The following is a 144,179-nucleotide window of genomic DNA, read 5'->3' as shown; positions in this document are numbered from 1 at the left end:
ATTGTCTAAGAGGTCGACCAACCCAAAACGTCCACGCCGACCATTGGAGGACAACAGAGAGAAGTGAGTTCATTGGCCGAGGCGTCTCTCTCTCTCTCTCTCTCTCTCTCTCTCTCTCTCTCTCTCTTCAGCTCCAACAATACTAATACCGGGTGCTGTGGCGGTGGGTCCCTATTGGCTAATGATAATAACACAACTAGGGGATTTAACGTTAACTGAAACTACGACACGAGGTAATTTAACATTAACTGAAAATAACACAAGAGAATTTAACCTGATTGATATAAGCACGGCAAGAGGATTTAAAACATTAACTGAAACACAAGATAATTTAATCTCCCTGGAAAACAACACACGTGGGGGGAGGGGGGTGTCACAGACCGACATCACTGTAGGTAAGAGTAGACAGGGTGACGCCAACACCATCACCACCACCTCACCACCACTCACACCAATTAATCCCCATCACTACTCACCACCACCACCATCACCACCACTCACACTATCGCCACCACTCACAACACCATCACCACCACTCACAATGCCACTACCACTCAATCTAATCTTCCCCCATCACTACTCACAACACCATCACCACCACCACACCACCACTACTCACAACTAATCTTCCCCATCACTACTCACAACACACCATCACCACCACCACACCACCCATCCCCATCACTACTCACAACACCACCACCACCACTCATACTACCACCACCACTAGAATCACGCCACAACCACCATCACCACCACTCACACCAAGTATAAGAATTCGTGATACGTAAAGTAGTACAAGTGATTTCGACTTAATTTACCCTAACTTAACCTAACCTAACCTAACCCAGTTAATTCTAGAGTGCAATCAAACTTAACCAACCTAACCTAACCTAACCTAACCTAACTCAACCTAACCTAACCAACTCCAACCTAACCTAACCTAACCTGGTAAACCAATGTAAATCGCCAAGAAATAAGAGTAGAATGCCTCCTATGAGCATCTAATCGTGAACAAAGGTCAGTCACGAGAAGAAAATCTCCCCCAATCTATTCTCCTGCCCTCACCTCCCATTTGCCCCCCCACCCATTCTTGACCCTCCCCACCCATTCTGACCCCCTCTCCCCACCCATTCTGCCTCCCCCACCCATTCTGCCCCCTCCCCCACCCATTCTTGCCCCCCTCCCCCCACCCATTCTGCCCCCCCCCACCCCATTCTTGTCCCACAGCAGCAAAAAAACATCTCTTGAGTCGTTAATATAGTGAAGAGACAAGCAGATAATGCAAGCAACTCACCAGACCAGTAATTTGACGTTTGAGACAGAAAAAATATAAGGAATGTTCCATGAAGGACAAGAGAACGATGGAGGAAAAATTTCAAGCATAACGTGTTCGGATGATGACCATGGCTTAAAACACACCTACTGTATCTTACACGGGGGAGATTAATTCGCCGCGTGTTGTTACGGTGTCAGGTGTGTTGTGCAGAGATTTTTGAGGTTGGGATGTTGTAAAATCTTGCTAGGAAAGTGTTCTCTCTCCATTTTATTATTCTATTTCATTTACTCTCTCTCTCTCTCTCTCTCTCTCTCTGTACACATTGACACACTCGTAACACACTGTCAACACAAACCACAAACGCATTGGAAAAATATAATTGGTGTCACACAGTCGGGATTAACTGTTCAACGAAATATATGTTGCGCAGTTGTTGGCGGCGGTGTGTGAGTGTGTGTGTGTAAAAGGTTGTCATGGTGTTGTAACGGTGTAGCAAGATCACGACGCCTCACACCATGATAGTTGTCCTTAATGCATATGACACACGTTTACGGTATTGGTATCTCAGTCACCTCACCAAATCTATTGAAATTACCTGTGTATGTGTGTGTGTGTGTGTGTGTGTGTGTGTGTGTGTGTGTGTGAAGATAAATCAACTCCTTAACAACAATGATGCATCTCAACTATGAAACTAATTGGCTAAAGTGTTGCCTAAATAAGATTAATTAAGAAACACAGGGTAAAAGAATTTGTTCATGAGGACAACTAAGACGCCGAGGATATAACATAAACTGTATTTAATGAAGGATGAGCTAACTACAATATAACCTTATAAATTATGTTAATGTTATAATGTATTACTGAGCTTTAACATATACTAAGGTCCATAGTATTCATGGTTAGTAAAATACACTCATGGTTCTCAATACACACACACACACGAAAGGCTCTCTGTATGACATCACGACTATGAACCAATCGCATGTAAGGACGCAACAACTCTGTGAACCAATCATGTGCCGTCGTGAAGTAACCAGATGACGGAAATAACTGTGGAATCTAAACGGTTAATATTATGTCGTGATAATTTTTTTTGGCAAGTGAGGAAATTCGGCAGAAAAATAGTCAATATTTTTTTTGGGGGGGTTGGATCTTAGTTAATCCCGACATAATATTACCATGATAGTATTTACATTGAGGTGATGACAAATACGAAGGACTGACTAGCAATACGGTCGATAAATCTACTAACTAAACACATCTAAGTTTACAATGTTTACCTTAAGTGTGGTAAACCTGTCTGAGTGTTGGATTATATGTTTGTAATGAAGGTGTAAATATTTTCTTCAAGTTAACGAGTCATTTCCTGTCCTGTCATGGTACATCTGATGATCGAATAGCAATTGAATTTTTAGGAGTCTTAGCACGCAGTCTATATTTCCCTCATATCTCTGGCAACAATCACCTAAAGATAAGATAACAGAGCCTTAATCCCCCTCCCCACCTCCCTCTCCCCTCCCGTCACCCCCCTCCCACCCCCTCTCAATCCCTCCCACCCCCTCTCATCCCTCCTGTCACCCCTCCTCAATCCCTCCTCCTCCCCCTCAGTTTACCCACGATGTTGTAGTAAGCTGAAGAAAGCCCCGGCCTCACCCCCACAGACCAGGCTCACCTCATTAAGCCCCGGCCTCTGACTCCCCACAGCCCTGGCCCCACCCTGTTGTAGCCCCAGACATCACAACACAGTACCCGGCCTCACCCCACAGCCCCCGGCCTCATCCCACAGCCCGGCCTCACCCCACAGCCCCAGACATCACAACACAGTACCCGGCCCTCACCCCACAGCCCCGGCCTCAACCCCACAGCCCGGCCTAACCCCACAGTACCCGGCCTCACCCCACAGTACCCGGCCTCACTCTCATAAAATACATTTATGGCCGAAGTAAAAATAAAATATGCAGATCGGTCTTGTTTTTCATTTCTGTTGAATTATTATTTTTTTAAACCTCGTGGATAAATATGTAAATGGAGACTTTAAAATCATCGTTCTATAATAAAAAAAACACTTAAGGTAAAACATAATTCAAGGTGGATGTTACTTTAGATTATAATGCTAATGTTAAATACTCGTGCAATTCAGGATTCTCAGAAGGTTCATATGGTATCGTTTTCTAGTAACTATTGACAAGGTAAATAGTAAAAGAAGAATCCAAGCCTATTTTTTTACGTTATTTAAGTTGCAATTTTCCACTGTAACCTTATATAAACCCGTACCTGAATAACACGCATGCGGGAGAAACATCCACCAGTCAAATCAAAACTGAACGGGACTTGGGATAACAAAACATAGCCAGCAATTACGGTAAGATCACCTGAGTAACTGTACCCCCGCAGGTGACATGCGTGGCTATACAGGTGAGGCTCTCAAGGGTATGGTCATCACACTAGTAATTACCTACCTGTCCTAACTGTAACGTGAGATATAATAACACAGGTAAACAGAGACTTCCAAGTAACAACACAAACGTTACTCATGATCAATGGTAACAACACAAACGTTACTTAGGATCAATGGTAACACCAACACAAACGTTACTTAGGATCAATGGTAACAACACAAACGTTACTTAGGATCAATGGTAACAACACAAACGTTACTTAGGATCAATAGTAACAACACAAACGTTACTTAGGATCAATGTTAACACAAACGTTACTTAGGATCAATGGTAACAACACAAACGTTACTTAGGATCAATAGTAACAACACAAACGTTACTTAGGATCAATAGTAACAACACAAACGTTACTTAGGATCAATGGTAACAACACAAACGTTACTTAGGATCAATAGTAACAACAAAAACGTTACTTAGGATCAATGGTAACAACACAAACGTTACTTAGGATCAATGGTAACAACACAAACGTTACTTAGGATCAATAGTAACAACACAAACGTTACTTAGGATCAATGGTAACAACACAAACGTTACTTAGGATCAATGGTAACAACACAAACGTTACTTAGGATCAATGGTAACAACACAAACGTTACTTAGGATCAATAGGTAACAACACAAACGTTACTTAGGATGGTAACAACACAAACGTTACTTAGGATCAATAGTAACAACACAAACGTTACTTAGGATCACGTTAACACAAACGTTACTTAGGATCAATGGTAACAACACAAACGTTACTTAGGATCAATAGTAACAACACAAACGTTACTTAGGATCAATAGTAACAACACAAACGTTACTTAGGATCAATGGTAACAACACAAACGTTACTTAGGATCAATAGTAACAACAAAAAACGTTACTTAGGATCAATGGATCACGTTATGGTAACAACACAAACGTTACTTAGGATCAATGGTAACAACACAAACGTTACTTAGGATCAATGGTAACAACACAAACGTTACTTAGGATCAATAGTAACAACACAAACGTTACTTAAGATCAATGGTAACAACACAAACGTTACTTAGGATCAATGGTAACAACACAAACGTTACTTAGGATCAATAGTAACAACACAAACGTTACTTAGGATCAATAGTAACAACACAAACGTTACTTCAAGGTAACAACACAAACGTTACTTAGGATCAATGGTAACAACACAAACGTTACTTAGGATCAATAGTAACAACACAAACGTTAGGATCTAGTAACAACACAAACGTTACTTAGGATCAATGGTAACAACACAAACGTTACTTAGGATCAATACTGGTATGTCTCTCACGTCACATTATACACCTATATAATGTAACGTATATACAGTCACATGTTTACCTGCCAGTCACAGTAAACTCGGACACAATTTAAAGTGCTTTTGTTATCAAGCAATTGACCTATCGACATACAATTATCTCCGTGCCTTTGACGTCCTTAGCGACTATTACAATCTGTGAAAGTTGACTGATTAATTACGATACAGAAGTCCTGCTACCACACCACCATAAAACTTACCATAACAACCATTTAACCTTAAACGAATTGTGGAGGTTGCTATGGTTACCAGAAGTGGGGTGGAGCTAGGTGGGTAGGTCGATATTACACCCCAAAAGTTAATCTCTTAAGGTAATTAATATAAATCTGGTCCACGGGGGATTAAGACAGGCAGGTAAACCTCTTACCTGGACGGAGGAAATCAAGTAGATTTACCTTGGCCGAGGATTCTCCAGCTAATTTGCATATAGATCGCCAGTTTGTTTGATTAAAGAAGCTAACCCAGGAATGATGGCGCCGACAAGGTTAGGTCAGGTTTAAGGTGGTTAGGTTAGGTTTAAGGTGGTTAAACTTCAGATGAAATAAGCAGTGGGGGGGGGGCGCTAAAGTACAGGTGACCAGAGGGTTTATTTAGGAACACATCAATCTAAACTGGGACACATGAGAGACGGGATAAACTGGGACACATGAGAGACGGGATAAACTGAAACATGATAACTGGGACACAAGAGAGGATAAACTGGGACACAAGAGACGGGATAAAGTGGGGACACATGAGACGGGATAAACTGGGGACACAAGAGACGGATAAACTGGGACACATGAGAGACGGGATAAACTGGGACACATGAGAGACGGGATAAACTGGGACACATGAGAGACGGATAAACTGGGACACATGAGAGACGGATAAACTGGGACCCATGAGACGGGATAAACTGGGACACATGAGAGACGGATAAACTGGGACATGAGAGAAGGGACAAACACATGAGAGACGGATAAACTGGGGACCCAAGAGAGACGGGATAAACTGGGACACATGAGAGACGGGATAAACTGGGACACAAGAGAGACGGGATAAACTGGGACACAAGAGAGACGGGATAAACAAGGCACAGCACAGATCCAACAATAACAGAGAATTAATGACCCAGACACAATAACAACAGGAAAGAAACGACTTTAGCGAGGATTCCATTCACACGATAACATTAGCGCCAAGAATAGATCGTATTGAAACGTACACAGTTGTTTCCATTGGCACGGTTGCGGTAGCGTTATTGTTATGCGTTTGCGGTATATGTCAATCGGTCCCTGTAGCGATTGAAAACGTAAACGCATGGAAACGGACGAGGGAATCCCACACTGTGACGTCACTATCCATGTGTTTACTCACCTCACTCAGCAAAATGTCTCGAGGGGGATAAAACAGTTTTTTGTCGAGACCACTGAGAATACATCCCAACCTATTTTTGTGATGCATTTATATAATACATTTAAAAACCTAGCATTTCATAACTTAACTCATTAAGTATCAAGCCGTATATATAATTTTACGAGATCCCTACATTTTTGACACTACTGTTTTGAAATGAGAGTTTATGGTCTCAATAAAAGGTTCACTGGAATACTAATTTGTGTGTTACTTAATATTTCTCTAAGGTTCCAATTATCTCCAATTTATAAGCGTGACTTTATACAGATTGCAAGTCGCTATCTTGGACAAATGACTTCTTTATTCCTACAGTGTTTCATCAAATCCTCCTCAACCAGGAAAAGAACTGCTGTGTCCTCAGACGAAAATATTCTCTGATTTTTTCTTCGTCCAAGCTTATAGGTCTTTCACCAGAGTATTGTAGGCTCCACATTTGGTCCGATTCAGCAGCAATTTATGAACCTTCCATCTATGTTTCCTTGTCCGTTTTTTCTTTGATTTACACATGATCTTATAAAAACCCAGAATGTTTAATAGCAAATCATCCTGTTCATAGCTCGTAGCTTCGATGAACTAGGAGCTATTTTTCCTGTCTGGTTCCCACTAACAGAAAGACAGATACATGCAAATGGCAACAGGGGTGTCCGTTTTTCATGGTAATTTAAGGCAAACGCATATATGGAATCCTAGCTTTAGGCTTTGTAGTGTGTGTTGGTGAATTTTTTTATGCATATAGGTCGATGAAACAGGATCTATCTAAAATTAATTAATCTACTTGGATCGGTAGTTTGAAAGGCAAGTAGATTATGTAAATAGATTAAATACAAACCATCTCAAAATAACTACACCAACCCCACTCTGTAGTTTGGTACTTATGATATGACTTTTTTTCCTACTTTAGGTAAATAGTTTCTAGAGCTTCAGAGGTAGATTATATATAACTTACTATAACATGGGTATTTCGGTGCTGAATTAAATTACGACAAAGTTATGGAAAGTTAGAGAAGACGAGAGAGGAGGAGGAGGAGGAGGGGTCAGGGTCACGGGAGAACAGGTAAAAGTAAGGACAATCTAAGGTCACACGACTAATCAGCTGATCGAGATAAACAAACATCTTGTAAACAATGATAACGTGACGTAACGATCAGCTGCATGATGTTGAAAGGAGTGTTTATTAAGGTATCAAGTGGAGATGTTTAGTGATGACGGGAAGAGAAGGAGAAAAGAGGGAACAATGGAGGGAGAGAATGAAGAGAGACTAGAGGGAGGATAAAAATAGAGAGAGAGAGAGAGAGAGAGAGAGAGAGAGAGAGAGAGAGAGAGAGAGAGAGTAAGAATAAAGAAAAATAATAAATATATAAAAAATGGAGAGAAAATAAGAAAGAAGAGATAGAGAAAGGGAGAAAGAAAGAACCAAGACACAAGAAAGAGAAAAAGAGACAGACAGAGATAAGTAAACAGAGTCCGACACTAAATAAACAAACACAACACACACACACACACACACGTCACTGCACCACACCATGGAGATAAGACTAAAACACACACACACACTACTGGAGTCATATAAGCCACTGAACTATATGTTATACCCTCTCTATAACGAGGAAAAGTTTAGGGTTAGGTTAGGTTAGGGTATATTAGGTTAGGTTGGGATAGATTAGGCAAATTTAAGCTAATCTAGGTTAAGTGAGGTTAGGTTAGATAATATTGACGATAATAGCGTTGATGTATATACTGGTTAGGCTTTGCTCTGCCTCAGGGGAACGAGAGCTTCGGCCCCAAAGCCGACAACAGCTGCAGATATTGACTATGAGGCGACAGTCACTGAATGCCGCATATATCTGCAGCTCAACTAATTCAACACAGATAGGATAGCTGCTTATGTATTAGGATATTTAATATTAAGGTAATAAAATGGTGGCGAAGGTGTGGCTATTGGGGGAGGCTGGAGGCCACGATAAAAAAAGTAGTAGTAGTAGTAGTAGTAGTCGAAGTAGTAACAGCGATGAGGATGATGGAGGTAGCAGTACTAATAGTTATAGCTAGCAGTGGTGATAAAGACGGTGCTAGTTGGTGATAACAGTGCGAGCTGCTAGTGATGGTGAGGGAGGATGATGGTGATGAGCGAGATAATGACCAGACGTAGACACAACAACCACTTGAAACACTATCTAAGACAACATACCCCTACTACCACCACTCATCCCCCTACCACTATCACCACCACCACTCATCTTCCTACCACTATCACCACCACCACTCATCCTCCTACCACTATCACCACCACTCACCACCACCACCACTCACCTACCACTATCACCACCACCACTCATCTTCCTACCACTATCACCACCACCCACTGCCCCCCCACATAAACCCCTCTTACCCCAATACCTTAAGTAACACTAAGGACAAATAGATACCCAAGAACACACAATATTAATCAAGTACTAAGGACCAGGACAAAAAAAAAGAGATCTTTATTTACAGGTTGTTTAAACAGCCTGTACGTACGTGTGGAAAGTCTTACAAAAAACACGTACGGATAACCAAGAGTATTATCATTCACGAACGTACCAACAACAACAAAGATTCACGTACGAGCGATCATAAACAAAATAAAAATATCACGTATCAAAAAAACATTCATGTACGGATACACAACAAAATCACGTACGTTGACCCTTAAAAAAAATCACATACGGACACCCCTTACACATATCACCCCACGTACGACCATCCACAAACACCCTTCACCCCCCCACCCACCCCCCACGTACAAAGGGATCCACGGACAACACCTTATACCTACGGACCGCCACAACAGCCCGCCAGTGCAGTTCCTCCCCCTTCAGCTGGTAGCCAGTGCAGTTCCTCCCCCTTCAGCTGGTAGATATCACGCCAGGAGACAGGGGGCAGGGGGGGAAGGGGTGAGAGGAGGGAGAAAGGGTAGGAGGGGAGAGGAGGGCTGGCCTTCACCCCTCAGGACGCAAGCATAACTAAAATAAACAGCGGATCACCTACTGCCTGCCTGTAGAGAGAGAGAGAGAGAGAGAGAGAGAAAGATAAAGATAGACAAAGAGAAAGGAGGAAACGAAGTATAAAGAAAGAAGAGAGAGAGAGAACTTGTATATACGGTAGAAATAGACCAGATCCATTGTAAACAAGAACAAACTCACCCTACCACCTCCTCTCCCCGCCCCCAGAACATGTCGGTCACCTGGGGGAATATCCTACCCCGAAGTGATCCTGACTGACACTCAACACCTGGGTTATGAGCAACACTGTGCTTAACCATCCTAACGCTCCACTTAACCTAACCTAACCTATCACTAACTAAACCTATCCTAACGTTAACCTATCCTAACCTAACCTATCGCTAACTTAAAGCTTTCGTAACGTTAACCTAACCTATCGCTAACTTAAAGCTTTCGTAACGCTAACCTAACCTATCGCTAACTTAAAGCTTTCGTAACGCTAACTTAACCTAACTAAAAGCTTTCCTAACGCTAACCTAACCTATCGCTAACTTAACCTAACTTAAAGCTTTCCTAACGCTAACCTAACCTATCGCTAACCTGCCTTACAGCTATCTTAGCATAACATAACATAACATAAAGCTAACCTAACCCGCAAGGTAACGTTAGAGTGTTTAATCATCAGGTGAAATAAGCTAGGTTGTCTAATCGTCATGTAATCTCCTGAATCTTAAATATTCTTACATTAAATATCCTCGTAACTTAAATGGCTAACTTAAGATTAAATAGTAGAATAATATAACGTGAAAAATGGCATCAAAATTACCCTGAGACGGTACTTTCCTTAGGTGACGCCAGAAAATTACCCTGAGACGGTACTTTGCTTAGGTGACGCCAGAAAATTACCCTGAGACGGTACTTTCCTTAGGTGACGCCAGAAAATTACCCTGAGACGGTACTTTCCTTAGGTGACGCCAGAAAATTACCCTGAGACGGTACTTTCCTTAGGTGACGCCAGAAAACTACCCTGAGACGGTACTTTCCTTAGGTGACGCCAGAAAATTACCCTGAGACGGTACTTTCCTTAGGTGACGCCAGAAAATTACCCTGAGACGGTACTTCTATTACAGATTACAGATTGCCCATGAGGGGGCTAGTTTATTGGGCACCCCCTTACATCCTGTGCAAGGTGAAGCGCAGAAGCGTTAGGTGACGGTAGGGTTAATTTATTACGTATGGATTAAGATAAACTCGAGAGATTACGGACTCCAAGATCACTCACTCCTAGAGGGTGTTCTGCCTCAGTAGTAGTGTCTGTCAGGTATAACTCTGGGGGGGGGGCAAAGCTATGAATCTGAAATCTAACTCTGGTTACTATGTGCTGTTTTGCTCTCTCTCTCTCTCTCTGCATCCCTCTTTACTAAACTCTCTCTATCATCGTACACTTGCTACGATAATAAACCTAAGATAAACTCAACAAGGCCGAACCATCACCAGCTTGACAACACCTCACACCACCAGTACTGGCGGAGAGAGAGAGAGAGAGAGAGAGAGAGTTGGTTGGTATTTGGGAGTTGAGAGAGTACCTGGCCGGGTCAAGTTCATGGGTCACTAACTCAGGTCACGCGAGGTCAAATGGGGTCACTGGATCTTCAGGTCACTAAAAATAAATGGATTTCTTTTGTAAAACCAGACCCATCAAGATATTAAAAAAAAACTAGGGGGTTTTAATAATCAAGTCCAAGCCATCTGAGTTTTATTAAAAAATCGGGATCTCATGAAAATTAGGCATCCCATGTTTTTTTTTCACTTGATAATTTCTCAACCTAATGCTAACCTGAACAAACCTCTAACCCTATTTAGAATTTAGGTGCACATGACTAATCACAGGTGCACATGACCAACCACTTGGGTGTACATGACCAATCATTTAGGTGTACATAACCAGCCACTTGGGTGTACATGACTAATCACTTAAGGTACACACGACCACACGCCACTGTCTAGTCCACAAGATAGGTTGACTGGACAGCGAGGATTATGAACGCTTTTGTAGTGCTGAGAGGGAAGAGGTCTATCTGAAGCAGCGGTTGAAACTGGTTAGCTGGCTTTGACTACATGTGACAGACAGGAAGCGGACGGATGACTGTACATGAGGTCAAAGAGTCCACCTCTCGTGAGCTCAGTGCATCTGCGTTGTAAGTTCATGCATCTGTGTTTTGAGTTCTGTGCATCTGTAGAGGAAACTCAGTGTATCGATGTTGTGAGTTCAGTGAAGCTCCTTACTAACATACAAATACACCAACAAACATCCAATATCGTGAGTGTGCGAAACCTGTATACTCTATAGCACAGACAGACAGACAGATACAGTAAAATTATTAAAATCATCATACGAATCCACATTGGTTTAACATACAGTGCAGATGTACAAACAATGGCAAACAGTAAGTCAGTTCAGCCAGGGGTAGCCATTAAAAGCTTATTTCCAATGTGGTCCTTTACACCATAGGCATCCAAGATATAATCCCCACAACACAACACGACGAGGAAGCTTCTGCCTCAGAGGTGTGAGATTCCAGTAACGACCGAGAGCCTCACCCGGGCACTCCTGTCAAATGGTAGAAACTTACGAAGAAAAACAAGGATCAAGGTTCATAATCGAGCCAATATGGCAGTGGAGGGTCAGCAAGGAGCACCAAGTGGCAGTAGTAGTGGATTGGGTCAAGTGGCCAGTGATTCAACTCGCCCAGCTGGCCCAGGCCCACCACACACCCACCTCTTATCGCTGCGTTTGCTTGTCACTACCCGAATCTTTCTCACAAATCTCAGTTGAATTTGCTTCCCTTTGCCTCGGGTTTACATGCAATAAACGCTTCTTTTCTTGCTGGTGAAACTCTTGCAATTACGCAATTCTTGTCGGAAAAATTTGCATAAACTAAAATTCAGGTTTGATGTCACAGAAAATGGGTCCGGCAACGATGTTTCTTTTATATGAGAACGATAACTGAATTAAATATTTTACTGGTCATATTCTCGTTTCTTTCTGCTTTATTCTCTTTACCACTGATCGGCCTTGTAGTAAACGATACCATTTAGCTACAGTATACTGCCAGATCTGGGGTCACTAAATCTAAGGGGATAACTTAACTCTAATCTTAATTTCTAAGGGTCGCTGCCACCAGACCCCCTCTGGACAGCATGTAGCTCGTTAGGTAGCGGGCAGAGTGAACTAGGCATTGGGTTAGGTTTTCCATTGATCAGATCGATAAGGGTAAAGAAGGGTGAAACCATAACATGTCTTCATTGATTTATTTCTTATAAAACACACTGGTAAAAAAAACATACATGAACTGGCCTTCCTCAGAAGAACAACGGAATTTTGGTTACCCAACTGGGCCCCGGACTCCTACATTACTGGCGGGTCATCCACCCACTTATTGCACAACAATCGGTGAACGCCGTATCTCGGTCGTTCCTTCTTACAATATCCCTTAACACATCAGACTTGTCCACTGGTGTGGCTTGTAGCACCGTCGGTTATCATACATAGTAGCACCATCGCAACACACCTGTTACACTCCATACCTGCAAGTATGTGACTCCTTGTGACTTTTAGGTCTACACCACGGGCCCCTCGTTCGCACACCGCCCTCGGTGGGTAAGGACGAGGGCTTGACCTAGAGACATACCAGCACTATTTCTACGCCTGGTATTATAGGTCGCTCCAAGTGACGACCGCAGTTTCTCACGGTCTCCTTAGTTGTGACTATTCATGTGGAGTGGTGCGCTGGGAATCCACCGGTTCATAGTGGACTGGTATAGTGGGGAGTAATTCCCCACCTGGTGTGGCGCTCCAGGAGACAATGGCGGCTGGGCGGCAAGATACCCCAACCACGTGGCACCTGTGTTGACGGCAGAACGGGAAAGACTAAGCAATAATGCCTGACGGGCGGTTATCCCATCCCTTAACACATCCCTATCACACTTATATATCCGGCAAAGCTTTAAACTGTAGTCACTGTTATTTATCAACCTTAATTGTAGGGCGGGATATAGCCCGCTAGGACACTGACCTGTGTTGACGGCAGAACGGGAAAGACTAAGGCCGGCTTCCCGCCGCTTCTCGTCACATAGGCCTACAGTTTCCAATCCTCAATTTACATTTTTGTTTCTTATGGTTCTCCCCTGAACACTTTACGGTATATTGTCCTTCATTTCTTATAAACACATATATTAATCCTAACTTATACACTAAGGTCAGGTCTTGGTTTGTTAGTGCTTGGTTAAATGCCTGGGATTTTAATATCAACGGGCATCTGAGGCGGGTACATGACGCGCCTTGAAACAAAAGCCGAATGATCATGGCGGGGGTGTATCAACTTCACTTAAAAACTGTAATGAGGGGTCCTCCTTTCACACAGCGCACGATTTGAACACAGACCTCAGATTCTCTGATCACTGTACCTGTCGTGGGTATATGTCACGTGAGGCTACGAGGTGTATTAAATTCATACCGACGCATACACGATATTTCCTTTCCAGTATAGTTTCTAGATCACTGTCAACACCTCACATAGTTCTGATACATTTATCCCTTTTTCCCGATCATTGTTCTCATGTATTTTCATATGATATCTGTTGGGGTTAGGTTCGCTACACGCTCACAGACGTAAATAGTAGGACCTTCAAACCCTGCTCCACACTTAGTCTTACAGTACCCTAGTCCGGCTCAACTGGACTTAACATTCATCTTATGCCTACCCTGAGTGATCCTTAATGCTATGAATACATACACTTGATATGATATAACTATACCTGGGTACAATACCACACATGGTCTAGGAACCTTGAGTAGGTGAGTTGTCCTTTCTCAATGTTTCCCGTTTTCTGGGGTTCTACAAGCGCTGTGCATTTGAATGTTATGTAGCGTAATATGAATTAGATGGGATTTTTAGGGATGACAATGATGTGCGCAGTACAACAGGACTTCCATCTGTACGTTATATAGACAATCAAAACACGGTCATACGAAAACTTGCAAGTATTACACATCATAAGCCTAACATAAAGGTAAAAGTTATAAGGAACACCCCCCAAAAATAAACGCCCCTGACCCATATCTGTTGAGAAGTATTTACACCACGTTTTAACCCCGCCAGCTGCACACTTAGGGTTAATAAGACCTGATTTACCACACACTACACCTCTTTTGTTTGCTCTCTATTCATCCTAGAGAACCTAGACCATCCCCCTTACCTCACAGTTACATCTTGTGCGCGTTTTCGATCCTGGGAAAGAGCTGCGCAGTTTGGGAGTAACACGATTGTGGAAGAGGTAACACTGGACCGGTTCAGAATTCCAGCTTGACCTGTTTGACTTTTCACCACTAAAATAACCTAACCTAACCTAAACTAACCCAACTTAAACTAGACTAACCCAACCCAAACTAGGCTAACCTAACCCACCCTAAACACTCTTATTCCGATATTGGATGGACTACACTCATCATGTTTTTGGGGCGATTTCCTTAACGCTAACCTTGTGTAAAGAGAACAAGGCAAGACAAACGTAACTTTTAATATTATATCAATAATTAAGAACACCAGCGTCCTAACCTAAGTCTCGCATGTAGGAAGAGGTCGTGGTGTTGGTCTGCAAAAAATTGTACAATGTTGAAAATGTAACACAACACTAGGATGAAACTGTTGTGAATCTTCCCTTGAAAATTTTGCTGTGTATAAACAAACTAACCTGATCTAACCTAACCTAACCTGCCGTAGCCTAACGTAAAGCATCTGACTTATTATACCTAACTAACCTAAGCTAAAGCACCTACTCTATCATACCTAACCTAAACTAAGCTAACCTAATCTACGTATCCTAACCTACAGCACCTACCCTAACTAACCTAATTTAGTCTTGCCTAACCTATCATACCTAAATTAACCTAATCTAGCTTAGCCTAACCTAAAACACTTTACTTATCATACCTAACCTAACTTAATCGACCTAACTTCTCCGACATAACCTATCTATAAATTAACTTGACCCAACCTACCTAACTTAACCTCGGTCTAACCTAACCTAACCCAACCTCACCTCAACCAATCTACACTAGTATATTATACCATGTGAAGAAAAACCAAACACTCCATAATAGATTAAGTAAAACTCCCATGAAACTCCTGTATGACCCCCCCCCCCCTCGCCCGTTGTCATGGGGTGCGTGATGCGGTCTTGTGTGTTTGTTTACTTACACATGTGATGATTCCTCCCAAGTGGTGAGATAGGGATTATCACAGTCGAGAGGTCTTAGTTATCGTGCTTAAGGAGTAAAGATGTGTCTACCTCAAGGGGGAGTATTTTGTCAAGGGGTAAATGTTTATGTTATCGTACTGAAGAGTGAGGTTGTTATGCTGGAGAGGTTTATGATTTTTCGTACTCAAGAGGTTAAGGTATGAGTTTAAACCCTTGAGTACGATGACTTTAACCACAAGTGCAATGTCGTGGTTTTAAATAACTGTGCTAAGAAGTTAAATCAGTGTGCTTAATAAATTAAATCATCGCACTTAGGGGGTTAAGATATCTTACTCAAAGGGTTAAGTGGCGTTGTTAAACTTGGAAGGTCAGGTTGTCACTCTCAACACTGTAATGTATCATACTCATACTAAAGGGGCTCTCATATCCAAGATGTTATCATACTCATGGGGTTAATGTCATATACAAGAGGTTAATGTGCTAAATTGTCGTACTCAAGAGGTTACAATATCGCACTCAAGGAATAAGGTTATACTTGAAAGGTTGATGTATCGCACTCAAGGACCTAAGTTATCGTACTTATGAAACTGTCATACTCGAGAGGTTAAAGCATCGTACACGAGTGGGTTATGTTGACGGACACAGATCTCGGCATTCAAAATAACAGACTGACCCTGGCCCGTGAAATTAAGCCACACCTCCCCTGTGGCATAACAGTGTGTGGGTATACCATCACCTGCCTCACTGCACGATGGAGGAAATCCCTCATTAGCAGATTCGGACGCGGGAATAGTGATGTGGGTACATATATTGCTGCGTCCTGCGTCTACCTACTGCATCTTCCTGCCACCTGCTGTAACCTCCCACGGCCTCCAGCTTTTACCACGACCACTTGCTGTTACCTACCACGATCCCTTGCTGTAACCTACCACGACCCCCTTCTGCCACCTGCCCAACCTCCTGCCACAACCGCCTGGGTCACAGTACAGAACTAATGGCCCACCTAAACCTAATAGAAGCTAATACTAATAGTTAAGGAAGGAAGAGTAAGGTTGGACTCTACTCGTAATGGAGATAATATTAACCTAGCAACAAGCAATCTCCAGAAGCAGTTGACTAAACTCCCCCGTGTCACTGAGGTGGAAACGACAACTCTCCCTCCGCGCCATACAAAGAATTAATTTTGATGCACAACCTCACAACGCTTATACAGCCAAAATGGAAGGTACAATAGACAAAAAATATCAACCCCCCAAAAAAAGGAATAATGATTATTCCTTTATAAACTGTGTATCTTAATATTGTCTTTAACTGATGCAATGCGAACGTATCTATACTAGTTAAGGCAGTTCTATATAATTATTTAAATTATTTTTGTAATGTACGTTATTTGTGTTTTCGCTGTTTGGTGCACATTTACACATAATACGTTGGTTATTCATTATAAGAGACTTAAGAATCCGACCCCAGCCTATTTCAGTTCCATATAAGGTAATCGAGGACAGTTAACATAAGAACATAAGAATGGAGGAAACTGCAGCGGGCCTATTGGCCCATACTGGGCAGTCCCGTTTACACCCAACCCCTATTGCTCATATGAACATCCAACCTATGTTTGAAGCTATTCAGCGTATTCGAGTTAATGATGATATTTGGCAACTTGTTCCATTCATCCACAACTCTGTTTCCAAACCAGTGTTTACCTATTTCACGCCTAAATCTAAATTTGTCTAATTTAAATCATTGTTACGAGTTCGCTCCTGGTTGGATAATTTGACTTCCACTTATACACCTCTATCAGGTCGCCCCTCGCTCTACGTCTCTCAAGGGAGTGCAAATTAAGGTGCTTTAACCTGTCTCTATACTCAAGGTTCCTAATGCCCGGGATTAGTCTTGTCATTCTCCTCTGAATTCTTTCCAAGGATTCTATATCCATTCTGTAATAAGGTGACCAGAACTGAACTGCGTAATCCAGGTGTGGTCTCACAAGCGCAAGATACAGTTTTAGGACGACCTCGCTAGTCTTGTAGCTAACACTCCTTTGTATGAACCCAAGTACTTTATTAGCCTTGTTACGAGCAAAAACACATTGTTTACTTGGCAAATGTCAAGATGGCAGGCAGAACGTCGACGGAGCCCAAACTCAGAGACAAGCATGTGTTAAGGCTGTGTCGATGTTGAATACATTGCATTTATTGCGATATTAACAACCTCCAGTTTAAAGAATATTAAGTGTTATATATATTTATTACTAGATGAGCATATGGTAAGGTTCGGTAAAAATTTGATTTACAAATGATTAATAGGCATCTTACGTTTAATTACTACCAAAGGCATAGTCAGGCAGCCCACTCCCTCCCCTTTGAAAGAATCGTTATAGTAGCTATAAGAATGCGCCCATTTCTTAACATATTATTCTTTAATATACCTTGCAAGTATTTACAAATCCTTTAGGATAATTATTGTACTTCTAAATTTGGACCGTGTAGCTTCAGAAAAAACCTCGCTTGGCTAAATTTCCCTACTGGTAAAAAGATTACAGTCGACTTCCTAACCAAAAATGCCGTAACTAAATACCTTCATTCACGTGTGAAATAATAAATAACACAAAAGTTAAATATGGCAGAAAGAGGAACATCACTGAAATCAACTGATGACCAAGGTGTATGTCTCTCACTGAAATTCAAGCTGAAATACCGAAATTCCTCCTGTAGCCGAATTCGGAAGATTGTAACTTCTACATTAGTGCACTTACCAGTTTATAATATGCTTCATTATTGACGTTGTCAGGTCCTCTTTTCCTTCTTAAAAATCTCCTTTGAGTTTCATTATGTCACAAACTCAGTCTGTGTGCCGTTTAGTTAACATTGACTTCAGAATCACTAAAAAAAATACTACTAGGAAGCCGCCATGCTCACTCGTTTCTCCCGCTGTAACAATCTCCGTCTTGTCGAGTGTCACAGAAAACGGAACCTAACTATGGGAAGGTTAATGTTAAACGTATACCACGGTCTAGACCACAAAATTGTTCTAGTTATTTTGTTATCTTATAAACGACACAATAACTAATCTAAGCTAGTAATCCTAAGGTAGGTTTAGTTAGAATGGAATGGAATTAGTTTGTATCTTGTGAAAAATCAGTGGTTTTACGATCCCATTCGGGTTTTAATTTAACATAATTATTTTAATTTTTTTAGCAACAACTGATGTACAGACCTTTTCTGAATGCCTAATTTTAATTTAATTTTTTGAAAAAATTCATACATGCATAGATATATATTTTTTTACCGATAACACCAAGTCGCTTACTTTGTTGCAATTAATCCCTGCTAAATTTTATTCTTAATACAGTATATTTGTAAATTATGTAAAACTATCGGGTTATAAATTTTGCGTCACATTAACGATATAAATTCGTGTAAGAATGGTCATAATCAACGTCTCATTGTTCTTTTTAGATAGAAATAAATCATATGAATTTGATTTGCCGAAAAATTTTTAGCTCACCTACAAAAAGTATAAAAACTTATGTCAAATCCCCGTTGTTAATGAAATCAATGTTAGCTTTGGCCATTTAAGTTGCCATTTTTTTTATAAATGGTAACTTGCTTATACCATGAGAAATTAGAATATAAATATATATATATATATATATATATATATATATATCTTGATAAAATCACACGGGAAAATGGAAACAACGGAGTTGTTTCCATTTTCCCCGTGTGATTTTATCAAGATTTATCTTATCCACGTTTTCATTGTGGATTTACATGATATATATATATATATATATATATATATATATATATATATATATATATATATATATATATAATATATCTCCATTGTAAAAACATCCAGGGCAATCAGTTTGAAACGTTTGCACCAACCTAACAAAAAAAATACCATTCCAATTTGATTAACCCCTTAATTAATTACTCCTGATAATGAAACACCCGAACACCGTCTACCTTTCCCTACTGTAGCCGAACTTAACCCCCACAGATATGGTGTTTAATCAACATGCGAAATAAGCTAGGGGAGACTAGGCTAATCTAAACATGATCCACCAATTTAACTGTATTAAAAAATTTCACCATGTCACGAGGTTTCTTCACCAGTACGTGTCCTTCACTTAACTCAAGGCAGAAATATAAACAAATCAATGGTCAAATTTATAAACATGAGAATCATATACATATTAATATAGTTTATAATAAATATATTTCATTTATACTTTTTTTCAATATATTTTTCTCGGCAATGTATTCTTAATGTGACTAAATGTATCATCCACAAACTGGTAATAAATGTATCATCCAGTTACTTAATGTATCATTCACTGTTATTGTATCAAACATAAACTATCACTAAATGTATCATCCAGTTACAAAATGTGCCATCCACTAATGGTCACTAATTGTATCACCCACAAACTGTCACTAAATGTATTACCCGCAAACTGTCACTAAATGTATCACCCACAAACTGTCACTAAATGTATCACCCACAAACTGTCACTAAATGTATCACCAACAAACTGTCACTAAATGTATCACCCACAAACTGTCACTAAATGTATCACCCACAAACTGTCACTAAATGTATTACCCACAATCTCTCACTAAATGTATCACCAACATTGTCACCAAAATGAGGTCTTGTGAAGCTATTACCACATTATCTTCCCATTTATTCTAACCCTGTACAACTAATCAAAACAAGAACCTGTATATACACGTGTGTGGGCGTGTGTGTGTGTGTACCGTACTGTATGTATCTACCTATCCATCTACTTTTATCCATCCATTTCCATTTTTACACAACATGGGATGGAAAAGGGAAAACAGGCATGTCAAGTAAGGGGGGAAATGGTAAAGGAACTCGGTTTAAGTACAGTACCATAAATCGAAGTGTAATATGAATGGGATGAAATAACAACACTCACACACAAAGTATGCGAGCACTAATAATTACACATATTCACGTCCCGAGATATTATGCTTTTCCATTCTACCATACTGTACTCTTTTTGATTTTATAAATTCAAAAGATATTTTAATTTCACATACCAAAACCAGAGATGTACAGGAGGGACACCTGCAGCTTTTTGCACAAGTGGTCAGTTCACCACCACCATTCTCTTTGACAGTGGCAGCAGAGAAGGAGTGTACTGTTATCAAGTGTATTTAGGCACACAAGTACAAGTGTACTAGGGGTTTCTAAGAAGCATAGACTGATTTGTATACACTCTAATCCTCCCATGATCTCAATGACTACAGTATAGATATTAACATTTTCCCTGGCTCATAACACAAAAATATTTAAGCTAATGGTTCCCCCTCTTTTACATCTCTACTTAAACTATCACAAAAGTCAGTCCTTCAACTTTAATATATTTTGGTGTGTGCTTTTCTTGAATCAACCTACAATTTGAATACCGGTACTATTGTAAAATATACAGGTAAGTGCCTATTGAAAATGCATCATAATTATACCAGTGATACAAACATGTATTTTACCTGTACAGTACTCGTTATAATCTCAACCTAATCAACCAAAACAATTCAAACACACAGCCTCCCATTGGTTAGAAAATCAATAATTAAATGCATCTCTTGGCCTAATGACACTACCGTACTAAACGTCAATGTGTAGTATTGTTGTTAAAATATATGACAAGAAGACTTTTAATGAATACTCAAATTCATCTTAAACATTAAATTTAGTTATACATGTACTGCATTGACAAATTGAATACAGTAATATATATTTTTGAAAACTGTGAATAATGATGGTAATGATGATGAATATGAGCCAGCTGCTGATAATAATACTTATTGGTTCATCTTTTATCAGTCAAGAAAAATAGAATACAATTCATGCTTTTATCTAAACAAGCTGTGACATGATGAATGCAATTTGTACTGTATTACAAATGTTGTTCATCAATGAAGAAACAGGTAATGCATCCAACCATTTGACAAGTAGCTCATTATAATGAAAAAGTCTTGAAAACTTTACAGCATTTGATGGTAACCTGAAGGGATGAAGATTACAGTAGTTTAATTTCAAGTTCTACATAATGCTCAGTTCAGGGGCCTGTACATGATAGGACAACTGGATAAGCACTGGACAGACTGAAATAAACCCACTCTAATAAAACCCAGGTACAACAGTCTTTAACCCTTCCTTACTTTGCAGGGCGACAATACTCTTTAACTTACTCTGGCCACTCCCACATCATAAGATACCTATGTGCTAAATATTTGTGCATTAATGATTTGAAGACTTGATTGTGATATTTTCTACTAATGGCTTGACAATAAATGTAGATTACTAACAGTCAGTTCTCTTAAATAAGTGTCATAAGTACAGACTAAGCTAGATTGGTCAGTGAAAGTATTCACATATTATCTGAAGCAGTAAAAATACATTGTTTAAGATACTTTCTTTACAATGACATTGTCAACTTCAGAATACTGTACAGTACAGTACTTAGCTTGGTGCAAGGCTTTCTGAAAACTGTGATCAGCTTTTTGCACACTATAAACAATTATATTCCCTGGTCCAACCCAACCACGTGCTCTGACTCCATACCAAGGCTTGGATGCATAGTGTGTTACCTACCATAACACTGCACCAATTACTGTACCAAAAGAAATGCTTACATGGTACTACAGCTATACAGTATCTATAAAGGAGGATAAAGTCCACATCACCAACTTGAGCATAATTGGTAGGTGAAATGACCTCAACTCAAAACAAGATGTCAATAATTACAGTGGGGTATGCGATAACGAACGGATCCTACTACGAATATTCCTATAACGAACGGTTTTACCTATAAAATTGATAATGCTATAACGAATGAAACTCCTACAACGAACATTATAAAATAATTTTTTTTTTTTTACTAATTTATTGTTTCTGTATTTACAAGTATTAATGATATTCTTTATTTCAAGGGTTTAGATGCATATTTATGCACTTTTTTACAATTTTTACAATTTAATATTATATTTTTCAGTGTTAAGTGGATGTATTTGGGGGCCTGGAACGGATTAATCCTATAACGAACGAATGCTATAACGAACAAGGTTCTAGAACCAATTAGATTGGTTATACCATACCCCACTGTATGAAGAAATGAAGTCAATTAATAAAAAAAAAATTTATATAAAAAAGTTCATTAATCAACATACTTTTCAAGAACCTAATTCTTCACAAATAAGTTCAGTTTTCATATATAACAAGAGTCACACACTGAATGCATATAAACTAATGACCAGTACAGTACATAATTTCCTTCTAGCTGGATTATCACTTTACACATTTGAGATGATCTGTCTAGCAATGACTAGAATGACATGGTGAAAACTCACCCTCATCATAATGAAAAACATGAAATAAATCTGTCAATCACACATTACCACACCTAATAAATAGGAATACTAACCTTGCTGGAAGAATGTGTTCCCTTAAAAATCATTTGATCCCTTTTGTGTGGAAATGCTAAACTTTATACAGGTATTGCAATCTGTTACATCAAAATAAAACTCTGCATGAACAACAGCTCTGCTTATTATCACTTACTCATTTCTTATTAAGTTGAACTCAAAAGTATCTGTAGTTCTGGTATCAGGTAAAGGCACAAGAAATGAGCCTCAATTTTCTTCTAACCCCTTCACTACAGGGACATCACTTTTGATATTTTATTTTGGGTAATGCCTGACGATTTTATTCAGCTCAGAGGGGACCCTATACATAAAGGGTTTATAGCCTAAAAATTCATAATCGGTGGGTGAAAAATATATGTCAGGTTACCAGAGCCACACATAATTTTTTGTTACATTTTTACTGATTAAAACTTTCAGACACTTGAATTTCGCCGCTAAAAGACTAATACAATATCTGAAGCGTGCCAAGTTAGAAGTTTGTGCTGTAAATTGTAATACCTGTACTGTAAGAATTATCACATTCCATCAACTTCTCTTACCAATACTTATGGTAAGCCAAGTGAAGTTCCATTGTAGTGTGGCATCAGAAAATGTTGATTCTTATTGCTAAGAAAAATTATATCATTTCCTTTCATGCTGAACCTGTGAAAAAAAAAAGTTAAGTGTTTAAGTTTTATGAAGATTGAAAACTAATGAAGACCTTTTTTTCAAAATAATTAAAGAGAAACAGTTATTTGAGAATAACCACAGAAAGGGCAGTTAGTTCTTCTATGTACATTTCACATTTTCATATATTTTCCAAATGTCAAATACGTACTACACAAATATATCAACTGAAACAATGTACAGGATTAAAATTTTACAATTAACAAAATATAAAATAAAAATACAAATTCCCAAACAAAATCAGTGCCCATCCCTCACCGCAACATGCCGCGATGCAACCCTCGTGGTGTGGAGTGTTCCTCATAGAAGAGTCCAAAACAACGACAAAGTAACTTCATGCCCCCATATCCTGTCAAGTCCAGCTCCTTGTATGGTACAACATAAACTGCTTGCCTGTGTAACATTAGTAAGAATCCTGTTAAGTTTGAAGAAACAGGTAATATATTACTGTACATCCTTTATATCCAATAAGCCAATGGCTACCCAAGTGGTCCTAACACATGTCTTTTAATATCTTTGACCATGTATATCAAAACATCAACACTCACTTGTCATCAAAGACTAATTTTAAATTACTGAAGGACTCAGTTGTAGCACACTTGACAACTGCCTCCTTGCTTAGTTTGACCATGTGAGCATGACTGGAATTCAATAGCTCCATCAAACGATTTTCATATCGTTCAGCAGTGAGAGTGTCTGCATTGCTGAGGGGTGAGGTCATCTCTCTGAAAGCAAGTTACAAAAGCAGTTAGTTCCCAGTCTGTCACCCTAATCTAATCTACCCAATACAGCCTAACATATCCAACTTAACCTAACTTATGTCAATCCAACCATAAATTAACCCAACCTTCCCTAATCCAGTCTAATTTAACCTATCCATACTTAATCTAATATAACCTAACCTAATCCAACCTTATAAAATTCAACCCAACCTAACCTAACCCAACCCAAAATAACCCATACAGTACTGTATTGTACGTACTAACGAAATGGTATAGAATGCAAGCATAAGCCGAGGAAGATATAACGGCAAAAGTACTCCATTAAAATGCATACAATGTATTACTTTCTAACTACCATCAACACCTCTTCTCTTTTATAAGCCATCCTCACTATACTGCAAGGTATCCAGAACTAAGGTCAAACCCAGGCTATTTCATCATTTATTATCATTTATTTACTCTTGCTGCTGTGACATCCCCATAAATCACTTGATGCCACACTTTCCCTCGCATATTAATTTCTTCTTGGTCTTCTCCCTTCCCTACTACCAAGCACTTCTGAATTTTTTACTCTTTTTACCACTATTTCATCTTTCATTCCCTTAAAATTACCCATACCACTGTAGCAAACAGTGATCAACTTTCTGCCTGACACTTTTCCCATCTCCTTAACTCTATATCCTATTCACCTATATACAGTACTGCTCTCAAGCACAGTACTGTACTCATACTTCACACTAGTTAAATCATCAAAACTTGCTCACAAATAAGTTATCATTTCCAATATCAAGAATTTTACTTGTTTATCTTTACAGTACAGTACATAATAGACTGAGGTGCACAGAACCAAAGTAGGAGAAGAGCCATAAATGAAAAACAGAGAAAAATGCAGTTAAAGTTTACAAACCTTCAAATTACCATAACTTTGGAACCAGTAAAGATACTGAAGTGATTCAAGTGACATATTGTAGCATTGTTAGTGCAATTTAACTGACATTAGTGAAAGGCATCATGTGTATTGTTTTTGGGCATACCAGTGCTTGTACTACTACAGTTCTGTGCTCCACATATAAAGACATACACCCAAAGTCCCATGGGATATAAATTGTAGACTTTCTTCTTGTTGACAAATTTTCGAAAATATTCACACCTTTATTATTCTCCATAGTATTCCACACACTAATTGATCTTAACTCACAGGTTGGTAGCACGAAGACGGTGGAAGAGAGAACTGATCAATGGTGTGACTGGTTCAAGGTCAGGCCCCACTGGACGACGCAGCACACGTGACACATCCGGTACGACTGTCTCTCTTTCCCAACGGCCAAGCTCTAACCAGCCCTCCCAGCCACTGCAATTATTATTGTCCACATTTTTTATTAATAAATATTATACTTTCTTGCAATGAAGCAGCACAGCCAGATATATGGTGATCTCTTTCTTCTCAACATTCAGCAACCAGTGGATTACTTCATCCCCTTGACAGGATGCTAGTCCACCCAAGGGTTGTTCCACCAGGCATCTGATACTGGACTTCTTTTACAACTGAATGTGCAAGGGTTAATGTCCAAGGAGGGAACCCAATCCTCCATTCCCTCTGGGAATTGAACCTGGACCATTAGTTTGTCAAGCAATTTCCTTTCCAGAAATCTTCAATAAATATTTATATGGTCAAGAAAATTTTGTATTAATCATCTCTTATAGTATTGAACTTTACCTTGAGAGTATCTTTGGATGAGATTTATAATGACATGGGGCACATGGTTCAGCAAGCGAGAGAGAAAGGAATATTCTTCAAAAAAATTATAAGTATGGCAACTTCTCTCTCTAGGGGACAAACCTCAGATGACTTCTACAATATCTCCAAATTTGACTCTGCCTCTAAAAACATATATCTCATCAAATCTAACACTGAACACTAACTAGATACATAGTACTGTACTGTATTTCAACAGCCACTGTAAGAAGAGAGAATGAGGAAACAAGAATGAAGTTCGATATGCAATTCTTGTATTTGAGGCAGATGTTAAAGGTGTACACTGTGTTTAGTTCAGACACAGAGCTCCTAATAAAAGGGAAAGTTACAATGGAATCAGAGAGAAATGTTATTACACTTGTACAAGACAGTCTGTGTTGAAGACATCATATTACCTCACACTTACCGTTTGTTACAACACTGTTTCATGTTTGGTTTTAGTTCCTTTATATAAGTAGCCATACGTATTGTGAATGCTTGACCAGGGAAATCCTCCACCCTGTACACAATATCAGGCCGAGATGACACATTTGGAAAACCTGGAAATAACAATGTCTTTAAATTAAAAACACCTTTAATAGCATTACATCTATACAGTACACCCAAAAAAAAAAATCCATGAAATTTCAATTTTGAAAAAAATACATAAAACATCACAAACACTATAATCCCCACTGAACAATGCTAAACTATTTTCTTATTTTTGTTTCAAAGGCTCAATGTGTCTATTCCAATCCTGTAAATAGGAATAACAGGAAAGTAACATAACATCACAGAACTGGGTAGCCCCAATACCCTTCAAGAAAATTATCTATCTTTAAAATACAAAAAATACAGTAATTCTCAGAGGTTTATGTTACAGCCAGATACTGTACTGTACATTAACAACACATGAAGCTCATTGAATTTTGACTTTCATAATTGTAAAACAACCTCTTTCCAGAAATAATTTCCTGATATTTAACAAATGGTAGAAAATTTGTCAATAATGCCATTACACTTTCTTCATAAACATCAAAAGGCTATCCATTATTTGAAGCCACTGAAGTACAAGTGGAATATGTGAGGAGCATCAATCCTTAACTAAATCATAATCTCACCATTAGGATTCCAGGCAGACACAGCTAATATGGTGGGGTCATAGAGCAGAGGCAGGACACTGGCAGTGTAAGCCATGAAGTCAGGAGCTAACAGTAAACCTTCCTCTAATACTGTCACATATGATGACCCAGGAAATAGGGCATGAGCTGTCTCAAACACCACTGCCATTATTCCTGAAATATAATTGGAAATCAAATTTAACATCTTTTTACATTTGGAATGTATATATTAAAAAAAAATAATTAGAATTTCTAAATTAATATTTTAGGATCATAAATAATATACATAAAGTACTACTGTATATATACATAAAGAGAAAGAGAGAGAATATTTCAATACAATACTGTATAAGAACTCTCTCCCTACTTACTGTGGTATTCTTTCACACTGGTGGCTTTTGCATTAAACCCAAAGAGCTGACAGAGCTGAGCCACATCCTTAATGAGTTCAGGATTATACACCACCACCACGTAGCGGGGTTGTATCCCTGGTTGACTCAGTAGAGTCTCTAATGACAGTGTTAATGAGGAGAGAGACATCCCAGCAACCACCATAATTGGAGTCATGAACATTGCACTGCCAACTAACTGTCGGTTTGTCAGCATTGCAGGTTTGAGTGGCATATTCCGCTGATCAACTGTTGGAGATGGAGAAAAAAAAAAGTTAATTACGGAATAGGTTTAAACCAGAGGAGCATACAAAGCATAAACACCGTGCATTGTAGATCTGAAAGGAAGTACTGTATTATTGTACCCCAGGAAAACTAATTATCACAGTTCTGAGTAAAGAGTAGGGAAATTTCCTTCATCAGATTTTTTTGCTAATAACTTTATACAGGATTTACAAGGTGATAGTCTGGTAACACTGACTTTAATGAAATAAAAGTTACTCATCAAACTCCTTCACTTCTTTACCCTGGGGTCTGGACAAAGAGAACTTTATCTTCTACAGGTTGCCATCACACACATGATCATACCAAAAACTCCTCATATGAGCCTCAGTGAACACAATTTATCATATAAGATTAACCTATTCCTCTCTCACACACTTCTTATTGAATTAATCCCATATTAGTTTTATCCTTTTTAAACAAAATGTTACTGTAAGGTGCATTGGGATGTCACAGAAGTTATAAGTGAATGGATCAAGAAACTGAATGGAAAATCTTGTTAGCTCTTGATATCCATCACCCTGAAGCACAACAGGGAAAAGCTTGCAAAAATATTTCTAATTCACAACAATATTCTACCATAATGCCTTCCTAGCAGTTAATTGCTTCAGGATGGAAAAATTAAATTATATAAAAAAAGAAAACCACTACAATTTCCTGTGAATGTGGAGAACAGTGCTGATAACAGAAAAGTGGAGGACATCACAACTTTGCTAAGACAGGGCAGAAACCAAAGTCCAACACATACCACATGATATTTCTCAACAATCTACTGATGATAGACATGTACAGTATATCAGTTCTACTTTCTTATACAAAACAGAAACCAGTGTCATACAAATGTAATGGTTGGTGGTTGGCAGTTAACTAATCAGGGATTCCTGGCAATAACTGTCACCAGCCTGCACACCCTTATTGTGAATGTGAAAGGAACCACGCTCAACTTTTGTCTCAAGGTTACTATTCTTGTGTATCGACATAGTTGACCTTCACTAAGAAGAGTACAGCAAACACCTGCTAAGCTCTACTAGATAGAGCTTCTTGGCTTACAGTTCTATGTGTGTGTGTGTGTTTGAAGACCGAGTCAAATCTTGAGCTCTGGCATCTGGCCACCACCCAATGTAGGTTTTATTTCATGAACATTTTTGTTACATGTTTATATATATACCGGGTATATATGTGGACTATAAAGTTAACTTTGTTTCTAGAATGTCAGGACATGAAAATTTCTGTGCTGGAGTCTACATAAACACCAACAAACACCTGTCCTCAACTACTGAATATAGTATACAGTATTGGTACTATTGTATCACACATTACAAACAATAAAGACAGACACATCTGCCCACAACAATATCTAACATTTACAGAAGAAAAAATAATTCAATCTCCGAATAACCAATGAAAAAAGTGAGCACTTACCACTAGTCTATAGTTAAGCACAGCAGATCAACCTGATGAGTTATCAACACTCGTGGTGATGTTGGCACTCTGACCATCCAAGATCATCAAGTTTATCATGTTCCTTAAAACCTATACAAAAGGCTATCAAGCTGACCAATCAACTAATCTTGAAAAACATGGTAACATCTGAGATGAAGCAGTTCAGCTGTGTGTGACGATGATGTTGGCCAATCGGGTTTGCTCAAGCTCTCTTTCATCTTCTGTAATTTTTGCAAACCAAGCTCTGCCTCTTCACCTATAGTCCATACTAGGAAGTACAGAGTACTGCACTGAACTATGTACATATGAGCATACAGTAATTCCAGGCACAAATAGCAATTCCAAATTAACCCTAAGTACAGCTCTCCTCCTTGAAAAACTTAAGATCCAAAAACAACCAACAAGAGATCAATCCTACAACACATTCTTATACTATACCTAAAAAACACTTTCATCAATCTCCACAATATCAAGTTTATTACCAAATATAAGAGCCTTGAACCACACTCATGTTGGTCTCATCTACCTTGTGCACTCCAGCTAAAATCCACAAATCTTTGTTCATCTTTCTTTCCCTTAACATCACTATAACAACATCCTTCACAGGTGCAATATACAGTACAAGTGAGACACAGTACAAGGGACTTAAAGAAAGCTCATGTAAGGCACAAACCACAGCAACCTCTCCACACTATCCACAACAAATGACACTGTTCAGAAAAGCAAGAGCGGACATTCACTGCAGCGCTATACCGATGTAAACATGGGTTCATTTTAAATAGTATATATCTTTGTTTCTGCCATGTAATAGACTCTAGGAAAGACTTGACAATCCTAACTTATTATCAAAAGGCATAAAAGTATATACTCAACTGTAAAAAGCTCCAACTTATTGTTGATGTGTTCCACTTCTAATGATACATGAAAATAAAAGATGGACACTTACATTTAAGTTCTAGATTCAGAAAATCACACAAGTTCTAAGAAGAATTAATAAAAATAAAAAGTACAGACAACAAAGATGAATATTTCTATGTGTTAACATACATTAGGAGGGGAAGGCTTGTGTTATTTTCAATTATACCCTGGCATTGCTGTGTAAGAATCCATATATGCAAGGCACTCATGGCCTAGTTTATTGCACCAAAACAATATCCAGTGTTAACATATTTCTAAAAAACTGTACAGTAAACCCTCGATAACTCAGAATTTCATACAAAATTATCTGGGAAAATCTCGGCATATCTGGCCACCTGTGCCATACTACCATGCCTCTGTGTCACCTACCATGCCTCTGTGTCACCTACCATATCTCTGTGTCACCTATGCATCTGTGTCACCTACCATGCCTCTGTGTCACCTAACATGCCTCTGTGTCACCTACCATATCTCTGTGTCACCTACTATGCATCTGTGTCACCTTCTATGATGCTTCATTCTCTGCTTGCAGTGCTGGTAAGTGTTACTTTTTTACATTTAGTAATTACATGTGCACACATATGGGTAGATAATTTTTCCTTGTTGTATTTTTGTAAGAGGGTGAAGGGGGGGGGGGGAAAGTGCCTCGATAAGAAGGAATTTGGGATAACTCAGCAAGGCCAGAGCCCCATATGTGCTGAGTTATTAAGGGGTTACTGTACATAAACATGGGGTTGAAAAAAAATGATCAAGCTTGAAACATTGAATGATTAATTACAAACTATATATTGTATGGTACAGTTATTACCATACTAAACAGCATGTGAAAATCTCTCTAGGTACAAAAAGCATCAAAAAAAAACATTAATGGTTTACAAATCACAAACAACTTAAACACTATACTATACAGGCAAGGTCAAAAGTAATCATCCACTCCATCACAAACTCATGTGCCTGGCCAGGTCCTTTCTGCACATCAAGTCACGTGGGGTGGAGAGGGGGAATGGTTGACTCAGAGGAGGGCCATTTGTCAGCGGGTGGGGATGGGAGGGTGGTATGCAATGTAAATTAATCACAGGGGACAGATGAAGAAAGCAGGGAAATTCATGAAAGAAGGAAGGGAAGGTTGGATATACGAATATATATTTTTTTCATTACTGTATATTATCCTCTCACCCTTAACTCTCTAAATAATGTTAACCCAGCATACAACCATAACTATTATGCCAGAAGAACTTTAATCCTACGCATCCCACCAACTTCAACCTGAACCTAAAAAATCGTTGGTGTCCAGAAGCTGAAATGTCCAAGAAGACTATGTATCAGCCAACAAACTTCAAGCAGAGAACATTTTAAAATTATTCAATACTTTTATCTGATTATTTTAACATTTTACTCAGTGTTTTACCCTTAACTTTCTGTTTCAAATATGGTAATTCTCTAATTCTATCTTGCCAAACTGATGGGAAAATAAAAACTATGCTCACCTGAACAGAAGTCAGAGATGTAGGAGTGCTGTTCACAGAATTTTGTCCGAGCATTATTCTGCATCACCTTTGGGTCCGGCATGATGATGCGTCCTTTCACTGGAGACAGATTTTTTTATGAGTAAAGAGGACATTACCAAATGAAACATCTCCTTCAATGACCATGTTGAAAGTTAAGAAGATACAACATGAACTCTCAATACAGTACAGTACTGTACATTTGTTCTCCAGGAAAAAATAACTGTACTGTAAGTATCAGTTTACAGCAACTGTACTTTTTATACACTACCTTGATACATAAAAAAACATAATGGTGTAAGAAAAACTGTTGTTGAAGATGATCTACTCTGCTTTTTTTTTCTTTTTTCCTTTTTTTTTTGGGGGGGGGACCAGCAAGACACCCCAAAATTCTAGATGTACTGAATCTTATTAATTGACCACCCTAATTTGGCTTGAAAAATATATATTGTACAGTATTTTTAAAATCCTTTATAGAATTTCTTGCTCAGCATTTCCTAGTACTGTATAATATGTACATTTTGGCTTGCATAGAACTGTATACTGAGATAAATTAGTACTATGTACTTAGAAGAGGTAATATTTCAGTAACTGATACTGTATACTAATGAAAAAAATAGGCACCACAGAGGCACATGGGTGAGCTGGGCTGGGTTTTCTTTTCTGGATGAATCTGTCACTTTTTTTTTTTTGAGGGAGAGATTATCAGATGTTTTCTTGACCAGTGTCTGCATGCCTTATTCAACTCAGGCAACACAGTACAGTACTGTATATTTTGAAATATCAATCACATACTTGCTTAAGTAAAATATTACTTACATTGATGAGGCACGCAGAGGTGTTCATCAATCGGAGACCACAAACCACCTTTGGAAGCCTTCAGAATCTCATAAGGTGAAAAGCCTTTCATCCCTCGCTGTGAGATCATGTACCACTGACCTCGGAACTGTAAGTTTTGAACCTGGCTACTGCCTGTTGATGAGAGACAATCTACTTTGTTTAATCCTGTCCCTTCACATACACAAGAGATCTATTCAACTTGTACAGTACAATCCTTCAACCTAAACAGCCTATAACAAAGTTAATGCCAAATATTAATCTGAGAAGGAAGGGAAATGCACAGCTCTATCTAAATACTGTACTGCATTTGCTCTGAAATCTAAAGATTTCTATATTGAAAAAGTTAAGTCAGGTAACTCTGCCCATTAATGAAAAAATAAACTGTCTCCATTTCAACAGCCATTTATGACCTCTTATATTACAATGAATTACACAAATTTCTTTTCTTTACACATTAGCTAATCCTTGTCCTATTTTACAAAAGCTATAATGTGATTACTGTACACTGTATGAAACTAAGTAACAGGTAATAAATATCTTCTGACTTTTCCTCTCCACTTGGCAGTACAGGACAGAGGGTCACAGGAGACGACCAGAGTTAAAGGTGAACAAACAATGAAATCTTCAAACTTGCTTCAAACCTCATGTCACCTTTACCCACAGTCCAAGTACAACCAAGAGTCTTCCCTAAATATTTAATCTACACAGCACTACCACACTGTCACATAGATGATATAAATCAACACAGAACATTATACAGTACTGTACAGGTACTTGTACATTAAATTAAACTTTCTTACAACAAATTATGTCCTGTTTTATATAAATATACAGTATATATATATATATATATATATATATATATATATATATATATATATATATATATATATATATATATATATATATATATATATATATATATATATATATATATATATATATCAAAATTAAATTCAGCACAACACAAAAAGGTACAGTAAACTACCCGGTAATGAAATAAAATTAGATAAAAATAGAAAAGAAAAATAATTAGATATATTACATATATAAAAAATACAGGGCTAAAGATTATAGTGTATGAAGTAACATTATAAAACAATCTGTGAATAACAAAAAATTACACAAGTGTCAGAGTGCCATGTTGGAGTGCACCTTGAATGTGACAGGACATAAAAAACATTAAAGACAGACAGGCAGAGAGCTTTTCTCTTGGCAACCTCTGATGGGTGACTATGGCCCAGAAATGACCAAGATTTTCACAGGAATCAAACTTTTATACCTATGTAACAGTACAACTGACCTTTTGGATTTATTAAGTTATCTCCCGGTATTCACTGATAAAATCATAAATAATAACTTAACATTGATGTGCAGCTAAACTAACTTCTCTTATCATTTCTTTCACCCGAGACATTACATCACTCCCTAACAATAAGATGACAACAAATATGGATGTGAATTATTAGTGACCTACAAACCATAATATCTAGTTTGTATATGTTTATTATTGTCTACTACAGTGCAACAGGTAAATACAAATAACCTTTAACCCTTTGAGTATGGTACAATTATTTAATCCCTTTAGTGTTATGATATACTGTAATCAGGAAAGGAATTAATCTCAAGGGATTAAAAAATATCTTACTGGACTACTTCAATGTACTCACGAACTAAGCCAACAACTCGGTAGACACACCGAGTTTTACTGAATTACCTGTACAGTACAAACAAAAGACATGGTTCAACACTTTTCACTGTGGGTAAGAATGTGATCAACACTAATGATCATGCAAGTACAAAAACCTATCTTGTAAATACAAAAGTGTTCTGATACAAGTTACACCTTTTAGGCATTGTCTATATACCTACCTGTAAATGCTGAACTGTACAACTGCATTGTCTTTAAACTTGTTTAATCAATGTACTTATACAAGTATCCCTCAATATACGAATGGATTCGGTTCCAGAAACATTCGTTAGGTGATTTTTTATATCTCGAATAACACAACAAATGGGAAAATAGGGTTAGGTTACTCAATGACAAAAATACCCCAAAATCATCCCCCCCCCAAAAAAAAATAATCCATTCACAAACAAGAAATAAACAACCTAACTAATGACACATACTACCTGTACATAGTTACTGTACCTAACACATTAAAAACATTAATAAAAAACTATATAGATAAAAATATGCAGCTAAAACTATTAAGGAAAAGCTAAATCAAAGTTTACCACAGCCGCCAGCAGCTCCATTTCCATACACGCTGGCTGCTTCATGCATGGCCACCCTCAAGTGTCGCTATAGCAACGCAGCCCAGTCGCTTCTGCCGACCCTTTGCAACAATCCCCCTCCCAAGGACATGTTTATTCCCTTTATTTTTTAACCTTATAATAGTTTTTTCTTTTTTCCACATTATGTATGAAGGATTATGTATGCATGTAAATGAGTACAGTAAGATCTTGTATTTTGCGAGTAATAAAGACTGGAAAAATTGTGCCAAATGCAAATACATAAACTAATGGGAAAAATAACAATATAGACTGGCCACTCTACATCAACCTCTGATTTTCCCCATTTATAACCTCCAAATGATACAAATTCTGCCTTTATTGACTTAATTGTGCTTTCCGGAAACTAGTTTTTAGGCCTTCCTCGAGTAATTTAATCACACGCTGCTTATCCTGCATTGAGTACTTGGCAAACTTAACTCCCTTATGATAGTCCCGCTTCTCCTTTTCCTTATTTGGCTGCTTAGGTGGGTCTGTCCCACCCCCACCAGCACCAGTAGGACCCCCAGTAGAGGTAGAGGCCATTATCTTGACTCAACAGGTAGTAGCACCACCCAAAAAAAAGCACACAATAATAGCCTGGGCGGTCGCTAGGATGGTGTGGGCTACAACACAATAGTCGCGTTCTTGTAAACCTCTTTTATGTTCACCACCAGCAATTTGATCACCAGAACGCTTCTTGGAAACATTCTTCTTACCTTGTCTTTCCGTATTCATCGCTAACACAACAAAATTGGAGAAAATAGCAAAAATTATGGAGTAATTGACAAACCGCACGATTCAACTGATCACGTGATGTAAACAGAGACAGATGGTGTAAATCATTATTAGTCCTCACTGCGAAACATTCTTTTAATGTATTCTTTTCATACAGTATTTATGGGTAACAGATAAATTTGCACAAAAAATAAAAAATAAAAATTACAGAGTACCTCTCAAAAAACACTTCACAAACAAAGGACACAAATCAATTGAACATGTAATGTCGAATGTGAAGTGTAAACATTGCATAACCCTGCACCACACTTAAAACGTTGAGGATAGAATCAAAACATTGAGGATGGAATTGCGCTATAGCCAACATTCGTATGCAAAAGTTCGCGCTTTATAAACAGCGTTCCCCTATTCATCGATCGCATTGCAACCAATTCGCGTTGACAAAACACGCATTGTAGCAGAAATGACTGTAACTGGTATGAGGGCTGTGATGTCATTCTAGACGGTGGCCAGCATTTAACTGGCTGGATCTCGCGAAATTCACGATATTTTACACAAAATATAAGGCTTGGTAAACATTAGGCAGTGTTCGCGAAATTCAAAAACGCGAAATGAAATCGCGCGAAATATGAGATCTTGCTGTACAGTAAATATAAGTGAAAAAAGTTAAGTTTAGCTACCCAAAACGAGTTGATTAATAATCATATTATAAATCCCCCAGCTAATCCTTCTAACTCTCGTCGGTGCACGAAGAAATGTTATTTCCTTTATGTTTTGACCATATTATTTTTTTTTTTTGCACATTCCATACGTAGGAGTGTTTGTGAATATAACTGAATGAATAAAAATATGAAAACAATTGTGTTTATACTGTACAGTACGGTATACCCATAATTACGTGCTGAAAAATAACCATAACTTAATTCCTACCTCAGCCTGGTACAGAGAGCACTAGGGGATGAAGCCGCCCCAGCTGACTCCCGAGGGCATGCGATTAGAAGTTTTGCCGGGACCCAAGTTCATATAAGTGGGGAAACTTTTGTAACAAGATAAAGAGGTGGTAATTTAGGAAATTCTTATAAACAAACTTTCCTATCTTGAAGGTTTGTATAGCGAAGGATACCAGATACAGTACTTGTGCAATAATTTTACTGAATTAATATAGTTTCCATATATCTACAGTATCTATCTATCTATCGATTAACCTATCTAACCATTTATCTATCAATCTACAATCTATCTATTGACCTATGGACTATCTATATATCTATCCATTTTTCTATTTATTCATATTAACGTACCTAAATCAGCAAGTAAATTCTTAGCCATGACTCCTAAGTTTCTTGAGGCTTCATCAAACGTCATAGCAATGAGTATGTCTCCCTGCCGCACTTCACGCATCAGGAACAGCTCCATCTCACTGGAGTCCATTGCGTAGGTATCAAAGCGACGTGCATTTACTGGCTTCATCCGATATGAGTCAACAACCACCAAGTTCATCCCTCGTCCACCATTATTGATATCTTTTTGGATAACACTGTCGGAAATTACAAACATAAATTTTTAGCTAACAATATCATCTATAATATCTTAGCATATCTTATTTAAGATTAATACATAAATTGGTAATTAATGGAAGACTTGATCATGATAGCCTTTGACCTTATAGGGGTCATACCAAAGGGGCCCTCAACATACAGGATGCTTAATAGGTGTAATACTTGGTCTCTTGTCACCCCATTATATCAGCCAAGGTTGCACTCCCCTCCCCATCCCACCTATCACCCCCATAGGAGATCAGAAGGTCTTTTAGAACTATATCTGTCTGATCAGGACACTTTACACTAATGCACCACAATTGTTTTCCAGGTCAATTAATCAATTTTGAAATTCAGTTACCAGCTAAGCCAGAAGCATAAGGAGTGAGACAGAATACTGTATACAAATCACCTGGCTATGAACTCAACAAGAAAACAAAACATCAGGATAATTCCCTCTTATTAGTTAACGCTAAAGGACGTAAAATAGAATAATTCTTAAATAAACATCATAATGGAACGGTCTAATACGTGAAACACAAAATAAAAAAAAATAAAATATAAAAAACTCACTATTTTCCTGATACACATATCTTTGGCATATCATCTTTACTCTTGCCGCTGTACACGTGAACGGGAAAGTGGTCGTGCGGACAGACATAATTCACGCCACAGTTTGGTAGGATCTCTCCAATCTGCATGTACTGAGACACTATCCTCTCTCCATGGTCTGAAAAAAAAAGAGTTCACATTTAAAAATCACTCAATCATAATCATGTTCTTCTCATGGCATACAAAGAAAATAGAAGGAAGTACATTAGTTAACAGGGTGGCATATATCTGTACATAGACTGAGAAGTTAGTATAATTTTGGTTAGATTACACTAACTTGTTTAGGTTAGGTGAGGCTAGCTTTGGGTATAATATTACCATAGGGGTATTTAATCATCTGATAAAATAAACTGGAGTGGAGTGTTTAATATTTTGGTAATCCCAACTTCCTCTCTTAATAATGATACAATAAAAATAATCATTAAAAATCAATAAATAAAACAGAAGCACAAGACACATACATCTAACTCACCTTGAAATGGGAAAGGCACTGTTGTATTTTCCTGGTAGAATTCAACTGTGTGTACTGGGAGAGATCCAAAGAAGAATTCATAAATGCCATACAATCCAAATCCAATGAAGACGGTGATCCCGATGGAGCCAACATTACGGCAAGCTGATACTGTAACACATACACTTAAGTTATGGTAACCGCATTCACTGTATCTTTGTTTTTTGTTTTATGTAATTTTAAGTGTTCTCAGTTAACTACCTGGATGTTTGTGCTGTCATATCATCCAACACATTTTATTAAATGCTAAAAATATCTCACTAAATGGTGCATAAATTTGGCATGTACTGTATTAAAAAATTAGGGAATTATGCTTAATCCCATTTTAGAACCGAGCCTCGGTAAAACAGCTCTCAACTACGCCCATCAGAGGCATAGTCCATAAAAAGGAGAATGAGAAAAGCCACTGATGCCCAATGACTGGGAGTGAACACCTTGATTATCACACAGCCTGTCAACTCATACTGAAGACACCTAAGAGAAAAATGCTTTAACTCCCAACCATGTCTCCAAGGAGGAAAGTTGAGAAGAAAATGAGGCTAACCTTGAAAAAAAAGTTCGACATGATCATGCAAGTACCTGTACGTACAAAACCTATCTTGCAAATGTAAAAATTATTCAAACTTCTGGTGAATCACAAATACTGTACTGTACTGTACAGTACTCTCTATCTTTATTTGAGTCAACAGCCTAGATGTTTTAACATCAATTTACAAAAAATCCTCCAATTACCAGTACAGATACAACTTACCAAGTGAGAATCTCTTCATGACAGCTGTGAAAACAGATTGTAGATTGTACATTAGAAATTAAGGTGCACATATTTATATTTTTAAAATATTAAAGACGTATAAGGGGTACAGTACAGTAGATTACTTTGAAAAACTGTAAGCAGCTGATCAATTTCTCGACACATTTTGTACAAAATACTATACTTTTCGTATAAATAAAATTATAACATGTGGGACAAGAGTACATAACTTTGTCTCTGTCAAGGCTATAATTTTTTAAATGCCACAAAATAATGTTTTTTGTATGTTATAAGAATTCTCAAGCCAGGCTTACTGTAAGTCGTTTTTATAGCAGTGGTCAAGTGGATGCTAAGCTTGCCTCCTTTCATTAGGGTCACTGGTTCACACCCAGGGCACAACCAGTTCACCCAGTGGTGAAAGGGAACCAGTACCTAACCTTACAGTTGGGAAAGTGAAGGAAGCAATGCAGCCTCTTTGTGTGCTGAAAGTTTAGTAGTGTCCAGAGCCTCTTATGGACCATCAGACTTACTGGAGCCACTTCACTTTCACAACACCTTGAAGTAATGCTGTACTGTACAAGGAAATATTACAAATAAAACAAATTATGGATTAATACATGGCTCCATCAAAAACCTTTGCCATTCATGGTTTTTAATAGCTATTTTATTGAGTTTATCCAGTTTGGCAACAAGGGTCAGCACCAGCAACCCAACCATTTTATTTTGTTCCTTAAAGATCTGACCTCTATGAAAGCTGAAAATTGTCCATAGCTTTAACCTTCCTGGAAAAAAATCAAGCAAACAAAGATTGTCCTCAAAGTACTGTACTGTACAGGATAACTACCGGTATGTAAAAATTGTTGCTCATGAAGGATATCCTGCCCAGCAACCAGCCTCTAACAACAAAACACTAGTTGATCACATAATAATCAATTGATACATTTTAAAACATCATGTTATAACTATCGATATATTATACAGCAGCGGATATTTTGCCATGACCGGCTAAGTTCCTACTAACGCTGTTTTTCCGTGAGTGCGTTCTGATTGGCTAATCATCCCTTACTGGCAAACAACGTGAGAACTATATATGACCGTCACTCTGGAGGCATTTGGCATATATTTCGCTGGGAGTTCATCATTGTGTAGCTATAAACATATCTAACCAGAAGGAGATGTTTGATTTTTTTTTCCACAGATGTTATCATTATAAATGAGGTGACATTTACTAGAACCTGACCTAACCAACCAAAGAAACCTACCTAACCTTACCTAACTTCCTAGCTGGGGAGTGGACCCTCAGTCATATTCACCAGAAAGTACTTAGCTAATTAGAGTGCACTCACAGTACAATAGCTTAAGTAGGAACTTAGCCTGTCACGGCAAAATATCCACACCGATATTATAAAGAATGATTATCAACTTTTCTCACATCAATTGAACCTAACCAACCTCTTGACAGTACAATTCATCAGATTGTTTCTGCTGGAGGCCTTGTTTCACTCATTATTACATTATGCCTGTATTGGTTATGCAATACAGTAATTCACTTGATGGCCACAGCTGCAAAAAACTGAGTCCATGGGCTGCAAATCAGAGTGCACCAGTTAGGTTAGGTAAGGTTTTTAAAGTTTTGTTTGGTGTTATTTTTCGTGTTTTATCCCACATTTTCCCTCTACTTCAAAGTTCTATTACACAACCTGGGGTCCGACTAATTACCCAAATGTACCCAAATGTAGCCAAATATAGCCGGAATGAAGTCAAATAATGGTCCTAGATGAATAAATCGGACTGCCAATCACTTCTCGACTAGTATTTGGTGTCAGAAAGTCACAAAAAATTGGAAAACTTACTTTAATCTGAGTTAATAGATCGCGTGCATGTACCGACGGAGCGCGGAATTACCCAAATGTAGTCGCAATGAAGTCAAATAATGGTCCTAGATGAATAAATCGGACTGCCAATCACTTCTCGACTAGTATTTGGTGTCACGAAGTAAAAAAAAATTGGTAAACTTAATTCAATCTGAGTTAATAGATCAAGTGCATGTACCTAACCTAACCTAACCTAACCTAACCTAACCTAACCTAATCTAATCTAATCTAATCTAACCTAACACAACACAACTCAGATTAAATTAAGCTTACCATTTTTTTTTTACTTTATGACACCAAATAATAATCGAGAAGTGATTCACAGCCCGAATTACGCTTGTACGACCATCATTTGACTTCATTGCGGCTACATTTGGGTAATTCCTCGCTCCGTCGGTACATGCACGCGATCTATTACTAAGATTAAAGTAAGTTTTACAATTTTTTGTGACTTTGTGACACCACATACTAGTCGAGAAATGATTGGCAGTCCGATTTATTCATGTAGGACCATTATTTGACTTCATTCCGGCTATATTTTGCTACATTTGGGTACATTTGGGTAATTAGTCGGACCGCACAAACAAACCTGATGTGGGCCGCTGGTGCACTCTCATTTGCAGCCCATGGACTGTTTTCACAGCTGCGGCCATGAAGTGAAGCATTGCCCTCTTTACTGACTAAGTTACACAAAATGTATCTAATTAGGTCATTAGAAAAGCTAAACTAAACTCGGCCGCCACAAAACGGAGGCTGCCCATTGTACAACCTCGCCCACGTACTGAGGTCGTGTTGATCTTATTATGAATTACTGTGCTTCAACAAATAAAGTCTTTAGCACGTACTCTAATGAAGATCAAACTAATCATTAATCATTAAATAGTTACATCTATTACTATACACTTTACGTCCTCCGTACTACTGACTGGCCGCTCCTTTCAAGCTGTTGACATCATGAAGTGAAGTATAAATACTATTTAACTCTAAATGGATAAAATATTTAGACAGTAATGAATGTAAATCTCTCAGTAAAGTTCTAAAACCACAAACATATAATGTGTTTTACCGTTGTCAAAGGTTAGCTGACTTTGTGTTGTTGTTGGTTGCCATAGACTGCCTGGAACTCTGGTTTTCCTATCCAACACAAAACTTGGGTATGTCGCGTTTTATTGAAACAGACTTATAATATAAATGACACAATAAAACCATAAATTATAAAAAATGCTTTTAAATTTATGTGAATATATTGTGTAGCTTTCTACAGGTCTATTAAACTTAACTCTGAAAGTTATATCGAGTGAAACAATAATCTTGGAAGAATCTAGTATTTAAGATTGTTTTAATAAATTTAAATAATACATATCTAAGTTATCATTAAACCACTGACATTAAAGAATTAAAATAAAATCTGCTTAACTTAGTAATAAGATTGAAATAAATATATCCACTCAGTTTTCTACCAAATCTTCAAGTTACATCATAGTTCAAACTGTGCCTACATTCCCCTTTTCTCATAGGCTTGACAACAATGTGAGCAATGTTAAACACAAACATGAAATTCCACATCTATTTTCGATATTATTTCTATGTTTATAGATAGCTATTATCTGTGTTGTGTTCCTATATATTTTTTCATACAAATTAATTGAAAGTAAATATTTATCCTCATGCGTGTTATTTCTGCGACCTGCTGTAAATTTGTCGTTCACTGTGTGCCTGCAGGCTAAACCTAGGATTCCACATATGCGTTTGCAGTATGCGTTTGCGTTAAATTGCCCTGAAAAACGGACACCCTGTTTCCATTTGCATGCAAGGTGTCTTTCTGTTAGCGGGAAAAGAACAGGAAAGTTGGCTCCTAGTTCATCAAAACTACGAGCCTTATATGAACAGGATGATTTGCTATTACATTCTGGGATTTTATAAGATCATGTGTAAATCAAAGGAAAAACGGACAAGGAAACATAGATGGTTGGTTCATAGATTGCTGCTGAATCGGGCCAAATACGGAGCCTACAATACTCTGGTGATAAGAAATAAAAATATTTGGTTATTAACTTATTATTGGATTCATTTATTTCCAGACTGACTACGAAATGCATTGTCTGATGTATAGGAGAACCTTGTGAACGTGAGAAGTCTGAAAACCTATAATTCCACAACTGTCACTGTGACTAGGCTGTACTGGGTGACCCATTATTCATCGTTATAATCTCTCAATTTCACAGCTGCCTTTACGCTCATATTATCACACTTACTAAATTATCTAATGTGTGTGGAGAACCTCATACAGGAGGGAGATCGGAACATCCATAATGCAAGGGAAGGAACACAACCCTCAGTAGTCTTACGCTACAGGGATTGATTGAAAGGTACCGCAAACGCATAACGCTAACGCAACCGTGCCAATGGAAACAACTGTGTACATTTCAATATGATCTATTTTGGGGCTCTAACGTTACCGCTACCACGTGAATGGAAGAATCCTAGCTTAATTCGTTATCGTTTTCTCATTTGAAAATTTCTTCCGAGCGTACCCGAAAATTGATGTTGTGGCTGTACCTATTCAGAAATGTTTAAATAAAATTGTCTAATGACATGTTAAGTTAAACATCACATTTTACTTGCTGTAAAATTAGACTCCCTATTTTCAATCTATCTATATATTATCACCCTTTCTTCACCATACTTTTGCTACATAATCCTTCCTACACTATATAATCCGGCCTTCACTACACAATCCTTCATTCACTATATAATCCTTTATTCACTATAATATCCTTCATTCACTATATAATCCTTTATTCACTATAATATCCTTCATTCACTATATTATCCGTCGTTCACTATATAATCCTTCCTTCACTTCAGGTTCACTACCTAATGCAGTAAAGGATTACTTATTTTAAGTTATTTAGTGAAGGAAAAAGAATTATGTAGTGAAGGAAGAAGGATTACGTAGTGAAGGGGGGATTATGTAGTGAAAAAGATTATGTAGTAAAAGAAGGATTACGTAGATAAAGAGCTAAAATCACTCATCCGATTTCAGGGTTCGAAGGATTTTGCGTAGGATGGACCTTTTCTAAGTGGTGATGGCATTATAGTGATAACGCGTGTACCTCACGAATGTGTCCTGGGTTCGACTTCTGCCTGACGACAGATAGTGCTCAGGATGTTATCTATTAAGTAAAAAAAAAAAAGAAACAAAAAAGACCAACCTCCCGAACGGCTCTATATGGTAATAAGTGGTGGAAAAATAAATTAAGTTAGCCAATCAGAGGTGAGCTGGTCTACGTGGCACTTTACCATTGGCTCTACTGTGTTGGCTTATTACAGGGTTATCTATTGTCTTATTTTGTATTTATTGGTTTTATCGGTTAATTGAGACAAGTAGAATTTTGTTTCCTGTAATATGGCTTTTTTCTACTCATGTTATTTATTGAGTTTTAGTATAAGGATGTTTTAAACTATTTTCGATTTTTCATATTTGATAGAAGAATGAAACATATTTCAATACAGTTAATTAAAGCTTACCACGCTGAATGTTAAATAACTTGGTCGTCGCCGCATGAGTATTCTCGTCGTTAATAAGTCTAAAGTTACTTAATAAGGACATTCCAACAAAAACACTCGCTTGATCACAATAAACCACTAACACACAAAGATATCCGTCTGGTTTAAGCTGCACGGACACACACACAGAGTAAGCATCACCTCAGAGTCTATACACTGACAAACACCTGCCAGGCATAAGTTCACAAAGTGTTCTCTTATGATATAAACATTAAAGTTATAATGTACGTGATCCCACAACAAGTCTAAGGGTGAGATAGTGTTTGTAATGTGAGATAGTACTGTAGCTCTCTCTCTCTCTCTCTCTCTCTCGATCGTAAACCAGAAGAAAATTCAAGAAAACATCGAATGATTTTTTTCCGTGTGGCAAAATTAAAATGAGTGAGTGAGCATTTAGTTGCTACCGTTTTACTCTTTATTACTTCCAAGCGAAAAAGGGGCTATTTTTATTACGAGTGTTAGGTTATTGAAATAAGGGTTAGATGTGGAAGTAGCCAATGACCACATGCTATTGGCTGGCATATTGATGACGTCAACTTGCTTCCACACTCTATTGGTTAACACTGTGATGACGTCAACCCCCTTCCATGCTCCATTGGCCTAGGGTAAATATGGAAATAGCCAATGACGACATGTTTATTGGCTGGCATACTGAAGACGTTAACCTTTTTCCACACGTACAGTAATTGGGTGACATCATGATGACGTTCTTCCCTGGGGCAACCTGTCACCATTGGTCATTATCGGATTAACACTGCTCTAGCCACCGATGTCCTACAACGACCTCGTCTTCCTCTTAGCCCTCAAGACACTAAGGGCTTCACTGAACGACTACAGTGCTTCCCTTCCGGTGTTCTACTGCTGCTGTAACCCTAACCCTGTAACTCTAACCAGATCTTTTTTGTATATACTGTATTTTAATATAAGTCACTAATGCAACCTGTGTTTAGCCTCTGTCCTACTGTACTTGTCCAGCCTCGAAAGAAACAGAGACTATATAACTAGTCATTAAACCCTATACAACACTACTGGCTGACACCATGATAACTTCAACCCTCGTATACAAACTCTATTGGTTGGTGCAGTAATGACGTCAACTCATGTCCTCACTCTACTGGATGAGACAGGTATGACGTCAACCCTCTTTCACGCTCCATTGGCCAACAGTAATGATGTCATCCCAAAGCTATCTGTATAATGCAGTTACGACAACATCATGCATGACACACAAGATGCATTTCAGATTGTTTTCTTCGATTATATAATAAACGTTAAAACAGAAAATAAATTAGAAAGGAATAAAATATTGGAAATCTGGGGGAAACACAAAATAAGTAAAGCTAAAACTGGAATATATTTAGTGTGAAAAGTCATAAGGAATCTAAGATAAAAATATTAACAAATGTCAATATGGGAGGGAGTTGAAATAGCAAAGGTTAAGATAAGGTTGAATGATCACTCACCTCTCTCAGTGACACTTTAGCGGCTGTGCTCCGGTTACTGTGACAACAGCCTTGACCTGCAGGGTGACACGGAGGGGCCTACATATATATACTCTGATGTTTATATGCAGTATTTAGAATGATTTATATAAGACACATTGATACACTACGCAATAGTAAGGTATATGATCAGTAACTATCACTCCCCCTATATTTTATTTGTTAAAAAAATATCTTTATTCGTATCTTTATCCTGAAATGGTTTACACAATATACTGCATCCACTATTATTATTATTATTATTATTATTATTATTATTATTATTATTATTATTATCATTATTGGTTATTATTATTATTATTATTATTATTATTATTATTATTATTATTATTATTATTATTGGTTATTATTATTATTATTATTATTATTATTATTATTATTATCATTTTTTTATTATAGCTGTTATTATTATTATTATTATTATTATTATTATTATTATTATTATTATTATTATTACTTTTAATATTAATATTATTATTACAATTATTATTATTATTGTTATTATTATTACTATTATTACTTTTATTATCATTATTATCATTATTATTATTAACCCAAACATGAAGTAATTATTTCTTTCGTTATCTATCTTACAATTAAATATATCGTCCTAATATATGTAAAAAAAATATATATAAAAACACAACCACAACCTATGCTTATCTTATACTGACTTAACACAACATAACCTAAACTTAAAATTTAACCTGATATAAAATTGACAATATAAAGTTAACCACACATGACCTTAACCAAAGCTAAATTTTACATTTATACGTAATATAACGTTAACATAATATAACCTGAACTTAACATAACGTGAACGTAATGTAACCTTAACTAACCATATCTTATATGTCCTTAACCTAATCTAGCCAGTTATACGATTAGTTCATGGCTAAATAGTAATATGGCTATAGTCTGGGATAACGTTAGGGTATGATTGGTTACGGTTATTTAGGGTAATCTTCTTTCAGGATTATGTTATGTTAGGTTAACGCTATTCCTGGTTGATATTATGTTAGTTTAAGGTTATATTAGGTTATATTCTATGGGGTTTTATCATCCAAAATATTCCTTTAACCGACCCACCACAAAACATCTGCCGTCCCTCACTTCTCTGCACGATTCTCGTTGTTCGTGTGCATCACCCAATTGAAGTCACACATCTTTCTACTTTATTTTTGAACATATTAAATCCTTTGTAAATTTCACTCTTAATAAAAATGATTTTTTTGTCACCAGTCCACAAAAATATTTTGTAACCTCATAGATTCGTTGAAATTAAAAAGAAATTTACAAATTAGAGTTTTTAATATCTGAAAACGGATCTCAACGATTTTCGATACTTGGGACATTATTTCTATGTGAAGCTTGGTGAAAATTCGGAACCCCAGTTTATTTTACCTGATTAGGAACCCCAGCTTATTTTACCTGATTAGGAACCCAAGCTTATATAAACTTATTAGGTACCCCAGCTTATTTTACCTGATTAGGAACCCAAGCTTATTTTACCTGATTAGGAACCCCAGCTTATTTTACCTGATTAGGAACCCAAGTTTGTTTTACCTGATTAGGAGCATGATGATTAAATATCCTAACTCTTCCTGGGGTTAAGTTAGGTTATAACAGAATAGGTTAAGTTTGGTTTGGCTAGATTAGGTTAACAATAGGGTGTCTTAATCATCAGATGAAATTAGGCTGGGGTTCCTAATCTTAAGAGATCCCAAAAATAATAAACAAGACTATATGGTTTGGCGTATGCGGCGCAGATTTCATATCAAGAATACAACCACCGGCAACTCTGTTTAAAAATGTATGTACCGAGATATACTGGACGGCCTTAGACTTAATTAAAAACATCACATAGGTGTATCATAAAAGACCGTAACAGCTTATATACTACTCAATTTTGTTCTGAAAGTACAGTATGTGGTAAATTACGTTTTGAATATTTCCTGTAATGTTAAACTACGAATGCACTAAATAGTTTATTTAATGAACAAAGATAACTTCCAAAAATAACACTGAGACACTACACTACCTTACATAGCTTAGTTGCGTTCACTGTGCCTCGATTTGGGGGACAAAATTATCGTACAGAATTTTTAAGGAACCAATTTTTCTCCTCGTGAAGTTGAACGTACTGTACATTGTATTACTGTAATTATCTTATTAAAGTATAATTGCCTTTAGTATAACTGGAATTGCATTTTGTACGTTATTATTGTGGTTTAGCTGACGTCATCTAGTCCGTGTGCCTTCATACATATTCAGGTACGAAGGAAAATAATCGTAATAACCTTGGAGAAGCGTTACCGTAATTTACCATTTAAGACCACGAAGGAAGTTACCATATTGTTTTTGTATCATAATCAAATTCTTTATGGTGTTCTTAAACAGGACTCCGATATATAATTATATTAGTAAACACCAAGAGTTGTCAATGAGTGCATAATTTATGATAGGAAACTCGTACCCCGTTGTTGATTTGATATTCGACGTAGATAGCGGATGAGGACTGACAACTGATAAACTTCAACGTGGGGGAGCAAACAGCCAAGATTTTGTTTAAACGATGAACATAGTTGAAAATAATAATACACCCCATGCTTCAATCTGGAGATAAACTACAATCATTATTTACTTCGGCACCACAAGTCATTTTCTAAAGCCATCAGTTTTTTATAAGGTATTTATTTAGAGTCATATATTTCAGGCTTACTATCGGCGAGATTCGGTAAATTGTTGATTACTAAGTTTCATTTGTTCGTTAATTTTCATCCACTAACCATACATAACAATCAGACTGCTTAACTTGCCCCTCTACTTTTTTTTTTGAGGGGGGGGGGTCGATGTAAAATGTTTATAGGTGCTGATACAGTAATCCATAGCAGAGAATTTCATATTTTGTATTGATTTATCTAAAAAAAGTGACTACAACACAAGATACAGTATTTTGAGTCTGAGTGCAACATTGACAACCGTATTTTGAGTTTGAGTGCAACATCGACAGCTACGGTTGCTATATATTTCGGCAGTTCAACTGTGAGGGTCCTGAAGCATCGTTCACTAATTCGTGACACTAGACAGGAACCATTATATATTGTAATAATAAAAGGACATTTTATTTATGGGCAAAATTCCAGAAAACCAACAACAAACTTATTGTATATAAAAGTTGTTCAAATTTGTTTTGAGTCGAAATACACGACAGTAATAACCTGGCGGAACTCTCCCTGAATTTCACTATATAAATAAGTAATAATAATCATCAGAAGCTCAAATATCCTTAACAGAGACTAAATGATCAAACTGTAATTGGAAAAAGATGGAAAACAAATGCGTACGTGACGAGTGATAGCCGATGGTGCTGAGCGGAGGAGGGTGGGTGACGTCAGACTCAGAGGATGTTATCATTACCAGTTATCATTATTTTATATGTCGTCACCTTCATTACTGGGGTGGGACGAATGGAAGAAACTAACTTATCTAATAAACGAGAGAAAAGGCCATTATAATTCCATTTGAGAGCCATGTTTGACGAAGGGAAGATATTTTAACGTAGAAATCTTTGAACATCACTGAAAGCATATAAATGTTGTTAAATGTATACATAATTGATGAAACACCGATACAATTCAGAATTCTTATGTTTTAGGAATGTGTGGGTGTTAATAAAGGAATGTTGTATAGCAGAATGGCGCAATCTTCCCGTGTGAGTTAAGTGGTGGTGAGGAGGCGTGTGACCTTTGTATTGTTGAAGTCATAGTGGTGCATGTCGCAATAATAATAATAATAATAATAATAATAATAATAATAATAATAATAATAATAATAATGATAATAATTGGCAATACAGTATACGGCATCTACTTCTGGGTCTTACGTAGAAAATATATTAAAACTTCAATCTCCCTCACCTAATAATTCTCAAGTGCTTACATGCCAGACTCCACCAAATGTGCAGATAGTTTTATTCACAACTGTACATTTATTATTTTATCCACGTAAATGTAAATATCTAAAACTGTAGTACATGACGTAACTTACATATTCTCACCCAGCAAGGCGTCAACACACTATCGTTATCTTATCCTCACTTAAAGAAGATCACCTTATAAACCAAGTTACGTATATAACTACACAAGAAAATCTTTACTAAATCAATTATGTTTAATATTTAAGTGTTTTAATTCACTCGGTCTTGGTTACTACACGAGAGAAGAATTTATATTAAACGATATTCCTCCCGTGATTGTTGCCAACAGCGGGTCTACAGTACGTAAATATCCCCGGTATAATATGTATGTACCTTCATCAACCAGTCATTTATGTGCTGTTACGGATCCACTCAGTCTTAGTTTGTACAGTAGACAACAAACAACTTTTAAAAACAAAGAAAGATATTCCTTCCATGATCATTGTAAACAGCGATTCTATGTAAACATCTCACGACGGAAGATTTACAGTACCTTCCTAATTCATGGCTCTCCTCCCCCTTTTCCTACCTCCCTCCCTCTACTTTTTGCATCTTACGTGTGAAAAAAATGTCCATAAGAAGTCAAAGGCATTAAATTACTGCCCTACAACAACGGTACTGATAAGAACAAGTGATATGATAACACTGGGTAACGTCACTACTGTATAGGGCTAGGATAATCAAGTACATTTAAGTTAGACTATAAACTTGATATTATTCGGTGCCTAGAATGGTATCACAAGTGTAAACAAAATAATTCAAAGGATGGATAAGACAAAAACAAAAGCGATGATAATACAGAAATTTACGTTTTCATTAAATATACGAGGTTGACGCAGGTAAACATTCCTTCCTTTCTCTCTCTCACCCTTCCTTTCTCGCCACTACAGCCCTACCAATACTCTATACTCTCCTCTACCTCTCACTACTCTCCCCTTACCCACCATAACTCCCACAGGCCAGGAAACACAAATCAAGGTCAATGAAATACGCTGGTGTAGTCGGCACTTCTGCTTTGTTTTAGATCCCCCTCTGATTGGCTAATCCTCATGACGTCACAGATAGGACTTGCTATAAGGGTCAGAACTCGTGCAGTTGGTTGTTGACGTTTGTATGATCACATTAGTAAGTGTATATTTTTTATGGAAAGAAGAAATTAAACTAGGTGTAATTAGTATTATGTTGGTCTGATAAATTTAATAGTCTAGTGACGCAAAAGCGTATGCACTCGCTCTCTCTTTCATCTCACTCTATCAACCCTCTCTCTCTCTCTCTCTCATTTTCCTTCGTTCTCTCTCTCAATATTTATCTATTTGTCTATTTCTCTCGTCTTTCTGTCTATTGTTCCATCAGCTCTCAAACTATTACTACCTCCCCTCCTCTCTCTGCCTTTCACACACACTATTCATCACCTGTCACACACACCAGCAGAGGGCGCCCGTGGATCAAGGTTAATGGTTCAGCCTCAATAATCAATATATCAACTTTAAAGTAGGGATTTTATTAAGATATAATTATTAAACTATCATTAAGTTATAAGTAGAACATATTTATTATTATTATTATTAGTAGTAGTAGTAGTAGTAATAGTAGTAGTGGTAGTAGTAAGGATTTCACAGCAAATATACAGAAGGAAATCTGTCACGACGGTGAGAATCTCCTTCACAGGACTTCCAACACCAATGAATCCCGTGTGGACGTCAGCGCTCGAGGATTATGGACAGCGAGCCTTCTTTGAGGTCAGGGTATTCGACCCCATGGCCGCATGTCACCAGAGAATTCAGATGTGGATCAAGGCAGCTTCACTCCTCTGGTGTCCACAACCTCCGGCGGGATGAGACAAGTGCAAGGTGCTTCTATGCAAGACTGGCCGAGGTGTTATCTGAACAGAAGCAGCAGCCCAGAAGCCACGTTCCAGCCTGGTTAAGATGTTGACTGTCTTTCTCTCTACTTAGGTCTGCATTGCTTTGACTCAGGGGAACGAGATTTTCGGCCCCAAAGGCAACAACAGTCGCAGATATTTACTATGAGGCAACAATCACTGAATGCCGCATAGATCTGCAGCTTAACTAACTCAACACAACTAGGGTAGTGACTTTTGTTTTAGGATATTTAATATTAAGGGAATAAAATGGTGGCAAAGGTGTGGCTATTGGGGAGGCTGGAGTAGTAGTAGTAGTATTAGTAATAGTAGTAGTAGTTGTTGTTGTACCGTAGTAGTAGTAGTGGAAGGGAAACAAAAAACAACTTCAGTTTTCCAAGATACAAGAACAATAAGGACAATTAACAACAAAACAACGACAGCAAACAGTAAACAACTACAAACAACAATAGTATTTGGTAAACATAATCACAAATGCCGCCGCCAGACAATAAACAAAACAAAAAACAACAGAAGGCAGAAAACACAACACAGTATAGAAAACAACAGACAACAACAGCAAGCAGCAAACAAACATGAAGACGGTAGCCTAACGGGAGGAGCACGCCCAGCCAGAGTAGTACTGTAGCATCAGCATTCATCAGCCTCACCCAAGCCGCAGTGGTTGTAGCATTGCAGAGGTGTCTAGCCTTACTGTACATACAAATAATAGTTGCCCCTCATTCATATTAAAACTATATTATAGGCGTGAATTTGTTTAAGGTGTAGAAGCTGTCGCCAACACAACAACCACATCCTGAGTTAACGAGTTGCATGACCCAGTGTCAAGGAATAGTCCGAGAAGACCGGACAACTCGCCAACTGCACTGGCTAACCATTACCCCGGAATACGATCCGCAAATCGATTAACATCCAGGTTCCCAATTACTGCTGTGTAGACAGAGGCAAATGGCGTAAAGAAATTTGCCCATAGCTTCACCCTGCCCAAGGAACGAACTCGGACCCGCTCGTTTGCAAGGCGAGGATGCTGACCATTGCAACACAGGTCTCCACATTATACATTCACACCCACTTCTTCATTCCCTAACCTACACTTCAACCCTTATCTAAGTGTATTTAACCCATCTGAAGTAACTTTAGCATAAGATAAAAGGTGGCCGAACTTATTGAACTCATCACGTCAGTTCGTCATTCTCTGGTGTATACAGTAGGCTAGAGTGTCACCTACATCTGTCTCGTAACTCTTGGGTAAGTATTATCTTGTTATTTTGTAAAGTAATTTTAATGCTACCAAAAAATCCCAATAATTTATAATATTCTACATTTCTACAAGTCCTTCACTGCTTCATTCATATTAAAACTATATCAGATCTAATAAATCATTTTAAGTATATTATATCTTACTTTGTACTGAAGGCATTCAATGCTCCTTCAATGATTTTCGAAGATTAGTTGCTCCATTTATTTATTCTTTATTATTAATTCTTAGACGCCTTGATTCTGTCGGATAAAAATATCGCTGAACGGTTCATTTATTCCAACGTTTCAACAACAGTTTATTTATAGTTGTTCTAATTTCTTCGTATAAATCATTACAATTTATGTAGTTACGGTTAAAATACTCAAGACACTTTTGGCATTATCTGGCACCTACTTGTGATCATATGTGACTGATTCATATATCTGGTGAACGCTGCCGTTTCATTATCAACAATTTCAAAATGAGCATGAAAAGGCACTTTAATGCAAAGAAAATTGAAATATATATGCGCTATAATCCTACATGACCTTACGTGATTTTTTTTTTACATTTCCGTATTTGTATATTATTTGGAATCCTACATTAGGTATGGGTTATTATCGTGGTGAAGAACAAGTTTTCTTTTATACAAATTCTCTTAAACTGCCAGCGTTAGAGTCTTTTTTTAATTAAATTTGTAATTTTTGATGAAGGTCAGTGTGGATTATCTGAGAGTACAAAAACTCCACCTATAAAGATATTTGCGTTGTTCTAGATAGGAGTCGCTCTAGCCCCTGTAGTTTGTTCAGTGGCATTTATATAGTTTTTTTTTTTCGTGGGTGTACTCGAAGCTGGAGAGTATAAGAACGCATCACACTGTCAAACTACGTCATAGAGATAACGTTAACAATGACATTAATTACATCCATTCAGTTAGCATCACCTAGGAGATAAAATTAAATTGAGAATAACACAGAATTTACCTTAACTAAACATTCCTCAGAGAGATCAATTTACGCAATAAAAAAGTTCAGTTAACATCTGTTTGAGAAGAATTAACAGAGAATCGTCGTAAATGCGGCCCTAGTATGTTTACAACCTGGCGACACTTACGGGTATTTACATTCTTCTAATTGGTTCATGGAAACATCCCGTCTTCTGTGACCTTAGTCTCATATTTTCTGAGATGAAGAAAATAATGATCATCGGAGGATATAAACATTTCAGCAGCAACGAGGTTATTTATGTTGTTGTCCTGGTGTGTTTGCTCTCCCTACCTGTCTCTCCTGCCAAAATTGTCCCTTCGCCCCCTCTCTCTCTCTCTATCTCTCCCCTGCGACCTGCCAACAATGTTTCATCTGGTATCTTTCCCTACATCCTGCTTAAACAAAAAAATATCCTCTCCCTGTCTCCTTTCCACCATCAAATGTCCCGACGCTTTCCTTCCCTCTAACCAAAAAACTCTCTCCTCCGTGTCTCTCTCCTAGTGGTGCGTATTAGCTCTCACGTTCAGACGATCATTACCCGAGACTTAAATATTGACGACACGGACCACACAATGTCAAGAACTTTATCTTACTTATCAGTTTCAGAATATTCGTGAGTCATGTTGAGAATTAAGATCAGGGACAACAAAACATCACAAATTATGCTTGTGGTTTTCAATTACACGTTATTTATACCTTAGGATTAATATTGAGGCCAACACCAATAAAATGTATATGCAGACACGTGTATTGAGTTTCTGTTTCAGGATTGTCTTTGAGTTAATATTGAGGTTAGGTTATAATTATTTTAATCCCATAACAATAGTAATGTTAAGTGTGACGATGAATGCAATGTCGAAAACTTTATCATGATTCTTATATTTTGTATTTAAGTCATAAAGAACACATTCTGACGTTTTTCAAGTACATAGAGGTTTTATTATTATGGTGTTATTAGTGCGCTTCAACAACGGAGGTCTTTAAGCACGTAACAAGGTTAGTAATACAGTACACTAATTGAACGACCAAAAAATTATGAAAACTCTTTTTACGTCAGAGAGAAGAAAGTTTACTCTAACTGCTACACTAAATTAATTTTGTTTAAATTCTTGACTTTATTGCTCAACTTCTACTGTAACCGTTAACAGGCTCCCAAATACATTATATTAAACACTAATTCCAGTATCCACATATTTCATATTTTGGTAGCGTAGTCCACAAGCAATAAAATTATCCGTGTATGATCCATAAGATAGAAGTTTATATAAGTTTCCCAGTGTTTGAAAAGTTTGTGCTCTAGACCAAGTTTAAATGATGAAATGGATCTGTTTGTTGTAAAATATATACTGTACATATATCTGGATGTTTACATATTTAAGTGTCCTGTTTTATCACCGAACATGTCTTGTTTCCAGTGTTTGGTGGATATGCGCATATCTGGGTGTTGAAGGATACATATGGCAAGGTACAGTATGTACAATACCTCAAGTGTTGTTCTTATCATCTGAGCTTCAAAGTTCAATCTTTGAGGTTCTCAGTGCCCGAGATGTGCGAGGTGTTTAGGGGTTTTGTTACACATTTATGAATATATAAACGTTTATTTATGATTAGTAAACTACACATATAGTAAGGTTTACTTAAGGGTGTGTCTACGTTTATTAAAATGGTTGTAATGGCTAATCCAGTAAAAAAAAAATATATATATATATATATATATATATATATATATATATATATATATATATATATATATATATATATATATATATATATATATATATATATATATATATATATATATATACAGTATACTCACGTTCGTTTTGGCGCCCATTACTATGTTTACCTGTTTACTAATGTCTGCGTTGGTTTACCATCTCATGCAAAGATATGGGACGAGAGCTTCACATGATACCTGTAAACACGTTATCTAATTGTATATTCCAGTTAGAGTTATTATTTCCTGTATGCCACGACGTATCACCCTGACCTAGTTATTCCACAACAGTTTTCTATACTAAGCGAGGCCAGTGTCTGGCGACTACCACACGTGTTCCCGGCTAAACTGGCTGAATTTGTTTTGTCTTCATGTTGTAGAACTTGTACATCTACGGTGACTTGTGTTAATATTATTTATTACAGTTTGGCTTCTGATATTTACTTAGTAACACGGAACAATGCTTAGTTACCGGTTATCTGTAATAATATAAAAAGAGTTAAGCTATCAGTACTCTATAACCCGGAAATACAAAATAGGACAAGGCTACCGGAGCTCTGTGATAACACCAAACTAGAGTAAGCTACCAGTGTTCTGTAGTCTATAATAACACTCAATAGGTCTAAGATAACTGTAGTCTATAATAACTCAAAACAAGGCTAAGTTATCCGTGGTCTATAATAACACTCAGCAGAGCTAAATTATCTGTATTGTGTAAGAAATCTACAAACAATTTTAGTAACGTACTGAAATGAATGTCTAATTAAAAATAAAAAAAAATAAACAACGGAAGAGATTTATGAAGAAGCATTTTTTGGTGTGTGTAATTGGAAGTGTCTTAGTGATTATTTATTAATTAACTTAAGTCGTTTAGGGAAGTTATTATAAGATAGATAAAATAATTAAATATTCATAAGACCCACTAACTTTGGGCTTATCATTCTGACCTGACCGTGAGTTGACCTATGTGACCTGACAGTGAGTTGACCTATGTGACATGACCGGCAGTTAATTCGATGTGACATGACTGGGATTCGACAGGGATTTAACAATTGTGATCTGACTTGGAATGAGCAGATGTGACTTGACCGGAAGTTGATAATCCTGGTGAGGACGAATTCGAAAGTTTGTTGATGCGTAACAAAATCTCATTAAATTATTTCTCACTGGACAAAATCAGATAAAAATAATATTCCAGTGAAGATAATTACACCACAAATTGTAATAATGACTTCGAAGTTAGGGAATATTATGAAGAAATATGAACTGTAAACTGCCTGGGTGTCTTCCTGTATACACAAGAGGAACAAGGATGATATTTCCTTTCTCTTAAATTTAAATTCCCGATTATACACATTAACGCATGCTAAACACTCGACGATAATATTTTAAATTACTCTGAAATTTTTGGACATGTTTGTGTGTTTAAACGTTGCAACCAATAATTGAAATATGCCGTAATAATAAGAATATTTTAATTAATACTACACGTCGAGTGAATAAAACTATGGTTATATAATGCAGGAAAACAGACGCAGCTAGAAATTAAAAACTGTCAATCTTTTTGTATATTAAAGGGAAATTGAGAATAGGGGTTCTTATCAATGGAGAATATTATGCTCAAAATTTTGGTATGGCAATGGTTAATGCACTCACCTGTATTAAGCAACCTATATATGGAATTCTTTGAAAAGAAACTATTAAGTAATATTTCACCACCTTCAGCAGTCTGGTTTAGATATGTTGATGATGTATTATGTCTCTGGCCATGTAATGAGGACCTAAAAGCTTTCCTGCCACAACTTAACAACTTAGCCCCCTCGATCAAATTCACTGTGGAATTAGAGCATGACTGTAAATTGCCTTTCCTAGACTATCTGATACACAGAATAGGTAACACCTTTAAGTTCGATATTTATAGGAAACCTACTAATGTGTGTTCATACATTCATTATTATTCTGCCCACCATAATAGAGTCAAACAGTCAGTATTTTCATCAATGTTTTTACGTGCTTTGAGAATTTGCAGCCCGGAATTCATTGATGAGGAATATAAATATATCTATAATATTGGCTTGAACCTTAAGTACCCTAGATTTTTCATAGACAAATGCCTTAACATTACTAAGAAATCCTTCTATAGAACCGATCCCAAGCCCACCCATAGCCATAAGAATCTCTTAGTATTGCCATTTCACAAAAATTTCTCTCAAATTCCTTTACAACTAAAAACCTGGAACGTCAATGTGACATTTAAAAACTCATGCACTGTTAAACAAATGTTAATCAAGAACTCCCGCAACAATACAGGTGGCTTCATTGTGGACCTGATCTCACCCTCCTCTGTATATACACACCTTGTTTTGTACTTCTCCTTAGTCTGTACTCACCCCTGAAGATGTGAAATACACGAAAGCGCTTGGGAACTTCGTGTTTTCTTCTTTCCTTGTGGTTATCAGCACACACACACACACACACACACACACACATATATATATATATATATATATATATATATATATATATATATATATATATATATATATATATATATATATATATATATATATATATATATACACGCACACAAACTCAGACAATAATTTTGCACGTTTTCTAAGTATTCACTACTTCCAACACCAATGGCATGATCAATAAGGATAAGAAACATCTACTGTTTGTGGTGGGCGGCGGCTGTGTTGTGCCAAGAGAGATAAACAACTACAGGTGAGTGATGCCAAGGTGACTGCTGAAAGTGGAGAGCTACGGAAAGAAATATGTATTATTATGGAAATATTAAATACAAATTATTAAATCCTCTATGTGAGTAATAATATCCGATTGCGTGGCGTAGAATTTCTTACAACTTCACTAAACTAAAAAAATAGCGTATATTTCTACGCCATGAAACATTTAGCTGAAATAAAACCATGAATATTCAGTATTGAATTGAGATTATAATATCATGACCCAATAGTTTCCTTGATAAATTAAACTTTACACGTGTGTTTTATATTGTTTAAATAAATGTTTTGATTAGATCAGCGGGGTTCATTCTTCCCGCGGACATTGTTGTCAACTGCGCGCGCATGACGTCATTATCTACCTGGTGGTACATATATATATATTTATAATCCTTTTGCTTTATTTATTCCAAAACACATTGAATTTAATTAAATATTTTTTTTATATGTTTAAAATATAGCATTATATACAATAATGAAGTGATTTGATAAGGTAAAATGGATATTTATTATGTTTTAAGAGAGTTTGATGGTCGCGTATTACTGGAACGTTGTCCGGTCATTTGAAGTGGTGACGTCGGTTACGGCTGCCATCTTGAACAGTCTATGGGGTTGGGCTGGAGGTACTGTGCTTCTCAATCCGTGATCATCTGCCGTTCTGTGCGCGATCTGATTGTGTGAATATATTGAAAGTGAACTGTGTAAACTAAATAACATGGCTGAGACCGATAAGCTTAATATAGACAGCATCATCGCCAGATTATTAGAAGGTAAGGAGGAGAGTTTTCTTGTCCGATTTTGTACACCGATATTTTACTCTTGCAAATTGTACGCATCCCGGTTGTTTGTGCTAGTTGTCTTCTAGATAGCCGTTGTTAATGCTCCTTAGGTTAATAATATGCATGGCGTGTATATTATACCTCTGTATAGTCTTTAAATGCGCATTTAAACCAAAAAAATTGGGAAATGAAGGTGCAATGAACTGGTGGCCGCCCATTTTCGACAGGTCGTCAGCTGGAGGTGTGAAGGTGAAAGTATCTCTTCAGAAAGTCTTGTGGCTAACACCTACTCTTTAAAAACGGTGGGGTTAATGTACAAAGTGGCCCCATGACTTGTACTCTGAGCGTGAAGATGGTGTTAAGTTGGGAAGGCTTAAGAAACTTTGCCGGAGAAATCAGCAGTACATGTTAGCCAAGGTTAATGGTCCAGTTTTGGTAGTTTTCAACATTTTATTTAGTGTAGGTGTTGTTGGTGGTTGTGTAGTGTTTTTTTTACGGGGATTGTAAGGTATTTCATGGTACAGCACGTTTGTTGCTGTTAGGTAAAGTTGACGTCTTTTGTTATATGTGCAGTGTGGTGGCTGAGCGGTAGAGGGAGACACTGTACACCACTGTTTTCAGGGCCAGTTGAGCACCGTAACATCTAAAATAAAATTTGATAATAAAAACAAATTAGATTCAACCTCACCTGTTTTATTTTGTTTGGAATTTGTTAGTGTAAGATACGGAGTTTGAAATTTATAATATAAGGTTTTGGTCACAGGACAGCATCCTAGCAGTAGATATTGAATACAAATTTAAACTTCACCATCTCCGGAATATGGCTGTAATGGTAGAACTGCATTATCTCAACTATAGTGGTCGTTGTGGTTTGTGTGGGGTAGAGGCCAGGGAGGAGGGCACTTAGATAAGGTGTGTCATGTGGGTGTGTCATTGATTATATGGCAAGTTTGTAGGGAATTCAGTAACATTTTTAGGCAAATTTATTTTGAGCGTATACGGTATGTACGAGTTTAATAAAGGTGAAGAGGGGGCCAAGCTTGGAAGATATGTTGTTTACCATCACATTCTGGCATTTTAGGTGGATTAATTAAAAAAAAAAAACTAACAGTACATATCACTCTTAGGAAGACTTAATTAAGCTTGTAATGTGAAGTGAGAAATAGAAATAAAAACATTTTAATTAATGGGAGAGAAGTGTAATGTTATAAGACTGAGAACAGAAAATTATGGAATTAGCTGTCTGCAATAACTTTTCAAACATAAATTTTAATGAGATGGAGTAGTGACTAGTAGAGATTAAAGATCAAAGTAAAGTGTTCATGGTTAATCAACTTGAGTCGTATAAGTGTAGTACTATTACCAGATGTCTGAGTCACCGACCTCTTAACAGTGTTGGTCTTGAGTACCTGTGGGTGTTGCAGTACTGACAGGTGCAGATGTTTTACCATTTTATCCGGTACAGTATTGGGGAAACCTCATTGGGATTATCCTGTTAAGTTTTGGTTACTGTCTTATAGTGGTTGTAGAGTTTATTCAAAACATTAGGGTGGATGGCATTGTTAATCCTGGTTATTCCTCCTTACAGAGATAGATTGAGAACTGAATTTGCATCCATTTGAAAGAGAGCCAGAATTGAAATGATTAACTGCTGAAATGGAAGATGGGAATAAAATAAATGTTATATAGAGAAAAAAAAAGGCACAATATAGGTACGACAGCTGTATGCAAAACATCGATGCTTATTGGTACAGAACCCTAATGCCCATGAGTGGTGGGCAGGGTATACAATGATAGTTACTTATATGGTCTTCTTTCTGACTAACCTAACGTAATTTAACCAACGTAAGCCTTAATACAGTCCATCAGTATGGCTGTTGTACCCATATCCACTATGAAAACAAACAAAGGTTTAGGGAAGTGTTCATATCGTTTTTATTATCATCCAAATGACACCTGTGGAAAATATGAATGAATTATATAAAGTTCTTTAGGTGTTAGCTGTACCCTTCACTATTACTTGGAGAACTACTGTATGGATTTAGGAAGGATATGGGTAAACAATGATAAGGCTGTAGTTGTTGGTGAGCTGAGCTAGTTACCCAGTACTGTACAGTAACTTAAGCACAAATAGAAGCTGCTACATGGGCCTGTAGGTTTATCACAGTATATATTGCACTTAAACTACTGGGTTTTTGTTTACACCTCTTGTGTCTGAACCATCGACTTGGGGTCTTTTCACCATAAAGGATAATACTTTCTTTGTTCATGAAAAAATTGAAAAGTGGATGATGAAAAACATTTCTTGTAGTACTTTAAATTTTTTTCCTTCCTGAACACAGCTGCAGCATACGGCACCGTTTTGGTACGTATATATTCCACAGGGATGCCTCCGGGATTTTTATTTATATAGTGGATACTGTACAGATTAAAACATCTGAATTTCCACTCCCTCAAGATGTAGAGTGAGGGGTGATATGATCGAGATTTATAAGTGGAAGTCAGGGCTAAACAAATGTATGGCACTTAAACTATCTAACCAGGAGTGAACACATAGCAAAGGTGTTATATTATACATATTTAGATTTAGGTATGTGATAGGTAAACACTGAGTAGTGGATGATTAGAACAGATATACAGTATGAGCAATGTGGGTTGGATGTAAACAGGGCTGCCTAGTATGGGCCAATAGACCTGCTGCAGTTTCCCCCATTCTTATGTTTTCTTTAATATATACTGTACAGTAAAGAAGATAAAAACAGGAATTCTTTAAAGATAATTATTTTGTTAGGTTAGTATTTTCTGTTCTTACATTATTGGGGTGTTGGTAGAAAGTAGCAGTTGTCAAGCTGCTGTTAGCTACATTATATTCTGGTAATTTATTGTTCATAAAATGAATTGACCCAACCTTAAATAATTATCATCAAAAGGAAAAAATCATGTGGGAGGGAGGGAGCTGTTAAACCATAGCCTGGGACATAAATAAAGGAGCCATGACAGCATCTTAGATCAGTGCTCTCTGCCATAGATTGTAATGATAATTTTTCCTTGTCTACTTTTTGCCCTTTTCGTGCTGTTAGAATGCATTTCTCTTCAACAGTGATAAGTACTCAAGTTGCTGGTGCAGGTGCACAACAGTGTAAACAAATACCTGATAGAGCTGCCTTAAGGGTTTCTGGTTTACAAGGATGACAGCCACTTAATATTTCTAGTACTGTATTGTATATACTGTACAGTATATACTGTACAGTATATATTTATTACAGTATTGTATATATTTTTTTTTATTTAGATCAACATTGGGGGAATGAGGAGGAAGAAAGTAAATATGATCACTTGAAGAATTTCCACCCCAGCTTATTTCGGCTAAAGATTAAAAACCCTAACATTATTTGGAGGGGGTTGAGGTTAAGTCCGTGTAGAGGTGGTTAATGCTTTGGTAAAATAAGCTGGGGTGGAGATTCTTCAGGTCATTTATGTTTATTTGGTTATAACTCTAGAGCATATAATGTAACAGCCACTGGAAATGTTCATAGGTATGGAACAGTCGCTAGGAAGTATTCGGGTGTTCCTGTTTATAAAACATTTCATGCTTGTGTAAATACTGTACTGAAGTCAACTTGACCTTGCTGGGAGGTAGCATACTCATGTAGAGTAGTGTTTAGAATGAAGAAAGTCAGTGAAATAGTTACGAGAATTGAAATTCCTCCACATTTTTTTTTATTTAACAAGCTCTTAAGAAAGAAGTAAGTTATCTTTAATAAAAAGTTTGACTATAATTGCTTGTTGACTTAAACCCCTAGTAGTAATAGTACAGTACTATGGTATAGTTTCCACTAAATTTTAGTATTGGTAGCTGTATTGGGAGTTGGCAGAAAATTTGTGCTTAAACTTTTTATGAAAACACTGTGAACCAACTAAACCTAACCTAATAGCTAATCTTAGAAGAATTTTTGACAAGGGCTGTATATTGCCTAATTTCTGGTTGCACCATTAATGTTTACGGACAAAAGGAACCAACCACATCAAACCCATCCAAAATGTACTTATTACTACCATGCTATTGTACTATTCCAGATGATACTAAATGTTACATAATACTTCCTTGAGATAAATGTATAGTATATATCAGGTGCCTCAAAGAGAGCACAGGTTCTGAACTGGCTCAACCATGTTAATATTGTTATTATTATCCACTCTGTATCTGTGTTTTTCTGGCTAAATAAACTGTTTCAATTCAATGCAAGATTGTAGAGTTGGTTTGGTTGGTATATTATGCATACTGGTGTACAGTACTGTATATTGTCATTAGTGGTGTGCCTAGGCTTAGTTCTGTAGATATTAGGTAAGGTTTGGTTTAATTGGTTCAATTGTCTGGTCTAAAAAATAGTGTCTAAGATCTAGATTGGCTCGGCATCATTAATTTTTTCTAATCTTTATGGACAGGATTTCACCAGCATACATTACAGTAATTTAAACTTTAAATATATACTGTGTTTCAAATGAAAATTTTGTACTGTACAGTAAATTCTCGCTTAACGTCTGGGTTACGTTCCTAAAAGTGCGATGTTATACAAAATTACATGAAGCGGATCAATTTTCCCCATAAGAAATGGATAAAAATATGGGAGTTACGTTCCTGAGCCTCCCTTTGCCCCATGAAATACATTACATATACAGAAAATCATTGCCATTTCTATAGAAATAGTGCATATATATATATATATATATATATATATATATATATATATATATATATATATATATATATATATATATATATATATATATATATATATATATATATATATATATATATATATATATATACATATACATACATACATACATACATACACACACACACACACACACACACATAACTACAGTACTAAGTTTGTATTGGTACTCACCAATGGGCGGAGGTGGTAGAGCGAGTGTGGTGGGTAGTGAAGCGGATGGCGGGAGTGGAGGAGGTGGGTGGTGAGTCACTGTGGCTGCCGAGAGAGCGTAGCATGGCCAGACGAGAGAGGGTGATGCGCCGCAAAAAGTAGTCCGTGACGACGCAAAACGACGTACCGAGTCATTGGGACGTTAAATTAATTTTGGGTATCTTAAAGATTAGCGACGTAGTACCGAAACAACGTTAAGCGGACCGATGTTATACGAGGACTTACTGTACAGTATTTCAGTACATGGGGTAATGTGTAATCAGAGGCTTAGATGATATAAATTGCATTTCTTTAAATATTGCATGAAAATTTTTGCTGAAAACCTTCCATGTACAGGGTAGTCAATTCAGGATTGCCAAAGTAGCTTAGTAAAACTTGATAGGGGTACTGGTTAAATCCTTGCCATTGCCATTACATTTTGTGGCATTGTAAAACACTTGCCAACACTGAACACCTGCTTTAACAGTGTCTGGCATCTGATGTCGAATATATATTGTACAGCACAAGTACCGTGTATTCTCTCTCTTTGTTGGATTCTGGAGATGCTTTCCTGAGGATCACAAGGAACAAAGAAATTGATTTAACTCATGATAAATGGGAGGTGTGTTCCAACAAGAGCATGAATTATGGTACTATATTTGACAAATTTACTTATTATTCTTATATCATATAAAATGCTTCTATACAGTACACTTGACTAAGAAATGCATTTTATAATTGATTTATACATAACACATGTCACCTTTGAGACCATCACCTTGCCGGTGATGGTCTCAAAGGTGACATGTGATGTTGCCACCATCTGCCTCTATGATTTTCAGCTTTGTTTCAGTGGTGTAATGTTAATATGGAGTGCTCTTTATTGTAAATATAAATACAGTACTGTACTAACCATACATGATGCACAGCAGGGCTGACAAATTGCAGCGCACTTGTTGTGAAACCACAAAACGTCCGATTCTACACTGTTGTTTGTAAGAATTTGTTTAATACTTTTTAACCGTTTGGCTGTAGGAAGTTTCCCTAAACTGAATGAAATTGCCTGTTGGTAGCTAGAATAAAATGACAAGCGCAGGATTTGCGTCGAAAGGATTAATTATTAAAGGCGTTTGTAGATACAGTACAGTATTTTATAATAATTGTAACACAAAATGCAGTACTGTACAGTTTGTAATTAAATTTAGTAGAATATTATTTAACAATAAAATGAAGCCAGTTGATGAATTAGACATCGTGCAATGATAGGTCATATGCTGGATGACTGAAGTGTTGTAAACGTTATATGGTTGTACAAACTGGCGCAAAAAGGGTAAATGTAAAAAATAAATATTAACCGTTCATTTAATTTTCAAACGAATTCGTGAAAAGATGAACAACTGGGCGATGAATGATGTCATGATTTCCAGAAACTTTCAATCGGAAAGTGGTGTGGTGTCTGGCAGCTACCAAATACACTACAGTATTTTCCTTTTATATTTTTGAGGTGGAACAATTTTGTGAAATAATAGAAATTAATTAATACATGTAATTGTTTAAGCAGTTTTTCATAAGAATATTAAAAGAACAAACGTTAAAATTTTGAAATAAACTAATGACATATGAGGTATCGCTCGGGGGCATACAGGGTTAATTTGTGGAGTTATAATTGGACGTCAAGATGAAAATATATAGGTTCTGTACATTAATTGTGTTTAAGCTGATATTAATATCGTATAAGAAATGTGAATGAAATAATCATATTCACAACGTTGGTGCCATGTCTTTAATGAATATGTAAACAAATAATTTCCGTATTCACCGCCTCGATGGATGAAGTCAAGATGAAAATATTTACTGTACATTATTGTGTTTAACCTGATATTAATATCGTATAAGAAATATGAATGAAATAATAATCATTCACAACGGTGTCATGTCTTTAATGAATATGTAAACAAATATTTTCCGTATTCACCGCCTCGATGGATGATGAAGTAAGGCGGGAAACATAAACAAAACAAATTTTGAGGTTTAGATAAACTACTGGTACAGTATATGCTTAAATAAATGGTTCTTGATGTCTTTCCCCTCATAAATATAAAAAATTATCGTTTATACTCTGATGGTGCAGTACAGTAAGTCCTCCCTTAACGTTGGGGGTTACGTTCCTAAAAATGCGGTTATTGAACATGTTCTAACCTGTCTCAGTGTGACAAGGCTTAACTCGATCGCTTCACTCAGGACAAGTGGGCGAGTGTTGAAGTATAGACATGTTCTTACGCTCGGTCGGAAAATGTCGGACTGCAAAACGAGTTAACGTCAAGTTTCTTGTTAAACTTAAGAAATCCGCGACGGAAACTTCAATTATTGACAGGTTTGCGATGAAGATTGTATTTCTCGTGCACGTGTTTTTGAATGGCACAAACGATTTTTGGAAGGCAGAGAAACTGTGAAAGATGATGACCGCTCAGGCCGTCCACGCACAGCAGTTACCGGTAACAACATTGAAAAAGTGCGAGATGTGATTAGAGAAAAACCATTGGGCAATAGCTGAGAAAGTTAATTTAGACAGGGGAAGTGTTCGACCCATTCTAATGGAAGAATTGAAAATGACGAAGGTTTGTGCAAAAATGGTTAAAAAAAATACTGTCCGATGAACAATGCACCAGCCCACAATGCTTTGTCTGTGAAGCAATTTTTAGCCAATAAAAACGTCACTGCTTCAGCACCAACCCGATTCACCAGATCTGGCTCCCTGCGACTTCTACATCTTCCTAAAGATCAAGTCCGTGCTCACAGGAACCAATTTTTTGTCGGTAGTAGAGGTAAAGCAAAAACGACGGAGCTCCTCAACAGCCTTACAGAACATGATGTGCAGAATTGCTTTGAACTGTGGCAGCATTGTATGCAGCTGTGCGTCAACTCAGAAGAGAACTACTTTGAAGGCGATCACAGTTGATGTTCGTAATTTGGTAAATAAGAGTTACAGCATCAGTCAATTCAATTTTCAATTTCAATTGTTTATTCCTTGATAGAGGAAGTGGGATCCTAGTGCTGTCACTAGGTACCCCTGTACAATGACACCAGAAGCATCTGGCAAGTGTGACAAGTATATACAGTATAAATGTTATAAAGGGGCTAAGGAAGGAAGGAAGGAAGGATATTCCTTTAACACATAATCAATGTTATTTACAAAATATCTGGCCAGTATGGGGAGGATCAGGGGGTCGTGGAGTGGTGGTCCAGCAGGCGTCACGGAAGCGTTGTGTGTGGGGACATCTTGGGAGGTAGTGGATAAGGGTGCTGCTGTCTGGTCTTCTGCATAATGCACAAGAGCGTTGCTCAGGGGATGCGGGGATACCAATCTCCCAAGCATAGTCATACCCACAGCATCAGTCTCGTTTTTTTTTTTGTTGGACCTCGTATGTATACTAAAAAAACGTGACATCACTTTCATTGGATAGTTGTACCTATATGTAATGGTGAATCCCATATAGTGTACAACACAAAAATGAATTTTGATTAACGGTGAATGTTGATTTTGTTCGATACTGTATTAACTTTCTTGAGATTAGAATTACTGTATGGGAATCGGTGACCCCGTGATATAAATATACTATCGTGGTCTTTTGCATTACCTATACGAATGTTATTCAGAGTCAGCAAAATATTATTCTGCACCTTTACAGGTTCCTACAGTATGACACGGACCAAGAATTCTGAAATCACTCACGAGTCAAAGCGGATGTTGGTAGCCCTGGCTTCCTGAATTGCCAGTTACTCTTAAGATAGTATTGATCATAAGGCATTTCATTGTGTCTGCTTGCACAATGTGTCGTCTTGGCGCTTTATCCACAAGGCTACGGTGTGCTTGGAAACACCGAGCCGCCTAGCAATCGCACCATTGCTCAGGGCCTCTCCATGAAGTGCTATGGTTGTTGCTCGTGTTCTCTCTCAGGTCTTCATAATGACTAACATAACCATGACTGGAGTATGGTCTATTACAACTCCTGCTGTTTGTTCTGATGGTCTGCCCTTTGCAGATCGAAACTGCTCCGTTTCTAACAGATTCATTACATTCTTTTAAACGATCACACTTCCTCTGGCAAAATTCTTTGCTACACTGTGTTAAATAACACTGACAATGGTTTTGCTTTGTGAATTTTACTACCATTTACCCCCGGTCAACCCCCTATTCTTTTCATATATTGTAACATTAGAGATGTAGCTGGTTTCTTTACACATCTTTCCGGTAGCTCAGTTACCTACGCGTAATATTGTACAGTGGGTATGCTATAACGAATCTAATTGTTTCTAGAACCTTGTTCGTTATAGCATTCGTTCGTTATAGGATTAATCCGTTCCAGGCCCCCAAATACAACCACTTAACACTGAAAAATATAATATAAAATTGTAAAAATTTTAAAAAAGTGCATAAATATGCATCTAAACCCCTGAAATAAAGAATATACTTAATACTTGTAATAAAAAAACAATAAATTAGTAAAAAAAAAAAAAAAAATTTAAATAATGTTCGTTGTAGGAGTTTCGTTCGTTATAGCATTCTCAATTTTATAGGTAAAACCGTTCGTTATAGGAATATTCATAGTAGGATCCATTCGTTATAGCATACTCCACTGTATAACTTTCCTACGTTACAATTGTTTCTTATTTTTTTTTCTGGTTGAGGTCTTGTATTTTTCCACTTCTCATCACTTTCAAATAATGGTTATAATCATGAGTATTTACACGATTTCATTGTTTCTCATAGTATGTGAAGTTCCTATACAGCACCTCGGTTTGTAGAGTGCCTGCCACTCCTGCCACATGTGGGTGACTAAACGTAGCACTACGATATAGTATATAATACTATGACATTATGTGGTTTAAGTGCTATGGGTTTTATATGTATTCCTGATAACTTCTCTGGTTACTACACATGGTATAAGGAATAACAGCACATTAGTTTTACAATAAATCACACACTCGGAGATACCAACCTTACCAATACATGGCGTCAGTCTCGCAGTGTTCGTTGCGAGAGCCATCGCACCCAGGGGTGCAGAATAATTTGCTGACTGTACATGATCATTTTCCAAACTTGTAATTTTTTATGCTCTTCCATAGAAGCCATCTTGGATTTTATGCATAAGGAAGTTCTGTACATGTACCTGTACTGTATTTCTAACATTAAGGTTGAGCATATTCAGATAACATGACCTGATAATGTTAATCTCCAATATCTTGACTAGATGTGTGTTATTACAACCTTATCATTTATCTGTATAAGTCATTGTTTATTTCTCTGATAATATATCATTGTTTTCCAAAAGAGGAAGCCATATCTGCTAATATTGTTCCATGTAATTTCCAGAAGTGATTTTAACGGCAGTGTATTAGATTCAATAATGCAGTCTTTGTTCACTGCCTTTTATGTCATAGGAAAATCAGTTAGACTCTTCAGGGATTTCTGTTAATACAGTACTGTACTTGGTCAGTTGCTAGGATAATATTTGCCGTCTTTTTCTTCTGGTTTCGCGTAAATTTCCAATTGGACTTATGAAGTAACACTGGTTAGCATATTTCATTTTGTTTATGTAATATTTCTTTGATTTTTATACTGATATGAAGCACAGTACAAAATTTGAGTGGAACACAGACTTTTGAACACTCAGCAGTAGAGGAACAACAGTGTATTTTACTTGGACAGAACAAAGTTTCTTCTTCCATGCCCTTTAGGCCAAGTGGATTTAAAGGTTAAATGTTAATTCTTGCCATTATCGCCTCAATGCCTGTATAAGAAGTTTGAATGAACCTCTGCTGTGTTACTTGGATAATATTGATACTGTACAGGTACTCGCATATACAGTATTAATGTTGTTCATGGCCAGTGTGTACAGTACTTTACCTCACATTGGGACCTATATTCAGTACCTATATGTGAAGACTGACTTGTGTATTCCTGTATAAGTGTTGAGTGAAGTCAGATTTGGGTAGAGAAAGTTGTGGAAGTGGCTTGTCGAAAACTATTGATTATTAAGTAAAGGCTGCCAGATACCTGTACTGTACTGTATTTGAAAGGAAAGTTAAAATAGTTTCCAAAAATTTCTGGATATATTTCTCTCCCTAATATTGTTCAACATTTGAATCTTTTATTTGGGTGGAAGTACAGTGGTCAAATTTACTGTTGTCATTTTTCATGCTCTTTTATGTGAAAAATGTCAATACCCTCTTTCATAGCTAGAGCATCTGTTAAAGGTCAACATTTTTTGTTTAATTCTGGGTAAATATAGTACAGTACGGTGTATGTGTGGCAGGTGGCACATTCCCCGATTATATTGACTTATTGTTTTTCTCTACCTTTGCAGTGCGAGGTTCTCGGCCTGGAAAGAATGTCCAGTTGACGGAAAATGAAATTCGTGGTCTCTGCTTAAAATCCAGAGAAATCTTTCTCTCACAGCCCATCCTTTTGGAATTGGAAGCGCCTCTCAAAATTTGTGGTGAGTACAGTAATGTTATAAGTTTTGTTTTCAGGACGTGTATCAGTCGGTGTTGCTCAACAGTTGTGAAATCAGACTTTCCAATGTCTTACACCAAGGCTAAGTTTCATTGTGGTGATGTGCATGTTTTTGTATGGAAACTTTATTTTCTCACACACATTACATACAGGAGATTGTTTAATTAATTTATATACCTGTCACTTTGCACTTTTTTTTATCACTTTTTTACTGTTGATGTCTTCATACCTCAAGGAATGGTTGGTTTTGTGGTGATTGCCAGTGGGAGGTAGTAGAATTACCTTGGCATCTGTCCACTTGAACTCATTGGCACGGCTCTATAAGAACTAGAACATCAGTGAGCCAGCTGAGATCTAGGTTGACCACTACAGAATTTTTCATCTTGAATAATTTGGATTCCTCCTCCCCTCCTTTTCTCCGTGGTAGAATGGATTTTAGTTTTTGGTTATTATGTAGTTATGTATTATTATGTATCTAGTACAATAGCAACACATTAAGCATGAATCAGTCATGACTGACTGGAAATTATGCTGTGCAGTATTTTGTTTTGAACAGTTGCTTTTTATCTTTTTCCTATATCCTCCTTTCATGTACACACCATAGTTAATATTATTGTTTAGGGGGGGGGCTATCCATGCATGACCAAATGGGACATGGCATTTCTGGTATTCATTTGTGCCTGGTGCTCCCTCACAACTTCCACATTTTTCCCCTTGTTTTATAAGGTACAGATATTGAACACTGTTGCTCTCACCATGTTCATTGTGTTCTTAGGATCATCTCTGCTCTAACACAGCACTGTTACACTATGGTGTTCCCGTTTAAGGTGTATAAACTCATTACCAGCATTTTTGCTTTGTATTTCATAACTTTTCTGTGTGGTGAACAAAAAATGATTTCATGAGTAAAAAAATAAAGAAATCTAAGCTGATTGCTTCATGCATTGTGGAAGTTAAAATAAAATATTCCTTTTGGAAATTATAGAATAATAACATTAATTGAAATCATGTTTTATAAAAAAAATGTCTAAATAAAAAAAAATCCCTCAAGCAACCTCTGAACTCCTGCTGTGTACAATACATAGCATTACATCACCTATAATTATATACATTGCAATAAGGGGTTGAAGGTGGAGGACCAGCATCATACAGTACTGTCTTGAGAATCGTTAGACAAAAACGGACTCCTGTACAGAAACTACACCCCTTACCTGGCACTTCCTACCCCTCTTGTGTGTGCAGGCTAACTCCTTATGGAAGCCTATTTTTATATTTTTCCTTCTGGTTACAAATTATCTTGGGTGTACACTGTACATCCTAGCATGAAGTAGCTTTATTTACTGTACAGAATAGGTTAAAGTGACATGAAACATTGCTTCGATAGTCGCATTGTTAGGTCTTATGTTAAAATAATTTGAAAAGAGAACTGCCTCAGTTAGTGGCCCCTGACACCTCTGAAAACTGGATGTGAGCCAGTGGTTTGCTCCAACACTTACGGCTATGTTGACCACAAGTCATTACTGCTATTCCTAATAAAGCTGCAAGTTCTCATCCTTGACAGTGATTGACCTCACATATTACTTAACCTGGTCATTACCCAACACCAACTTTCTACTGCCCTACACTGTCTCCCACTCAAGGTTAACTTCTAACGTTTGCTTCTAAATCTTTATACAACATGTACAGTATATTTATTTAGTGTATTGTATATGTACTGTATATACACAGTATTTGTCTTTTGTGGCCTTTAAGAGAGACTAGAAGGGATTTGTTAATATTTTGCAGTTCTGTAAATGGGATTTTGAATTTGTAGTCACAAATTCTCTCGTCAGAGTTTGAGGAACTATTAGAGCTACACAATCCCTTTTTAATTTATGTATATTATGATATATTGTAGGCAGAACACTGCTGTAGTATAGAGGTAACTACATTATGTCATGACTAGTGTGTGGTTACTGGTGCTTGTAAACCTCTTGAGGGGTTGGATATTATAACATTTCAATGTGGTGATAAGAATGTATTATGTATACTAATGGTCAACAACAATGGTGTATAACCTGTTTACACTTTGGAAGGACTACTGTGCTCTGTTTTTTTATGACTTAATAATGCAGTTGCCATTTTTACTGCCATAAAAATGTTAAACTTGAAACCCTATTTGATCATAAGGTTCACCTGTCTCTCTTAATCTTTATGAAACTTTGGATTTCCTTCTTTCCCTTCATGTTCAGTTTTCCCTCTAGATTGTGGTCTAGCAGGTGGATGGTGTCTTGAGTTTGTTGTGGGTGGTGTGCTGGAGATGGTGACTTGCCACTTGTGTTGCCTGGGGCTGAGCACTGGGTTAGCATGACTGGATGAATGTCAACAGTTGGCAACACTCACTGTGTATTTGGTCTTCTCCATTTTGTTTTTTGTTAGTAAGTTCAGGATCCTGCTGTCTTTAATATATATGAACTGTTAATTTCTTCTGCAAGAGTTTCTGGCTCTGAGGTAAGTGTTCCACAGACACTGACTGTCAAAGTATCGGGGTAATTACACCTTCCAACACTGTATACATACCTAACACTGTTTTTATTTTTCAGTTTGGGCTGTCATGCTTTAGGCCTTTGTCATCTTTTGGGAAATTTCTTTCCTGAATCTTTTTGTGGATTCAATACAGGTTTACCAAAATGTAACAGTTGAAATTTGTTCAAGATAAATTTGCATTTAACAGGAGGTGGAACCCTCTAACCTGGCATTATTTGCAACAAAGCTGGAGGCTTTACCATAATGGGGCACTCTGATACCCGTGGTATGTGTGTTTGTGATGGAAAATGAGTAAATTAAATATAATTAATTTTATTTGTTGGCTCACACTTGGGAAAATGCATTTCTAATATTGCATGTAATACAATCATTATGGTGTTGCTCTGAAGGTCCAAGTATGGACGTGTGTATGTAGTGAGGTCATGCTAGCAATTCCAAATTTGAGTTATTGGTTAAGTTTTGGTGAAATTTATTAGCAGTGTTGAATTAGGTATGTTTTCATTATATAGTTACATTATTGATCCTTGTACAGTATAACGGTGAGCAGGACCTGATCCAAGCTTATTTTGTAGCCTTTATAACAGGTTTGGGCGCCACAAGAGTTGACGCCCAAACACACACACACACACACACACACACACACTAGAACTGACAAGATTAATATCACAAACTTGTAGCCAGATCCTCTAAATGTTGGTGGTAAGTTAAGGGGTTATATGTGCACGATTCATGGTGACGATCAATACAGTATTTACCTATTCAATGCTGTACATAATTAATGGTTAAGTTAGGCCCCATTTGACAATGTCTTAAATAGTAAAGTGCCCAATTAACCATTAGGGTACGAGTCGATTAAGGTTCCAATTACCCGAAACTTTATATGAATTAAAATAGTGTAATAGGCAACAGTAACAACTAGGGATGGATCCGGTCCTTGTAAGGGGGGGGGGGGTGTTCATGGCGGGTCTCATCCCCGGAAACAGCATGCATGTGTTCAGCTACCTGTACTGTACTTCCGTGCCTAGTTCTTTCACTTCCGCCCATTGTAAATGTCCATGCCATGAAACTGGACTTAACATGCTTATAGAAAGTGAATTAGTCTTAAACTAGTTTTGCGTTTCACAAAATGAAATGAAGTACAAAATAGGACTTAACAACCTCTGGTGGAAGAGAGACGGACTGGTTTATTGCCCAGTGAGGGTTTAACATACGTGGCAGCCAGGTTGATGTGTTGTTACACACGGAAGTTTAGTACAAGACAGGCGCTGTGAAAGGAGGCTCCAGGCTGGTGGACAATTTAAAAGACAAGGGGCAGTGATTGTCGTGTGGAAGCGGCAGTTGAGTGGCTCTTAATAGGGGGTATTGGTGTCTCCCAGATGGTTAATGTGTTGTACTGTGCCTGGTGCGTGACGACCATCTCACTGGAGAAAGTATATTTTCTACACGTCCGGTCGTTTGTATTGAGAGGGGCACCACGTCACTCGTGCCTTATCACAAACACCAAACAGGAGCTTCCATTGTTATTCACGCCAACAATTTTCGGCGTGGAATAATTATTTATACAAGTGGCTATCGATATTTAGAAGAGAATTAGTTGCATTTACGATGATTTTACTCAGGTGTGTTTCGAACAGTACAGTACTGTTATACAGCAGGGGGAGAAGGATTATTTGTATTGGTTGGTTTTACTGTTTAGTATTACAGTGTTAACTCGAGCGCTTTCGTCACTTAAAGGGAAAGTCATCTACAGGAAAAACTTGCGTGTTTGTTGTTATATCAATAGTGTGTCGGTAACATGTAAAAGCTACTGAGATGAGATGTACCGAGTGTACCGTTTGTCCTTAGACACACACACACACGCACGCACGCACGCACTTTGTCGGGCGAGTTAGCAATAACCTTAGGAATTAAGTGGTTAGCCTTGGCATTATTAATGTTGGCGTTGAGCTGCTGGGGGCCAACAGGTCACTGTCTCGACGTGTGCTGCTTGTCCCCATAAAGATAAATTCACCATATATTTTTCGTCTTTGAATTTGAATAAAAAGTATGGAATTCGACTTCCCTTTAGAAATAAAATTCAAGAATCTATGTTTCTTAAAGTTTTCTCCGTAAATGGAGTGGTATTCTGTTGGTAAACCGGAAGCTGTCATTGCGTGGGGGTCAGGGGTCGTGAGTGAAGGAGCTGGATATGTTGAGAAGAGGAAGTGTGAGGTAGTGGTTGAGGGTGGGTGTTGTTTGGTGAGAAGGTCGTCGGGGAAACAGGAGTGGTGGCGGCATCGGGAGGCTGGTAGTGGCTAGTGGGTAACTTGACTGCCTCCCCCACCCACACTCCCCAGCCTCTTAACCGTGTACCCGGCTTTGTCTTGGTGCGTCTTTGGCCCGGTCAAAGACGCTGGTACATACACTTCACGCCCTTGTTAGGTTGACCCTCACTTATACTACTCGTATCAAACTTTATTTGTTTATATTCGAGTTATCAGTTTGATTGCCTCGAATAAAACTCATATTTAAGAAATTTAATGGTATCAGGAAGTATAGACCACTCGGTACAGTCTGGGATAGTGTAACCTTAGCTATCCACGTTTACTTTAGGGTCTTGTAACTTTTATGACTGAGTTAATTTCATGGTGGGGGGGGGGGCTCACACCGTGGCCCGGATATCACGACCTCTTACGTGTCTGATTATTGTTGGATATATAGACACGACTGTAACCACTTCATCGTCTGTAGCGGGAGGAGTTTCCGCATTCTTGTAACAGCGTCTGTTTCGTGTCTGTGTGGGAGTTACCAGGTGAGGGTCGCTTGGAGGACGTGGCCTCATATTGCTACACTATTCAACAGTGGCAGTGTCTTGTTTGGTATCTTTCGTCTTCCCAAAATGTCATCATGTCGGTCATAACTCTGAAACAACATAACATTTCTGAATGCATCTGGCGTATCTTTGAACATGTGAAGGTAAGTCAATATATTCAGACAACTTACCGTGGCTATTTCGGCTTAATAAACATACCATGACTCGGCATATTAAACATCTCTCGTGTTAATCCGTGGACGAGGTCTCATGGCTAGGATGCTGGGTCCTTGACTCGTAGAAGCCGCCTTCCGTGGCCAATCCTACAACTCTCCCCATAAAACAATCAGCCGGGACCAGGATGGTAGTTACTGCGTCTTGGTGGATTTACCCATTTTAGGTGGGTGAATTTTGTGGAGGTCAACTGGAGGTGGTCAGTCTTAAACAACACCCCCCCCCCCACACACTCACACGTCAGGAAGTGGACGCTAAAAATAAACCTCCACACCACTACCAGTTGACGAATTAACAACCACCTCCACACCTCACCGATATTTACGCAAGTGAACGTGCTGCTACCTGACCTTAGTTATTTATGACATAGATAAAATCTCTACTTTTTTCAATATATTAATATGAACTTTGTATTCTTTGTCACATTGAGTGAAAAGATTCTTATTTTCTAATTGATAGGGAATGAACAGTACCCTATAAAGATTCAATTCCAAGCTGCTTGAAGGATTCACAGTAACAGGGATGTCAGCTGTTACTTATACATTATATACAGTACTCGCGCAGCTGTGGTGAATACGTTGCTATAAAAGCTATGCGAGTTCTAACTTAGGATATTGACCAAGATGAACAGGACTGGGGCCCAATTATAATAGTTCGACTAGTTTGGAACCTGTTGGACCAGTCGCCTTGTGCGTGGGTAGGGATGAGGTGAGGATGCCGTGTAGGGAGTGGAGGCGTTTGAGACCGGGCACCACCGCTCGTGGCTTGGCTAGATTAGAGATATTTTAGGACTGGTCAGGTTAGAGCTTATTAGAACAGGACTGTTGAGCAGTTACTGAGCACTGGTAGGAAAGAGGGTGGGGGCATTTACTAGGCGTAATGAAGTCTTAACTTTCCACTTCATTGTGTAAAGGGCTTACCTAGCTTTCTCTCGCTGGTAATAATGGAAAGCTGGTAATGCGCACGCCTGTTGATATTGTTTTGGTTAATGCTGGTGATATGAATACGATTACTTACGGGTGTGTTGGAGACATTTCTCCTTCTCTTCACCGGGATCCCAAGCCATACGAATTCGATCCCGTGGGTAGGAAGGTGTTAGTGGGACTTTACTTACTGTGGTTTGCGCCGTGCTGGCCACTCCACTCCGTCATGTCAAGGCCCCTGAAGTTTGGGAAACGTCGGGAAGAACGTAAAGTTGAGCTAGATAGTTATTGAAGGCTGCCAGCACGAAATTGCCACGGACAGCACCTTAGTTTGTCCTGTTTCGAACACAGGAGCGAGGTGGCCGTGTCCCAGGCTGACTGCAGCAGGTTTTTGGTTTGGGGAATCCGTGTCAAGGGCGGGTGTGGCCACGGGGCGAGGCAGGTTAACTTGGCACGTTCAACCGGCACACCAGCCCCTTCACACTGCCTGCCTGCCTGCCCCGCCGCCGCTGCCCGATCATCTACCTGCCTGCCCCCTCAACCTTCACCCTCTTGCACCACTCCTGACATTAACTGCCCCTATGTCACTCGCCACCCCGGGTCAAGCTGCTGCTGGTACCACTTAGCCTACTATCCCCTGATACCACTCATCCAAGACATTTCCCCAACACCACTCAATAACCAAAACATTCCCCAGCACCACTCGCCCAAGACATTCTCCAACACCACTCAATAGCCAAAACATTCCCCAGTACCTCTCATCACCCAAGACATTTCCCAACACCACTCACTAGCCAAAACATTCCCCAACACCACCACAACCAAGGCATTCCCCAATATCACTCGCCACCCCAAGCAGTAACCCGCTGATGCCACATACCACAGTATGTCGCGGCACAGCACCATCACATACCGAAGGGATTGATCGGTAGTCTACAATTTGTCCTCGTTAGGTTGGATCATTTGAGTGGATAATTAACTGCTTTGGCTCTCTTGATTGCATAAAAAATATTGATTGGGACTGCGAGGCGTTGTGTATTTGTAATAATTTATTTATTTGTAGTGTTATTGTCATTATTACTGTCCTATTGTTGTCACTGGTGCTTGCGTGAGCTGTGGTGTTTATATATCAACTCTGTAGCTTTGGTTATTTAGGTTAGCTGCATCATTATTATATATACTGTGCTTTGGAGAATCGGGTTGAAAGCGGAGCGTCTTCCAGGGGAGGGAAGGATGAATTCTTTGTAGATCAATAAGGGACACCAGTTATATATTGTTTTGAGAGCCTCCCGCCAGTGACCCAGAAGAAATAAAATAATTCAATTCTCCGTCGCGTCACCACACACTAGTAGATCAAGTAACAAGGCTACCTTGGCTTGGGTTCATCAGGTCACATCTTCCTGGCGTCTAGAGCTGTGTTGGGTGTTTTATGGCGATTCGTATTAGTAATATCTATTTGGGTTAACGTGGTCATGTGTCACCCTTGGGCTTTATTTATACGGTGATGACAGCTTTATCTGGTGTGAAATGTGGTTATGGTGATGTATGAAGGTGTATGCCTGTATGTATGTCATGTGTATGATTAAGTGCATATCTCGTAAGGTTGAATCGACTTTTTAATCCTTCTTTTTTCTTCTCCGGGTTAAGTTTAATTGAGATTATAAAATGGGGGTTGGACGAAGATGGTGGTGAAGGTTAAGCTTTAAGTCCGGCTAAGTTGTGGATATGAGGATTAATGTGAGCGTTAGTGGGTGTTATTGAAACCTGTATATAGGTCAAGGGTCCTGTTGCCCTGAGCTTGTTAACGGATGTCCCACTGTCAACCCCCGACTCGTGAATGTCATCGCGAGGATATGCTAATGGTGCTGAAGATGACGTCGACGTCTTGAATCGTGGTTTTGACTGATGTTGTATTGATGTCCAGCTGATTTGTGTTGATATACCGGTCAGGTGAGAGATCCTGTGTTGGTCAGGGAGGAGCAATCGTAGGTTTTGGATGAGGGATTATTGTTAGGGAGAGGTGAAGGATCCTACATGGCGAGGTAGGGAAAGATCCTACGGAGGTTGTATAGGGGTTGGTGGTGGTCATGGTAGATTACTCCAAGACAGGAAACTGAAGGACGTGATGTCATCTAAGTGAGTCATGGCGGGTCTACCGGAGCGGGCACTCGAGGCCGCTGCGTCATCCAGTAATTGGCTCTTGTGTCCAGTCGGAAGAAAAGCTGCTGCAAGTTGGGTCGCGTGACGGGAAAGGTCACGGGCTGCAGTTTAGCCAAGAATGGTGTTGGGTACAAATCCAAATATTACCGCTCTCGGGTTGGATAATCTCAACTTTGCTTTGCACATGAAAGTTCTTGGCAGTTTCTTACTGTATTTTAAGATACGAAACGAAGCCGACAGAAATCATATAAATTGCCTTTCCACTTAAGTGTTTCGTTGATCACTTATATTTGACGTAAATCCCGTGAATTAGGAACATATTGAGTAGATTGAAACCTGGGTGTGGGTGTTAGGTAACCAAGTCGACAAAGGGCTTGTCTTCATATCTTTAATGGAACAGACGGAGTAGTTGTTTGATGTATGATGACAAGGTTGTTATGTGCAGCCAATGGCTATGTAAGGTGTCGTGTGGTTGGCGTTTGATCACATGATTGTAGATAATTTCGCACTCCACTTTCCTAAAACGTATTATTACGACGAGAAACTTATGGTGTTATTTTGGTGTCCTTGTATTAGGCAGGTAGGCCGAGGGGTAAGTCTGTGTGTCTTGTCTAACAGTGCTCGTCCCTCCGTCCGTCCCATCTCACATCGGAGGGAACACTTGTGAAATACCTCCTTCAGTCTCCCACATGAAAGATTTTGAAACAAGGTGCTAACACTCTTGGAGGGGTCAGTAGACGTGTAGGTCATGGAGTATTTATAGCCTTTATAACTATTTGAACTGTTGGGTAAGGTCGTTATCGCAGGCATACTGTATACGTTTCACAAATGCCTGTTTCTTCTCTGGATTGCTTGTGGTGGGCAGAGTGGTTGGTGTGTGCGCGCGCGTGACTGGCTCGCCCCTCAATGGCTCCCATGTCCGTGATTGGGGATTGGTTCTGTAATGGCCAACAGTTTCATAGAAGGGCCGCCGAGACCTTCATCCTTGTGAAGGTGACCAAGACTGGGTGACGTCACTTGGAAGTTGTGCCTTTTAATGTGTAAGAATTTTGTTTGGACGTGATTTAACGGTATTCATTCTTCCTTGTGTTTTTTGTGAATATTTTTGTCCGTAAATGAAATAACTAGTTACATACATTAGTTGTGAGTATTTTGTTAGCGTTGACAATACTATGACTGTTGTAATAGAGTTGCCCCAGTGGCTTTAAGCATTACAGGAATAGAATTTGCTGATGCAATTTATTTCTAAAACTTTGCGTGGGTGATAATGAGTTGCTGGCGCCCTTAGCGTTGTGATGACGATATATATGATAGATAACAAGCATCAGTATTACGTCTTGAAAGGGGGGCGATAGAGATGATTCTGGAGTGTAATCCTTACGTGTCGTTGAATTAGGTACCCAGTCTTGAACTCTGTTGATATTGCGTGGCGTGGTGTTTGGTCTGTGGGTGTGTGTAGGCAGATTGTGATTAGCATAGAGACGTGAGTACGTGTGTGTGTGTGAGGGGGGTGTGAGTATGTAAGGGGTTGTTCTTGTTTATTGTTTGTGGGGTCTGGGATGTAGTCAGCATGGAAGGTTGTGTTGGTGGTAATAGTTATAGAAGGTGGTGGTAGTGAGGTGTGTGTGGGGCGGTAGTAAAGATTAAGGAGTGGAGTTTATGGTGGTGGCTGCAGTAAACATGTGTGTGTGTCGAGGGGGGTTCTCGTGAAAGTGGAGAGCGCTGGGGAAAGTCCTCGTCTGCACGCTTCTTTAATCAAACCTTGAGTGAGATGGTGGGACCCCGGGGAGGTGTGGGGTGGGGGGGTCTAGAACTCTTAACAAATATATCAGTAAAGGTGTATGTGAACTTGAGACTTGTAGAGCTCCAGCTAGACTTGTCGTAGTTCCATGAAGCCTTGGGCGAATTGGGTGGGACCTCTCTCTCTAGCGTTTGGGGATGTGGCGAAGCTCGGAGTGTTCGTGTGTGTTGTGGTGGTGCTGGTGTATTGAGGTGTTGTGGTTGGGATGGTGTTGAAGTGTTGTGGTTGGGATGGTGTTGAAGTGTTGTGGTTGGGATGGTGTTGAAGTGGTGTGGTGGGGATGAAGTGTTGTGGTGGGGATGAAGTGTTGAAGTTGAAGTGTTGTGGTTGGGAAGCGGTGTTGGTAAAGTGAGGGTGGGACATTGGTGAGGTGGGCCACATTACCATGGTCGTGCCTGGCGACACAAGTGGTGCGTGTCGGTTTCCCTCACAACACAGAGCTCATGGTCAGTGTGGACTGTGAAAGTTGGTTGGCTGGGCGGGCCTTCCCATCCCTCACCCCCTTCTTCCTCTTCACTCTCACCCGACCTTACCTCCTCCCTCTCCCACCTGGCCTTATCTTCTCCTCTCACCTCTCCATCACTCCCGTTCCCTCACCCCCATTACTCCCCGCCGCCACTGCACTCCTCACTCTGACCCTCTCCTCCATCTTACATCATTCCCTCCCTCCTTCGCCACGGTCGTGTGATTGTATCTGCTTGTAAACCTTCTTGTCTTAACTTTTTGTTGCCTTTCATCCTTCCGGGTGCCAAGGTCTACGGATGTGGCAGTTATTGTTATTTAATGTTGTCAGGCGGTTATCACAAGATAGTGTTGTAGGGAGTAGTAAATTGTGATAATGAACGGCTTAAGAATATGAATGAGTGTGGCCAAAAAGTTTACATTGCGATTTTTTAAATGTAGTACTGCTGGTTTTTAGTGGTACACGCGGGCTAATGTCTAGACCACAACAATAACTCACACTGTTTAAAACACAAGTGTAAATATATCGGGAACACAAACATCATGATGAAGGTGAACCACTACTGTCAAAACACTTTTTTTTACGATTAATTGTGCTTTAAAGATGTGGCGTTAACAGAGGTGACAGTTTTATTTATAAGCTGTTAACTGATGCGCTTAATGAACACCGTGCGCTGGTGACAGACTTTACAACATAATTTGAAATTGTGATAACTTGAGTGTCAACATGCTGCACGTGACGACTGGACTTTACTGGGAAAATCAATGTAAGGAGTGATTGATAGTCGTCGGGGGTGATCGACCCTGGGCGTGTAACACGGCCACATATTGGTGAATGACGTCATTGTCGGCTGGTGTCTCCTCGCTGTTTGACACTTGTGCTAGGGTTTAACATTGTTGTTTGTGATGTTCGTATAGTTGATTTATGAAAGCAAGTTGAACGTGTTTTAACCAAATGATCAACGAGATAAGTTTTGTAACCCTGTGCTTGTGACAATCATCAAGCAGGAAGCGTTCCTCACTTGGTTATTATAGAGTGGGAGGGATGAGCAATCGTGTACAAGACGCGTTTACGGATTTAAGTTGGATAAGTTTAGGTTTATAATGGAGATTGGAAAGAACTGGTTCACAAATAGGGTGGTGGACGAGTGGAACAAGCTTAGCAACTTTGTAATAAGTGCTGGAACGCTGGAAAGTTTTAAAAGGAGGCTAGATAGGTTCATGGATGATAGAGAGTGGTAGTAACTCTCGACAGGAGCTGCCATGCACAGGTCAACCGGCCTATTGCAGACTCCTTATGTTCAGTTCTTGACCAGCCTTTTCTCTCTGACCGCTCGCACCCCCCTTGGAATCTAGTTTAAGAACCACTGTCGTGGAGGTTACTTGTTATGGAGAATATACTCACGGGTTAAACTCTCACCAGTGTTCTGCTACACACATGCATTGCCCACACTAGTCACACTAGTTAGTGTATGAAGCAGAATAGTGGTTCTGAATGGCTGCTAGTTATATCCTGGACTTAAAATTTTACCAAATTACATTTTTGAGGTATTACAAATGTTACATCATTGAGTCCTTAATTACAAAGGAGACAAAGTCTCTGAACGACTGGATACGGGAGTTTATTTTCTGCGTTTACCTACCTGGCTACTGTACATGTAAAGATGACACTGAAGAATATAACGTAGATCCAGGTGATGACATAAGCTTATTACCCGCATCCTCGTTATAACTCACCTGCGCACGTCTTTTCTTGTGGCAAGGGATTGTGTACAAGTATCCTGGCTCGTAATTAGGTTTTTTGTAAGCGTCCGCCAACACAAAGACGGGGGACGCTGTTACCACATGAGGGGGGAGGGGTGACCTCCAGCTGGTGTGAATAGGGGAAATTCTGAGCACGGCTGCCTTATTCACCGGTTGGTATTTCCCCCGACTGGTTACATCCTGGTGTGCAAATTTATGGGGGGTTGTATCCCTTGTTAAAGTGCTCAACTTGCTCCTCGTATTAATGTTTTTTAATTGTGTATTAAGCTAGATTTATTATTATTGTAAGGTTTTCAGTTACGTGGGTTTTAAATACAGTATTGTTAGTATACTGTACGTGGCTGGGCTCCTGGACCTGACAGGCGAGTCTCTCAAGGATGTTGGGGTGCTTGTGCTCTTCCTGGAGGACGCCGCCGGTACCGACCCTGCCCTGGCGTGACGAGGGGTGCCCGCCCGCCCGTGCCCAAATTAATAAAGATTCTTCCGTATATTAGCCTCTGTTCCCTAAATGGTGTTCAGATTACATATCTAGTTGAGGTGTAGTCTCTCTTTCATTTACTGCCAGTTTGGGCGTTTTGTTTTATTTTGTATCTGCCATTGAGTAACATAGTTGCATTTGTTGGGGGAACATTTCGACCATGGATAATATCACCATAAATATCTTGGTGGGTTGTTTTCATGTGTGATATTACCAGTGTGGCTTAGGGCTGTTGCTCGTTATTGGATCGTATTGAAGTTAACACCGCTCATGTGCGGTAATGTGAAGTATTTGGTTGTGATAGTTTAGACGGTGAAAATATTGATGAGTGTTGGTGTGTGGTGCTGAGGGAACGTGAAGACAGTGTGTTGTGTATGAAGTGGGTGGGGCGGGGATGGGGGTGTGACGTCGTCTCAAGGTCAGGGGGAGGAGGTGGGGTGGGGTGTTGGGGGGGATTGTGGAAGGTTGTGGGTGTCACGCTGTTGATGGCTAATGGGGGGGGGGGTGTTATCGATATGAATACCGTGCTGTAACGTGACACCTCCCCCCAATAATAGACGGTGCAGCTGATGGCATAGTCTTGTTCAAGTGTTTGTCTAGGGCTAATATATATGTGGTCAGTAATTTAGAGTTCATTGGTGCTATTGGAGTGCAGTGTATTGTGTTTTTTAGATTTGAGTTAAATGTTCGTGGTGTTACAACGTTGTACATTGTAAAGACCTGAGTTGCGTGGGGGCCGAGGCAGGATTCCGGACAATGAGTTGAGTGAGTGGGACGACTTTTTAGTGGTGTTGGGTCACGTGTTGCTCCCACCTGCCCCACGTGGGAGCCACGGTACTCCAGGCTCCACCGCTATCACTCCCTCTGTTTCTTGTTCAGTGAAATGTATTTGCATTGTGTGCGTGCGTGTCCAAAGTAGCTGGTAGTAAGCGATCTTTCATTGCAACGAGTACATTTTGTCTTAAGAGATATTTGCTCATCCATGAATTTGATTGGTAGTGGATAACCCCCACCCTCCCCAACACACACACACACACACACACTACACTCACACACTACACTAAAAACAAACTCTTAATTGTTTTGTAGGTTTAGTTAGTCGTACCCAACACAGTTTTGTGTTTGTGGGTGTCTTGGAACCAAATCAGAGATGCTCTGCTTTGGCGAGTTTTAACTGTGACGTAATAGGGTGGATGATGTGTTCACTGTGGTTAAGGTCGTGGAGGATAAACAAAAGGAGAATTAGGTTGTGTGGGGTCTTCACAGCTCACCCCAGGTGATGTGGGAGCCCTTAATTTGGCTGAGTATCGCTATCAGGGCAAGTAGATAGCCCTCCCCCAGCTTTAATAAAGGTTAGGATGGGGCAGTTTACCCTGAACGGGTGGGGCAAGTTGGTGTTTGTTTCATTACGAGTGTGTTGAAGAAATGGAGATGTCACCCATGGTGTTTTTACTTGAGTTTTGGATGATTGTGTACAGAGGTGAGGGAGGTGGTGGGTGTCGCTCCTACCTCAACAATGACGTGCTGATCCCTGTGTCCTACGTCATCTCCACGCTTGGTCATCATGTGACGTGGTGGTAAACAGAGGGTGTCCTTACTGACCACAGGCGTACGTTGCCCTTTACTTGCTCAAGAACTGCGTCGTTTGCAATATCGTAGTTACGGTAATACAGGAAGGTGATTATCTATAGTTTTTTACGGGTTGTATAGTTGTAGGGAAGCTTCCTGTACCGTCAGCTGATGGGTTCGCGGGAGTGGTGGACCAGCGCAGCATTAATCTGATGTTTGGTTTAATGTGTTGTTAAGAAAATAGGTTTACGATCAAGTGTTTTGGCTGCGGAATACCTCGACAGTGTTTACCACTTCCGTTGACAGATCAGATTTGAAGTGAAACGGTAGTGATTTATCAGATTTCCTTATGTCGAGAGTCCGTGTTTTATTATACAAATTGTTTATATTAACGGAGGTGAGTTGTTCATTGGAGGTAGCCGGGGAGATTTACAAATCGCTGTATAGTTAGTGAAGGTTTGTGGTTGAGCTCTTGCTGAGGCCTCGGGTACGGTACCCTGGGAGTCTGGGTAAACTTAACTCCCAACCCACCTTGCCTGTGTATCACTGGCATGAAGTAAAGGTTATCAACGTCGACCATTCCACACGGATGTTCGCCACAGGTGTCTGGTCTTGTGTATGAGTCACCCCGCTGTATGTTAAGCGCAAGTGTGCACCTCATGGCCTCGTTACCCACCAAATCTGTCCTGGTGAGAGCATGCGAGGACTGGCTGCTTCGTTTAAGTAATTTAGGGGATTCCCATATAATTGTTTTCTAATATGTTCACCTGGAATAGGTTAGGACCAGTGCTTTAAAAAATATGATTTCCAAAACCTTTGGTATTGATTGCTGCACTATATATTCAGGTAAAAAATAATGCACGTTGGAAAGGTTGTCCTTCGCTGGTGCAGTTTTTAGGCCAAGAGGAAGTTGGGAAGCGATGTCTCGGATTGCACGGCTGTAATCGTGTTACATCCCTGACATTGGGAAAGGAAAGGAAATTCTTGTGGTAGTACTGTCGCCCTCACGGGGGGATCCTTGAGCGAGTTGTTGACTCACGGATAACACTGCCCCTCTGTTTAGAAGGATCTGTTTGTTTACCAGCGGGGAAGGTCTTCAGAGAACAAGGTGGCTTAGTACCTCCGGGGAGTCGCAACACCCGGGGATATTGTGGGGACTACCGGAAATTGAGAGAGCAATGGGGCAACATGTCCTTTATCAAAGTACATAAACAATTGGGTGGAGATGTCTGCGTCGGTAATCATATGTTTGTGAAACAACTTACTTTATATATTTCAACTGAATTTCACTAAACAGGATACCAATGGTGTACAGTATATGAATGAGTGAAGAGCATGACCTAAGATGACCATTTCGATGCTTTGACCAGATCGTGGCCGTCAGGTGCCTACAGTGTGTGTCATCTTCACACTTAAGTTTACATTTACTTTTAGTACGATATTTATTGCAATGGAAAGGCATTTAACCACTCAACATCATAGACGATAACCGGCTTTATAAGTGGAATATATATAATATATTTTGTACAGGGGGTATTCTGAATCGGTATTAAACGGGTGACGTGATGTGCTGGCCAGTCCTGGGAGTTGATACTTTGTTACCCTTGTGTTAGTTTGGCTTCATGGTGCAATTTCCGGCATCAGCCACGTCGTCTACAAGGGGAGAGGGGGAGCGAGCGACGGACTACACTGACGCCCGTATTATTAAACAGCTTCCCTTGAAGAGGGTCGTCGTGTTTCAACCTGAGTTTTAAACTAAATGAGTCTTGAGGGACAGTACAGTACTTAAAAGGGGTGTGGCGGTAAAATCAAGTGATTCCAATAAAATTAATTTTATTGGAATCACTTAATTTTACCGCCACATCCTTTTAAGTACTGTACTGTAGTGTCCCTCAGGACTCATTTAGTTTAAAACTCAGGTTGAAACACGACGACCCTCTTCAAGGGAAGATGTTTAATAATACGGGCGTGGCTCATTAAATGTACAATACCGTACTAACGACTCAAATATATCTAATTAAAGCCTTAAACGACACAATTGCTGACGTAAATGTTGTGATAAATCCCTTAGATGGCAGAATACCTGTCGTATCAAAGTAACTAATACAAGCCTTAAAATATCATGTTAATTACTGTAGATATGTGCCAGACGTAAATATAATATGAATTAATTCCAGACGTATTGATAACGTTAATATAATGGATTGGTCACCCACAAACGTAACCCTTAACTGTTGACGGCTTACCAGTTCATTACTTTTAAGGTCAATGTTTATTATTCATAGTATCTCGGTGACCTTTGATGTCAGTACGAGTTACATTTATAATTACTATCGCAAAGGCCACATAATATATTCGCAGTTGATTATAATTTTATGGAAGTTATGAGTGCGCAGTCTCCTACATTGTACAGTACATGGGTCTATGATTGGCCGCCCAGGGAGCAGTTGTGGTAGGAAGTGGTTTGGTGGCTCTGGCTTGCTTGTGTTTACAGTGGTGATTTGATTGTTAGTTGATGTAGGGTGAATGCCATTTACATTCAAGGCAACGATGGGGGTGAAATACGGCGGTGGCAATTTGTTAGATTATGTAGGTTGGATGATTGCAATTACATGCTTGGTGATTATGGTGGTATGGGAGTGGAGGAGTATGGGTGGTAGTTGGAATGTTGAATATTGGGAGAAAGCAATTACGTTTGTAGCACTGGTGAGTCTTTGTTGAATTGTATATGTTGGTTGGCAGCGATGGTAATAATGAACGTGGGTAATTGATGGGGTTTAAATATGGGTGATTAATGGAATGTGAGGACGGTGGGGGGGGGGGGTAGGGTAGAGTTCGCCCGTGAAAGTTGAAATGAAATGGCGTCGACGTGGCACCGAGACTCTGGTAACTGGACACGTTGTTTTTATTTCCTGTGCGGGATAAACATCTTAACTTACGAACCCTTGTGAATTCGGGATCCAGTCAGTGTGTTGTTTGTTTACTTTACCCGGGGAGTGGTGGTGATGGATGGTGCTCCCCTTCCTGCGTGTGTTGTTACTTACCGCACTGCACACTACCTGGCTCCAGTACCGTAACTCTCCGTTTTAGCTTTAGTGTCATTAATTGAAGATGTAGCGATTAAACCTCAGGAGCAGGTAGGTAGCTGCTGTACTTGGTGTGGTGGTGGCTGGCTGTCTTGAGTGAGTGACACTAGCGGGTTGGCCAAGTGAAAGTCCAGTGTGACGCCACAAAAACAATAAAGTCTGTGCTGGGGTTCTCAGAGTCTTGGACTTATTTTCCCACAAACAGAGAGATTAGAAGGCATGTGTGTCTCAAGGTACGATATCAAGATGGTGCCGAAACCACATTTGGCACGACAGTAACTACGTAAAGAAATCAGGTCCGCAATTGGCGGGATTGCAACTGACTAAAGTCAAGTCTGTAGTCAACTTGGGGGACGTCTGAGAGATACCCTCGTCACAGAAAATGTCATGTGCTCTTTACTATTTCTGAAGGAGCCTTTTGATTTAAGCGTGTAGATTTGGCGGTCTACTATACCTTTATGATGATGTTAGCGGGTGGGGAGTTTCAGTAAAATAATGAATTACTATTGATAATAATGTGTGTATTTTAGATTGAACAGTTATACGTACAGTACTATTCCACCTCGGATCACAGCTCGTAGTATTATTTTGACCGTATAATTTATGTAAACTTTTAATATACTGTACATTACTAATATAGTGTACACTATGGTTGTGTTGCTTAAAAAGCTGATATAATATATATATATATATATATGTATATATATATATATTTTATTCTTGTTAAAGGTGGAGGCAGAACGGGTGGAATATTTTATTTGTGACGTTGGCGTTGGCTGGGCAGCGCGGGGGCTGGCATCTACGGTGTTGGGTGGGTGGTGTGTGTATCTGCAGTGGCACTGTTGGCACTGGTGCCCGTGATAATTAACACCATATGTAGTTATGGCGGTTCCTGACACACACACACAACACGGACAAAAAAAAAAAAAAAAAAATATATATATATATATATATATATATATATATATATATATATATATATATATATATATATATATATATATATATATATATATATTTTATTATAATGGGTTCGTAATATACTGTGCAGTCAAGTTTACTGTGATCTGGAATTCAGTTGTTTATGTCCTCAGTAAAGCTTGCAGAAAATGGTGATTAACAGTTCAGTGATCTTGGTCATTAGGTAGATATACAACCGTATATTTACTGTACGTGTGCGCGAGGTGTTGGGTGGAGGGTATGGTGTCAAAGGTGTTGCAGTAAACAAGTTTGGGTTCTTTGCGTCAAGACTTGATGTACTGTATAGTGTGAGCGCTACCTGGATGGGATGTAAACATAGAACTGCAACTTTAGTCTTGTGCCAAGTTGATACTGGGGGGGAAGAATGTGACGATGTGGTATGGTGGGCAGTGGTTGGCAGCGTTCCTACACCTCCCCCCTCTCTTCCCCTTTCACTCCTCTTCCCCTCACGTGCTTCCTACCCCTCCACCTCGCCTAATGATCTGGCAACAAGATTGGGGAAGACGTACGGCTCCACCTTACCTACCTAGTTCATTATAAACATCTGTTGGAGTATCATTGCTGGGTAGTGTATTAACACTCAAATATCAAGGATGAATTTTGAATGGAAAATAATTTTTGCAAGCCGTAAAGAGTGTACAGTATAGCGTATTTTGGCTTCGGACTTCATGCTTAAAATTGAATTGTAATAAAATGGGTTGCGTGGGGGGAGTTTTCCAGGTTGAGGTTGGTCCCCGAGAGGAGGAGGCCGGGTTATTTTTACCCAGGTAAAGTAATTGAGTAGGAGGAGGGCCACACCCCAGGCGCGTGTCTCCCTCCCTCACCCCGGGACACAACTTTGTCCCCTACACCACCAATGCCGACAACCACCCTCTCTCACCCACTATACTGTTTACCCTTCACCTCGAGATGACTGCAGACATAGCAGCTTTACTATAGTAATGTGTTCAGGAAAAAGTGCAATACTATGGTACAAATTTCCTTAAATTGTACACTGGAAGCTCGTGTATGATCGTCGTCACATATAATCACCACCATTTTCTCTGGTAATCTGTAAAGGACAACCCGTCGGTGCTAAATCAGGCGTGTTGGCGATAAACTTGGGAAATTTTCACTCGGCTAGAACTGAAATTCTGACGGGTGACATTTGTCCGTTGGCGAAATGCATTTGTTCCTGGCGTCGGCTGGTTGGGTTTGTAAAGCTCTTGAGGCAGCTCGGCAACAGCTGTTTCTGCAAAGTGAAAGTGAAGTCCGTTTTGTGGTTTAGTTAATATTTTCCAGAAAATGGCGGTAAACACGTCATAAGTCTAATATTTTCCAGAAAATGGCGGTAAACACGTCATAAGTCTTCGGGACAGTCTTAACACCTTGCCAGTTTTTATTAAGGGAAAGTTAAGGCTATTTTATGTAAGTCATCAAGTGTTCCCGTACTCTCACGTTCTACAGTTAATAGCGGTTTAACGAGTTGCTTTTAATGGGCGATAAAGTGGTGGTTGTGGGTAATAGGAGGGAAAGTACAGGAGGGATGGTGTGGCAAGCTAGCAGCGCCGAGCGTTGGTGGACTTCCCTGTAGTGGTGGTGATTATCCTTCACCGGGCTGGCAGGTGTGTCAGCGTCAGGTTGTGTCCACCCACCACACACTGGCAAACCTGAAGCCTCTTAAGTGGTCGTCTCCCTCACTACCTTGGCCTAACGTTGAGCTTTAATTATCCACCTTACGGGACAAGTTTCACCTTCCTGATCCTACACCACCTCCCGGAAGACCTTAATTACCGGAACATCATTTGCTCCTGTTTTCATGTGACTTGTTCCTGTTTCCATGTGACATTAGTGACTGGATGTACTTGACGTGCACTCTGCAGCTTTTATAAGACTTCCGAGTCCTTCAAACAAACAAACAAGCAAGCAGTTCTGGTGCGTCCCAAAGCTGGTGTTTTTTGTTATTCTTCCAAAACGTGATTAGTTCTATGCAACATAAGCATGGCGATATGTTAAGATACAGAGGGTTTGTATCCTACTGGCGGCGGTAGCACCGAACACAGTTTATCAACATTGTAAGTGTACAGTATATCATCATATTCTGTATACAGTATCGCGGTTGTAGGTATCAACACAAGTGAGAGCGGTGGAGAAACGGTGACTTCCTCATTGGTCTATTGTGATTTACGTTTGTTATGACAGATACAGCCAAGACGCACATCGCTTGTCAAGGATATCTTGTTAAATCTTTATAAAACTTGAATTTTTGTACATCTTCGTTTCCCATAAGAGAGTCGACACTTTAATGATGTGTTTTTCATTCTTCTTGCAAACACTTAATGCCATTTTTTTTAATTCGTGGCCAATTAATAGAATCCAATATAATCCCCCTCACCCCTTTTTCCCATTATGTCAAGTTGCATAAATGCACATGTTATAGGTCCAACACTGCGAGAGTTAAGACGAGTGAAATTTTTGTTCATTACTTAGCCATTTTACAGCGATCAGAGACTCGAGGTCACAGTAATGTCTTATTTTCGGGGGGTATAGTCTATTATGCTGCCATTTTGGTGTTTGATGTGTGACCAATTTACAGGGACCAGTAGATTCCAGAATTGCACAGTCTCTGAGCCCTGGTCCATTATTCTGTTGTTCTTAACCAATTTACCTGATAGATATAACCTCCAGACAACATTGCAGGTATATTTTTATTTTCTAGAAGCTGAATGACGAGACATTGCATTCTCTTGCAAATTTTAGTCTCATAATTGTAAGTCTTTGTTGAATTAGAGACATCAGTGTACTAAGGTCTTTTTTTGGTAAGTTCTTGTCTGATGCTTATCATTGTAAGCGTATTAATCTCTCTCTCCTTCTTCCCCGGCAGGTACGTAACCAAGGAGACCTCTGGCTGTGCTGTGTGAGTAGTGGTGTACAAGTGCAGGTGATGCATGCGCCACACTCTTGATAACCTGCGCTTGTGCGTGTGTCATTCCATTACTCATGTAACAAGTACACAATTGAATGACGTTAGTGGGTTGTCCAGTGTGTGTTGAGTGTTCAGCAGGACCACTGGGGCGGTTCTGTCGCTTCCTCCACCACTAAGTTACAGTTACTTCCTTATACGGGACTATATCTTTCGTTTAATCTATTGTAGTTGTCTTAATGTGTTATTGTTTGCTTTTTTAGTTTTCGGATCTTCCTTTTGTTTATTGTTTTTTTTTCGTGTGTTCCCTTTCAAGATGGTCAAGTTAAATGATGTTTCTCGGACGCCAAACGAAGCCGTAATCTTGCTTACCATTTGTTTCTGGGGAAATTTTTATCCCTGCAGTACTTGTTTGGTCCATCAACTTGAAGTTTGGCTTATAAAGAGTTTTGGTTTTGCGGGGGATGGCATTTCCTAGGAGTCAAGGACAGGGTGGTGTCGGGTGACGGGCGGTTCAGATCACTGGCGGCGGGATATAGGTGATGGACGGGTACTACTGGCCCTGAAGGACACGTGGGTACAAGGTGGGATTATATTATTTAGCACGGTGATTGTGTCTGTCTGTGTCGGCTGTGTCTGAAGTGGCTACAAGCTCACACACACACCCGCGAGATTTATAATGTAGGATGAACAACGACGACACAAATAGAGACAACCAGGAGGCTGAACCACGTGCGAAAAGCAGGACGGCAGCGCGAACCAGTCTTCAGCTACTAATATTTAACCTAACCTAACCCTCATTTCCCTCTCCCTTCCTTTCCCCTCTCCTTTCCCTCTCTCCTTTCCCTCTCCTCCTCTCCCCTCCTTCCCTCTCCCCCTCCTTCCTCTCCCTCCTTCCCCCTCTCCCCCTCTCTTCCCCTCTCCCCTCCTCCCCCCCCTCCCCCTCTCCCTCCTTCCCCCTCTCCCCTCCTTCCCCTCTCCCCCTCCTTCCCCTCCCCCTTCCCTCTCCCCCTCCCCCTCCCCTCCTTCCCCTCTCCCCCTCCTTCCCCTCCCCTCCTTCCCCTCCCTCCCTCCTTCCCCCTCTTCCCTCCCCCTCTCACCCTTGACGTGGCGAGTAGTGTTGCGTAAGGCCAGCATATCGCATAATTCACTCTCCCGGGTGTCCTCTGTCGGCGTGTGCCTGATGGGTGAACGACTACACCTGCTGTGCTGTGGGTCAGGTTGTGCCTTTATTGGATGACTTGAGGTGTTGATGTAGTGTGAGGGAGAGAGGGATGAACGGGAGAGAGATGGAGGGTGTGAGGAAGAGGGAGAAGGAGAGAGGAAGAGGGAGAGTAGGAAAGCTGGAGGGAGGGCGGGCGACAGTAAGGGCGATGGAAGGAAGAAAGATAAGAGACCGAAGGAGGAAGAGAGACGAGGGGGAGGGGTAGGAACGTAGTGAGCAAGACGAGAGATGGAGTAGAGGTTAAGAGAGAAATCACATTCTGTAATGGCAGTAATGAATTTTGTATATACAGGTACCTGTACTCTTAATTTTACCTAAATCAGACCCTTGCTTGTAAGAGAGAGAGAGAGAGTGCTGACACCGACTCGACGCGCATTTGAATTTATTTATAACTGCAAAACACACTTCATGCTGTTATTTGTCCAGGAATCTCTGTGCGTGCGTGTCGCTAAGTTGTAATTTTTTTTTGCGTACTGAAGTAGAAATCTCTGCCGGCAGACGTGGGGGTGTGTATACTGTATTGAGGCCAGGGAGGTGGACTCGATATTCTGGTCTATACTAGTGATGGTGAGGAGGGCCTGTTGTGTGGTGGAGTACTGTACCTCATTCTTCAGCGTCTACTCAGTTCATTATGACCACCAGCAAGCGCTTATGCCACTGGAATTTTGAGATTATTTTTTCCTTTCGCAGTAACCTTTCCGTCACAGTCTTGGCAAACACATTAATGCAACGGTTGAATATGTTTATTTGTCTATTCATTCAACAGTTGAAAGAGAATGGGTTTAATGTGTTTGTTCAATAATTTAAAAATAAGTTAATATTTTAACTCGCCACGGGAAAGTAATATAACTTAATTTCGTACGTAAATATACCAAATATTTTACTGCCACTGAAAAATCGCGACAAACGTTATCGATTCTACAACTGAGGAGAATGAACTTAGGCATCAGTCACTCGCATCAAATGGTTAACTCGTACACAGGGAGATGGCGCTCACTTAGTTATTGATGACTCGTGTACTGTATTTACTACCCTGCTACAGTATATACACGTACTTAAATACTATAGTTTTGAAGCGCAGTAATACATTATTAATTAACCAATTTCCCTTACAAGCAGGTTAAATATAACCGAAGTATAACCGTGAATAATAATTATTCATTGAAAATTATATTATATTTTTTCATTATTACACGAACTTTTCACTCATATTTTATACGCGAGTCAATCTTCAAATAGTAAACTGCTCTTAATCACTATAACAACACCGAATCATTTTAAAATACCAGTTTTACCATTTTCATCCCAAACAACAAACGTAAACAATTCATTCGGCGTAAACGATGTGCAGTATTACCACGGTAGGTTATCGTTTTCCTAAGTACTTGTATACTAGAAATGCTCTCAAATGTATCTGCTGTAGATGTAACCATATTTACCTTTGTTTATATTTCTGTTTACCAAGTTCAATTTAGAGGAGACTGCTGTAGAAAGAAAGTGTCCTAACCGACGTCAGGCATTAATTAACCGATGACTTCCCGTCTGACACACACACACACACATGTAGGAAGGTTTAGTATCAAGGAGAATCCGGTGCTGTCCTTTCCACAAAGCCTGTTGACATACATATTCCAGACAGTGGAGATGAAGTCATTTCCTGGCTCACGGGTCCAGACAGTCAGCTGCCCAGGTATAATCCAGTATATAGAAGTATAGTATTTGTGGTTATGAGGGGTAGAGTATAATGGCCCTTGGAGTTAACTGTGACGAGTAACGGCACAATGGTGTGAGAAATTAGGTATGGTGGGGGTGTAACGGCGGTGGAAATTATGAGTTGGCGTGTGATACTTATTGCTTGTTTTACTTTGATGAATGTGATTTCTGTCGGTAATGTTGTTAAACGTTTGTATTTACCGCTGGATGTTAGTGGCACCGTGCCAGTATGAACTAGTTTTATTGGTGCAGAGGCGAAGTAGAGCCGTTTTTTTATGAGGACTAACGACGATATAGAACCTTAACCATCAGGTATTAAACAGATATTAAACCCAAAGGATATCCGTATTTATAAATTAGAGCCGTAATTCAGACAATTCGGTATTATGGCGCATCAAACCCGTGCAATATATACTCGTTACTTGGCCTGCCATACCTGGGCCAGAAAATACCATTATCTTCCGCTACAGGTTGGCGTTCCGTGATGACAATAATTAGAACGGTGTAGTAATTCACGTGGTGGCGAAATGGCTCCACGCCGTCTGCAGCATCGGCTCGAGGTGTAGCAATGTTGATCTTGGCGGGCGGGGGGACGAGGGGGGTGGGGGGATCAGTAGCACGGTTCTTAATTAGGCGTGCAATGCGTGTATAATGCGTATTTATGACGCATGGCTGGTGAGAGCGGGAGAGAAAGTGTGTGTGTGTGTATTGTTGGATTTTCATCATGTTAGCCGTCTACCATGTGTGTGTCCTCTCTCTCGTGTTTACGGAAGAGATTGCGTTATTTGGCAGCGTGAAAGAAATTTGAGCGTGTATATATATGGCTGGTTCGTCCGTGTATGTGTTGAGACTTGAAATACGAGGGGTGGTACAGGTAGTGTGTAGTTGGGGATGGGAAATGTTTGAAAGTGTGTGTGTGGAGAGAAAGAATATGAATTTATTTGTGAGAAAGATAAAAGGATTAATGTAAGGGGGGAGAAAATGTGTGTTTGAGAGAGCGGGAGGGGAGGAGTTGTGGTGAGAGTGGAGCAAACTACACTGCTGTACAACCATCACCACCAGGATTATCACCCTAAGAGTTAATCTCCACAAGGTTCACTTCCCCTTACCTCCACCCTCTCCTCACTTTCACTCCCCGCCGCTCTACTCATCTAGGATTGGCGTTTTCCGCGATTTTGGACAGTAAGGTGTACCATTATCTTCCTCCACGGTCAAGTCAAGTAGTAATCTCGCCCGCATCTAGTTTGTTGGGTGAGAGCTACGCCAGGTAAACTGCACCCACACACGCGCCGCTGCTCACCCTCCCTGCCACCACCTGGGCTCTGGTAATTGCAGCGGTGTAGTTGTAGGGAGAGGGTTGTAGATTTTATCTGGATATAATGGTGTTTGTTGTAGGAGTCGGCTTTGTAGGGTTATAATATTCTGCTCGTTGTTTTGAAGTGGGTCGTTTATTGTGGTTGACGTCCACAGCTGTCTTGTGGGTAATGGAGTTTGATATTTTAAGATCACCTTTTTGTTTGTGTGGTAGCTGTCATGTTTGATGGGTACGTTGTTTTCGTTATCTTAGTGACTCGTTGATGGAGATATCTTGGGTATTTTGAGGGGGGGGGGTTGCTGCCCTTCAGTTAGCGGGGAGCTTTCCTGTCGCCTTCAACACCTGGCGTTTACGAGACTTCCTACGTGGGCATGGTGTCACGTTTCACCGTACACTCGTGTGGTAATGATAATAATGAACGTTTATGAGAATTCATACATAGTGGATCTTAGATGGTGTTGTTGATTACTGTGAAGCGTTGATGAGAGTGAGTTATTTTAATAAGCTGAGAGGAAAATGGCCTTGAGTTATTGGCTTTGGGTGCAGTTAGGCGTGCGGTGGGACGTTGTGTAAGCAGCGTGGAGTGTAAGGCGCAACACGCCAGGGGTGACACTGCGGAGAGATGCGCCACAATTTTGGAAGGCGGTTAGATGTGACAGGTCAGGATGACATTGGTGAGGTGCGATAGTTCTAGGAAATGGCAGGTGAATGTGACAGGTCAGGGCGACACCTGAGGAACGGCGGCGGTGAGGTGCGAGACACTACTGGCACGGTGACAGGTAGGTGACGCCGATGAACTTCCGTGCCGTCTCCTAGTAACGGTGCACAGCGTGGTACCGCTCACCACCCTAACGGTGCGGGACACTCCCTGGGCACGACGCGACGTCTTGGTAACTCCACTCCTGCAGCCGCTTAAAAACCAACAACTAACGATGACTTTAGGAGAAAATGTAAACATGAATAATAATAAGTCAAGATAAAAGGTAAACAGTCTTCAGAATCTGCAGGTGTCAAATTAGCTTGACGTACACGGATAGCAACAAGATCAAACTCTGGCATAGACCGGACTGAAGGATAAAGGGGGGAGAGAATATAACGTGAAGCTGGAATTCTCGTTTGGTTTGGTTAGCATAAAGTGAGAGGAAGTAGAGGGGTGGAATTGGCCGTGAAAAATAAATGGCTGTAGTACAAGGGTGTGTGTATGTGTGTCGAGATAGTGTTAACTACTTGGCACAGGAATTAGCACCCTACGTACCAGACTGTTCCTGCCTCACTACCAAGGTGGTCGTGTTGCCAAATAGGTATACTCCCGCCCACCACCAGCACACACTCCTCTGGAACATGTGATCACCTCTCTCTCTCTCTCTCTCTCTCTCTCTCTCTCTCTCTCTCTCTCTCAAAATATAAAGTAAAAGATGCATATTAAACACTCACAATTTTATTAAAGAGAGTGAGTGGTGTGTGTGTGTTGTAAAGTATGCCTTTAAGTGCGTTGGGGTGTGTTACGTGAGCGTTAATAAGTGCGTGGTGGGCGTATTGATCAGCTGAAGAAACTCCACCTCGCGTCGATACCTCACCCCGGGTCTCTCCTCCTCTTCCTTCCCGTCTAGTGGTTGCCTCTGCTTTATTTTCTTATCGGTTCTCTTGCCATTCTTCTTCTTTTCTTTTTGTTCCACCTCTCACATTCTATTCCTCCTCAGATGGACTTTTCCCTTGGGCTTATTATATACTGTTAATGTTGTTTGTTTCCGCATTTATAGGAGTAATTGTGTTTGTTTGTCACACATTCCCTAATTATCTTCCTCCTCCCATGTTTATCATCCTCTTCCTCCTTCCATGTTTGTTCGTTGAGTACTTATTCTCTTCTGTATTGTCTTCCTACTCTTGGCACCCTTAATCTATACTGTGCCGCCTCCTTCAGGGTGATGTACAGTACAGTATATGTGTGTGTGTGTGGGGGGGGGGGTATCAAGAGCCTATTGGGGTGAAGGCTCCTATCAACTGACCCCTGATAACACACACACACACCTTAGCCACTGCTAACTGCGTCACTCACACTTCAACCATAATTCTAAATTGTGTCTTGGGGTTCATCGTTGATAGGCATGCCCTTTACCACCATTGTTACCCCCTACCCCATCCATTACCCCCACCTCACCCACCCCCACCTCACCCTTTACCCCCCACCCCATTCTTACCCCCACCCCATCCATTACCCCCACCTCACCCTTACCCCCCTCCTCACCCCACCTCCTCACCTTTACCCCCCCTTACCCACCCTTTACCCCCACTCACCCACCAAAAAAGTGTTCGACGAGGCTTGTGGATCTCTTGTGCAGTGTAAAGTTGTCGGCGCGATATTCTTCTATTTCTGACATGGATGATAATGTTTTCGGTGTAGTTCTCTGGCCCCGTAAAAGTTAATCCTACCTTCTGATACAAGTGATTGGTTGAATTTTTTTCGTGTGTAAGTGATGTTGCCTCAAGTGCGGCTTAACGCTGGCGATAATCACTTCCAACCTCTCTCTTGCCGTACATCCGTTCCACTCAAGCTCGCTTGCTGGATTACACCTAGTATCCAGAGTTGAACGACCCAATTTAGTAGAAGTTCTTGTATACATACTGAGATTAGCTAGATTTTCAAGCGGTGTGTTTTTTTTGTTTTTGTTTAGTAAGAGTTGTTGAAATTGATGAACTGGGTCTGTTTTTACCTTTGGAGCAGTTTTGTCCATACTAGGGGCAATGGGGGTAGTTGAGTGTGTATTGTGCAAGAAGCGATTGGTAAGTTCTCTATATATAGTATATACTCGTACATATACTGTATGATGTATCACATGGTCGAAGATTAAGTTCTGGAATTTGGTCAAACCAGTAGAGACCTAATACATGTTATGACCTAATACATTTTATGCGACTTTAAACTGTTTTCAATACTTTGTTGTTGTGGTGGTGGTTGGTGTTTGCGGTTGAAGACAGTTGGTACAGTAGTTACAAGTGCTAGGTGGAGTGAGGGCTGGTATTGGCGCTGGTATTTTTGAGTTACAGATTAATGTGAACCTTGGCAGTGAGGGTGGGGAAGGTCGGTGGAGTTGTTAAGGTGGTGTGTGTGACCCATGGCAAGGTGGTTGTGAGGCGGAGTCATTATTGATGATGTGAACCTGGGGCCCACCGGCGCCCATCAATATTCCACGCCACCTTCCTCACTGTTGCTCTGCCCTCCCTCTCTCCCTCCCTCCATGGCTTCCCCCTTACTCAGGCCAACCCTCCCCCCCTTTCAATGGTTTCCCTTTTCCCCGCTCGCCTCCCTCAAACCCAGGCTCCTTCCTATCCTTGCTTCCCTGTTTTTTTACCCTGCCATCCCGGGTCAGGATTTTCACATATAATTTTCACCTCGTATCGGATGTAGGACTAGAAACACACCTGTGTATTTTGAGTATTATAATATACGACTCAAAATAGCTGTTAAATCACACTCAACAGTTATAATGTTTTCTTTTGTCTTGGGTTACGGTGAAATTTTAACGTTAGGCACTCGATTATTGGGCTATTCCTGTTCCTAACCTGATCCATGGCCACGATTCTCAAAGATTCTGTAAGTTTTGGGGTAAGAGGCAGCATCTAGTTATGTTTAGAGCAGGATGTCCAATATTTTAAAGTTGAAGGAACAGTATTAAGATGTCTTTGGCACTCATAATATGTTCCGGAGAGTGACGGGGATAAACAGGTTGTGTGACTCTACCTTCCCTATGCGCTTATTGGACAGGTTAAATTTTCTTGTACCATCAGCTGTTTTAATTTTTTGTGTTTATTAGTGGTTTTAAAAGTAAACTGCATAATAGGTGGGATTGTTTTCAGGTATCAGGTTCATTTGCATTTAAGATCTATTGCAACTATTACAGGACCGAGTTGCCGAACGTCCTGGAACGTAATTGGTTAATCCAGTGACGTACAACATGATTCTTACAAAGGTATACTATGTGGTTTTTAATGTGCCAGATTACCTACAGCAGACAACAATTACATGAAAACAGAATGACAGCGTTGGGTCTCAGATGGATTATTTAGTACATTTTGTAAGTTAGTCATCGAATATTGCTAAGCTTTTGTGGCAGCCCTATCTCTTTATCTCTCTGTCTTTCCTGTCTCCTGAGAATACACATTATGTTGGCGCTGTAGTCAGAGTATGTAAATGTGGATGGATGTGTGTTTGTGCACCCAGGTGGTAAGAGATAGCAACGTACTGTGCCGAGATAATCGTGCCTTTAATGTTGTTGATTTTATTGAAGCACTCCTGCCCTGTGTTGTGTTTTATGAACGCTCACCCCGTACACATGTCAGTGACGTCATGTTTTGGGAGTTACCAGCCAACATGAATTCTAGCAATCCAGAATTAAGATTTTCAAACGTTCGTACGATTAATTTTCCGCGTTACTGGAGGTATAAGAACCCATCGAACTGGCTGTATTAAGCTATAACACAAACGTAACGCCAGAAATGACAAAATTTAAACAGCCTTACTCGGGTTGTTGTCACTTCGCATCGTTTAGGAGACGACGTACAGAATCTACAGTATGTGAAACGTGGCTCAGGCCACCCGAGTGAACCCAGTGTTGTTGGCATCTTCATGCACCATCACGCCGTACACGTGCACTGACTCGTCTTGCTATGACTAACCAATATGATCTAACCTGACAATACATGGTCTATATTCACAAATATTCATACACCAAATGTTCATCCTCATCATGGAATCAGAAAACATAAGTCTTGTACAATGTTAACATCACTTCGGCTCCCTGTGTAGCGTCTGGACCAGTTTGTTTATCTCGCACCTGGTAGGTTGGGGTGAATGTACCAACCTTGAGTACTGTACTGTACTGCATTAGGACTCCGAGAACTTGACGACGGGTGTCATCTCCTCGCGTACTGTATTCCTCTGAATTTCCTCCTGTTTAATTTTTCAAACATTGATGTACAGTATCAAGAAATACTCAACCTTACACCTGCGTATATTTTATTGGGCGTTTCAAGGTACGTTATACTTGCAAAACGAAATGATCACTTTAAATTTTACAGGAATATGTTGATTATCTGTCGATATATTCAACAAATGGCTCACAATTAAATGAGAGATAGTAAACTTTTTTGGCGGCGTATAAAAGAAAGAAGATAAGAACTTGTACAGTAAATAATAATTAATTTAAAGTAAACGAATGCCTACGTTGAGGTGAAGAAACTTGGTGGGCTTGTTGCGAAGGTTCTCTGACGCCTCACGTACACAACCAATAGTAACCTTGGATGAAAGCGGAAGTGATGAACGCACAATAGTCATACAATAATATCCATTTATAACGAAATAATAAACAAAGGTAACAATTTAAGTAACGGGAAAAAGGTGTAGTAACTTTAATTGTAAAGGGAACGCGTTTACGAAATACTGTACAAGCAAGTCACGATTGTTGAAGTAAAGAGGAAATGTAACTGAAAAAAATTTCATTTGATGAAATATAAAAAAAATTACGTAAGGTAAAAGCAAGACTGTTGACGACTTGGTCTGAGGACAATAACAGTGAAGAGGAAGTGGTGCAAGTATATTAGTAGGAGGAATAAAGGCACCTGGTGAATACTATACCGGCAACGAGGAAACTGTTTTGTAAATTTATTGACACATTTGACTAAACTTAAACAGGAGAACGTCACGACATTTGAGTTAAAGAGGAAGTGATGTAGTAAGGGAGGACGGCCGCACCGCACCAGCCACTTCAAACACAGGTAGTGAGTGCGGCAGGTGACACCCCCGCCCCGCCCCGGCACTCTTCCTACAGTATTCACGCCTTTTACCCCGAAAGAACAGTTTAATTTTCATGAACAAATTTTGTTTTCGTTTTTTATTTTATACATTTTTGTTAGCCTAAACCTTTGTGATATTATTGTTTACATATTTTATTGTTATTAATATTAGTATTGTTTATTACGAAAACAACAGGAATAGTATTATCTACTGATATGATTTTATAAGTAATAGGAACAAAACTTGAACAATGGTCAAAACTCTGTTAATACTAATAATTATTTACAGTAAAGAATGACAGTGGCCAAACACTTGCTCGTTAAATTCCACTCAAGGAAATGGATTTAACTTGGCCTTACGACGTCCTTGGCGTAAGATAAATAAACTTAACGAGGACGTTGTTTGATTTCCCAAGATTTGTTTGTTAACCATTTCTGGCCAATTGTTTAAGGCTTCAAGCCATCATCCTCAAAAGGTGTTAACAGTAATGAACGCCGTGAGTCACTGCCTTCAAACTTTCATAATAGGCAGAGAGGATTTTCCCGGCGAAGACTTTGTTGTGTGGACATTGATCCAGGTCGCTCGTGGGGGTCACTTGCAAATTTTCTTCAATATCGAGGATGTGAGAATGTTTCTGACGGGCTCACTCAAGCTACGAGACAATGGCGGCGCTGACCAAAATACTAGTTACGCCACAAACACAAATTTTATATATATAAGATATGTATGTATGTATATATATATATATATATATATATATATATATATATATATATATATATATATATATATATATATTATATATATATATATTATATATATATATATTATATATATATATATATATATATATATATATATATATTATATATATAATTTTTTTGTGTTTGTGGCGTAACTGGAGGCGTTTTGCTTGACCCAGTTAGGGAGAAATAACGTGTCAGTATTTGAGTGTCGACTGTTATCAGCTCGCTTGATAGCTATCGCCTCTGGTCGTTCTTTTTTTTATAAATAATTCTTTTTTTTCTCTAACTTAATATTTTCTTGATTGTTTGTAATGTTATTGACATAAATAATGTATCAGTCATTTGTTTATGATGTCAGGGTTAGTGACCGTGTTTCTTATGGAAGTTTTAGTTTGTCTATTATTAAATGGTCTTTAGATTAGTGTGGTTGTGGACAAGATTTGTGTCGTAAGTGTTAGGAGTGCGTGAGAGTGTAACTGATACCTAACCTGCCAGGTAAGTGTAATTGGGAAGAACGATAAAGTAGACTTATCTAATCAGCCCTGGGAGTAATTATCCGGGAGTGTGAAGTGAACAGAACTGTTGATTGGTAAAAGGTGGGGTGTCGGGTGTATGTGCACGTGTTCCTCATTATGTTCGCGTGTAATGGTGGTGGTGTGTTGATTTTTACCACACGGAGAATAAGTTTCCAGTAGTTGACTCGACTCCGTGAATGTGTGGAGTCTTACGAAACGTTAACGTTGAGGTGTGTCAAGTGGATTACCTCAGGCTGCAGCTATTTACAAATGCAGGTTGAAGATATGTGGACACATGAGTTGTGTCAAGAAGTGAGAGACGAACGCCTTCCCTGAAATAATTAGCACTTCCGTTTGAGTAAAATATGTTGGTTCATATGTGCGCCAAAAATTTACCCATAAATGTACATACTGTACCGTGATGTGAACTGAACTGCCTTTCCTTGGAACTGACATTCATTAAAAAGTTACAAGCTTCCGCTCAGGCTGGGGTTAAGTTGGATTCCCCTTACGGTTATTGTATAGCACGTGTGTGTATCAATATTCGAGGGCAGGTCTTTCAGGGAAGGGTTGCCACGCACCATTCCAGGATAATGTTTTTTTTTTACAGTTTTTTTCCGACCATCGTCGGAGGAACGGAGGCTGGCATCCCGATGTATTGTCCCATTGTACAGTATATGTTACTGAGGTGGGCCCTTCTGGTGATGGTGAGAGCACGTTGCTCTCCCTCTGGATATATTACGCTTTTCTCTTGGTGAGCGCAAATGATATTCCTCTATTACTTATTTACTTCGTCACGTCCTCCTATCCTGCTTCCCTTCCTTCCTACACTGGAAAATATCATGTCAGTTAAGGGTTGAGGACCTAGTGTGTTCTGTATTGTCACATCAGAGTATCCTTGTCGACTACTATTCTCGTGAAGGCCTAAGAGCGGGTGATGTGATGTTCTTGGGTGCTCTGTTAACATACTTAATGAGAAAACACAGTCCACACGTGATAGGCTATCCCGAAGTGCAGAGGATGTGTTGTCATAGTTTGGGAAATTTACTCGAGTCTTTGTTTTTGATAAGGTAGTGACAGTGAGGATGGGGGTGTGAGGGGCAGGATAGGCGTGGTGGTGGTGGTGGTGGTAAGAGCAGGGCTATGGTGCCTCGCCTCACCCTTCCCACACCTGCTGTATCATATTCTGCCTCACCTGCCACCACCATGATCAATAGACTCCGTATTACACACCTCTCATGACCCACCTTGTCCACCCAGACCACCTTTATCATTCACCAACATTTATTATGTATGTGAGAGGAGTTTGGCAGAGTTAACCTGTATGTTGGTGCCTTAAACAGTAATGCCAACAACGATAATTAACACCTTTTTTATCATTATAGTGTAAAGTCTTATTACCTTTACCTTAAAAAAAATCTCTGAAGGTTACATCGTCCACAGAGTATACTTGACGTTGAGTGGCAGACGTGTGTTGTAAGTCTCAACCTTTACCAGGAGTCACTATTGTCCCCCGTCGCTTGGTCCGAGGTGGTTGACCTACTACACCTGTGTCACCTCCATCTCTCCAGCCACTGACGTGGTGTGTGTGTGAATCTGGCCCTGTGATAATGGTGTAGTGGGTGGATGGTGATTATTGCAGTAGATTTTTAAATACGAGAGGTGAATAGTTGGAGTGTGTTATGGTAGGTGTTGTTTAGTAGTACAGTATGTATGATGGGTAAAGGGATAGTGATATACGTTCTATTATATACCATTCACGGTATTGGCATGTTGGAGTGGTGGTAATGTTACCCTGGAGGACTGGTGAGTGATATTCATGGGACTACCGGGTTGAATCGTAATGGTCGTCCAGGTATACCATAATTGGTTACAGGTGCTGTGTGCTGTTGTTGCGTCAGCGAAGTGGGTGACAACCAAGGGGAGCTGAACACCCTACTTATTTTACCTGAATAAAGACTCTTAGTTTAGTAGAAACGCACACGCATCTTTTTATGTCGCGGTACATACAAGCTTGCTCAACGGAGGGAGAAAGTGACCTTTTATGTTAACTGTGCAGCGAGGGATCTCTGTTACGGCTTATGCTCGCAAAGTGAAACCTCTGCTTGATTGGGTACCCTCCAGCATACAGTCTCATGAAATTGTGCTGGTGATTGTTATGTAACGTAGTGATTTATAGACGTGAAAAGGTTTGTTTCTTTATTAGCTGCGTATTGGCTCCAGTGCTTCTTGGCTTTTGAGTCTTAAATTCCATAAATCAGTCAGTCAATTTATAAGATTCGTGTAGCATCGTCAAGGTTGTGGCGTTAAACATACCGCTGGTTGTGAAATGTGTGTGTTTGTCGTCTTGTCCTTGGTATGTGTGGGGGTGATTGTTTATTAATGTTGTGGTATAGTGTGTATTTATGGCTGACTGTTTGAGACCTACCAGTGTGTGTGTGTGTGTGTGTGTGTGTGTGTGTGTGTGTGTGTGTGTGTGTGTGAGAGAGAGAAATTTATAAGTGTTCGGAGGTGTTTACGATGTGATAAAGTATTCCTGCCTGGCTGCTTACATTGTTAATACTTATGTTTGGGCATCGAGGTGTTTTGGTATGCGAGTGTGTGTGCCGTACTGAGTATGTTTGTGTCTGGGTGCGAGAGGAGTGTCTGGGTGTGAGAGGAGTGTCTGGGTGTGAGAGGAGTGTCTGGGTGGCCTCTTATGAATGTCATCACTTGCCTTGAGCCATCACACACTGGCTTCGTTACCTGGTGGCTTTGGTTTCGTTGCCATAAAGATGTTCTCCGCTAGCTGCACCGGTGGCTTCGTTTGCTTAGTATGATTTCGTTGCCTTTTAGTGTACATTACGTATCTTAATCGTTACCATGTAGGCTGGCTTCCTTAAGTTTACGGTGTTTTGTTTCGCCAACTTGTACCCGATAGTGTTGAGTCAGCTGTGGTTTTTACCTGGCTAGGATATATGGAGGGAGGGTTGGTCAGCCGTATGGTATATAATTAGGTGTGTTACGTCATATCCCTCTTCCTCCTCCCCCTCTCCTCCCCTCCCCTCCCCTCCCCTCCCCCTCCCCTCCTCCTCCTCCTCCTCCTCCTCCTCCTCCTCCTCCTCCTCCTCCTCCTCTTCCTCCTCCTCCTCCTCCTCCTCCTCCTCCTCTTCTTCTTCGTCTCTTAAGGTGGTGCAGTACCATTGAACTTGGGACTCTCCCTCGCGACGCTGTCCTTGGGGTGACTTTTATTTTTTGTAATTTACGTAAAATGGTCGGTCATTGGTGCAGGGGGTTACGTAATAGCTGTTCCTAGTCACAGATGTACAGTTTGGGATATGGGTAGTGATTGATTACCGTCCGAGAGAGAGAGAGAGGTGGATTATGTCAATAACCTAGGTTAGGTGGAACTCTGGTCTCTCTTCTCCCACCTCTCCTCTCTTCCGCTTGTGTTTGTTTGGGCTGTCTAATCCCACTTCCGGGAAAGCTGTTTTGGAGTTGTCGCCTTTATTTCCTGAGCCTGAGTCCTCTTTCCACGAACTCCCTCACACGGGTTCAGGGAAGCTGGGCCCAGTGCCAGTCATGTTGTGATTTTGAATATTCCTTTAGGGCGATTTTCTCCATAGTTTAATCGAGTGAAAGTATTTGTTTGTCAGTGTTATTGGGTATTCTGAGTATAGCACTGTTTCCTTCTAACAAAAGTACAGTACACGAGTTCGTTTAATGTTCACACAGTTTTATTATTCAGGTCGGGTTATTCTCTCATCAAAAATGTTTTAAATTTTTATTTGATATCTTTTTATGACTTGTTTCGTCTTAAGAATTACACGAGTGTGTTTAATGACAATGGTGTGTAAAATCGACTGTTCGTGGTCAGTGCGTTAGTAAGGAGTGCTTGTACCGTGAACGGACGCTGGAGTATAATTCCCTGTGGGTCAGTCAGTCAGATAAGTGGTTTATACAAAGGACTAACACAGGTAGAAGCAATTAGGTTGTGCCTCATTAAAGATGCAGGCTCACTCTGGGTATTGTACGCTTGTTGTTTGGTAATAACAGTAGGTGTGTGCTGTTGCGACATAGTGTTGCTTCGGCAGTGGTCCTCTCCTCAGTAAATCCGGTTTAATAAGATTTGTATCTCAAGAAATTGTGATTTGGCCATAAAAGTATGACACAGTAAAGAGACGGGCTCCAACCACTTGATAGATTGGCAAAATTTGGAACCTGGAGGTGGGCAGGGAGAGCCCCTAACAAGGTTGTGGGAGTACACGGCGAGGTCTTCATCCTGCGGTCGATTGATGACGGCTGTGAGGATGATAGTGTATGTTGCGGAGGTATATATATATATATATATATATATATATATATATATATATATATATATATATGAAAGGTTTTACCCAGCCCCTGGAGTGATACAGTTTGGTAATTGATGATGTGATGATGATAAAGCAGCCTGCAGGAGAGGTGCTTCGTCCTTCAGTACACTGATACAATCATTGAGTGACATGCCAAAGGGGTCTTGATCTTGTAGTGAATTATTAGGGGTTATTGGTGCAGGTAGAAGGGGGGGGGGGAGCTCTCGTCTTTAAGGAGTAGGGAGGGAAGGGATCTGAATTACCAAGATCTCATTAACGGTACAACCACAGTTTCAGACTGTATCCTACAAATTTATCTTTATAACCTTAGAATATAACCAGACTGCAACCTAACTTGGAGGAGTCAGCGACCCTACACTAACACTTGATTCTCTAACTGTATATATTGTGGGCGTCAGAATAGAGGAAGTTCACGATCCATTTGACTTGGGAACAAAACACCCAAGCACTGTACAAGACATTGGTGTTGGTCGTGTAATAACGGTGTTGTGTAATGCAAGATCCTTGGTAAACAATTGGCTTCCTTGGAATGGAATACCTGCCAGGGATGTTGTAGGTCTTAGGCGTGTTGTGAAGTGTGTGTCGTCATCCATTATCCAGCAGGGTGTGGGTGACTTGACTCTTCCTGTCTGCTCCTCCCGCGCCCATGTAAGATCGCAAACTAACTCACTGCTTCCACACCACACTTATCGTTTCATTCCACCCACACCACTTTTAACAACCCGACTCACTTAAAACACTCAATCAGCTCCACCCAACTCACTTCTTTACAAGCACGCCCATATAACACCCGACTCCTGTAAGTTTGAAAGCTTTTATTACCCCAGTATGTCACCTTGGCTGGAGTTGAGAACATTCGTACCCCGAGTTAATTACCGCGATTCTTATCTATGTGGGCTCCTACCTTAAGATAAGATTCGTTTGTTTGTCTTAGAAAAGCAATTAGTTCGTTCTAGTCGCTGACGTTTTGATTCTTATTGTTTTCGTCGTCATTGTTGCTGTATTTAGTGATCTTTGTAGTATTTATTTTATTTTATTTTATTTTTATTTTATTTTTGTGAAGATGAATTACGTTGAATGTTAATCCCAGAAGCACAAGATGAAGGTGGTTTGGCTGGCCTCGGTCCGCCCATCCTGGTCAGCTGATACCCAAAGAGAATTAAAAGTCAGACGGGAAGTGAGTGAGTTTAATGTCTAGTGTTTCCATTGATGGCTGCTGAGGTATGTGGCAGCTCCATTGTCTGAGTCTTGTACACTCTACTCAAGGTTTAATGTATATAATATAATATGACACTTGGTTTAAGCCTTCCTGTTATCTAAATACTCTCTCTTTCTCCCCCCTTCTCACTTCCTCTGCTCTCAAGGATTACTAAGTTCCTAGTTCGTACAGTATATCCTGCCTCCGCCATTCTGTATTTTGTTTCCTGTTTCTGTGTGTGTGTGTGTGTGTGTCTCAACCCATAATAGTCTGTCATATTTTTCTTCCCTAGTGAAAGTAGCAACTGGTTTTATTTTTGTTAAAGTTACATTATTAGTGTTCTGCGCCGGGTGGTTTTTGTGTTAGCTGCAACGTGGAGTAGATGGGTAACATGTTGGATCCCTGTTAATGTGAAAAAGGCGGACGGTAAGAAGATAAAGTAATAATATATACCAGAATATGCTTCCACTTGTCTGAAATTCACACGTTACCAGATGGAAGTTTGGGAATGTTGACATATTACTAGAGGATTATCTTAGTGTGATGTGGCACTAAATAACTGCACCCGGGGACCAAAGGATACGAGAAGCCTTACAACTTAACACATTTCCAGAACTTGGTAAAGGCAGTACAGTATATTGTGAAGGTAGAGGGTGTGACCTCGGGGCTGTGATGACGGGTGGTGGAGCAGCCGACAGCACGCGAGTGTTGGACGCGTGTTGATAAGTGATAGTGACACGTTGACAAGTGTTAGTAGTATTTTTATCATTTTAGTGTCGTGGGTCACCAGCAGGCGGGGTGTTGCGCCTTTAGACTCTTGTACTGACGAGTCATCTGCGTCACATTATATGAAAATGTTAAACGTGGGACTAATACAACAATGGTTGCTCCACAGGTGTAATAATGTTTTATACAGTAGCAAGGATGGTGGTAGCCAATCGGATCAGGATGAGACTGGACAAAGGGATGCCAAGCAGGTGCTAGAGGTGGGCGTATGTTTGTTACTTCCTGAGTTGTGTATCCGTCACCCCATGAGCCTCATGACGTGGGTGATGAGGTAGTGGTGTATATGGTCGGTAAACACGCCCACTTCGTCTGTTAATTCTTATAAGATGGGCTGGTCTTTAAAATTTTACTACGGGAATTGTTAGTGGTGCCCGTGAGCTGTTTTATTGTGGTATTAGTTCATTAAGGAGTGGGTTCATTGGCAGGTGTATATTGCAAGAGTGTGTGGGAGGGGGTCACCGGTTGTGTGATGGTCGGTGCGGTTGACCCACGTACAGGATCCTCCTCGATCATGTAAGAGGCACCCTTGAGCTGTACGCCATCTTGGTCTTGGGTCCGGTGTTGTTGTTTCGTCATCAGGGTTTTTATTTTAATACGGAATTGGGAAATTTTGTACCTGGTTTGCGGAGTATCCAGTGCAGTATTGTCTTATTCGTGGTCTTTTTTTCCTCCATTGTTCGTGCGACACATACCTCACTTTTTTGTGTTTGGGGGGAGGGGGGGGGGTATTTATATTCCTTTATTTATTGTCTTACACATCTTGCTTGTCGTGATATCTGTTTTACTATTTATCTAGGAGTGTATTTTATGCCGGCCGCTGTTGGCACGTATATCGAGATGAGCCAAAAGTGAGAGTGAAAGGTTTCGTTTCCGGTGACCCTGAATTGATGTGCGTAATGTGTATAGAAAACCCTTGGTCGTGTGTGTGTGTGTGAGTGACGAAAGAATGGAGAAGCAATCAGTAGTCATTAATTATCTACTCATTAAATTACACTCGGATACATGAATAACCGGCGTGTATGACATTGTTGCGGCTAGGGATGTAAAGTAGTTGTTTACACTTGTGCTGGGTCGAGATAATTAGATAAGGTGAAGAAATGGAGGGAGGGAGGGATTGGTGCTGGGCGGTGTTGTGAAGCGTCGGTGTGTTTATTGTAGGTGTTTAGTGGCAACAGCTCCCCCCTCCTCAGCCAGTTGTACATACATATACACACATACATACATACATACGTACGTACGTACGTACAATATTTCCTGTTATTGAGGATTTAACGAGTGACAATCCATACAATTCGCGTTGTTCACAGTACTGGACTAACACGTACACATTCATTTCGGTAAGTCTCCCCCATTACTGACCAAATGAGGGCCTGGCCGACTCACGACTTAATATGCTGAACAAAAGGGTTTATTATGTCTATATGAGACTGCCGCATGGTTTAAAATTCTTGAGACATTTTCCGACTCCCCGAAGTGCTTGGGGATTGTGTTTTGGAGCTTGTAGGGGATAGAAAAGACGCTTATGTAGTGTGTTGGGGAGATGTCTTCCCAACACACTTGGTTTTTTTGTTTGTGTTCAATGTCAGAGATGGAAATTCTAAACACAAGTTTTGGATCCATAGACACTACAAACGTCTTTACAACCATACATGCGCGCGTACACACACACACACACACCACACATCACCACACCACACCACACATCACACATCACCACACCACACATCACCACACCACACATCACCACACCACACATCGACACACCACACCACACCCACCACACCACACCACACACACACACACCAAAAAGTTTGTGCCAAGTTTGAACCCGCCCCCTTGATGCGTCTCCTTGAACAAGAGCACAACAATGACCGTCAAATGGTTATGGAAATGGTAAGAAGTTCGTACCATAACTATCGTCCCTCCATCCCAAGTTTTCTGGAGAAATTAACAATACCTTTGAAATACCAGCGTCTGGGCAGTCCAGTGTAAAGTGGGTTCCATTTGCTCGACTACGCACCCGTTAGTGATAGCGTAGACACAGCAGTAAAGGTGTAATGTTCTGATGGTTTGTGCAATTACAAGAATGGTAGTTATAATCCGCTTAGGATTTAGCGAAAAGACGATGAAAGATTATCTTGAGTTAATTTCAATAGTTTTGTACGGACGCGTTAGTGAGTAGTAGAAAGGTTAGGAATGGTGTAGGTTAGTGTTGGAAAACGGAAATTCCTTTTGTGTGAGTGTGACACTTCCTTGGCGAGGAAAAAACCGGATGACGTTTCCTTTCGTTTGCGGTGGAAGCCTGTGACTTATCCTCACTGTACGAGGAAAACCCCCACAGCACACTGGGGTTATCCTTTAAAAATGTAAACGATAAAATACAAAACATCAAGTTTACACTCTGAATCTTAATTATATGAGTGATTGTATATACAAGTTAAAAGTATAAATTTAGTTGTTTACGTCTGACCAATGACTAAGGTTAGTTTAATGACCGAGGCTAGTTATGACGATCATTATAAGAAATGACAATTTTAAATGTTATAACTTGTAACTGTATCATGAAGGCATGGCACTTGTCACCGTGTCAAGGCCGTGACTCAAATGCAAGTACAGTATGTGAGTTATGCTTGGCGTGCAAGGATATCGGAGGTGTGACGTGTAACTATGTCAGGGCCGTAAATTTATCAGAATTTAGCTTTAAATGTCTATAGTGTGTAATTTGAGGCAGCTCAGGTTCTCAACTGGCTCAGCCATGTTAATTTTGTTATTATTATCCACTGTATCTGTGTTTTTCTGGCTAAATAAACTTTCAATTCAATATGAAAGGTGTTGTGGGAGGGAGTGAGAGACGCTGCACCAACATCCTGCTTGCCCACTTATAGACAGTTGTGGTGGTGGACGGTCTGTGCCTCTGTATACGGCACTAACATCATTATGATGCTGGCTGGCAGCATGAGGGTACCTGCACAACACTTAGCTGTTGTAATACGTGGCTGGAACGTCTCCCCCACCTACTAGGGGGTTACTCCACACTCGCTGATAGGTATGACTATAGTGGCTGATTGGGAAAGGTTGTATTCCGTAATGGATGTTGTGGTATTATTTATTAGTTACTCCACTACGGTGTATGCTTTAAACATACAGCCGACTTAGTTTATGGTGAAAATGGCTGATGATAATGTTAGATGACAACACTGACAAAAACCCGGAAAAAGGTGGCACTGGCGAAGTACCTGGGCTGCCGGTGACCTTGTACACAATGGTCTACTGTAATTGGTTAGTTGTAAGTTGTATATTGTATTTTACCTTCCTGTCGTGAGTGTTTGTTTCTACCTTGGTGGCGCTAAGGCCAGGGCAAGTGGCGTAACCCGCCTGGCTAGCTTCCTACCCTTAATGTGGTGGTATAATAGGAAGGGAAGTCATTTCGCATTGTGTTCGAGGATCTTGCCATGTAGTGTTGAAAAGTTGTCATGGTAACGAGGCGCTGCCCTTGTCGTCATGACAACAGGGTCTCTTGTGCCGAGTAGAAGGCTTTGTGCGGGTGCCACGCGTCACCACCATCATCAAGGATTGTTTACCAACACAACTCGTTTCCCACTGTTTACTCCTCCACAATATTGTTGTTCTCGCCAACATTCTTGACTGTCTGTTTCCTTTAACTGACTGACTTCCCACAGCTGCCAAGGTCTCGCTAGCGAAGTAGTAAATTCTTATTTTCTCGAGTTGGTAATACTAAGTGGGTGACACCGTGAATGGTGGGTCTAACAATAGTACAGCACAGTAATAGTCATTTCAACTTGGTATATAAATTTATTTTATAGGTTGGATGATTTTGTAAATTTAAAGGTGGAAAGAAATCTCTTACCGCAGGAATATACTCTCAAACAGTAAAATATCACTAGACGGTCAGTATCTGATATAAACTAACAACAGTATGAGGAGTGTAAGGTAACTTGGGGTAAAAATAGATGAACTTGGTGTTTATGCTTTACCTTTGTTACTCACTCGCACACCCCCAGTAAGAGATGTTGTATTTACGTATAGAGATATTGATGTATATATTCTTGTGGATATTATTTTTAGCTAGTGAGAGAAGCTTACGCTATAACCCCTGGCATGGTGTTGGCGTTAACAACCGTTGACCTTTTACGTTTGTCTTTTTTAATATTCTACTTCGGTAACCCTCACCCGGGTCATTTTATATTTAGAATTAATATATATTGTTGTGCACTGCTGGCGATCTACGCCTGTTTACCGTTCACTTAATATGGATTTCCTTTCTTTTCTCCCGCTGTTACTAACTGTTGTGTAGTCGTTAACAAAAGTTGTTCTTTGGCTGCGTTTAAGGTCTTAGTCACTTTAGGAATAAAATGATTGTTCTATGTAATCAGAAGTCACGAAACAATAATTATAAATGGAATAATTAATTGAAGTCAGAATATAAATTAATTAATTTTATGGTGAACAGTGATGGGGGTTTCATCCGTGGAGAAATAAGTTTATATGGGTAAAACCTCAAAAGAAATAACCTTCGGGTGGGGGAAAAAAATACGACGGGGGTAACCTCCAGACAGATGAGGCGGCAATCAGCCCATATCGCGGCCTTGAGGTACACACCACAGTACATTCCGGGCCAGGAACTCGGGTTTACGTTCACATACAAATTGTCCCTGATGAGGTGTTAGTGTCGTCTCACATACTCGTCTTCCTGCGCCCATTGTAGGAATAAGTGTGTGCTTTCAGAGGTGTCCTGGGTAAAATGTGTTCCGGGTTATCAGTTAGATCCGGTGGGATATTTTAATTATAGGAAGTTTGTGTTCTTTCACATTAGTGTCCTTGGTATTCTGTGGAGGGCAGTCTGTCTACCCCGGTGTCGGAATATTGTGTGTTGGAGGTTAAATCCCAAGATAGCACCTCACCACGTGCGTCAGAATAGACACGTAACTAATACAAGAATGGAAGGAAGATTTTTTTCCAGTAAAGTTGCTTCTGAAACCTCATAGAGATAAAGAAAGCCTCGCTGTGTTGTAGACGAGTTAAGCTTCCGTGAGAGATCTAGCCTTTTGTTTTACCCGAGTGAATACGTAGTCAGTCACACTTGTAGGCTCGAGGACGTGCTCATGCTCATCAGGAAGTGTGGGGAGAAGGGCGGTATAGTTAGATGCTGGAGCGTAAAGTATCGGTCGGTTACGTTATGGGGGAAATTCTGGTGTATGTGATAGGTGCCTCCTCCTCCTCCCACATGGTTGGATCTCCCCAAACAGTGTGTATGTCCTTGGTGGAGCGAGGTGTAGTGTGTTGTCTTGATTGGTGTGGTAAAACAGCTTGATGGCATTAATTTAAACTGACTAAAGAAATGTCTAATTTGCAGGAATAATAGAGCAAGAACTGTGGTAATGGAAGTGTGTAATCATGATAAGATGGAAATTGTGTGGTTGGTAGTTTGCTGTGCCCTTCCAAGAGACGCGGTCGAGGTGGAGGGTTAAGGTTATGTATGTTGAGGAAGGGTGAGGTTCTGGATGGCTAGGGAGGGTAAGAACGTGTATGGTGAGGTGGATAAAGTCGTGGTGCGGGAGGGGAAGGGTGGAGGACACGGGAAGGAACCTGATCGATAACAGGGCCTCCGCTCTTACATGTACCTTTTGAGTTCATATTTATTAGTGTTACAACAGTCCTCACCCGGGATTCGAACCTTCGTCTTAGACACTGCCATTCCCAGGAGTGGCTTTTGTTGCCTTGTAATCAATGAAAGTGATTTCGACCCGTTTCCTAAGTTGTGGAGTCGATAAACAAATGTCCACACCTGTAGGGTGGGAGGAGATAGTTTATCACGTGTACTCATTGTATTCATATTTTTCATCAATACAAAATGAAAACAATGGAAGACGCCCTTATTAGGTGTGCGTGCATCATCCTTCACTACTTGCCTTGTTTACTATGGCGCTGCGTAGGTTAGTGGCGTAGATTTAGATGGCAGCTTTGTGACTAAGAGGAGAGCAATGGTGATTTTACCAAGACTGCGTTGTTTATTATGGAGCTGCCTTGGTTTAATGGTGAAGGCTGTGTGTGTGTGTGGTGCCACGGGGGTTAATGACGTAGATCCGTGTGTTATGTCAACCTTGTTACCCAGGTAAGAACAGGTGGTGTTTGTGCCGCAGGTTCAGGTGTTTTGTCAAGCTTGTTACGCAGGGGAGGGGGTGCCTGCGTCTCCTCGTCCGTAAGACTAATTGAGACCAGAGCTAACGAGACCTGGTGACCTGTAAACAAGGATGTAAATAGGAAAAAAAAGTTAATTATATACTGTAGGTCTCTGAGCCGAGTGAGGGGTTTTCGTGTTTTTGGCACCTGGTGACAAACAACCACGTGCGACACACACAAGTAGGTAGGAGTTTTGGATCAAGAAGTCCCGACGTAGCATTTTTTATTGTCTCATTACTTAAAGTGGGTAAAACAATGGTGGGCGGAGGGGCGCGTTAGTGCACACGCCTCTACTATCTCTGTGACATTTGTTTGTGGACATTTTTGGCTTGTTGTAAGACTGCTCGTGGGTCCGTTTTACGTAATTTATGTATATAGGACCTGCCATTAACCTTTTGGGAGTGGGTGAGACAGACAGACAGGGGATAGGAAAAGGAACAGTATACTACCAGACACAGGGAGAAAGACCAGAGCCAAGAGAACCAGACAGGCAAAACAGGTGAGAGACGCGACAGGTAAATACTGACAGACAGGCAGACCGGTATGAGAAGAAAAGGGAAAAAGATAAACATTGAAAGGAGGAGAGGGAGAGAAGTACATAAACACAGACAAGAGAGGAGGGAGGCGAGAGAAAACAACTGCACCCCTCCCCCCTTTCTCTCTATTGACGAGGTATAAATCACTTTTTATTCCACCATCATCCAACCTCAATGGGGATAAATTTGTTTGTGTTATAGGACGTGTCTCTGGGTAAGTTTCTGCCGCAATGATCACTATAAACACATACTTGACGCTCGTTAGTGATGTAGTAAAGCGAGTTTGGTGAAATTTATATTCAGTTGTTGAACATACGGTGTGGGTGTGTTGAGCTTATACTCGGGTTTTGGCGTGATTAATTATCCAAGCAGACGGTGTAAAGTTTCTTGGTTGTAAGTAACCCTCTCATTGTATCAAGGGGGTCCTGGCGAGATTTGGTGTTCGTAATAAGGTCCAACGAGAATGGCGAGTATATATGAACCACGTGGGAAGTCTGTGACAGTTTGCCGTGAAGTTAAAATTAAGATAGGAGTGCGAACTTGTTAACACTAGTATGTGAAATTTATGGAGGTGTACCGCGTGTGTGTGTGTGTGTGAGTGTGAGATCCCTGTTGAAAGGTGAAGTGTTCAGGGGGCAGCAGCGGGTATCACGGTGTCATAATTATGTTCTCGCATCACTCAAATAGTTGGTGGCATTTCGGAGTTTTATTTTGATTCTGTCCTGTTTATGGGTCGGTTTATTTATTTATTTTTTATTTTATTTTTTATAATGTGACGTATCGCTGCGGAAGACGTGGACCAGGAAATAATAAAAACACGTGGTTCTATTGGTAACGAGTTTGAAAACGTGGAAGTTAAGTCTAAATAATTGTTGTGTAAGTGTTTCCGTCTTGCTTTCTGCGCTATTTTTGGTCTTTCCTGAGTCCTCCTGCCCTAGTAATCAATGTTAACGAGTTTTTGCATAAACCACAAAGCGGCCGAGTAGTAAACTTTTAACGATGCCGAACAAGTGGAGGTTGTTAAGTGTGGAAGAAGGTGTTGGGCAGATATACATTTGCTCTTGGCACATGTTAAGTTTCGCGCCGTGTATTCCTTGTTGAAAAATAGTACCGCATTGGGATGATAAACTGTATTAACTTAGAGCTACACAACACAGCCCCCTAATAATGATGATAAGAGACGATAATGGTGCAGATGTTTAAGCCATGGTCGAAGGTACTGACGGAAAAAAGTGATCCCTGGTATATATTGTTGTCATTGTGTAGCGTCGTGGTAGGAAGAGCGTTTTTTTTTTTTTTAAATGGCTGCTGACTGTAACTTCCTGTTTTGTGTTTTCTCGGGTGTACCTTCGACCTTTAATGTGAGGGAGAGAACCGTCTAGTCATCGTGTATCAGGTGGTGGATCAAGACAGGAAGGAAAGTGTGCGTGGTGAGGCTCTTCAGCGGTGGTGGAGAGAATGTGTTAACAGGAAAAGTAGGTAGGCAGGTGTGTGTGTGCGCGCGTGTGTTTGTTTGTTTGTTTGGACCTTGGTACCCCACTACACTACCCACCCACTTACCGCCGGCCCTCTGCAAACCCTGACACACTGAGAGTTTCCGATACGATAAGATAATATTGTGAGAAGTTTTGTCCTATAAATAATTGGTGTTAAGAGAACGTATCTAGTAAGTAGACTTAACCTAACCTCGGCTCCGGGTCCGAATTCTCATCATTACGTCACTGTTCACTGCATAGCTACGGCAAGGACTTAAATTTAACGTATTTGAAAGGAATATGTTGATATATAGTGAAACCTTCATATAGCGGGCTTCTCTCTCCATATAATCCGTTAAATTTGATGGAATATTTAGGGTAAAGGAGAGTTATTAAAGCAAAAATGAATAAAAACGTGTTAGGTAGGAGAGAGGGAGATAAGGTGGTGACGCGCGTCTTGTTAAGCCTAACGGGGGCTCCTCCTATCCCCTTGACGTGAAACCTGAACAAATTGGAGGATGTCAGCTGATGAGGTGAGCGTGTGCTAGATATGGGTTCTTACCCCCTCCCTCAGACTCGTGACGGGGGTAACAAGTGTTTTTAACGGCTTATGTGTAGCGAGCACCAATGTGAGATTAAATGATGTTGGGAACTGCTGACGGGGCTGGTACACTTGATCGATGTTACATAGAAAGTTGAGAAATGTGTTGTACTGTACAGGGTGTTTGGTGAACATTTTTCCTCGTGGTGGGGTGTACTGGCTGTGATATTTTGTTCATAGTTCATCGATAGCAGATTAATTTACTGTAGATGTGTTCAAAAGAAATATATATGTATCGGTGTGACTGAAAACCAAAGTTCCACGTATGAACTGGTCTTGTTTCTGTTGCTTCCTGGTAAATATTTGACCTTCACATCAAGTCATGATGAGTCTCGCTGAGTGGATTGTGTCGGGAAAAATAAGGCATCCATTAACAAAGGTAAGATGACGTCAACGCCACAACCAATTACGTCAGTACGAGTCAACCAGAATGGCAGGAGAGAGGTCATAATATGAGTGATGGTTAAGTAAGGTTAACCGTAGTGATCGGGTTAATGCCGTGTGCTCACCTTTCTCCTCAGGTTCGCTTAGGTATAATCCACGCTTGTGCGGGCATGGCGCCTATTGGTTTTCGCCCACGGTGACGTCTGTTAGTGATCCCTCCCACACGTACAATTCAAATCTAACGACCATTAACCTGAAATTTACATGGTATTGAAAGATCGATACCGCTGACTGGTTGGTGAGGACCATCGACCTTGTGCCGTTCCCGCACACGCGTGGATTTCAGCTAATTGGTTCCCCCCCGAGGATGTGCCCTTGACGCCGGTGGTTGGGTGTTAGGTGTGTGACAGCGACACGACCTTGACCGTGACGCACGGGAGGAGGGAGGCTGGAGGAGGGATCTAGATCAATACGCATTACGCGACACACCCGGAGGAGGTTGAGTAGCCAGGGAAGAGGCCTGTTCTCACCACCTTGGCCTAACACACCTACAGTACTCACGCTCGCTGCTTCTTCACAGCAGTGCACCTTTAATGTTCCACGACTCATTCTCGTTCATTGTACAAAACTTTCGTAGTTTTGTTTTGAACATCATCCTTTTAGCTTGAGGTGATTAATTATGGAAGGGAAACGTTCACGGCTTGAAACTTATCCCTGTGGACAGCCATTTATCTCTTGCTGAATTGGAAACTTTACGGATGGTTCAGAAAGAAGCTTTAATGTGGGCGCTTATAGGTGGTTGTGGGTATAAACAGAAAGTAATACGGGTCAGTATGGTTCTTTATTTGTAAATGGGGGATATGGCGAACAGGGTTATAAGTAAACAGCAAGAATGTGGTAGTTCATAATTATATGAAGTGCATTAATTTTCGTGCACGATCTTGGCAAATGTGAGAGGCCATTTATGAAGATGTTGGCACACAAGGTACAGTCATAAGTTTTAAAAAGCCAAGGTATATAAGTGTGAGTGGAAGGTCAGGCGAAACTTACCCTGGAATCTTACTAGAGGCAACAGTTTGGGTGTTCGTGAGTACGAAATCATGGTGGTGTCGTGGGTCAGGTAATGATCACAGTTGCGTGGCCTTGTTGTGGGAGGGTGAGGGCCGCCGCCGTGACATCAAACACAGATCCTCGTGGGGGAGTTTTTGCTCATGAAAGAGAACCCTAACATTAAGCCTGTGTTCATCATACCGTGACTGATGGCTTATTGAGGCATCAGCTAGTTGTTGTTGTGGGCCCCAGTACGTGCTTGATGCTGCTGTTGGGTAATTAATATTCAGATATTGTATACCATAAAATGCCAGTGTTATCTTAAATTTGGTTGTATACCGTTATGTGGCCTGAACACTGAATTGTCTACCACAAGTGCACACGCCTGCTGGAGCGAGCCTTCAGATTCTTACGATGGACCTCACTCGTAAGTGGAGATGTGGTAATAAGCAGTTGTTTGGTTGACTTAAGCTATAGCACAGATATAACGTCCATAAAGTGTGCACAAGGTCTAAGTTAACTTCATTTAGTACCAGTGAGGTAAAGTAAATACTCAGTGAACCCCCAGACCCTGAACCGTGAAGTGGAGTTGACCGCGTGGCAGCTGTCCAGGAAGAGCATCGACAGCAGTCAGAAGCCTCCACCAAGGGCGGAACCAGAGGAAGTATTTTGAACACTTCCTCCCCCTCATCTCTGTTTTTGTCTCGGCACGTGAAGGTGAAAGGTAGTGGTAGGGTGGAAGCCGGTAGTAGTACTAATTGTGTTGTAATGGGTTTTGTGATGGTGTACTGATGGTATTGTCTTGTACTGTCGATGATGATTTATTGATGATGATGGTTCCTTTAACACCCTCATTGTTCAAAGGACTTGTTCCTAAACAGTTGTGTGTGTACTGGCCATAAAATACTCTTAGACAGATGGTAGTGTTTTAATGTGAAAGTCTTGGTGTGATGGTAAGGATGGGTTTGCAAATCATTTTCGTCACTGGTAGGTATGGTGCAAGTGGTGATGTTAGTAAAGGTAGATGGTGGTATTAAGTGTTGTGGCGTTAGTGAGTGTGACAAGGTGCAGTTGTGTGTGCGTGAAGGGAGTAAATGAGATGCAGGGTCATTCGGTGCACTGATACAGTGGTCATGAACTTTCCATTGACCTTTGGTGGTGAACTGCGTCGTCAGAGCACTGGTGGTTGGTTATACGTGACTACTCTGGAAATGACACGCTTGTATACAATACTATATTACTGAACAATGTATGCAAGCTAGATGTTTTGGCATAACGCGCACTGAAACTAAGACAATTGAAACAATACAAATCAAAATTTAACGAGGTTCTTTACTGTTCAACATAATGTTCCTCAATAAATTTCACAGTTGCATGCAGCTTGATTTAATGTTGGATATTAATGAACAGCTTCATCTTACAGTGCGTGTGTGTGTTGATCATAAACTTGAATAGTATGTCATGGATAAGAGGGGAGCGTTTGGTTGACGTTGCAGATGTAGTGTTTGGTTGTACACGTCGAGCACCACCAGCCTTGGCACTTCCTCAACTCGTATTTTATGTTGGGTACTGATAGTTGGTAACCTCGCCCAAGGATGCCTGCCTGCCCGCCCTACCGCGCCGCCAGACGGGGAGGTAATTCAGGTTTTTGCGTGCCTGTAATGTTCCTGCTGCCCTACGTCTTGTGTCCAAGATTGACGCTTCTGATTTTTAGAGTGAGGAAACTGAATTTGTGAATGTTAGAGTTGTTCCGGGTGGCAGGTGTTGGGTAGTGTCTTCGTTACTTACAGGGAAGACTGACGTCACTACCCACTTCCTGTTTGTAATCTTTCACACATTTTGTATTAGTAAGACTTCTTCTCACCTTAGTGTTTGTAACTTGTACTTAGATATGACACAATAACACTAACTGGGGGTGTTGTCAGACATCTGGTGTGAATTATTGAGTAATACTGCTTGGAAACGCTAATTGGGGTTTACGATAGGCTGTTAGGTATTGTTGGTTTTAGGTATGGAACAGTATATGTAAAGTTTTTACTGAGCGAAGGGATAATTTTACAGCTGGGTATTTCACGCAATTGATTATTTCGCCTAAATGTACGCCATCTTTATTCTATTATATGTAATCTTGGTAGTTCAAAATGTTATTTCTCTAGGAAGTGTAGGAGTCTGGAAAGTTGTAGTCATAATGACATGGCGTTTAGGGTGGTAACGATTCCCTGGTTCACAGCTCATACTGTCACTTGACTATCGCTGCTGCAACTCCTGGGGTGCTAAGATAATACTGGATACTCCTCCCTCGCGTGGATTTTACTTTGGCGTAGATTTGGGAGGAGGATTCTACCCGGTTTATCTGGGGGTAGATACTTAGGGCTTACCCGGCTTACTCAGACGGCGGGCAGGAACGTGACGTCCATCAGCCGCCTCGAGTTTATGGCCAATAAACAGTTTTACCGAGTAACGGGCTACACTAACCCATTCCACCAAGCTTAAACCATCAAAAACTATCACAAAATAAAGATGTATTATTAAAGTCTACAACCCATATCGTTTTAATTTTGGCGATATAAGTGGAAATGTAAATGGATTGTAACGGAGTAGGTGATCAGATAATAGTAATGGTTAAGCATACCAATACATAACCAGCCAGGTTGTACTTAGATTGTAAAATATTGTACTGTACTGTAATATATGAGGAGCTTAAAGCCATTCGGGTACTTCTTGTGTATAGAAACAGAAGAAATTGAATTAGTTAGTGAAAGTTTTTAATTATTTTCTGGTAGTTTTATGTGAGGGGGGGGGGGTCGGTGGCGGTATTAGCGTGGTGGTTTCTTTCGTGGTGGTGGTAAGGGAGTCAGGGATGGTAAGCCTTTGGGTGTAGCTGACTTTACCACCAGGTATTGGCTGCGTCTCGAGCACGATTGTAGGGGCCGGCGTTTGGTTGTTGTGTAAGGTTATTAGCAGGACTGACTGAAGCAACACTTGAGTATATCGGAGCTCAAGTGTAAGTGTGTGGTTAAGTTCATTCCGTGACGCATCCTGATATTGATATTGGGCGTTTTCTTGTATCCTCTTTGGGTATTAGGAGCTTCTTTATCGATTTAAGGGTTAACTGATCTAAGGTTGGGACTTTTTTCTGTTCGTCTTGGCAAGAGAATCATCGGGTTTGTTACCTCTCGTATACATCATTTCATTTTGTATCGGTAGTAAGGAGTGTCGTGTGGCATCCCTGTTCATCTTTTACTCTGCTTCATCGTTAGAAAATGAAGACATTGAAGCCTTGGTTGTATCTTTAATCATTTAATATTTACGCTAACAATATAGCCACCAGAAGCTTAAGGAAGAAAGTTTATTTTTTAACATAAGAAGAGAGAGAGAGACCAGTGGGGCGTGAACCATAGTGCTGCCCCCAGGTGATCCCTTATTTACCTGTTACCCAAAACGGGGCGCTGCTCAGTGTTGCCAACTACCGTACTGTACTAGACACGCACACCACACGTTAAGAAAAACACGAGTGGGCGGGGAGCAAATTACCTGTCATTTTATTCCGTCAATATAGAAACATGATATAAACCAAAAGTTTCTAATACTGTACCTGGTTTTACTTGTATGGATATGTATGGATAATGTTAGCCCCCAGGCCTCGCTGTGGGTCGATGACCTGTGCCCGGGTGGGCTATTCCCTGTAATAAAAAAATAAAAATAAAGTTACTAATTAATACTAGGACCAAAGAATTCTGCGGAACGGAGAATTTTGACTTGTGACCGTGCAAGGTGGTAACTTGATGTACAATGGTAACTAAAGTGTATAATGATGTAAGAGTATGTAGATGATGTAGTTAGTCCAGTTTATGTTGGTGGGTGTGTGGTTGACGTAATTGGTTATGTAACTGATGTATTGGGTGTGTGGCGGCGATGTAATTGTCAAGTGTATGGTACTTCATATAGGTAGGTTGATTGGTTTGTGAAGGCGATGTTATTGCTTTCAGTGTGTAAAGTGTAGTGTAGTGTAGTGTGTGTGAGGGGGTTGACAGGAGGGTGTCTGCAACGGGACGTTAAGGCGGCTCCCACACTAAGATCAATACCCCACCTTGGACCTACCTCCGTCCCTCTCCCACCCCTACCCCCCTCCCCTCCCCTCCCCTACACCACCCCTCCCCTCCCCTACACCACCACCATATCCCGCCCACATCATGGTAGACCATTAGTACGGTAAAGCAGTGTTGCCCATCTCTTATGATAATCGTTGCCCTTGGTAATGGTCGTTAAGTGGCTCTTGTATGGTGCAACGGTAGACGAGTGACCTTGGTAATGGTTTGTGGTGTTACTTTTGGTAACCAGGTAATCTTATGGGTTGTGTAGTGGTGGTCGTTAATGGCATTGGCTGTTTTTCATCATGATTTATCATGACTATAAATGTGGTATTTTAGAGACATTTATATAGTTTATTATTGCCTCGATAACCTCAGAACGAGTCCACAAGTGTTTACGAGTTTGTAGGTGTTATCCATCTTTGACGAAAGCTTTAAAGTGGACCATTATGTTATAACCACAAGTATAAATTTTCTTTGTAGTTTATTATTACCCCTGTATTATATATATATATAATATATATATATATATATATATATATATATATATATATATATATATATATATATATATATATATATATATATATATATATATATATATATATATATATATATATAACTAGTTTTGGGTGTTAATCACCAAGTAGTCTAAAGAGCAATAGGGAGGTAGGCTAATTTTTTACGGCGTGTTGCATTATTCAAGGTCATAGGTTCAAACTGGCTGGTGGCAACGCCGCTGGGTCTATTTCGGCGTTATGACCTCACCCACCCAGGGACACGCGCTGTTCGCTTATAAGATTCACCCTCACTCCTCTTCACGGAAAGAACCAACTTATCTCTGAAACTTAACGAAATTATACTGAACTACCTGTACTGCTACTACTACCAATGATGATAGTCTAAAAATACTTAACTATGTTTACAAAATGAATACAAATGGGAATAAGTATAAACATCTCAAATAACTATTAATTGTAAAATATGCTTTTGCCTCGATAGTTATATGTAATTTGTCTTAATATTTCTAAACACTAGTTATAAAAAAAATAACTTGGGTCTTCTCTCTTTTACAGGTGACATTCACGGACAGTATTACGATTTGTTGCGACTATTTGAATATGGAGGCTTCCCACCAGAGTCCAACTACCTATTCCTCGGAGACTACGTGGATCGTGGTAAACAGTCCCTCGAGACCATATGCTTGCTACTGGCCTACAAAATCAAGTACCCAGAGAACTTTTTCCTGCTCAGAGGGAACCACGAGTGCGCCTCCATCAACAGAATCTACGGCTTCTACGACGAGTGTGAGTACTGTAGTGATGTCTCGTTATCCGGTGACACACATTAAAACTCACGGACGCATAAACATCAAATTACACATTCACTGACTTACACATTGGGTTATCATTTGATATTTAACTTGCGCACAAAACAATTAAAGTTTCCAATACAGTTACTCTGTATATACAAACAACTAATTACATAAGCCCAAATATTTATATATGCATAGAAAAGAATCACATACTTCTGTGCAGTCTCATACACTCGTGTTCTGTCAACATTAACATTGCTTTTCTGTTCATAGGTATATATGTACTGTATTGTATATAGTATTCAGTTGTAAATGGTATGTAAATAACATTATCCTCGACATAAATAGTATATCTTCAGTAAGTTTTAGTCTCTAATAGGTGGATGTATTGTGTTGAAGTCTTGGAGAGAAAAAATAATATCAAGAAAAAGTATAACGAGTTCTTGAAATATTCCCCTATTCGAAATACATAGTATGAATTGTGTGTACAGTAGATATAGTATGTCATTGATATTTTCTTTAGGTACTGTTGGGTGATATTCAACGAGAATATTCAAAATATAATTTACATTTGTATACTTTGGAATGTGAAATGCCACACCTTTAATTTGTAGCAAAATAGATTTTTCAGTATAATAACTTATGTTCTGTACAATTTATCAGATAATATACATGTAGTGCAGTATTTGGTAAAATACAAAGATGTGACATTAAAAAAATTTGGTCATACATATACGGTACATACTTATATTAACATCTTGCGTATATACTGTATTATCACGGATACAATTTGTATTAGTACTTGTTAAATTATAGTACAGTATACATTACATTACATGTACTATTATATGTTCTTTTCCTTTAGGCAAGCGACGGTACAACATCAAATTGTGGAAGACGTTCACAGACTGCTTCAACTGTCTACCGGTGGCAGCCATTGTTGATGAGAAGATCTTCTGTTGTCATGGTGGGTTGAGCCCAGACCTGCAAAGCATGGAACAGATCCGTCGCATAATGAGGCCCACTGACGTTCCTGACCAGGGTCTACTCTGTGATCTCTTGTGGTCTGACCCAGACAAGGTAATACAATACACTGTTCTATTGTATTCTGACACGTATAATTACTGTATACTAAATAATTAAATGAGGAAAGGGTTTGTGTGGAGTACAGTTAAACTATTGTCACAGAAAGAAAGACAACTGCTGTGTGTAGATGACAAATTTTATCTAAAGACGGAGTGAATGGAAGGATTTATTTTAGTTACTGTGTACAGGAGGGTTAGAAAGAGAGTAAAATCCTTGTGTGTGAAAGATCCAGACACTGACATTTGTGTATTGTGGTGTAAATCAGAGTTGTGTTTAAGCCAATCAAAATGAAGTCAGGATGGAATTCTAGAAGCTAAAGCATTAATATTCCAGTTAGTGGAACAAACTATGAGCAAGGAATGGAGAATGGAGTTGGTTTAATAGTGTGTTGATAGCCCCAGATCTTTTAAGTTCAATGAACTAACAGATAAGATTATCGAAAGATAAAAACAGCTACTGGTAATTGTTGCGTAACAGAAAAATTTTGAGGGTAATATACAGGATAATTAAAATGTTAGAAATAAGCTGGAAGTGTTCTGTTTTGAATGAAGTGTAATTATATCTTAACCAGAGAAAAGAAGCTCTGTGGTAAATGGACTGTTGGCCATTATTTTAGAAAATTGTGTAATCATTCGGGGTTTGGATAGGTAAAACTTTTCTGAAACAGTTATTGCAATAAATGTGTTTTATACAAATACTCAACGGTATATTTTCTGCAACAAAAATAATGCTTAACGGGTACTGTATGTTCCACAGTCAGTTTGGAGTGATTGATCATAGTCACCCATGGGAAGGATGAAGAGGAGTCCATTTACTCTCTTGATGTTCTGGTACACTAACATTTACACTGAAATTCCAACTTGAGTTTTATTACTTTTTCTTAACCTCTACATTGCAGCAAATGACAATTACAACTCGTACAGATAGTTGAATCAAGTTATGTAAACTCATTGTTTTGTGTTCTAAGAAATCACTTAAGTTTTGAATACACGAAAATTGGTAAAATCATTTTACGAACTTCGAAGATGAATGCAAGATCCACATGGAAACAGACATTGTACGACTTAAGTATTCTTTATAAAATATCTAGTCAAATTCTTGTACTGTACTTTAGCTTGATATTAAAGTACAGTACCAGGAGTTAGATCTGTCTTGGGAACTCTTAGAGCACAGTGCCACTATCCATATGCATTTATTAAAGCACCTCATTACAAGCAAAAGTCTACTTGTTGGATTTAATTGGGTTTAGGATTTATATACAGTAGAGAGGAATAATAATTTTTCTGCATTTTACCATGAAATGTGTACTGTACTGTATACCTTAAAGGATTATTCGTAATACTGATTTATATCCTCTTAAATTCCAAAGATTTACTCACATAATCCAACTGTCATTAAGGAGGTTGGTTTAAAAAGTGCTTTTTTCTTTTGTATGACAATAGATTTTTGTGCCTAATCTTGTGTAGCTTTTTATTTTAGGCGAAAGATTTACCGATATATTCAGTTAAGATACATTCATATTTATTGCTATTAACATAATGTTTGTGATGACCAGGACACTATGGGTTGGGGTGAAAATGATCGAGGAGTTTCCTTCACATTCGGAGCAGAAGTTGTCGCCAAATTCCTTCACAAACATGACTTCGACCTCATTTGTCGTGCTCATCAGGTATGTGGCCTTCAGTTTCCTGTGTACATTAAGTTAATTTGTAAGATTGTTAAATTGCCATCTCCTGTATAAAAATTATGAATTATAGAAATGAAGTAATTTTGTTATTATTGTATTATTAAATTATGTTAAGGAATGTAACTAAATTCATTACCAGTTTGAAGTCGTTAATTGTATCTGCTTTAATAAATACTGTATTTTTATTTACAATTATTAATTGGTTTATAGGTTGTTGAAGATGGGTATGAGTTCTTTGCAAAGCGGCAGTTAGTGACCCTCTTCTCAGCACCAAACTATTGCGGAGAGTTTGACAATGCTGGTGCGATGATGTCCGTAGATGAGACACTCATGTGTTCCTTCCAGATACTTAAGGTAAGCAGTCTGTTCTCAGTAGTATGGCACATAGTAAAGTATATGTATAGCACTGTAGACTAGTAAAACTACATATATTCAAAGTAGTCTTGATTACAGTATGTACAAGTTATTACATTGAACTCGGGAATTTAGGTACTTTTATTATGGCTTAAGCTAAAAGTAATTGCAGATGGTATGGATTTCCTCTGCATACAGTGCTTAAATTAACAAAGTATAGATTATTCAGTTTGCTGACTGATTTTTGACCCAGGCATTGCATACGAGATCAAGTTTACCTTACAAGAAAAAACGATTCCTGCGGGATTGAGTAGCTTTTGCGTTCTTAAGACTGTCGAATGCCAGTGACCACCTAAGGTCAAATTTTTTAACAGAAGCTACCACACTTGAGGATTCAAAACTACAATTTCATCTTTACAAAATGTAATGGCTGTTGTCCTTCGTAGTAGGTGTTGCAGTGTTGACATAAATTTCACAGCTTACGTAATTGGATTGACCTTTTATACATTGTGGATGAAGCAAGTGCAATTATACAATGCACTTATGGGAGATTTAAAACTAAAGGTTTTATGGTCATTTCAAAAACCACAGAACCACTGTCTATATGTGGGATAGATATCCTGCTGATGACTGCTGGTTAGGTGTTCTAGACAGCTATAGGGATAAATTAAATGGATATGCTATGACCTTGTTGAGAAACTGGAACACCATACCAAACTTCTGGATAGATAGAACATACGACAGCAAGGTAGAAAGACTATTATTGTTCTTGATTCTGGTCACCGTATACTGGAGCAGGAAAGAACTTATGAAGAAAGAAAAAGCTATGTATATTAAGCTTAGTTTTTAATGCTTGAAGATAAGTCAAGATGTCCTTCATTGAGTGTGTTTTCTCCACAACAGCCTGCAGACAAAAAGAAGTTCCCCTATGGAGGTTTGAACACTGGAAGACCCGTAACGCCACCAAGAGGAGCTGCCAATCAGAAAAACAAAAAGAAATAGGGTGTATGGTGTATCATATTACTGTCTTGGGGCTGGCAATTTTATATGTGGTCAGCCCTCGCTCATCCTGTCAATTATATTCTTTGTTGAGGAGAATATTATTTCCATTTACAATTTAGACAGATTTTTAATAAGCAATTCAGCTTTTGTAAGTATGGGATGGGGTTACCCTGGATTAGCGAGGGTGCCAGCCTTTGCCTCCAAGGACAAAATTAATAGCATTACGAAGTTCAGTTGCTAAAGTTCATGATATAATATTGTATTTATATTGGTACAATAGCCCAAGTGTGTCGTGGATGGAAGTGGCTTAGAGAACTATTTTTATTATTTATATATTTTTTTCCTAGAGGGTCAGCATCAAACTTATGAAAATCTAGATAGGTTTTATCATCTATACTGGTCATGTAATCCTGCTGTTTTACCATTTCAGAATTGAGAAAAGCTTAAAATTTTTACCCTGCAACTGTGATTATATAGAATTGGTTAAATTTTGTTTGTAACGTGAAGAGAGTTTGACTTGCATTAATATATATTTCCGTGTGTAAATAGCCATGGTATTTAATCGCATATAAGCATTTACCATTGTTCTTGTATAAACTTGTAGGGCCCAAAGATGACTCGAGTGAAAGCAGCCTCAATAGTTAGCGGCTGCTCCTTAGGTTCATGTACAAATGTCCAGTTGCCGTAGTAGCAGGAGCATGAGCATCTGGCTTTTGCTGTCGCTTGTATCATCCAAAACAACCCGAGACCACTGCCAGTGGTATGTCAGAGCCCAACCCCATGGATTATCATACATCTGGCAGGTGCAAGTGTCGTGGGATATTCAATTCAGAAGGCACGGGCATTTCAGGGAAGTTTGTGTCGTGTGCATCAATTATTAGTGGATGTGACACTGTACAGAAATTTCAATGACTATGAAAGCTTTCCTTTATAAATTGGTCTTGCATTATTTTATATAAATTATAGGCACTAACTTCCCATCTCATAAATGCCTGTGACTTCTTGTTGATGACAGTGCAAATGACACAAAGGATGCCAGCTGACCTACCACTGCATGCAGTCTGCCGGATCCTTGTTACTCCCAAATGCTCTGGTGAACCATGAGAGTTAAGGTGGAGATTAGGTTTGATCTATATCCATTCTTCTCTCTCAGGAATATATTATTTTTTATCTTGTATGATTTGTTGGAACTAGCATTTGTGATGATAGTGGCAGTTTTCAGCTTTGTATGAATTGTAAAGTTATATTTATGGACAAAAAAAACCCCAAGATGTTATTAATACCCAAAGCTGAGAATTGGCAAGTGTTCTGCTAGAACTACGTCAGCTGTTACTTTACTTTACATTTTCCTAGATTAATATTATTCATTTTTGTTTTGTAATTATTTCTTCTACAGACTATCCTCTACTTGTAAAGTTCATACTTCACTTAGTGTTGTGTTTACCGTTGGCATTCATCTCGGTACTTGCGGGTGATGCTGGGAGCGGCATCACTCATTTCTGCACTTACCTACTTTACAGAGGTCAAATTCCACTTCTCTAATTATTTGCAATGACAATTATTATAGATTGGTCAACCCTGGTTTTACAACTTGGTCTTTAGCTCTTTACCACAATTATTTTCAGATTGTGAATCGTGATTTTTATTAAAAGATAGGAGAGCTTGGCCACATAATTTGTAAGCTACAATGAAAAATCACTAGATAATATAACCAAATGATGGTCCACAAACCATAGGAAAATAAAAAGTGAAAAACAATTCTGGTCTTTTCTTTTAATTCACACTTGCTCCCTGCTGGTTCCTCCCTTTGAAGCTTGGGATATTTCTGTATCTCATTTAACCACTTTACACACAATTAGGAGAGAAGTTTTACAAGTTCCACATGTGTCAGCAACACAAACAATGTCTTACATGTTAGCCTTGAAGGTGTGAACTAGAAACTGACAGTGTTGATATAGCTATCACAGTTTGCTTTTTGTAGTCAAGATTATCCTCAAGTTAACAGATTCAAGAAAGCCCTTACAGGGAAGGTGTACAATATTTGCAGGCCTGAAGAAGTAAAGTCTTTTGTATCGATTGGCTACAATAGAGTACTTACTCATAGTACTGTACTGTAGTAAGATATTATTTGATAAATTATTCCTTGGAAAATGAGTATGAGCAAGCTGCCTTTATTCTTGGCAATACATGACTGCTGAAGTACAGGATGTGGAAGGTAACTTGGAGGAAATAGAGTAAAGTGCATTAACTTCAAAGATGACTTGGAGAAATGTGAAGATAGTGGCCATTGTGTGGAGAAAAAGAATTACTGATGTATGTATGTCGTTTTTAAATACTGTAGTCCATTTGTAAAATAAATTCTTGAGGTAAACCATTAAATACTAGCACTTCATTTTCTTGGGAGATAAGATTTGTAATTAACATTGTAAAATGGTATCTCTGTCAGAGATGTACAAAGTAAAATTTTAAAAGCAAACCTTAGTGATATTTATAAATTTTTATTGACATGTAGTCACATTTGAAATTGCACATACTGTACTGTACTGTACTGTACTGTATAATATAAATTTGAGTTGTAAAACTGCAACAAAATTTATACTTGAAAGTATTGGGATGAGTGTATTGATAAAAAAAGTTATCACATGTAGAGAGATTTATGAAGGTAATGGTAAGCTATTTAATGCAGTGGAGGCATTCTATAAGAGGAGTAAGTCATATGTGTAAGTACATGGAGGATTGAGTAAGAGCTTTGAGGTGAAAGGAGGAGTGAGGGAGGCAGGGATGTCATGTTGGAGGGATATGATGCCAAGAGTGTCAAGCTGGAGTGGAGATGGAAGATGGGATTTGGCCACTTATATCATGTCTCAGATGCTGTTTGTGAAGAGTAAACAAACTGTAAAAGGTGAATAACTTAGTAGTTTGGCTGGATTTTGGTCAACCTATAACAGTCTTATGGCTGTTTACTATGCTTGCAAATTAATACAGGCAGTCTATATTTTACGAAAATCCAAAGTTACAAAAAAGGCCACGTTTCAATTTACACGCAAAAGAGTTTGTTATAACTTTTTTATAGCTTTCTATTTTTTTATTTTTTGCAGCATCAGAAGATGCTTCTTCCCAAACCAGGCCTGGTCAGTTTATAAAGGCAATTAAACTAAAACCAACATGCACTACTGTTTTGTGTTAAGATTGATTAACTGTTAGGAGTAAAGTACATAGTGTTTTAGCTGTCATGGCTCGGATATTTTTGCTGGAACAGTGATGTGTGAAGTATCCCAGAGCTTGATCTGTAGTAGTAGTACTGTAGTAGTTACATAATTCATGATGCAATAAGCCAGGTGATCAGAAGTTCCATTCTATAATGTTCAAGAGTATGCTTTATTAAAGGTTAATCACAAAGTTGATGCAAGTCCATTCTGCTTCTTTCTCTTGCATGTTGTCCATGTATGTCCATAGCCACACCTGCTCTGTAAGTTCCTTCCTGGGCCATTCTAGGAGTTCTATGTTGTCCTGCCTCCCAAACCATTGTTAAACTTGTACATATTAACGGACAGTGGGAATGTAAAGTACTTCAGGGGGTGCGAGACCTTGTGGCATCCATACTGGACTGGCTAGTGAATGAATAATTTTTGTGACCACATGACATGAATTATTCTTAATTTCTTTTAAGAATAGTTTGTTTGAATCATTGCTTTACTTCTTTTTGTAACTTTAAATATTTACAAAGATAATGAGTCAATAACATTAGCTGGGCAACATTTGTGGTTACCTATACAAATACAGTACGTTTAACTAATAATAAAACACGGTCATGCTGCTTTTACCTTTTTTCCATTCAACCCTAATCAATGATTTTGTGACCTTCTGGATGACACTTTTATATTGTCGCTCATATGTAACTACTAATAGGGAACAAGCCAAGGTTACGTTCAGTAGACCCTATAATAATGGTATTGACACGGAGGGTGATAAAGTGTTCTTTGACAAACCATATTATCCTTCACATTCATGCTTAGTATACTGAGTACCATTCTGAGGGAAAATAAAACTTGGAGGATTCGGATATTGTTGCGAAACCCCCAGCCACGAAGACACTCCACTGTTTCTTCTGTATTGTAAAGAATGTCATGATTATCTAATGGTAATCTGACCAATTATGTCAATTACTGTAAAATTTGAATTGGTAAATTGTTTTGTGAATTTATTTAACAATGACATCCTTTCCCAGTCCTTATTGAGAAATTGAATTTATTAGAGCTTAATTGTTGAACTGCTCAGTTGCTTCTCTGGGTGTTGGGGGCGATGGCTGGACAGCAACCAGTGGGGCCACTGCTTGAATTTATTTTGTTCTAGATCTTGAAAAATTTACCACAAGCTTAAAAGAAAATTTTGAAAACCTCCCATATATTTGAAAAAAAAACTATTAATTTGTGTTCTAAATATTTTATTAATTTTCTGTTTTGATATTCGAGAATCATAGTTAAATTAAAAATTCCATTACAGGGTATTCTTTTGGTGCTTCACTTGCCAAGTAAAATGGCACCCCATGATTCGCCAATTTTGCACCTTTAAGCAATGTGACTTCTTTCATTTGGAAAGAAATGAAAACATTTTTTTAATTGCTTCAGTATAGAAGCAACAATTAAAGTTAATTACTGTACTTATAGGCTACACTTAAGTATTACTACAGTACAAGTCTACTTGTTTAGTTATAAGGTAAAATTTTCGCTCTGATTTACTCGGATAGAACTTTAGTGGTGCTTTTTTAGAATATGGTCTACTGGGATATTTACACAAGCAACCATTAACCTAACCTAACCTAACCGAACGTGATATAACCTGGCCCAACCAGACCTGACTTAACGCTATGGTATTAATATCCCGGTAGACCAACTCCAGCTCGGTAGACCACATACTATACTACAGAGGAAATACCACTTTAGTTTAGTCTCGACTCCAACTGTCCTTTGAATAGATTTAATTTTATTTTGGAATGCAGAATACCAAGTGTATTATCGTTTATGTATTTTTTCGTGTATACAGTACTGTATTTTATATATTTTGTACATTTTGTAGAATTGTATTGATTAAAATTAAAATAATTGTACAGTAATTGGATATAATTTTGTCATACCTTGAATTTTTTTAAGCGATCTAGAAAGATTCAGACACGTATCTGGTAAACTTAGTTTTTTCATGAGTGGCATCACTGACCGACCCACCGTCCAGTAAGGGTGAGGGCAGACTTTGCACCTTCTACCTAGACTGTATCACTGCTCGTACAGTGTAATAGAGTACACTTACTGTTGGTGCATTACTGTCCTATGAAATTAAAACCGTGTCTTCGCTTGGTCACGCAGTCTCGCATGACTTAACATCTACTTTCAGTAACTTTTGTGACCATCGTTATGTGTGGCTTATAATATTTGTACTGTATACACAAAAAAATTTCACAAAGCTTTTGTAGAAGTAAAAAATATTTTGGTAAAAGTTTTTACTGTAGGAACATGTCTCGACTTATATAATGGGAGTTTGCTAAAGTTTTTCAGGAATGGAACCATTTCTTAAACCGGGAATGTCTGTGTGTAAAATTATGATGAAATATGGACTTGAAATGGGATAGAATGGTAAAAAAAATTCAAGCAACAGATGTGAGGTACAGTCTGAAGGGCTACAATTAGAATTACCAATACAGTACTGTACTTGAATAGAAAAGGTAAAAATAGGATTTCTGGAATGGAAGCGAAAGAAAATTGTGCATCGGTGGAATGGATAAACAGGCTCACAAATGGTTAGGACAAAGGAAGAGAAGTGAAAGACTGGTAAAAACCTGTATTTTAGGAGAGAGAGGAAGATGCATGAAGTGTAGTGGCAGTACATGTGATAAGATGGCATGATGCCAAGTGGATTATGGGAATGCTACTACAATCAGTCATGGTATAATGTTACTGTATTATGACTAGAAGGGCACACGATTGTGGGAGACTCAAAGGACATAGGAGCAATATTCAACAAATATTGAACTAGAAAAGGTGAATTTAGCATAATGCAGGGGAAAAAAAGTTGATTCCTGAGAGTATGAATTATGAGAAATGAGTGTAGTATGTGCAAGGAGACTGCATGAAGGAGTACTTATACAGATTTTTACCTGTGAAATTCGTGTCAGATTATTTTTAGATAAAAGCTGAGAAAGCTAAAGATGGACGGCAAATTAAATGTACACTACAGTAGTTGATTTTTTGTGAATTGCTATTGTAAGGAATGAAGATGTAAGAATGTGTGGTGCCAAATAGTCTTTGGAGAACCAGATAGATGAGAGCATAAGCACATGGAGTGTATGAAAGGTGAGAAATTGGTAAGAGAAACAAAAAGGAAGACTAAGAAACAAATGGGTTACACATTCAAGAGGAATTAACGAGGTTCAGAGGTGGCACATAAGATAAAGCCAAAAGAGTGATTGTGGCTTGTGTACAATGTAGACACTACTGTACACGTGTGAAACGGTTTTAATAAAAGAACCAGACGAGTCAACTATGTACCGTATGCAGTGAATCGATATACTACAACACTTACTAAATTGATGAGTCAGAGATTTAACTTTGCTGCAAATTAAGTTGAAGATATGAGGGAGGGAGTGTGTTTGTGGATTACTGTATTCCAAATTGTTTTAGCTCTTCCCCGTCACATTATTCTGTGTCTGTATTGCACTCCTGTACCAAGTCCCACGTTATTTAAGGTTTCTGTATCTGATCCACAACAAAACATGGGGAGGAGTAAATATATTAGATTGTGTTAAGAAACTAACCATTATGAATAGAAATCTGGAAATTCAGTACAGTGACCCCTCGGTTAACGAACTCAATCCGTTCCAGAAGGTCGTTCGTTAACCGAAACCATTGTTTCAATGGGTTTTGGGTAATTGGTTCCAGCTCACCGAAAATTTCCTAAATTCAACAAAAATGGTAGAAAAGTTCACTTACTTTGAGGTGTGTATGTAGAAGGCTCCTGGATGATGACGATGGGAATTAGAATGGGGATGGAGGAGAAGGAAGAAGGGAAGGCATTGGGGTGGAAGAGAAGTCACCCCATGGCACCATTTCACCCATAAAATTTTAGTTCTCTTGGTGTATTTCAAGATTATTTTCTTTAAATCAACACTGCACTGCATTATATATTGTCAATATGTAAAATATATTTCAAAATGACCAATAATTTGCTTGGAAACACAGAAAGAAAGCGTTTAGTTGAAGAGAGTCTCAAGCAAGATGTTACCTCCAGTGAAAACAGAGAGAGACAAATGCCTGTTTGCTGTGTTAAGAGGCTGGATGCCGCGCATTAAACTACGTAGTCACTTTACCTTCAATTATGTTCAATAATTGTTAAAATGACTAAAAAATTGAATATTAAACTTTTAAAATTATTGAATAGTATAAACTTCTTGATATTTACTAAAATAGTAAGGAATTTAAGCCCTAGAACCGATTAATGTATTGGCGGACTGTTACTAAAGCTGGTTGCCCGGTCAGTGCAAGCGAAAACATGTTGAGGTCGGTTCGTAAGAAATGCGTTAACCGAATTGAAGATCCTTATGGAAGGCAGTTCGTTAACCGAGGCGTTCGTTAAATGAGGGGTCACTGTAGTAAAGACTATGATATCGATTTTCAAAATGTGATTGTTTGCATACACGTGAGGGACCATCCTTAGTTGCTGTTAAGGATAAAATACTGAATACATTGAGCTTCTTGACTTATTTATTGCAATATAGAAAAATACATCTTTTGGTGTATGATAAAATATTATAGAATAACTTACACATGTTAGGTTAGGGTCACAGGGCGGGATCTGTACAAAAGGAGGGAAGGTTTAGGCAGATGGTGAGCCATAGACAGGAGCAGGCTTGTAGGAAGGTACAGGGTACTTGGGGGCATAGTGCTGTGGTTCATCATATCTGGCCTCACCTTCATACCGGACCTAAGAAACAATTTATTTATTTTTTTATTACAGAAAACACGCCTGGCAGAGTCTACAAAACAATAAAAGAACAATGAGGGGATGATTTGTGGGAAGACTAAGGTTGCAAATATGACCAGTGGCTACTTCCAGAGCTCGGGTGTTTGTGCTTATTACTCGGCTGTCATGTCTTTGTCAAATAATATTATGTTTTATGCATTATAGATAGGTGCTATCCTCTACATTGAGAATATATAGCACAAAGAACATTTCATTTACAATACTGCACTTTGTAATGATAATTATTCCAATAGCAGATTGAAAACTTCTTGTGTTATATGGGATAATTTGACTATAATGGGAACTAACTTTTATCATGAGAAACAAACCTCAGCGATGTAGCCCTTGTAGTGGTCAGCGGTGTAGGTGACGATCTGGGTGCGACTGTCGGGCAGCAGGACGCTGTACTCGCCGGTCACGGTGTTTCCGTCAGAGTTCTCGTTGTGGCCGTAGTTGTTGCCGGTGTAGTCGTCCTTCACTCCATAAGCGAAGTCGTATGGCATCCCCTTGTTCTGTAAGAGGAGGAGATGGAGGATGGGGAATGTGGAAGAGAGTGAGGAGATGAATGTTAATGTTATTACTGCATGTAACAAGGTTAAAACAGTATAATTACACTTGTCCATCAACGATTAAAAATTATGAGAGAGAACTCTTTTTGCTGAAGGAAGATAAGAGGAAAGAAATGGTATTGGAAGAGAGTAGGAAGGGTGATAACACTGGAATTTCTATACGAGGAGGAGACAGCTGGAGTGCATGTTAATGGATGAGCTTGTTATGTTATTCATCATAGTTAGGCAGGCCATGAGTATTATTATGTTAAGTCAGCAGGTATCATAGGCGAGGTTGAATCCAACATACAGTACTTACATCATGTGAGGGAGGGGCATAGGCTGGTGCAGGAGTGCCGTAGGCTGGTGCAGGAGGGGCATAGGCAGGTTCTGGGGCATAGGCTGGTGCAGGAGAGCCATAGGCTGGTGCGGGAGGGCCATAGGCTGGTGTAGGATGGGCATATGCTGGTGCAGGAGGGCCATAGGCTGGTGCAGGAGGACCGTAGGCTGGTGTAGGATGGGCATATGCTGGTGCAGGAGGGCCATAAGCTGGTGTAGGATGGTCATATGCTGGTGCAGGAGGGCCATAGGCTGGTGCAGGAGGTCCATAAGCTGGTGCAGGAGGACCGTAGGCTGGAGGGGGTGGGACAGGGTAGGAGTAGCCTGGGTGCGGGGCATCGTCTGGGCGGCCACGAACCACGCCCACAATAACTGCCGTCACCATCATCTGCAGAAGTGAAAACAAGTGTGAGACAAACACTTTGTTCATGATGATATAATATATATACTGTACTGTATATACACTCACTCATAAACCTACACACCCTTGTGTCCTCGCTCATACCTACAGGTACAGTACTGTACTAACAGTGTTGCATATACAGCATGTGTACTGTGTTTATATTAAGACTGGCAGTCTTAATGATGATACAGTAAATAATGTGCAGTACAGTACTGTATACCCTACTTATTAGTTATGATATTGTACAAACTTCCACAACTTCACGCATTTGGGTGTTGTCCAGTGTGACCCTCCGGGACATAGCTGGTCTTCCCTGGGTATTACAGTGTCCTGGTACTAACACTGGACCTCTGGGATAGCCCTTACTGGACCTTTAAGGGACTAATTTGTCGAAATTGATAGCACTATTAAATATAAATATATCAGTAAATCAAACGTCACCAGTGGCTGAAGGCTTATCTGCCATTGGTAAGTTTTGTGAAGACACCAGAAAGTGGAAATTTCCGTGTCTGTAATCACCATAAGCAATTATCACACATGTGTGAAATGACACGGACACACGTGTGTATCGGCAGATGTTCTGCCACTTGCACACGATTCGGTCATTTGGAGATCATACAGCTTAAATATCTTCATTCTGGCAGTGCTACTCTGACATAACTATTGTATGTCTGATTTGGAAATAAATATGACAATTCAAGAACCCGTTTCCACATACTTGAGACAGCACGGGATCAGAGAGAGAGCGTACCAGTCACTGGCTGGTCATTCGTAAGTCGGTATTAGTCCAGATTCTCAAAGATTTGTGCAATACCTCCCCCCTCCCACCAGGATAAGAGAACATTTCCAATTACGATAGTCTCAGTGTAACTTCGACTTCATTCTGGTTGCCACCTGTTCTGTAACTCAAGTGGTCCGGTTAGATGCATTCTCAACTCTAATTATAAGAATATTTCATTGTATGAACTTTGAGAACATTCTGTGCCGCATCTTCAGCAAGCCAGTTAAGTTTTAATACGTCAATTTAAAGTAATATTTAACATATGAACCTCTTATAAGGAAACATTTGTCATATTTTAAGTGAACATTAAATGCGTTTTCACAGCTTTAATTAGCGAGACAAAATTAACGTATCACCAATAAGGTCCACTTTTTTGCAGCAGCTGAAGTGACCCAGTTAGGTATCCTCTTACCCCTTCAGTTATGGTAAAAAACGAACGTACAAACGTTTTGGGGAATTTGGCTCGGGTACACCTGGTAGTCCATACCTTAAGGAGACCCATGGCTGATGTGTGTTCTTGAGTCAGCGAAGAGAAACTGATGTACGTCGTCAGGGGAGTGATGTATATATACGACACTCGATGTTGACCCTGTCCTTGAGGGTGTGGTGGCGGTGGCCTGTGGGTGTGGGGCGCCTTGGAACAGCGTTGGCTCTGGTGGGTTGTGGCCGCTACCTTTCCTCGTGGTCAACGTCGCTACTACAACTACTTACATACTTACGTACTTCATTGTGTTTGGTCTAAGCCTGTATTTTATATACCTGCGCTGCTTACATGCATGTTGGAACAGTGTGAACTTGCACAGTATGTCGATTTAATGAATGTCTGTATCTGACTAATTGTACGTTACATCTTGATGTGCGGCTGGCAGTCCCTCGCACGTCCTACGTAATAATCACAATAGTATTTCACAAACTCGTTGACTTAATGGACACACACACACTACCACACCACCAATACCTCAGACGACAGGTAGTGCTGCAACCGTACGTGATTAGTGGAATGTGTCATAGTAAACTAATTACCCATACCGACATATGCTGCAACCTCATAAGTACTTAGTGTATAGTTTATCATTAATGAATTACTTCCATCCCTCGAGTGAGACGATTTGAATATAATTCCTGTACCTTTGTTGACTCACTCCCACACCTTCGTCGAAGACGTTAGTGACGCAATTGGGTGCGATTAAGTGAGCGGGTCATCACGAGTCTGTAAATAACATGATTCTCAAAAAATCTTGAACGAATTCTTCCCCATGCAGTAGCTGGTGATGTGTGAACGCATACAACTCCATTAATTAATATATGGTGACCAAGGTAGCACCTAACTGTTTCGGAGATTAAAGGAGCTAGTTGAGTTTTTTATTTCTTGTTTAGAGAGTAAATAACCTTACTACTGTGTGAGGATCTTGTGTGTGTGTGTATGTGTGTGTGTGTGTGCATCTACTACTAAAATACTGGACTTTGTTCCTTACTATAGTCTGGAACACCTACAAGTGCTGTCCAAGATTACACAAGAAAAGCCTATAGCCATTAGGGATTATAAATGAGTTGAATATTATAACTTCAATATAAAAGTGTGCAAATCAAATTTCTTGCACAATTGCTAATTCCGAAATAATATCATTAATATGGATGTTGTGTACCGTATATTTTGTTCATGTTTTGTGAAGCCAAACTCTTAAAATAAAGTCAATAGTATTGAAATAGACTGACTTAGTTTCCATATGGCAGTTAGGTAATATATACATCTCTACGTATTATTAATATTCATTATTATTATTATTTCAAACTGAGAGGAAGTGCAGTCAACTGTGAACTCTCAAATTCTGGAATCTAAAATGGTTGACCGCTAAATACCAGGTGACAGTTGATCGATTTTTCCACCGATTTCATTTTAAGTCCATAATAAAGACAAGAATGTTACGAGTGGTATATTTGTTGTGTAGGAGGTCGGAAGGGTTTTTTTTTTTTTTTTTTTTTATTAGCCCACCCGGACACAGGTCACTGACCCACATCAGGGCCCGAGGGGCGAAAATGTAATAATAATAATAATAATAAAATAATAATAATAATAATAATAATAATAATAATAATAATTCAGATAAGTAAAATTTATAATAAAAAATACAAAATAAAATAATAATGATAACAATAATAATACTGAAAACACTGCAATAATAATATTAATAATAATAATAATAATAATAATAATAATAATATGGAACCATAAAGAAATAAAAAAAAAGATCATTAGTGAAAAACAATATATGTATGTTGTGTTGTCAATAGCAAGAGAAACAACCGTGACCCTGCAATTGTGTGCAAATGAGGCAGAAAGTCAGATCAGCAACCTGGGACTTGGTCACAAGTTTTGCGATGCCATATGGCAGCAGGGTCTACCATTAGACAACACATTATGCTTCCTATATCTTCCCAGGTGGTAGTACCTCCCTGTTTGGTAGCTGCCTACTACCTCGTGAACTGGTTCTCTCTTGTATTAAGACAACAGGTGTACTACAACAAACGTGGAAGTATTATCAACATGAATGGCAAGGTGATGTTATAGGCCGTATAATCTCCTTGGTGGAAATCTGTTTATGTTACCTTGAATATTTTTTGTAGAGCTCATTAACTTCCTGCCACTAGCTGACGTAGAAATAATTATTTATCCTCTTATGTAGGTGAATAATTAATCTGTTAATTTAGACTGAAATAATGACACTTCAATGTCAATATTAGAACAAGAATGGAGGAAACCGTAGCGGGCCTATTGGCTCATACTGGACAGTCCCGTTTACACCCAACCCCTGTCGTTCATATATCCATCCAACCTATGTTTGAAGCTATCCAGCGTATTCGAGTTAATGATGATGTTAGTAATTATGGCAGGCCATTTTTTTCGTATTCAGCTTATGTTTAATTCACCCGTATTACCTCCTGCTATCACTCCCCCAGGCTGCTCTATGTCCCAGCTGCCGTCTCTCACGTCCACCACACTAAATTATTTAGTCTGCCGCCACAGCCTCTGAAAATCTGACCAACACGATTCATTTTTGCTAAAGGTCAAACCGTCTGAAAAGCTTCTTCGCTTACCATCTCCACCATCCAGTCATTTGATGTAAAATTGTCACTTACCGCTTATGGTCTACAAACTGGTTCATAGTCTTAATCTTATTTCATACTCATTAAAATTAAATTAAAATGTACGCATACACTATTTATTCTGCGCTTCTCTTAATTAGCGAATTGATTAATCAGGCACCACTGTTCATCAATTTATACCTGTTGTTTATGTGCAACGGAACCAGTTTGGTGAGCCTGGGAGTACTGACGGAGTGGTCAGAGAGGGGGGATGTGTAAATAGTCTTGTTTAGTTGTGGAACAGTGGCAGTACTGAATGAGCCACAGGCTGCGGTCACTGTTCAGTAGCTCCTTCACGTTACCGGTGGGGGCCGATATGATGCAAACGGGTGTGTAGCACCAACCTTCATCACTAGCAGTGTCTCATGACAAAATAATGGGTGTTAATAACCTAAATAGACAAAGACAAAGCAGCTAATGCGGAAGTTATTTCCTTATACTGTACCTGAGGTCACTTGGGTATTATTATAATCATATTATTTATTGCTTGTATATATATATATATATATATATATATATATATATATATATATATATATATATATATATATATATATATATATATATATATAATGCAGGTATACAGTTCAGATATTATTTCATCAATGTAATTGTAACAGTATCAAATATCGTTTACCAAGAAAACATTGATATTCAGGTGAACGCCAAACATTATTAATTATTTTTCGTTTAACTTTTTTTACTGATTATACGTAGTTGTGTTTTGGGCGAGGTTTATAAAATCCACACATTTACTGGTTCATGCAACAAACTAAATGAAAAACTATATGTATGGGCTTGTGCGAATTTCCACTAGAATAATAAATTAATAAAGAAGTCTTGATTACATCGTGCTTGCATGTATAGGGTTTCACCATAAATTGGCATCCTGTTCTAATAAAAATCCTGAA

At 39.4% G+C, this 144,179-nt stretch overlaps 3 protein-coding genes across 3 annotated transcripts; 1 reads left to right on the top strand and 2 right to left on the bottom strand.

Annotated features, from left to right (window-relative positions):
• Window positions 1–22,806: 22,806 nt before the first annotated feature.
• On the bottom strand, window positions 22,807–42,218 carry LOC121875107 (protein O-linked-mannose beta-1,2-N-acetylglucosaminyltransferase 1-like). Its single transcript, XM_042379467.1, has 14 exons — window positions 42,157–42,218; window positions 39,217–39,240; window positions 38,427–38,576; window positions 37,916–38,072; window positions 37,106–37,341; window positions 32,772–32,924; window positions 31,935–32,033; window positions 27,787–28,053; window positions 27,416–27,589; window positions 26,722–26,854; window positions 25,758–25,910; window positions 24,386–24,562; window positions 24,096–24,230; window positions 22,807–23,813 (listed from the first exon to the last, which is right to left on the bottom strand). Exons 2-14 carry the CDS (start codon window positions 39,233–39,235, stop codon window positions 23,717–23,719), a joined length of 1,950 nt encoding a protein of 649 aa, XP_042235401.1. The 5' UTR covers window positions 39,236–39,240; window positions 42,157–42,218; the 3' UTR covers window positions 22,807–23,716.
• Window positions 42,219–59,282: 17,064 nt separating this feature from the next.
• Window positions 59,283–131,801, top strand: LOC121875106 (serine/threonine-protein phosphatase alpha-2 isoform). Its single transcript, XM_042379466.1, has 7 exons — window positions 59,283–59,483; window positions 70,792–70,923; window positions 125,676–125,906; window positions 126,780–126,994; window positions 128,556–128,669; window positions 128,898–129,041; window positions 129,945–131,801. Exons 1-7 carry the CDS (start codon window positions 59,429–59,431, stop codon window positions 130,041–130,043), a joined length of 990 nt encoding a protein of 329 aa, XP_042235400.1. The 5' UTR covers window positions 59,283–59,428; the 3' UTR covers window positions 130,044–131,801.
• A 5,973-nt stretch (window positions 131,802–137,774) lies between these two features.
• On the bottom strand, window positions 137,775–140,649 carry LOC121875097 (extensin-like). The gene is made up of 4 exons (XM_042379442.1): window positions 140,612–140,649; window positions 138,921–139,328; window positions 138,383–138,565; window positions 137,775–138,014 (listed from the first exon to the last, which is right to left on the bottom strand). The coding sequence occupies exons 1-4, from the start codon at window positions 140,624–140,626 to the stop codon at window positions 137,907–137,909; spliced, it is 714 nt and encodes a 237-aa protein (XP_042235376.1). The 5' UTR covers window positions 140,627–140,649; the 3' UTR covers window positions 137,775–137,906.
• Window positions 140,650–144,179: the final 3,530 nt, after the last annotated feature.

This window comes from Homarus americanus, unplaced genomic scaffold (genome assembly GCF_018991925.1).
Source record: "Homarus americanus isolate GMGI-L3 unplaced genomic scaffold, GMGI_Hamer_2.0 scaffold36970, whole genome shotgun sequence".
Taxonomy (NCBI): Eukaryota; Metazoa; Arthropoda; class Malacostraca; order Decapoda; family Nephropidae; genus Homarus; species Homarus americanus.
The sequence above is the reverse complement of the archived record's forward strand: the minus strand, read 5'-3'. Positions and strand labels throughout refer to the sequence as shown.

Coding starts and splice junctions, on each gene's coding strand:
- LOC121875107 (XM_042379467.1), bottom strand. Junction 32,034..32,771: donor CCTCTGCGTGCCTCATCAAT/GTAAGTAATATT, acceptor ATCTGTCTCCAG/TGAAAGGACGCATCATCATG. Junction 24,231..24,385: donor AAATTAGTCTTTGATGACAA/GTGAGTGTTGAT, acceptor AATGTTACACAG/GCAAGCAGTTTATGTTGTAC.
- LOC121875106 (XM_042379466.1), top strand. CDS start 59,429: ATGGCTGAGACCGATAAGCTTAATATAGACAGCATCATCGCCAGATTA. Junction 59,484..70,791: donor CATCGCCAGATTATTAGAAG/GTAAGGAGGAGA, acceptor CTACCTTTGCAG/TGCGAGGTTCTCGGCCTGGA. Junction 125,907..126,779: donor CTACGGCTTCTACGACGAGT/GTGAGTACTGTA, acceptor CTTTTCCTTTAG/GCAAGCGACGGTACAACATC.
- LOC121875097 (XM_042379442.1), bottom strand. Junction 138,566..138,920: donor ATGCCCCTCCCTCACATGAT/GTAAGTACTGTA, acceptor CTCCTCTTACAG/AACAAGGGGATGCCATACGA. Junction 138,015..138,382: donor ACAAGGGCTACATCGCTGAG/GTTTGTTTCTCA, acceptor ATTGTTTCTTAG/GTCCGGTATGAAGGTGAGGC.